At 37.1% G+C, this 112,445-nt stretch overlaps 7 protein-coding genes across 10 annotated transcripts; 4 read left to right on the forward strand and 3 right to left on the reverse strand.

Moving 5' to 3' along the window:
* Positions 1–16,725: 16,725 nt before the first annotated feature.
* On the reverse strand, positions 16,726–37,750 carry RB195_000249 (uncharacterized protein; the record flags this gene model as incomplete). The annotated part of the gene is made up of 18 exons (XM_064196486.1): positions 16,726–16,875; positions 17,583–17,747; positions 18,620–18,719; positions 20,195–20,368; positions 20,451–20,521; positions 21,171–21,260; positions 22,756–22,899; positions 22,977–23,032; positions 23,486–23,580; positions 24,085–24,207; positions 24,745–24,846; positions 27,745–27,899; positions 29,514–29,609; positions 29,686–29,786; positions 32,340–32,432; positions 32,504–32,674; positions 33,211–33,292; positions 37,652–37,750. The coding sequence occupies 18 exons, from the start codon at positions 37,748–37,750 to the stop codon at positions 16,726–16,728; spliced, it is 2,067 nt and encodes a 688-aa protein (XP_064052367.1).
* A 6,645-nt stretch (positions 37,751–44,395) lies between these two features.
* On the forward strand, positions 44,396–53,023 carry RB195_000250 (uncharacterized protein; the record flags this gene model as incomplete). Of its 2 annotated transcripts, XM_064196487.1 has the most annotated exons (18): positions 44,396–44,422; positions 45,289–45,376; positions 46,417–46,456; positions 46,594–46,692; positions 47,109–47,232; positions 48,181–48,300; positions 48,357–48,466; positions 48,975–49,080; positions 49,214–49,298; positions 49,371–49,429; positions 49,547–49,635; positions 49,688–49,745; positions 50,521–50,595; positions 50,892–50,992; positions 51,055–51,169; positions 52,326–52,366; positions 52,756–52,857; positions 52,945–53,023. In XM_064196487.1, 18 exons carry the CDS (start codon positions 44,396–44,398, stop codon positions 53,021–53,023), a joined length of 1,518 nt encoding a protein of 505 aa, XP_064052368.1. The 2 variants fall into 2 exon arrangements, with proteins under 2 accessions (XP_064052368.1, XP_064052369.1); XM_064196488.1 differs by lacking the exons at positions 44,396–44,422; positions 45,289–45,376 and having other exon boundaries at positions 46,446–46,456.
* A 240-nt stretch (positions 53,024–53,263) lies between these two features.
* On the reverse strand, positions 53,264–71,755 carry RB195_000251 (uncharacterized protein; the record flags this gene model as incomplete). Of its 2 annotated transcripts, XM_064196490.1 has the most annotated exons (32): positions 53,264–53,280; positions 54,170–54,316; positions 55,376–55,436; positions 55,560–55,675; positions 55,890–56,051; positions 56,420–56,624; positions 56,710–56,799; positions 56,895–57,017; positions 57,402–57,630; positions 57,696–57,889; positions 57,980–58,160; positions 59,303–59,399; positions 59,457–59,644; positions 60,075–60,437; positions 61,654–61,742; positions 62,117–62,228; positions 62,910–63,010; positions 63,103–63,464; positions 63,519–63,600; positions 64,226–64,336; positions 64,418–64,584; positions 64,642–64,809; positions 64,870–65,038; positions 65,108–65,179; positions 65,249–65,382; positions 65,461–65,538; positions 65,666–65,734; positions 68,502–68,622; positions 69,619–69,794; positions 69,883–69,991; positions 70,585–70,668; positions 71,681–71,755. In XM_064196490.1, the coding sequence occupies 32 exons, from the start codon at positions 71,753–71,755 to the stop codon at positions 53,264–53,266; spliced, it is 4,452 nt and encodes a 1,483-aa protein (XP_064052370.1). The 2 variants fall into 2 exon arrangements, with proteins under 2 accessions (XP_064052370.1, XP_064052371.1); XM_064196489.1 differs by lacking the exons at positions 53,264–53,280; positions 54,170–54,316 and having other exon boundaries at positions 55,242–55,436; positions 63,103–63,600.
* Positions 71,756–76,848: 5,093 nt separating this feature from the next.
* Positions 76,849–82,096, forward strand: RB195_000252 (uncharacterized protein; the record flags this gene model as incomplete). The annotated part of the gene is made up of 11 exons (XM_064196491.1): positions 76,849–76,872; positions 76,934–77,156; positions 77,250–77,344; positions 79,207–79,342; positions 79,413–79,545; positions 79,627–79,733; positions 79,819–79,920; positions 79,990–80,083; positions 81,771–81,904; positions 81,963–82,000; positions 82,091–82,096. The coding sequence occupies 11 exons, from the start codon at positions 76,849–76,851 to the stop codon at positions 82,094–82,096; spliced, it is 1,092 nt and encodes a 363-aa protein (XP_064052372.1).
* A 907-nt stretch (positions 82,097–83,003) lies between these two features.
* Positions 83,004–83,531, reverse strand: RB195_000253 (uncharacterized protein; the record flags this gene model as incomplete). The annotated part of the gene is made up of 2 exons (XM_064196492.1): positions 83,004–83,092; positions 83,387–83,531. The coding sequence occupies 2 exons, from the start codon at positions 83,529–83,531 to the stop codon at positions 83,004–83,006; spliced, it is 234 nt and encodes a 77-aa protein (XP_064052373.1).
* A 1,274-nt stretch (positions 83,532–84,805) lies between these two features.
* Positions 84,806–85,078, forward strand: RB195_000254 (uncharacterized protein; the record flags this gene model as incomplete). Its single annotated transcript, XM_064196493.1, has 1 exon — positions 84,806–85,078. One exon carries the CDS (start codon positions 84,806–84,808, stop codon positions 85,076–85,078), a length of 273 nt encoding a protein of 90 aa, XP_064052374.1.
* A 5,329-nt stretch (positions 85,079–90,407) lies between these two features.
* On the forward strand, positions 90,408–106,387 carry RB195_000255 (uncharacterized protein; the record flags this gene model as incomplete). Of its 2 annotated transcripts, none has more annotated exons than XM_064196495.1 (3): positions 90,408–90,421; positions 101,689–101,799; positions 106,306–106,387. In XM_064196495.1, the coding sequence occupies 3 exons, from the start codon at positions 90,408–90,410 to the stop codon at positions 106,385–106,387; spliced, it is 207 nt and encodes a 68-aa protein (XP_064052375.1). The 2 variants fall into 2 exon arrangements, with proteins under 2 accessions (XP_064052375.1, XP_064052376.1); XM_064196494.1 differs by lacking the exon at positions 90,408–90,421 and adding an exon at positions 94,924–95,054.
* Positions 106,388–112,445: the final 6,058 nt, after the last annotated feature.

Below are 112,445 nucleotides of genomic sequence, written 5' to 3' on the forward strand. Positions count from 1 at the left end.
CACAAGTTTAGCTTAAAAGCTGGATAAAAGGATAAAGGATAAAGTTTCCGGCGTTAATCAATCCGTTTGGGACCCGCGCCAGCACGTTCACTTCAATTCAAAATCGTTTGATGTTCACGAACGTGTAACTGGCCCCTACAATGACTTGTGGTGGCTGGCCGATGTGTACAGTCAGTGTTTTTATCGTCCCAGACAAGTCTGGAACCAATTTATCCACCCGGAAGGGATGAAAGGCTTGGTGAGCACTAGGGCGGATTCGAACCTCCGATCGAACGTGAAGAAAGCAGAACCTCTAACCGCTACACTACACCCGCTCCAAAAGCTGGATATAGTGGTAAAAAAATCTTCCTCGAGAGTTCAGTCAACAACGTCCGAATTCAAAGAAAAAAATGAAAAGTCTGAAGTAGTTCGCAATTAAAACGAGATATTAAAACGGAATAAAGTCTACGCAAATTATTCGTTAAATTTTAAACTGTAAATTGAGACTTGAAAAAAAAAGCACAGCTCTCCTCTTAGCATTGAAAATGACAACATCTCTCGAATGCTACGTGATTGTCGACTGAAGATCTCGTACGTTGCGGCTGTGAAGTGAGTAAGAAAAACTTTGGAAAATACTAAGCTACGAATATCATAGAGGAAATCGATTGCCTCAGTGAGTTTTGCAAAAGTGATTGGAGAGTCAGATGGTCGAAACTCTTCAAAAACTCTTTTTCTCCGTAACCTTCCGAGAGATGATACCTCACATGGAAGAAACAAACAAAAACAAACGAAATCACCACCAAAAGCAAAAAAAAATGTGGTGGGGATTACTGTAAATCCATCCATCAACTCTATATTGCCGTGTCCGTTTAGTCCGAAAACCAAAAGTTTCACGAGCAACCAGAACTTTTTTTCCAATTTGCTAGTTTTTCACAAAAGAAATCCGAGGGAAAAATTTTGAGGAAGGTCAAGTGACACTTTTGGGTTGAAGATTCTAGAAAAATAGAATTGCAAATCAATTTCAGCGATTGTCGCTGACTGCACAGCTGCCCTTCGTTGTATAAACGAACAGTGTGCGGATCCCGACTTCTGGCTGACCTTTCTAGCCGTCAACACTGAAATACCCTTTTGTTAAGGTACACTAATGAGGAAAGTATCTTTAACACCTGTCTTTCTGTCAATAAACACAATAGATCTGAAAATAATATATGTGAGGATACGCTTGGGTGGAAATGTGTTCATTAACTTTAGTTTTTTTTTTCTCAGCAGGCATAAATAATGTGAACGTTTTGAACTTTATTGAAAGTATTAAAGGCATCACCCCACGAATCTGAAGTGGTACGGATTTCAGGTGGAGTATTCTTATACGGAATCGTAGATTATGGAGAGATGGGTGATCCCGTCCATTTCTTCCTAATCGCCGTAAAAAACGGCCCGGCAGATACGGCTTCGAGCGTTCCAGCGCGCTACTTTCTACAACAAGTTCGACTGGAGCGCGCCAACCTTCTGCGGTTCCGCATCTTTCCGGCCGTTTTTTTTTACGGCAATTAGTAAGAAACGGACGGAATCACCCATCTCTCCGCAATCTACTATCCCGTATACGAATACTCCACCTGAAATCTGTATCACCTACAAAAAAAAATTATTTTTAACCTGTTCTGTATTTTACGCAATTCAACAAAAATACGATATACGCGGGTCCCTTGCTTGATGATTTTTTGGATTTTTGGAGGGCCGAATTGTTCAGCTTTATGGAACGAGAGTCTTAGGGCTGAATATTTCGCCTGTTTTTTTTTCGAATAATGGATTTTCATAAGCGCCATGCTTCACCGGCTAGGATTTGAATAGTTATTACAAGTATAGGCATAAATATATATAAATAACAAATATAATATAGTATAAAAATACAAATCTTGTATATAAAAATGAGCAAAAAGTCCATCAAACACACACAGAAGCATTGCTCCATAACCGAATAGTTTCCTCTCCATTCTTCTATCTTTTCGCTGTGTATGGTTCGGTGTCCGGACTTTTAAGGGATTTGAATTTTGCAGCTCCGTGATTTATTCAATAGTGTTCAATAGTGTTTGGTTATCCGTAGCTGTCTAGGCTCTGCGGCTGTAGGAACCTACGGCAGTTCCACAGAAAATCGAGGCGAATGGTCACCCGCCGTCGAGAGATCCTTGTTTTTTACTTCCTTACTAACGCCGAGGTTCGTTTTCACTTGCTAATGTATGAACAGCATAATAGATTCTTCTTGGAGGTGGATAAAAAGCGGATCGTATGCTCCAGAACTACAGTGTTCAAAAATCTACCTATCCAGGATGAAGTACAGTACAACAATGGAATGCACTCTTTTATTTGATGTGTATATAGCAAAAGGTAAGCAAACGGCAAGCCGTAATCAGCTGCGGCGAGGGATTGATGATCGCAGTGGGATGTTTTCAATTTCCTGAGCTCATATTGTAGCCCGAATGGCGCTACATAGCGCTAAAACGCCCGCCCAATATCAGAAAACAATGACAACGATAGGATCTTTTCAGCAATCTTCTATTTTTCTCTCCCTGGAAAAGAGCGGTTGTAGCACAGTCGAAGAAGTTAGATATGACGTTGAGTTGCACGCATGGTCGGTGTGTCGAGATTGCCCTAATCCCATCCGACCCTTTCGTCGTCCAAAATTTTATGAAGAAAAATCCGTTTTTGATTTTATAGTGACACCGCGGATTGCGAAGCTGAAGTCAAGCCTGCGACTTAGTCAATTTTCGTCAATTTTGGTTTGCGATATGGTGAAGATGCACTGTTCGAGGAATAGGTAGTCGTTGTGGGACTTCTGACTTCTGTGGTAAAGAATTCCCAAAGTCCTCTCTTCAAATCTGCACAATATCGTCTGATATGGTCGGTTCCGGATCCTGGTTCAGGTCAGGGATCAGGAATAAGCGAAGGCGTAACTAACCTGTACCACGACTTGCGGGGACTACCCAATGCGTCAACTCAGCGTTTTCATCCTCGCAGACAAGTCTGGTAGACAGTTATCGACCCCGGAGCGATGAAAATCTTGGTTGGCAGTAGGGCAAAGTCGTACCTCCGATCGATAAATGTTCCAGCCACAGCGGAACCGCTTACCGACTGCGCTACACCGCCCCTCACATTATCACTCTCACACCAATTTCAAAGGCCACTCCATTAACCTGTGAGTAACATAGAGCAGCCCAACTGGGAATAAACATTCATATGCTTATTCCCTTATATGCACATGTTTCGTGATCAAGACGTTCTACTAAGACGTACTACGTATTTTATCGGAACGTCTCTGCATCCCGAAGAGATTGCTATATGTTGTGCAACTTATCTTTCATCCTTTTTGGGGAATATCATCAACTAACAGTTGGAATACTGTTCCAGATTTCACAAATTATAGTGCTTTTAACTAGGTGAAAATTATGTCAAAATTTTAAGGATATTGTACACAGAGGGGGCAGGGGTAGTGAAGCGGTTAGAGGTTCTGCTTCCTGCACGATCGATCGGAGGTTCGAATCCGCGCTAGTGCTCACCAAGCCGTTCATCCCTCTGGGGTCGATAAATTGGTACCAGACTTGTCTGGGAGGATAGAAACACTGACTTGACACATCGGCTAGCCCTCGTAAGTAATTGTATGGACCATCTACACGTTCCCGTGAGCCTCAAACGATTCTGAAATGAAGTGAACGACTTAAAAACGGCTAGCCACCGCAAGTCATTGTATAGGCCAGTTACACGTTCGTGAACTTCAAACGAATCTGAATTGACGTGGATGCGGTGGCGCGGTTCCCAAACGAATTGATTCACGCCAGACACTCTATCCTAACTTTATCGTACACGGAGATCGATGGTTCCGTATTTAACAGAAAAAATGACTTTAGAAGTAACAGACTTTTTGAACACAGAGTCGAATGAGTCACTAGGGATGAAGCACACTATCAGATATATTCTAATTCCGCCCGTAGGAATTTCTAGCTGAGTTCACAACTAAAAAAAAAAGATGCAAAAGCGAGGCGCTGAAGTCATTCACATGAAACTCATGATGTTTTTTTCTGATAATTCTAGTTTGAGCCGAGAGAAAATGTCGTTCTAGGTGTTACGTTTCTAATCTACGGATGACAATACTAAAGGACGCATGGAATTAAGGATCTGAGACAACACGTAGTTACGTACGAAATCCTATCCTTTCATAGATAGTTACACGAGAACCGATAAAAACTACCAAGAAAAAGGGGAAAGAGCTGGTTGAGAAGTACTAGCGACGAGAACGGAATACGATTAACGGCTGATCGTTTGCTAAAAAAAATCTTTAAAAAACGCCAGAAAATTTTTCAAAAAAAAAAATCCAAAAATAAATACGCTCTAGTCCCGTATTCTACGAATAATGTGCGATCGTCAATAAATAAAAGATATCGAACAGCATGGAATCTGAGATGAGGACTTAATTTAGCCGATTTCAAGCAATCACTATGGATTTCATTGTTTTCCGGAGGTCCATTATGCGCCAATGAATACGGAGAAAAATCATCGTCTGCCGGCTACGTTTGAATAATACATTAAATCTGTGAGAAAGACCGTGAGAATGTTATAAAATTCTACGCCACCTTCAAGTTTTGATACGATGCGATAAATCCAGGGTGGTGCAGATAAAAGAATGGCCCCGGGGGGAAAAGATGGTGGTTGATGGAAAACCACCGAAACCCGTAGGAACGGTTAAAATGGGCATGGAACGAGGAAAAACAAAGTTTAAGAAAAGTTTAAGGTGGGTTGGTGGAACTTTTTCCCATTAAAATCCACGATAACATTGGATTTTTTGCTTTAGATTGAAAATGTAGGAAAGATGTGATTCTGGACAATTTACGATTATACTGAAGAAAAGAGTTCCAGGTAAAAATTAAACTTAAACACCACAGAGAAAAGGAGATAGTTCCCTCATCTCTGCTCATAGGACATGTTGAAAACGACCAGCATTCATCTCTTGGCACCTTTTGACCTCTGATCAACAAGTTGTGGAAGGCAGTTGAACTGCTGGAATGGCTGCAATCTCATCTCAGAAATATTCTGCTGCAGCTTTTGAATGGCTATGAGGGTTGCTGCGATACGCCTTAGCCCTAAGGGCCTTCCACACAAAAAAATAATCGCGCACTGACAGAGGTGTTAGTAGAGGTCAGTCTGATCAATATTTTGTGAACGTGATCCATGATTCGGCGGGATCTATGGGCAGTTGCCTGATCGTGATAGAAGTAATTGTAAGTCTATCTCTTTTCTCTTGAAAGATATCGCCCCACAAATCTGGTGTGGTACGGATTTCCGATGGAGTATTTGTATACGGGATCGTAGATCTTGAAGATAGGGCTACGGGCATTCCCGCGCACTATTTTCTACAACGAGTTCGATCGGAGCGCGCCAGCCTTGTGTACGCGTCGCATTTTCCGGACCGTTTTCTACGGCAATTAGGATTTCAGGATTTCGGCATTTCAGGTGGGTTATGCCTATAGGGGGTCTTAGATTGTGAGGAAGAGGGTGATTCTGTCCATTTCTTCCTAATCGCCGTAAAAAGTGATCCAGAAGATGCGCGTGCGCAAGGCTGGGGCGCTCCAATACAACTCTTGCTAAACAACAGCGCCCCGGAACGCTCGAAGCCGTATCTTCCGGGCAGTTTTTTTTTATGGCAATTAGGAAGAAATGGACGGAATCACCCACTTCCCCACAATCCACGACCCCGTATAGGCATAACCCACCTGAAACCCGTATCACCGAGATTCGTGGGGTGATACCTTTGGTGTAATTCCTTGTAACCTGGAACTCTTTTCCCGGACCACTTTTATTTGCGCATCCCTTTAGTTCACGGGATGAAATCGACTAGATAATTGGATTTCAAAGAATCTCTATGATTTTTTTATATGTTGACGAGAAAACTGTTTTCTCATGAGACCACACTAATGATCCTTTATAGAAGTACAGAAAAAGTTTAAAAATTGAAAACAAAAAACAAAATTTATGCCATTACGTGATTATATGATAAAAAAAGAACACTTTCTGATTGAATAGGAGCAAATTACAGAAGAGTATAGAAATTATGGGAGATAATTTCAAAGGACCACACGATCATCATCATGTATTATCATATTCATATCATATTATCAACGACGAAAGTCTTCCCTTCTGATTCTATCTGATGATGCCTGTGAGACCACCACCACCACCACCACCACTGACACAACTTTCTGCATCAGAAGATCCTCTATATCTTCCAGAGAAAAGCAATAATACCACCAAATTGTAAAAAAAATTAAAATGGTCTAAAGGTTATCACTGAAAGCTTCTATATTCTCGGAAATACTTTACAGAAACACAAAAAAAAATTAAGAAAAAAAAATAAAAAAATTAAATTTATTCCATTATGTCGTTACAATGAAAGAACTTCCATTAATTCTCAAACCTTTAAGAAACTAAAAATCTCGCAGTAATGGAAATTAACACGAAAAAAAAAAAATGTAAGAACATTTCCTCTTTTAAGTTCAGTGTAGTAATCAGTAAGGTAAAAAAAACTCCGGTATAAAAAATTTCCATGTTTTTGGGAATGAATCACGTATGAATACTAATAAAAGTGGAACTTTATGATTTTCCAGAAATGTACCGTGAATCTGACAACTATTTTGCGACGTCGATGACGTTCCAAATTTGAGGTGTCTGAGCGGAAAGAACTTTTCAAACGTTGTAATTACGCTTCGAAGAGAAGTTTGAAGGGAATTTCTATCGAATGGAAACGTTTTTTTTTTGAACGCTTTTTTTTCTAAGAAAAAAAAACTATTCTGAATTAAATTTATTAACTATTCCCTTCAAAAGTTATAAACAAAAAAAAAAGGTAGGGGAAAAAACCTGCCAGGCAAGGCAACGTAAAGGTCATTTAATAGGGCAGCAGGCACATACGGATTAGCTAATGAGCGTCCGCATGGGACCAACAAGTGCAACCAGGGGACCTAAAAGCTACAACTGACTGACTGACTGACTTGAATTGAGCACATCTCGCGGATGGTTAGACGTTAGTTCTTCTACAACCTTTACAATTCAGGTAACTTAGAATGATTGGATAAATCCTCAAATCTTGAAGAAAGCAAGAAAAAATCGCAGAAAGGATGAAAAAAAAACAAATCACAGCGTATCGTAACCAAATGTGTGATTTCCTTTTTTCTGGATGTAAAACGACGTAAAAATTTCGACGTACTCCACACAAATACCGCTAGCCGCTATGCAGCGTTGTGAAAATGAAAATTCACCAGCTAAAACCGAAGTGCATGCGGCAATTTTAAGGCCATTCGAGCCGCGTTTTAATAACATATTTGATGCGTTAATATTGTGTTGAAGAGTCGTTTTCTCGACGATATTGTCTGCTTCAATTCTCGTGTAAGGACACTGTACTTTATGGACAATGTATAGTCGTTCATATACGATTCGAACCAACGTTTCGCTTCCATGAATGGAATTTTACAGCTGAGCCATGAAGCCACTCTTAAAACATATCATGAATTTGATGCAGTGTGGAAACTTGATGGAAAACACAGAGTTCTAGGTGTAGATTACGAATATGACAGCGGCTGCGCTGATTCCCTCTTAATCGCCCTTAGACACGGCGTGGGAACGGGATTTGTTCCTACAAGATACGTTAGAACGCACCATATTTGAACACGCTCCTGTTCCCTTAGTAGTCTATTTATTAATTTTTCTTGAACAGGTTCCTAAGAAGAGCTCATCGATCTTTGGCCGTTTGCTGGTGGACGAGGCGCGTGGAAAAAGGTAGCCTGGCGTGTTCTAACGTACCTCGTAGCAAGAAATAGCCATTCCCACGCCGCTTTTTAGGACGATTGGGGGGAATTCAGCGTGCCCGCCCCCAAATTCGTATTCTACACCCCAAAGTCGTATGTTTCCCATAAGGTTTCCATACTAATTTCGTGAAACGTCGCCTTTAAGCTAAGCACTAAATAATTTATTTTCATAGACCGACTCTTAGCTTAATCATATGACTATCTCTATGCTGAGTTGCCCAACTGAGAAACAGAAACACAACGACTAGTACAGGTGTAATTTTCCCATGAAAAATTGTTCTTTTCACTGAAGAAGGCAAAACTCCTTTGGCATGGACTAACAAAAATTGGGAGAATTTTTAGAGAAGAAAAAAAGTAGAAAAAAAAAGAAAACAGAGCAGGTATGGAGGAGAGAAGCAATCTGTTCTCTTGGTTAGAGTAAACAGTTAGGGAGGTTGTTTTTAGTCGTCGACATGTCGTCGTCGAGTGAACATCGAGGTTTTGCGGGGGAGGTTTTTTTTTTCCAAAATCCCGAATCTGTAATTGCGAGATGCTCAGGCGGTTTTGCACGCGTTTCGGTTTAGATGCTAAAAAAAACCTCCCAGAGAAGAAAACAATTTTGTTGTGGGTTAAAAAAAAGTAAGGACAGCAGTATCCGCACTGAGGAAAAAAAACCATCCGAACGTGCTAAAAAAAATGAGAACATCCGAAAACGTCGCTGCAGGGGGGCAAACTTCAACTGAGAAGTTTCCAAAGCGTTCAGCACGGAATTATCCCTGAATTGCTCGGATTCAGGAAGGAACGAAAGGAACGAAAGGAACGGAGGGAACATGATGTGACCACGTGAAATTTTGGAGGAGATGTTCTTAGACCGAGAGTCTTTTTACGCGGAGTAGTTCTGCGGCCATTGCGCTCGCCTGATTCAAGTCCCTATGACTTTCCTCCGCGGAGACGTCTGAAGACCAAGGTTTTCAAATATCTTCTTCGGTCTTAGAACTAATTAAAGGAGTCCATTCAGAGAAGAAATTGTAAGAATTTCGTTCGACACGATGTGTATGAGAATGAATGAAAACATCTAGGAACGCCCTTAAATCTATATCAGCTGTCAAGGCCACAATTTGGACGATATAATTTTTAAAACTTGAAGGAAAAAATTCTAAAAAATCTATATCTTTTTATATCTATCCATCTTTTATATTTTTATATCTGTTTTTTATGCATATCTTTCATTCTTATTATATATAATATTGCCATATATATTTTATATATTATTTTGTTTCTTATTCTATTTTTTTAATTTTTTAATTTTTTTGTTATTTTTTCAATTTGTTCTTTTTTATCAAAATTATTTTATCTAAGTTCTATATCCACTTTTTTGTTATATATATTATTTTATTATATATATTATTTTTATTTTTTATATTTATTTTTACACATATATTATTTTATTATACATATTATGTTATTATATATATTAGACTGTTATATTATATCTTTTATACATTTAATTTTGGGAAACAAAAAGTTTTGGTGATATTTCTTACCATATTTTTTAATCCTAAACTCTGGCACCTTTGCATTTAGCCATGTAGTGAATAAATAAATAAATAAATAAATAAATAAATAAATAAATCCTACTTGAAATGTGGGAGTTTCTCTTTAGCACCCTGTAGAACAACACAAGGGTTTTCTAGTACGGTCCCTACGAGTTTTTTTTTCAGATTTTATTTTATATTTTATTCTCCTAACATTTCGGCTTCTAAAGTAATGGATTCTATCCGGAAAAAAACCTTGTAGGCACGTAAACAAGAAAGGTCCCATGTGAAAATTCTCGTATAGGGACACTATTAGGAAAAAAGAAAGGCAAAACTATGCCGAGGTTTCGCGAAACGAGAACATTTGATGTGCATGGAACGCAGAGATTGCATTGAACTCGAGTATAGGCGGGTGGTAACCTGATCGCAACCTAATTGTTGTCGCTCGTAGGTTCACCTCTCTTCCAATTAAGCAACAAGCAACGACTAACAACGGGATCATTCACCGCATCTTGTACTTTTTCTCACTAACTAACTACGAATACGAAACTACGAAACTAATAAACTACAAACTCTGCAATACCGGTCAAAAAGCGGATAATTTCATTGCAAATTCCTATCTACTGTGGTCCAAAAAAAACTCGCCTCTGAGGCACTTTGTACTTTGTATTTTGCTTGTAACTTGTACTTGAAAAAGAATTCTATTCATAAAATGTACATACATACATACGTAGATATTGTGTGTTCACAAAAAATTTTTGCGTTGTTTCTCTGAGAAGGACATTCCGCAAGAATATCCATAAGAAGTACAGGAGTGTAGCGACAAAAAAAATTTCACCACAAAGCCCGACTTCATTTAGCTACGTATCGTAAATAACTAAATTATGAAGTGTTCTAAAAGTACATGCCCATGGAAAGAAAATGAGCGAAGAAAAAAATGAAAAAGACATAGGAATACGGAGAGCATGGGTTAGTGAAAGGTTCTGTGGGAAACAAAAAATTAAAATTTTGTTCAATGAAATTTTTTTTGTTCCAGAAAATTTGAAATTTTTAAACAAGAAAATTGAAATTTTGTTTTTTATGGCTAGCATCGACTAACCCCAAACTCTGTTTAACTTGAAATTTCTTTCTTTAATTACCTGATGACCTAATTTTTTACTTATTAAATGAGACAGATAATTAGTTAGTTAGTTAACTAACCAAACAAATTCACATACCAATACCGATTTTTTTCATTTTTAAATGACTTTGGTGCTCATTTTGGCTGCTAATTATTCGATGGGAACGACCAGCAATGACGTTTTAAGTGAATTTCACTTAAAATATCCCTTAAAAAACTATTTATCCTATTTAAGGTATTGATTATTCTCCACCAAAACAATTATTTCGGATGCTTGGAATATAAAAATCAATATAGAGTTCAATTTCAGTTACTTTTCTATTACTTGTTGAATTTTATTTGTAATCAAGCATAAATACGAACTTAGCGTATTTTTTAAATAGTACTTCTAAGCTAAAATTTTAATTTTTCAATAAAAAAAGACAAAAAACCGCGTGATTCGTAACGAAGCCCATCCACATTCAAAGTATAAATCAAGGAGATTTTCCCCTTCTCCCAAGAAAAACGAAAACGTTCTTGAAAGCAATTAAAGTGTTTAACTTAAAGCTTTTTTCTTTAATTACCCTTGAATTACTTTTTTTGTTTATTAAATGAGACAGATAATTAGTTGGGGGAAATTGCAAGAAATCACTCGATTTCAGAAACATGTTTGAGAAACATTTCATGTCACGACATTCAAGAGAAAAAATAGAAATGAAATCTGAGAAATTCATTTTCAACGTGCGAAAATTCGGAAATCGACGAAGAACAACATTTCCAAAAAAAATGAATGAAAAATAAATGTAGGATGAATAAAATGTAAAAAAATCGAAGCAAAATCAAGACATTTTGAACTAAGCCTTTCTTTTTTAGATAATTTTTAAACTTCATGTCAATTTTTCCTAAAATTTATTTATTTATTTATTTATTTATTTATTTCCCTTAATAGCATTGTTTCCACACACATTCCTGTAAAAACTCTCAGTAGAGGAACACCACCTAATTGGGAAAAAAAGTCAGGAAATTGTGGATGATGTCCACACGTTCCCTATGTTTTCTAACAAAAATAAAACCAAAATATTATAAATAAATAAATAAACCGAAATAATAAGAAAAAATAAATAAATAAATAATGGAAACTAAAATAAAACCGAGGTAAGGAATCGTAGGCTGAGCGAGAGAGCATAGCTGCAATAGGGAGGAGCCGGACCCTACTCAGATGAAGAGGATCTGGTTCGTGAGGTGGAACTCGAGTGATGAGGACCCTTTTTTGAAAAAAGGAGAGGGTCCCTTCATCAACTGTTCAAAAATGAAGGTGGTTGGAGCACCGGCACCGTCTATCGCATTTATGCGAGAGAATACAAGTGATTGATTGAGAGAATGTTTTATTCTCATTGTTTTTATTTATTTTTGTTCGCGTTTTCTATTCTATTCTTTTCTTTTTTAAGATTTTGAGGTTTTCTTTTCCTTTTTTTAAATTTATTTTGGGCTTCAAAGTTGCTCCACGTAAACGATGAACGGTGATACAATCCAGCGATGCATTCCCGGATAAAGATGAGGATGCGAAATAAAAGATGATGAAAGAGGAAATGAAACAAATGGGAAAAAATAGAAAAATTGAATACAAACCGAGATGAAGTTGTGCGCATCCTCAATTTATATCATCATCAACCAATAACCTATAATATCATCAACCTTCGACTCACAACTAAAATATAATTTTGATCCAAAAAGCAGAAATTAGCAAAAATTAAATATTAGCATTGAAAAAAGCAAAGTCCAATCTTGTAGACAAAATCTTTTTCTTCCATAAAATTTTCCGCAAACGAGTAACCAAAATAAGCAACTGAGCCTTTAAAGATAAGATCTAAAAGATCTAAAAGCGTTTTTTTTACAAATAGTTTTCATGTTAATCTATTGATTTTGATCTACTGATCTGGAGATTAGCAAAAATTAAATTAAGATAAAGAACCAAAAACTGTTTCTTTTAGAGAAAGATATCCTCTCCCAAATAAAGTGTTAAATAAACTGCTTTTTTTTCAAAACTGTTCTGTTTCCAAATTGTTTTGTAGCCAAAGTGTTGTTTTTCTCTACGCGAGTTTAAATTTGAAAAAAAAAACTTCATAACTTTTGAGCCACTCTAATACTACTGATATTAGAAAAAGAAACGGAAAAATGAAAAAATGTTAGAAAAAAAAAATTTAAAAATGTACATGTTCTCCTATCGGCAACTTTCATAATAATTGAATAACATCATATAATGATTTAGAAATGTTCTGCTAGTAATTAATGGAATTTAAGGTTAATTAACGGACAGTGGATGCAATAGACACATAAATTAACTGTTCCAGTCTGGACAGCTAAAATTCCCCGAAGAAAAAAAAAAAAAAAAAAAAAAAAAGAAAAAACCGACATGGAAATCACACATACCTGATGGTTTAAAAAATAAAATAATTAAAGATAACAAAAAAAAGAAAAACGTATAAATATGTGTATGGAACTTATAAAGCGGATTGACCACTGCCAGACACTCTATTCACACATACGCTGATAGTATAAAAAATAATATAATTTAAAGATAACATAAAAAATAGAGAAACGTATAAATATATGTTTGGAACTTCATCAAACAGCTTATCCGCACGCAGACACACTTAAATGATTAAAAGTATAAAAATAATATTATATAAAATAAAAAAAAATGAAGAAATGTATAAATATTTGTTTGAAACTTCAAAAAGCAGCTTATCCGCACAAAGAAACAGTTAGATAATAAATAGTATAAAAATAACATAATAAAATGTAAAAAAAATAAAGAAATGTATAAACATATCTTTGAAACTTCATAAAACAGTTTATCAGCACGCAGACAAACTTAAATGATTAATATAAATATGATAATATATGATATAAAAATGATATAATAAAATATTAAAAATATAAATAAATAATATATGATTTAAAAATAATATAATAGGGTATTAAAAAATAAAGAAATGTGTAAGTATACGTTTGAAATTTCATAAAGCAGCTAATCCGCACACAGACACACTTAAATGATTGATAGAATAAAAATAATATAATATGAAATAGAAAAAAAATAAAGAAATGTATAAATATATGTTTGGAACTGCTTTATCAAGCAACTGATCTATGTATGGACGATGCTACGCTGACATCCTGTAAAATTCTTAACCCAGCAACTTCTCTAAGCATTAATTCACGCGCACATATGGAACTAAGAGTCGACACGTCAAATAATTACGCGAGACCAACAGGCGTCGATACGAAGAACGTGTGCCTTTGCCTATGGTGTAATTTAAATTAATATTTGAGTATTAAAAATTAATAATTAATATTTTAATATTCAAATATTGGTTAATGTTTCGTGAAATAAACGAACCAAAGCTTGGATAAGTAAGGATTTCTGCACTTGCGTGTGTTTAAGGTTTGTCTTTCCATTCCATTCCACTCCGCCTTTGAAAAGCGATCGTGCGCGGTAAAATCAAACGTATAGTCGGGGAAAACGTTGAAAAATAAAAACATGGATACAATTAGCAAATGTTTTCTGCACACACTTTAACGACAGGCCATGTATAGTCGGATCAAAACGACATTAAAGGCATAACCCCGCGAATCTGGCGTGGTATGGATTTACGACGGCCAAAGGCAGTCCGGGGGCGTAGATTGGAGATGGTAAAAAACAGAAACGGGTGGTATCTGGCTCATCTCTCCCTGCATCACTGTAAACAGACGATCTCGGAATGCGGTTCCTTACGACGTCCTCTATTGCTACGCCCCACTCTTGCGCCCCGCCCCCGCCTGCGATTCGTCGAAAATCCATTTGGACGCCCCGATAGGCAATTCATTTCATTCGACGAAACGTAGGAGGGGCCGAGGTGCGAGGGTGGCGCCTTGCAAATTAGCACGTCGTAAGGAACCATATTGCGAAGCCGTCTGTTTTTTTTAATGAAGGGAGAGATGAGCGAGATCCCACCCGCTTTTGCAATCTACGCCCCCGTATCGTTTTTGACCGCCGTAAATCCATACCACCTCAGATTCGTGGTGTGATGCCTTTAAGCATGGTGCAGTTGCGGCGTAAGCGGCCGCGCTCGAGGCAGCGCGGTACGCTCGATCCTAACCGCTATGCTCCACCGCACGGCTTCGAGCGCAGCCGCTTACGCTACTGCGCCGAGTTTCAGGTCCTTTTCACCTTACTGTGTGATTAACTAAGCGCAGTCCTTTCGATCGCTTGAAAACAAGTGCGTGGGCGTAACAGTAATAGGGGCTATGCACGAACGACTTTTACCTGAATCATAGAATTAGGCGAATATCTCTCATGTACATGCCTTCGATAGGCTCTCGTCTTAGACAAGAATGAAGAGTCGTTGATTTTTTTTTCCCGTTGAACTATACCGTAGATTACTGGGATCCGCGTTTGTTTTTTCCAGAAGGTGAGATGCTTTCAATGAAGAAAAAACAACAAAGAGACCTGAATACACGTACCTCCATTTTATCCCAAATAATTCAATAATTTATGAATTTTTAAAGAATAAAAATAAACTAATTTAAATTAAAAAAATTTCGAGACAAACACAAGCTCAACGGCACCACGGATGTCACTACTTATTTAAAAATTTCGAAAAGGAATCAATTCGGAGAGAGTACATTTTGAGGACGAAAACAACGAGGAACGCCACGGTTCCGTGTCCCTTACGCAAGAACTCCGTTTTTTGTTTCAGACTTGTGTAAAGGTTAATGAGTTTTATATGAGAATAAAGTCTCAGGTGTATCAATCCGCGTGGGATCCGCCAACGCGTTTCCCTGCACTTCATAATCGTTGAGATTTTATGAACGGTATTTTCACCTATAGAGTAACTTCCGAGAAGACTTAGCCGATGTATCAGGTCAATGTTTTTATCCTCTTAGATAAGTCTGGTACCATTATTGACCACGGAGGAATGAAAGACTAGGGGAGTCCTAAGGCGGTTTCGAACTATCGACCATCGACCGATCGTATAGTGATAGTCGGACCTCTTACCCACTGCGCTACTCCGAATGAGAAAATGCGTCTCCTTCAGTTCAATTCACGAATTCAGAGTTCACGAGCTCATGTCTGATTTATCCCAAAAATCATCCCAGACGAGTCTAAGAATCGATCTCTTACCAACTGCACTACCTTTTCCTCTTACATAATACAGAAACTGCAACAATAATTAAGGATAAAAGATAAAGTGTCTGGCGTCACTCGATCCGCTTAGGACCCACGCCACCACGTTCACTTCAATTCAGAATCGTTTGAGGTTCACGAACGTATAACTGGCCTATACAATGACTTGCAGGGGCTAGCCGATGTGTCAAGTCAGTGTTTTTATCCTCCCAGACAAGTCTGGTACCGATTTATCGACCCGGAGGGAAACGTTTGGTTGGCACTAGGATGGAATCGAGCCTCCGATCGATCATACAGGTAGTGGAACCTCTAACCGACTGCACTACACCCGGCCATGCAACGTTAACAATAACAATATAATAACTCGAAAAATACTCTGTGTAGAAAGTAGAAAAAACTATTTCTCAGTTTTTGTACCTCACTTCAGCATCAAAGAAGTCTACCAGTAACAAGTTTTGAAAGAGAAGAAAGATTTTATTTACAATCACAATGACGTTTTTGCCGCTCGCGAACAAAATGAATTGTTCTAGAATTCTTTGGGTGCTACTAAAAGTGAAGAAATGTAAATTTTGTAATCAATGCCGTAAAACGTTCTCAAACGAAAAAAAAGCTCATTGACATGAACTAGCTTCTATAAAATATAGAAGAATCATTGTCATAGCACCTAGAAGGCAAAGCACATATAATTTAATTAACAATAAGCACAGAATAAACAAAATTGGGCTTAGTTGATATCATAATAATAATTTTTCACTGAAAATATTCCTCAATGTACACATTGGATGTGCAGCCGCTTGGGATTTCGAACTTGGATACTTTTAGATTTCTAACTTATAGTCGGGTGAAAACGACATGAAGAACGCGGTGCGATCGCGTAGCGGCTCTGATCGACGTGGGACCATCGCAAAATGCAGCGGCGATGATTGGTGCAAGCAATGGTCCCACGTTGATTGACGTAACCGCCGCTACGCTCCACCGCAACGCAGCCACCTACGCAACCAAGCACCGCGCTTCCTGCTGGTTTGACCCGACTATACTTGTCTATAGACAGTATTCACAATTTATGCGTATTTTTTAATGTAAAGGACGTAAGAGAGACATTGACACCGACACTCGGTGTCATACATTGTGATTATCCGTCCATTGAAAGCTATTCCTTTTATTTTCTCGCATTCCTCCGGTACTTTGCCGTCTACCTCCTCTTCTGTACGGATCGTTTACTTGTAATGTTTCACTCGTCAATGATTGTCGAATATTGGTATTTGATCCCTAAAATAAAAAATTTACAAGCACTTCCTCTTTTCCTCTGGTTTTCCTTTTTTTTACTTTTTTTAAAGAGGTTTTTCCAGCAAAAATGTCTTTGATCCGAATCGTTAGCCATAGAAAAAAGTTCAGTTTTATTTTTTTGTAAGAACAGGAGAATCTGTTTTGCCCAGCTAGTCCTAAAATTACTGGAAATTTTAAAGAAAAATTAAAATATTAAACCAAAAACAAGTTGACTAGTAAATAAAAAATAATTATAAAAAAAGATGAAAACAACCAGATCTAAAATTGATGGGAATTCTAAAGAAAAACTAGAATATAAAACAAAAACAAATTAACCAATCAACAACGAATAAAAATAATGACATAAAAAATAATAAGAAGTATTAAAAAATATAAAATAATATGTGTACCAAACATAATATAAACAAAAACAAGTTAACTAATCAACAACTGATAGAAATAAAGATATTAAAAAATAATTTTAAAAAATATAAAAATAATAGAAAATAATATATATATAACAAATGCAATATTACATATAATATAATAATAACAAATAATAAATTAATGATAATAATATTAACAACATAATAAAATATTTTGTATAATATAATATATACAAAAAATATAAAAACACCAAAAATAAAATAAATAATAATAAAGAATTAATTCGCTTGATTTAAAAAAAACCGAATGAAAAAGAACCATACCGCATTGCTGGCGGTTGTAATTTCACGCATATAATCATCCTGAATATCATCTCCTGTCTCTTTTGACACCTCATCCCTGGTTGTATTCAATTCCTTCAGCTTTCTATTCAGAAGATCACTGAACAACGCGTACAAACTGTCCACATTTTCACCGGTTGAAAGAAACTAAAATAAATAGCTAATAATTCGTTAAAACAAATTAATTAATTAATTAAAATCAAGAACAAATTAATCCCTTAAAAAATTCATTAGTTAAACTAAGAGGAGAAAACAGTAGTGGGTAGATCAAAAAATTCAGGAATCGAATCTGTACCACGTGATCTTCAGAGCAAATGTTTGACGTGCACTTTTTGTTTTTGTTTTGTTTTGTTTTTCTTGTTTTTCTGTGTCTTTGCTGTTGTTTCGGGATTTTTTTCCACTTTTCAATTCTAGAAGTATAGAGTCAATTACGGTCGGTGGATCACCCAGCTCGGATTCCAGGATTGTTGTTCTTATGTTTACTTAAGCTCGCGTTTCGTCTACTGCGAAATGAGTTCACAGGACTCCTCTTCTTCCCATTTTAGGCCCCATAATAGGAACTTAGTTAATTGACTCTGTTCAGTGTTTTTCTGGGAAGATCCAGAAAGAAATCCTCGAAAATCTTGACCAGCTGAAGATTGAATGGAATTTTGCAAAAGTTATCTGTTATGGTTAATAAATCTCTGGAAGTTCATGTTATGTATGTCGGTAGTCCCGAATTTTATAAATCGGTTATTTAGAGTCACAATTTTTAATGAGTGATTTACGTTCAAACAATCATTGCTGTTTTTAACTGATTTTCTTGAGCTGTAGCCAAGATTGGTATTGATCTTCTTTATTAATTCTTAACTTAATTTAATTATTCTTTATTAATTATAGCTGTTCTTATGTTTACTTAATTCCCCAGGTTGTCCTTAGATTAGAACCAACAGCTTTTTTTCAACAATGAATATGGTGCTAATGATCCTACCCGACGTTTCGATTTCCAGAAATATAGCGATAACGGAAAAATCACTGACCTTTTCGAGTTGCTTCCCTTGAGGAGTGACGGTCATGTTGTTATCCTTTGGCAAATCCTTCTCGAATGCTTTATTGATGTATGTTCCGCGTAACTCTTGCCTTAAAGCAATGGATTAGCTCAAATTGAACGGCTAAGAATTATTCGTCCTTAAATTTACTGTTTGACATGACTTCTAAACACAAACTTCGTCGTTATTTTGTTTACAACCCAAGGACTATGTACTAAGATCAAGGATACAACCTTAGATACAAATTATAATCTGCAGGAAACTATTTGGGGGGGAAGCTAGAGATAGGTTGTAGATTGCGGGACCCGGGTTGGCCCCCTGATCTCTTCCTAATCGCAGTGAAAAATGGCGTGGAAACCGCTTTAATTCCTACGAGGCACGTTAGAACGGTCCTCTATGATTACATTCGGGTCTCCTCAAGAGCCTATTCATTGGTTTCAGTTGAGTAGGCTGATGAGGAAACTCCATTGATTTTTGACCGCTCGCACGTGGATGCGGCGCGTGCAAAGAGGTGCCGCGTTGCTGCCGAAGCCGTCGTAAAGAACAGCGTCTTTTACACTCGATTTTGTGACGATTATGGAAGCACGAGAAAGATAGGAAATAATTCACTGAACAAAGTTTCCCGACAAAAAGTTTTCATTTTATGCTGCGCAAATTCGACAAATTTTCTCTTAATTATTAATCATTTTTAATTGATTTTCTCGATTATTTGTAGACAAACTATAGTAGAAATTAGCTACTGTTCCATAGTATTAAAAATCATTATTTTCTCATAATCGATTATCCATTCTTGATCAAACTTGTCACAGATGGTGTTCACATTTCAAACGTAGCAATTCATGATTACGGACGCCTCAGAACTGATGTAAAATGGATGACGTGTCTAAGGATACGGTAAGAAAAAAATCAGACGACAGTTCACCAGACAATCGTTTTCAATGCAACGCTCATTGGAAACGTTTGAATCTGATATTTAATTCAAAAAAGAGCAAAAAATTTTTCGTCGCAAAAATTGGAAGAAACACATTTACAAAAAAAAAGAGTAAGAATTGATATTCGTTGAAGAAAACGTGAGATTGAAAATGCCTTTGGGATCTCGCAACGAAGAGATAGGAGTAGAGATGTGGACTACGATTAAAACTAATGGATAGGCTGCTGAAAGAACCGGCGCGTATGCAAAAGGCGACGTTATAAGATGCTTCGTAGGAAAAATCGTACAGTAAGCCATTTTTCCACGCCGTTATTTGGGATCATTGGGAGAAATTAAGCGCGGATACGATCATACTCGCAACCTCCTTCTTTAACTCTTCTATATTTTCGTGGAAAGATTCAACATCGTTAATTTCATGGTATGGTATCTTAAGGAGACCCAAACTTCCATTACCACTTTATAGCTAAAATTCCAGGGGTCACCAAATGTGTACATGAAATGTTTAGTGTGAGAGAAATAAAATGTTCAGTTTTTATCGAATTTTTTTTCTAATCCGTGGGGTTTAATGCTTATTACTGCTTACGTCATCTATTATTTCCGGTTTTTTTTTCTTGAGAAAAAAAAAAGAAACTCACTCTCGTAACGCGGATATCCTTTTATGTTCGGCTTTTTGAAGTTTAGTGAGATTCATAGCGTCCTCAAGCGTAATTTTCTGATAAGCACGAACAATTGTAGAGGCGTCGAAATTTTTCTTCTTCTCATTTCTCATTAGTATGGGTTGTAGAATTTTCGCGTTGAATCGCTCGAAACTGAAATCCACTGAATCCTTTGAAAATTTTATGAAAATTTCCCAAGTTTTCAAACTCAAAGCGGAAAATTGTTACAACTTACTTATCTATAAGGGAGTAATGACCCTGTTGACCCGCAATATCTTCTAGACCAGACATCATGTAGTCGAGATACTGAATTTTCGATAAGTAGCAAGCAGATAATAAATAGTAATAAGAAAGTAATGTGAGTAATAATAATAAAATAATAATATATAATAGTAATAGTTAAGTGATATGATCAATAGTAGTAAAATAATATGTAATAGCAGTAGTATGTGGTAAAATACGTGGTACGAGAAAAAGTAGTAAAATAGTAACATGTAACAGTAATAGTAAAATAATATGAGTAATAATTGTAAAATAATAAAATAAAATGGTAACAATATAACATGTAGTAGTATTAGTGAAGTAATATAAGAAATAATACTAAAATAATAATAATAATAGTAATAATAATATAGTAATAATAATATAGTAGTAATAATAGTAATAATAATAGTGAATTAACAGAGTATTAGTTGTAAAATAATAAAATGAATCAGTAATAGCAAAATAATACGAGTATCATTAAAAAATAGTCATAAAAAGTATAAAATATCAATAAAATAGTCATATGTATGTAATAGTTAATATTTGTGTATTAATAGTAAAATAATAATACGATAATGTGTTGTTTGTTGTTGTTTATTAGAACTTTCACAATAATAATATGTTAAAGTAATAAAAGTAGTATGAGAACTAAGATGAGTATGAGTAAAAATACAAAAATTTCTTTCCTTACCTTATTATATACACTTTCAGTCATTGTCACCGGTCGATCCTCCTTAGTTTCAATATTCAAATAATTTACAAGTGGACGAATGGTGATTCCCTAGAAAAAAAAACTTTGAAAGATTTGTAAAACGCCTTTTTTTGCGAACGAAATAAATTTATCAAACGATAGTGATTTTATGGTGATCAATGTTGTCCACATGATTGGCCTATTGACCAAATGAACTTTTACATTTCTACTGTACTTTGTGCCCTCAGGAAAATCCATCCTCAATGGAATATCGCGTCGTGAGACGTCCAGATCCTTGTAGAAATGGATTTTAAAAAGAAGAATTGGACTCGGTTCCTTCCAGGATTTATCACAAATACCGAAAACGATATGCCCTAAGAATTTCTTTTTGTTACATCGCTGGCTTGCAGACGAGTACATTTTGGCCAAATGTATGTCAATTAATTTTTCATTTTTCATCTCTTCCGTCCTACCACAACTTTCAGAGCTACACTGTACTGCTATGGAATAGAAGGAAAATTGGAAGGTCCGCTTTTATTTCTCAAAAGGGTGCATTTTCCGACATTCGTTATCCGAGAATGGTCATTCTGAGCTCTTTGATACCCCAATTACTTGCAAATCCTGGATTTCTCCGATTGATAAAACTTGATGGAAGTAATACGCTGGAAACTAGTAACAGGACGTATATTTGTATTGCTTTTTCCTTCATTTATTAGAATTTTCTGCTGTCATAAACTTTCCAATCCTATGACCTAACTATCCTTAACTGCTGAGAAGTCATCCTTCTTTGTAGAGTATGGAGCAGACTTTTAAATAGCTTGAAAATGAAGAGCTTGAAAAAACAGCAATTTGCAATTGGTCTGATTAGAGGAATTTTGGAATATTTTTTTTTTCAAAAAAAAAACTTTGAAAGATTTGCAAGGTATTCGGATTTATGACGCCTTGATACTTTATGAACTAAGTCTAAGCCTGGAATTCTAAAAAATAGTAGGGAAATCTTAAAATAATGTGCCAACGTCGACTTTTGGGATGGTTTGCAGTAGGTGGTGGATGAATCCTTTTGGTCAATATTTCGTAGGCAAAATTATAGTTATTATATTATATTTAATTATATATATATTATATATATTATTTATATTATTATTTAATTATATTAATTTTAATTATATTATATTTAATTATATTATATTATATTATTTATTTAATTATAATTATTATATAATTATAATTATATAATTATATAATTATATTATATTTAATTATAGGGGATGTAGTTCTGCTGCTCTACGATTGCAGAGGGCCACCGTTGCCGGCTGATTCAAGGATTTAGCATTTAAACATTCTCTAAAGTTGTCATATGTGTTATTTCCGCAAAGTGTGATTTTTCATTTCATTTAATTCTAATTTAATTTATTTTATTTTGTCATCTACGACATAAAGGTCATCTCATTGTCAGTTCTGTGTTTTCTTAAGGCTACGGTGTTTCTAAAGAGCGTACCCAGAAAAAAGGGTTTGATTGGGAGATTAGGATACTGTCCGTGTTTAATAGTGCACATAAAGACAATGGAATACTGTAGGAGGATACCTGAAGAAATACGGTGAAGAAAATCACAACGATTGTAGTTGTAACAAACATCTTCTTCGCCATAATCGTTTCCGGAATTGATATAGCTAAACCGAAAGCAATAGCTCCACGAAGACCACCATATGACAGAATTAGCTGATCAACCTGTAAATTTTTTATTGATTATAGATTAGTTCAAAGGTGATCAGCAGTCAGCATAAATTGTGGACATATAAACGTACTTTCGTGAATTTCTTGTGCCTGAACTTGTTCAAAAAGAAGCATTGCACCAGGACTCCTGCAAGTGCATAAATTTATTTTATATACATTTGTTGTGGTGTTTTTATTTATTTATTTATTATATTTGTATTATTTTCAATTAGCATGGCGCGTACATTTCTTTGAGGTCTTCATAATACATGGTGGTATGATATAATAGTATGATATAATCTTCATAATAATAATAATAATAATAATAATAATAATAATAATAATAATAATAATAATAATAATAATAATAATAATAATAATAATAATAATAATAATAATAATAATAATAATAATAATAATAATAATAATAATAATAATAAGCATCATTTAATGGAAAGGAGTGCTTAATGTTGAGAGGTTAGTTAATTAGTAATTAATTAATTAATTGTTAGTTAATTAACAGCAATTTTGATTCCTCATAAAACGTAAGAATTGTGGAAGGGAAAACTTGAAATTATGAAGAGGTTACTGCTGGACTCACCGATTGTCCTAAAAAGAAGACAAAAACCAACAGTGGCGACCACGAAAGCTGTGTCCCAATAGTGATTTGAGTACATCGTTGAAAGTCCCAAAAACCTTAAAGGTATAGATCGATTAAGTTCTTACTTATAATTTATCCATTGATTTTATTTATTCGCTCCTTTTTATTTTACTGAGGGCCCTGAGTGATGACGAGGAAAAAACGTCCTAAAAAGACTTTTTTCTATATTTTACTTAGGTGGTTTTTTTTGGTTTTTTTTTTTACTTTTTTAATTTTTTTAGCGTTTTTTACTTAACATAGTGCATATAAAATCCGGAAGGGTGAAAATGATAAACTCAAAATGATTGACAGTATTTGTTTTGAGGAGCGAGACAGTATTTATTATTTCTAGGATATTCTCGGGAAATCTTCTTCAACAACACAGATCCTGTTACCAAGTGAACTCTAGTTTTAAAGGTATTTGGTAGAGTAAAGTTCCAAAAAAGGTACTCATCCTAAGAAAACACCTCCTGTTTTTATTTCCAAGAATTTCTTTACTAATTATTTCTCTGACATGAAAGCTATAGCGGAAAATTCCTGGGAAAATATCGAAAACGTACATGAATATGACTGTTTCTGAGGATTGTGCAAGCATTTTGATGAAGTACTTCACAGAGTTCGCTGCCGCTGTGGTGATGTTCCCCTTCACGTACTGTTTCATCACCATTCCACAGACGGCAATTCTGAATAAGAAATTTTTAAAGGATTTATCAAAGGCAACGAAAATCATGAAAATTGCATAGCGATGCTGAAGGAGAATGTAGAGCTCGGGGTGTGTAGAGTATTTGGCGTGGCCCCACTCAATTTTCCTTAATCTCCCTGAAAAACGACGTGGGAACCAGCTCATTTCCCACGAGGTGCGCTAGAACGCTCCGCTACGTTTGTACACGCTCCGGTTCCCTCAATAGCCTTTTCATTAATTTCACATGAATAAGCTGCTAAGAAAACTTCATCGATTTTTGAACGCTCACTTCTGGTTACGGAGCGCGTCCAACCGCGACGCGTTTTCACGTTCCTCGTAGGAAAAAACGCGCTTTCCCACGCTGTTTTTCGGGACAATCCGGAGGATGATCGGGGCTACGCCAATATATGTAATCCACACCCTACCAAACCACATATTTTCCAGTAGGTTTTCGCAGCAATTAATGAATCCATTGAGGAAATCTCTGGAACGAAACCCATCGAATGAAACCCAAGGAAAACTCCTGAACGGAACTAACGCTATGATTGAAGATAATGAAGTGATTTCTGCCGTAAGATATGCCATATACGGTATCACGAATATAAAGACTGGCGCTAAAATTCGAACTTGATTTGTGTACCTGAAAAAAAAAAGCGTGAAGAAAAGGTGAAATGTAAGCATTGTACTTATAAATCGGGATTTTTTTTCATCCGGCTTTGTTGGCTCTGGGACGGTCTCGAACCAACCAACCTACTATCGATCGTGCAGCCACAGCGAAACCTTTTACCGACTGCTACTACATCTCTCTTTAGTAATAGTTGCTTTCTATGCTACTTACTTCCTCACACATTACACCGTACATATACCGTAAATACCGTACCATACCGTACCATACCGTACATATATGTACATACTTCTACATATTTGTTCATCATTCCACGCTATATCTTTTTTTACCTTTTTTTAAAGTTTTAAAGTTAAAATTTTAAAGAGTGTAATCGTCTTAATTGGAGTATTTATTTTTTTTTAGTATTCAACGAATTATAAAGTGTTCGATGCTTTTGTACTGAAGTGTAATGGGGTTTTAAATCTTTGAACCGGTCCACTTTTGTTAACGTCTTTAATAAACGTCACTAACATGTTCATGGCAAAGATGTTGCTGTCAGATACCTCCTGGGTACTCAAGTCAAAAAAAAAACTAAATTAAAAAATAATGATAATAAGTAATAAATAATAATAATATATATAAATATAAGTCCTTCGCGTATGAATCCGCTTGGGATGCGCCCCCACGTTCACTTCAATTTAGAATCGTTTGAGGTCTACGAACGTCTTTACGAACGTAAAAGAATTTCTGCTAAAATTTCCCAGAAAACTGAAAAAGGGGATTTCAAACTTCTATCGTTTGCCAAATTTTTGTAAGAAAAATTTTGGCAAACGATAGAAGGAGAGTCATAGAAATGCACATGGGAGGTCAAGGGTCTCTTGTTCATATCTCGGCTCATTAATATTTGTCTAATTATATATTTTCTCTCTAAGGAACGTGTAATTGGGCTATACAGTGACTTGCGGTGGCTAGCCGATGTGTCAAGTCAGTGTTTTAATCCTCTCAGACATGTCTGGTGCCAATTTATCATCCATTATCATCCATCCTTAAGAGATAAAAGGCTTAATGAGTCCATTTTTTCAATTTTATGAGGGAACGAGTGGTATGGATGTTCAATACTGAGTCTGGGCTTCTCCTCATATTCTCTGATTCTTGGATTTACAGGCGCTATTTCTTTTTCGTTCAGTGTGGTATTTAGAAATTAAGTGTCGATCTTTGCCCACTAAAGGGGCCGAGAACCTAAATTGCCCCAACCCCAGGAAAAGGTATCCCGTGTCATTTCTTTATGGACTCAAACTCCGATAAAAAAGTATTCATACGGTGGTTTTTTTTTCTAATTAACTTCCAGAGATTCGCAAATTTGTAATTCAGATAATTTAGTTCATCGAATACTTGTCCGTGAAACTTCTTGAAGGTGATTTCCAAAGAAGATGACAAAAATTGAGCTACTTTTATTCACAATCAGTCATTCCTATAACAAACTTTACCTAATAGTTGAAGAAACAGAGAATTAAAATTTTCTTAACGCACCCTTAAAAAAGCTGTCCCAAGCCATTCACGAATGAGTCCCAGACTCAAATTCTTTAAAAAAAAAGTTTTAACAGGATGGTGTTGCATGTCTAAAGTTGCCTGTCTCAAGTTGCAAAATTTCGCAAATTTGTAATTTAAGTAGTACAGTTCATCGAATATTTGTTCAGGGAACTTCTTTGAAAGTGATTCCCAAAGAAGATAACAAAAATTTAGTTATTTTTTATCGACATTTAGTAATTTCTACGAGAAACCGGTTCCGCTCTAAGATACCATTACATGTATTGGTTCTCAGGTATTCGTAAAAGCAGTTTTGTGGAAATTTCCCAGAAAACTCAAAGTAGATTTCAAAAAAAAAATTTTAGCAAACGATAGAAGGAGAATCGTAGAGATTCACATAGGAGGTCAAGGATCTCTTGATCTGTTCTCAATTCATTAATATTTGTCTAATAGTATATTTTCCCTCTAATGGCTGGTCTAGTAATATATTTATATTATATTTTATTGGAATATATTTATTAATCTCATTTTTTATTTATTTTATTTTAATTTTATTTAATTTTATTTTTTACTTTATTTTACACTGGCTACTTGCATTCGTTCACGACTGATCGCCAATTCGTGGATTTTTCTCGAAGTGGTGGAAATTTCTTACATGGTCCATTACAAACGGCAATTTCATAAAATTATCTAAAATCTTTCGGCGAAGATGTTTCTGATAAGATGCAAACACACGTTCGGATGAATTCACACACATTCTATCCAGAAAACAGAAGAAATGATTAATTATCAGGCGATTAATAGCGTCAGTTCTGCTGATGCTGTACTTATTTAAAAATTTATTAAGTATTTAATTATTATTCTCTATTGAAAATTTATTTATTTCCATTGACGACATCGCATTTTTGCATATTTGGCACCAATCCAATTTACGAGCTGTATTTGTACAAAGAAATAATAGTAAAAAAATAATAAACCTATCAAGTACAAAAACATACTAGTGATAATACTAATTAAATATTGATAATACTAATACTAATGATAATAATACTAATAATAATAAATAATACTAATAAATACTAATAATAAGTAATAATGAGCACAAGAAAACTTCCAGAAAAGTGAGGATGAAAACTACATATCCCTCTGAAAAGTGTTTAGCTCATAGGTGAGCCACATTGTAAAACTAATGAATACCACACCGTCAAGCGGTTAAGGTATTCACCAGTTTTATTCGAGGTGGTTAAGGTATTCATTAGTTTTTTTTATTAGTTTTCATTCATTTTTTTATTTTATTTACTGGTTATTTCTCTATTTATCAGATTGTCCGTTGTTTATTCTATTTATTATTTAAGTTCTATTAGTTTTGACTTTTTTCCGAGGTATGTAGTAAAATCCACTTACTTAGTGACTAAGCTGACAAGGAATGCAGCAATGATGCCGACGATTGCTCCACCGCAAGCGACCACGAAAAATGAAAGAACCCCGGCCGCATAGTCGACGGGCATCAGATGATCGGGTCCAATAAGAGTGAAACTCTTGAACATTTGATATAAAACCTAAATGATTTTCTTTAGTTGGAGAATGACATTATTATTTTTTATTTATTATTATGTCTATTTATATATTTATTACTATTTCATTATTTGATGTTATTTCCGCCACAAAAAAAGAATCCACCGGATTCCATTGACAATAAACTGAGTAACATTTTTTCCGAGATTTTTGCTTTTACTGTTTTTTTTTTTGTCCTGGCTCAGATAAACTATCTTTCTTCAACGACATGAACGACATTATTATTATTATTATTATTATTATTATTATTATTATTATTATTATTATTATTATTATTATTATTATTACTATTATTACTATTATTATTATTATTATTATTAAAGGACAAAGTCACTGACGAAGTCATCAATCTGCTTAGGATGCGCCAACGCGTTCAATTAAAAAACCTAACGAACCACAACGATTATTATTATTATTATTACTATTATTATTATTATTATTATTATTATTATTGTTATTATTATTATTATTATTGTTATTATTATTATTATTATTATTGCTATTATTATTATTATTACGTTATTCGACGTGATATTATTTGTCACTTAAACAAAGGACTGTGCCGGGTTCCACTGACACTAAATTGAGTGACAATTTTTTTTTTCTGGAAACTTCGCTGTTTTTATTTTTTTTTTGTCCTGGCTCAGAACTTTTGCTAATCAGGCTCAGTGCGTTTCTTTGATAGGAAAACGACATTATTATTATTATTATTATTATTATTATTATTATTATTATTATTATTATTATTATCATTACTATTATTGTAATTATAATTATTATTATTATTATTTGACGTTATATTCGTCACAAAAAAGAATCCGCCAGGTTTCCATTGGCAATAAATTGAGTAACGATTTTTTTTTCGGAATTTTTGCTTTTTTTTTGTTCTGGTTCAGAAAAAGTGTGTTTTGTTTATCTTTTCTTTTTTTCTCGTCTCGGTGCGGTGTATGTAAATAAATGAATAAAAACAAAATTTCTGAACTCTTTCCACTTCATCCAATTCAAGTTACAATTTTCTGATGTGTTGTTTCCAGCGGCTCGGAACCACTTATCTTCTTTTATTTATCTTTCTATTATTTATCTTCTCTTTTTCTCGGTGCACAATAAAAGTATGTAAATAAATGGATAAGTATGAATTTCTAAACTCTTTCTATTTCTTCTAATCCAAGTTATATTTTCCTGATATGTTTTCTGGAAGTCAAGAATTACCTTCAGACAAAACTTTTTTCCCACACGTTCGCCCTCGCAGGTCTACATGATGATCGTGAAAAAGTGATTATTCTCCCACGTCATAAACCGGTTTTAGCGTTTATATATGACCCAGGTCGATTGATTGATTGATTGCGAATTCCAATCATGATGATGATGATGATGACGATATCACGAGAATGACCGCAAAGGACAAAGCGTGAGAAGAGCGCTCAAGCGTTTTTGGTCCCATTTGTTGTACTGTAGTGTCCCATGTGGTCATTAACTCGCCTAACAAATGACGGAAAAGGGCACTTTTCACTTTTTCTGAACCAGATCGAATATGTAAAGGTCAAATCTCTTTCCTGGACTATCATTTCACCGCAAAACACCCTGTTTACTGTACTTACCACCGTAACACCATCGTTAAACAGTGCTTCACCGAATACGTTCACAAAAATAAATTCATTCACGTTGATCTCTTCGAAAACAGCAATAACAGCCACCTAAAATATGAATTTTAATTGTAGATGACAATAATAATTAATTAAAATCTTTTTTTACACAAAATTTCCAACGAACCGGATCAACAGCTGAAATAAGCGCTGAGAATACAAAGATTTCTGTGGTTGAAAATTCCATTGAGAAAATTCCGTAGCTGGAAAGGGCCAGCAATGAGCTTCCTGAAGGATAAACACAATACGTTACAGAATGATTTATACTCTTGTATTTATGATAGGATTTTGGTTTTGGTTCAGTTACGGTAAGTACTATAATCATTGATCCGTCATTGATTTCTCAAATGTTGATGTTTTAAAAATCAATTAAGTAAACATTGTAATCAATGACTTGTTAAATTTAATTAAATTAATTTTTTTTATTTTTTATTTTTTTTTTTTTTTTTTGAAATCCTAAATTTCCACTTTTTTTTTTTTCCTTTTATTAATTTGCGCAAAAAAAATTTGTTTTTTTTCTCTTTTTTTTTTTTTTAGCTTTATTTTATAGATCGTTGTCACAGATCAAGTCAAAAGAAAAGTGATTAAATGTCATTTTCTGTATTTTTTTCTTCCTTAAATTTTTATTTTTAGAATAAAAACTGGTTCAGCTAGAAATTGCAGGAAGATGGAGACATGTAGGAAAATCCTGCTAGCATTACGTAAAAGAAACTTTATGGAATCATTCGATCTCAAAAAAAAGAATCGATCGTAATGAATTTGATGATCATGCAAAATCTATTCTTTTAGGTTCCTCCTCGAGAAACAAACGAGAGCGACTAACGTGGTTTTTTTTTCTGAATTTTTCCATTTTTGTTCCAAAAAGCACTGAGAACATCATCAGTATTTTGAGAAATGAGCGATAATTGCTCTGAATTTGATCACACAAAAGTACTTCCTCAGGGTTCTTCCTGAATCATGGAAAATATATACAAAAAAAAGCAAAAAAGGCAACAAAAAAACAAAAACGAAAATAAGGGCTAGCATCTCAATATTCTTTCTTAATTATGAAAAGTATGTCATTAAAGCCAAAAATTAAAAACTTAAATTTAAAAAGGTGGATCATTTCCTCACTCCTTAGACGATTTTCATTTTCAGATCAGCCTCGCCTGAGGCCTAAAGTTGTTCCCTGTCCTCTGAACTAAAATAAACAAAAAATTCTGGTGCATCTCATCTGTTGATTGAAAAATTCCTCCATGAAATCATTAAGGAACACGTTTTTAACGCTATAGCCTGTTTAGTATCGACGAATAGTTCATTTCGCTTCAGCGATGTCCGTGACGATTTACCCTCGATGTCCGTCACATCAGTGAGTTGCGAAGAGGGCGAAATTAGCACTGAGCCCCTGATCCGTCATAGATTTTTCAAACATCGATATTTTATTAACAATTAAGCCAACAATTTAACCCTAGTGATTATCATTTGGTGAAATAAATTGAATTAGGCCAATGAGGTCCCAAAATTCTCGAGTTCAGGGCAGCAGTACACACTTTCATTCGATTATGCCTTCTGTTAGATTGATGGAAAAGAAATTCAGGGTTTTTTTGTTCTATTATTTTTAGCTTTATTTTATAGCGATAAAATAAGATTTTAATACGAACTATTATATATTGTTAGAAAATTCACTCCATGCACTTTCCTAATATATACATACATATAAAGTTTACTTGAATTGAATTTTTTTCTAAAATACCTCAGAAAGGCTGCGTCATTTGTTATTCGCTGAATTTCTTTTGACCCACTTCAGCATGTGCACATGTCTATGCTTTTTTGGTTTGGCCAAACATTGAAAGATTACCATCTCAAAAAGTTTTGAGCGTCAAACGACCTAATAGAGTCCAAAATAATAATTTTTTATAGAAATCAATATGTCCTACGAAAACAAATAAAAAAGTGCATCCGGCGACAATTTTCTCCAGCAAAACAATTTTGCGACGATTAGGTTTTCTAAGGTTTCAGCTTTTTTTTTGTTTTTCTCCACTTAATTGAAATTAAAAGTAATAGTTTTGCATCACAAAATTCTAAAAGTTCCAAAATAGAAATCCTGAAATTGTGAATTTTCTACAGTAATCCAGGTGATTCTACACTATCTGAATGATTTCAATAATTTCCGGAGCTACTAACAGATTTTTTTTAATTGCTCTAATTTTTCTTTCTAAATTTCAATCCATTCAATTCGCCAATTTTAATCAGTTATACGTAGCGTTTATCTATTTTAATTTTTTTCAATTTTAATTAATTCAATTCACCAATTTTAATCACTTTAAAGTAGTGTTTATCAATTTTATTTTTTTTCAATTTTAATTCATTCAATACGTCAATTTTAATCACTTCTACTGACAAAATGTTACTAGTTAAAAAAAAACGATTTTTTGCAATAATTTTCACTGTGGAAAGTCTCCAGCATTTCCCGATACATTAAACAGTATTTATGATTGAACATTGATTGATTAAACAACCCTGACAGCAGGAATCGGGTAAGCGTGCTGTTTACACGTTGATACGACGGTAGAACTGGTTTTCCTGTTAGAACTTATGTATTTTCCGTCTAAACTTCGGATCAATGCGTTTTTTCTTCGCATAGATCAATCGAATCGATTATTAGAATATTTCATTATTATATTTTGTTGCTGCTTCGTTATTTTTTATTTATTTATTATTTGTTATTAGGAATCGATAGAGAGGTAGATGTTATTAGAAATAACTAGTTATTATTAAAAATTCGTGGAAAATTCCCATTACCAATAGCTATACAGTTCCAAATCGTTCCCACAACAGCAAATAGGAGCACCGAATCGAAATTCTCAAATAGTGCACGATTTGGCATAAAATATCCTGGAAAAATATGGATACGGAACAAGGCCGCAACAACAGAAAAACCTGCTTACAGTACAGTAGTACAGTACCTGCATCGAAAATTATAGGTGGTAGAAGATAGAGAAAGAATACATGAGAATCCAAGGAGTAAGTGATATGTGCTCCTGATTCTTTGAGGATTAGACCGAGTAGTAGTCCTACAGCTATAAGCAGCGATGAATCCGGTAACACATTCGAAATTGGCTTGAATAAATGGAATACTGAAAGAAAACAATAGAAATAGAAATGGAAAAAGAAAAAAAAAGAAATAAAACAATAGAAAGTATCATCTCAGCGATGACCTTCTTTCACGTATAGGCAAGGCTGTGTTTTTTTTAATTGTTTTTTTGGCTGTGTTTTCTTAAATTTTCCAACAATACAGCTACTTTACGGAAATTAAAATAGAAAGAAAAAGAATTCCAGCAAATGAAAAATCGTTCTAGCGTAAATTTTTCCAATAGAATTTCCAGATAAATGGACATGAGGCATGGAATGAGCAAAGAGGAACCTCCTCAGGAACGAGACAGTAGCGACAGAGGATTATCATTGATCAACTTCAATTTTCTATCTTTCGTATCAACAACATTTAAGAATATTCAGGAAAAATAGAGACCTACCGTATCTCGTTTTTGTTTTTGTTCAATTTTCTATCCTCTATATCAAGAAGGAAAAAAGTAAGGGAAAAAGTAGAAAACTAATGTCTCCAACAAGAAAAGAAGAAAATTGAAATTTTTAATAAAATTCACGGATAACTTACAAATTTTAGCCAAAGCTGCAAGCAGTAGCCATGTGGCGATCATGTATGGTGTTTCGTTCGCTTCCCATCGAAATGTGACCACCTGTGAGGTAGGAACTCATCAGTTGAGGAAATTCAAGAATAGAGAGGATTCTGTTTGTAACGTTGACGAAATTCTAGTCAGCTCTACCGTTCCGTGTTTCTTTTTCCTGTTTTTTGTTTCATGGTACACCAATGGTGTTCTCAAATAAATAAATAAATAAATAAATGCATGATATTTTGAAAAAATATTGAACAACTGAGAATAAAGCTGTTTTTTTTTCATCAAATGCACATGTTTTCAAAAATAAAAACAATTCATATTTTATGTATTATCTGTATTTATCTATTTCCAGGGCGGGTGAAGCGGTTAGAGGTTCCGCTTCTTGCACAATCGATCGGAAGTTCGAATCCGTCCTAGTGCTCACCAAACCTTTCATCCTTCCGGGGTCGATAAATTGGTACCAGACTTGTTTGGGAGGATAAAAGCACTGACTTGACACATCGGCTAGCCACTGCAAGTCATTGTATAGGCCAGATACACGTTCGTAAACCTCAAACGATTCTGAATTGAAGGGAACGTGGGGGCGCATCCCAAGCGAATTGATTAACGCCAGAAACTTTAACTTTAACTTATCTATTTCCATTTTTCTAGAATACAGATGCGTAAAGTTACTGTATAAGGTTGGTTTGATATCGAGCCAGGGCTTATCTTTTTGGGAAATACAGGGAATCTCTTAATAGAACAAAATCAATCCGTTAGTTCTAACCAATTCGAATAGATGAATAGTGGAGCAGGGGAGAAAGAATAGCATTTGAATTGTTACAGGACATTGTAATTGTGCGTTGGCAACGTGTAATCCTGGATAAAAATGAATATGGATCATCCTTTAATAATAAGGTAATATTTTCAATCACATAAAGGACCCATACATTTCGTTAGCGGGGAGTGATTCACGAGATGGGACACTTAAAGTCTACTAAATGTAGATTTAAGTGGAAATAAAAAATAAGAGAATAAAAATAAATAAAGAATAAATAAAGAATAAAAAATAATAGAAATAAACTAGAAAAATATGTTTTGGATTGAAGAAATGGATTGGAAAAAAGTTTTTTTGATTGCTCTCCTTAATTTTGAAAATTTTATTGTTATTGCCGTTTTTTTTATTGCTATTAGTTTTTTAATATGGAAAAATTGAGAAACTATAGAATACCGAATATTTCTAAGATAACCTAGCAATTACAGCCCAAGGTCGGTGTCATATTTATGGTAAATTTATTTATCGAAGATCCAGATTACATTTTCGTGCAACAGCAAAACATTCAGCAAATGGGTGGAGTTTTTTTTGTGGTTGAAAAATGTAGCTCTAACTGTAAAAATATGAGGTGTAATGTAATGTTCCCCTTGGTTACCACGATGGGCATTTATTTCCTATAAATATTTTATTATTTTTATATTATATTTATTTATATTATTTATATTATTATTTATATTATTTATATTTATATTTTAATATTTTTTAAGCCACACATTTGTCAAAACTAAATTCAGGAAGAACATTTGAAATCAGCTGCTCATACGCTGTTGAATATATTTTTAAAGCACATTTTTGCCCACTTCCAATATCGGAGACGGATTTTGGAACGGAAGTTAGTAGCGGTGTTGTACTTACTGGTAGAAAAGTTCGTTTTGCGTACATGCGTACAGTCGTTAGCCAATTATCCTTGACTTGATAATAATTAGATCAAAATTCTTCCTTCACCTAACAATCAATCGGTTAAATTGACCTCAGTGTGTGACCAGGATGTGATGATAAGCATTTATCTTCTTGATATTTCCAGAACTCTTTCCCGATTGGTGATCAATCAATTTAATTGATTCCGCTCGCTGTGGAGATATCATCACAATGAATAATAACCATGAACTCGGCGGCTATGTAGCTCCTGGATCAGTTATCGGTGTTTCCTGTCGATATTCACTTATTTTTCAGGTTCTCCACATGTGATACGGTAATTTGGACCTTTGGACAGTTGTGTAATTAATAATAGTTGCGTCAGATCGTTGCTCAATGTCCAAAAAAACCTGATTTTTGATCTACGGATTGATCTGCGTCCTCTACGGGCTCTCCTCAAAACTAGTAGTTTAGAGGGAATACAGCAAAGAAGCCCCTAAAGTACTTTAAAGTGTTATTTAAAGAAAACGATCCCCATTTAAGGCGACGTCCGAGAACTCCAATCCTCAGATCCTTCTTAAGAATATATATTAAAAAGTAACTTTAGAATAGTTCCATTTTCCTTAAATTTCCTTAAATTTCCCTAAACAGAGTTCTATCAGTGAAAATGTGATGAAAACAACAATTTCTATGCCGCAAGCGATCAAGAAGAAAGCATCAATCGTTTTTTTTCTTCTTCTAAAGAAAAGAAAGACCAAATTTGTGAAGAAATCACGTTGATTCCCTTCTTGAATCGTTAAATTCAGCTGAAACGCCTGTTATTGCTTGCAGAGGGTCATTATTTCTAACGTTGCATCACATCGTGAATGAGTTGATGCGCACTGCATGCAAGTATAAACGTAAAAACAGTTGCTTAAATGAAGACAAAATTTTTAGTCACCTGAAAACTTTTAGGCCATTGAAATATGATAATATGAGCTTGGCCAAAACAAAAAAAAATTATTTTTCTCAAATAATAGTACCCTTGCTAATAAATAATAACACCCTTGCTTCTTTCCAAAATAAAAAAAACGTATTAGGTTGATACGTAAAGGATTTTAAATTTTAAAAAAACTGGCACATAAATAAACTTAACGTTATGTAGCCAGTTATTTGAGAATAAACTCTTATTTCCCTTATAAGATATTATCCTATTATATATATTTTCCTTATAAGATGCTGTTTTGGCGTTTTGTGAGGATTTAATTTCTGTTCCTTTTTGGATCGTTAGATCAACATCGACAGATTAACACAAAAACTACTTGTAACAAACGTTTTAACATGCTGGTAAGGTTTAATTACTAACCTTCGTTATTTGTTTACCGAAAATTATACTCCAGAAAATTTCCATCCTCCTCAAGCACATATCCAGACCTCTTCAACTAATCTCTCATCAAAATTTTGCATCACATTCCTAATCTTTTCCTGGGGCACGCTTCCAGGGTTTTTTTTCCTTGGAAGTAAGAACATCCAAATCATCAACGCTGTGCCGACTGTCAAATATAAAAAAATTCAATCGGATGTGACTCAAAAAAAAGCGCACGCAAGTAAATTTGCGGGCGTCATGGCCAAGCGACATCGCCGAAATAAATCGCATTTTCCAGATTTGAAAAAAAAACTACTCGATCAAAAAAAAAAGAAGAAAAAACGCGACTCTCAACGCTCCATTGTTGCATGGACATTCATGCAGGAGATATCACTCCCTTAATTCTAGAGTACTCTGGAGGAACTCTCCAGAAAATTTCAAGTTTTTTGATTAGTGAAATGATAAATAATTATAATAACTTAATTAATAAAAACTCAAAATTAAATTCAAGTTAATGAAACATTCATTAACTATAAATGTATATTAAATTAATAAAATAATTAGTTAATTGTAATAGAACTAATTTCGATTGATGTTGATGAATGATGAATGATTGAATGATTGTTTACTGTTATCTGCTCTAACATGACGGAAAAATATATAAATCAAAAATATATAGATCAAATATCGTACTGAACTGGTATTTTTAAGTTAATCAATTTTTGACAAAAAAAAACAACCATTGCAACTCCAACAATTTTCAATTTTCAACTTGCTTTTTTTATAGAAATCACTCTATCCTTTATATTTTTTAAAAGTTAGTTAAGTTTTTAGAGTTTTTAAAGTGCTTAAAGTTTTAAGATCTGCTAACTTATCTGCTACCTCCAAAAAAAAAAAGAAAAGTTAGGTTCAGTTCTATTTGTCGATTGTTCGAAGGTCGCGGCGAAGTGGGTTTTTTTCCGCAGCGGCAGCACATTTTTTCAATCCTCGACTTAGTCCTCGACTGAAAAGTTCTTGCATCCGAAACTTCTTGGATTTTTTTATGGATTACTATTTTTCTAGCGGTTTTTGTTATCTTAACTTAGTTCCAAGTGGGGAAAACAGGAAGAACACCCGTACTTCGAGTAATGCTTTAGAATGCTTTTGTGTCTATATTAGGAAATAGGAACCGGAATTTCTGAGAATTCCAGAAAATGTCGTTTCTTTAGGTATTGAATCGAGAAAAAAAAACTAAAATCTACTAAGTCTAAGTTAGAAGAATATAATTAATAATAAATATAATAGAATAGAAAAACTAATACAATAATAATTAGGGTATTTACTAGTAATAAACCAAAGTAAATTACTTAAATCATTTATTTAGTAGTAATAATTTCGTAAACAAGATGATTACGGTTGCACTTACCTGAAAACGAGTCTGCGTCTCGTTTCCTCCCTGCTCCTCATGTGCTAAAGAGTAACAGAATAGAATGAATAGGAGACAGGCAAATCTTTGCTGCCACATCTATAAATATTTCTATCTAGACTTGTGTATTTCATAAACAAACATAAATAACCGGTGGAAAAATAACTTAATAGTAAACAGGCGGTAAATAACCGAGAGAGATCGTTGTTCTTTTCCGGGAAATCCCGCCCGCAACTATCGGAGTTATTCAGAAAGAAAACAAAAGAAGAAAGAAAGAAAGAAGAAGAAGAAGAAGAAGAAAAGAAATCTTTCAGAAGAAAAGAAATCTTCGATTTATGAGGAAGAGTGACAAGGAAGAGTATGAAATAAAATATAAATATAATATGAAATATATAAATATAATAAGAGTTTTTTTTTAAATAATTGGAAACATTGCATGTACATTCTAAGCTAAAGAAAACGTCCATGGAAGAAAATTCCCACTAATAAGGAATGAAAAGAAATATGTAGATGCGATAAGAGTACCGTGTATGAATATGTGCACTCTTAGTGGAAGAATCCAGAAGTATTGCTTTTTTCTAAACAATTGTAACACTTATGTTTCTCTCTTTTCTGAAAAGAATGGAGAGAAACTTAAGTGTTCGGACAAAAGAGAGAGAGAGAGAGAGAAACTCGGACTTAAGTGTTATTCCAGAAGGACCAGCGTTACCTATTAGTCCACATTAGTGGAAGAAATCATCGCGATTTTCTTTCTTTTCGAATTTCGAGCTATAATGAGGTAATCTTCAGGGATAAAATTTTCGAAAAAAAAATCCATAAAATCTGAAAAAAAAATCATCTGAAAAAACAAGGATGACTGTTTTCAGTAATGTGGATTAGTAGGTGAAAAATCTATGAAATTTACGAAATCCAAGAGGAAAAAACCGTTGTCAGTCGAACAAACAGTCAGTCAAAAGAACAGTCGAATAGCCAACTGCCTTTGAAAATCAGTGAATGTCAGGAGGTAGACGGGAGGCAGACAGGAGTCGAACTCGATCCATGACGGGTATTATGCAAATATCGAGAAAAAAACACGCTGAAAAGTTCCGCACTTTTTTCTCTCTACGTGAGCACATCGAGAGGAAATAGGATAGGAGGTAAGAAAAAAATAGGAAAGGATGAAAACAGGAGTTTCCTGTACGAGCACAGTACATCAACATCATCAATTTCCAATAGCGGATAAAATCATTTTCAATCGACTTCACAATCGAATATGGAACGAATCGATCGATACTGATGGGAAAAGACTGACGAAAGCCCTATCATATAGAAAGTGATCAATGGATAAAGGATATTGATTCTCCCGAAGTGTGTTTTACGCTGGGATTTCATAGATTGATTCACAAATGATGAGGCGGAAGTGATTTTCAGCGATGTGAAGAGTGGATCATCAGGTTTGGAGCACAAAAGACAGAATCAATTAGCTTAGAAGAAATTTGCATACTGCTCCTACCGTAACTAAAACAGTAAAATAGTAAAGTTATTTGAGCTAAACGTCGTTAAAATCGAAATAATCCTAAGGGTCAGTCTACAGAGGATTCAATTTAAGGAATCTAGACGTTTCCTTTCTTAAAAATGAGAGAACGACCATACAAATGACGAACAGTAAAACACAGAAGCTATTGAAATTCGCATCGCACTTCCACTCAATGATTCTCCCAATACGCGTAGAAAACGCGAGAGAATTGGGTGAACGCGAACCGCCGGCACAGGAGGGAGGACCCCCCGTTATCTCTACCGGTATCTAACAAACATGACGTGAAAATCCAAAAATGTTCCCAAAAAGGTACAACCCGACCTTCCTATGAGTCGAACAAACAACAGTAACAAGTTCGTGAATTATGAGAGACAATGTCGTATGCTCGTCGTCGAGTGCTGTTGAATAATGAATTTTCATGAAGATTTCGGAATCAAAATGCAAATGTACTTAGATTTTTGGTGCAGGATTACATATATTTTTCACAGACAGACCGAGACAGAGAGATTAACGTTCTCGTCGAACCATCAGTCGAATATTTTTTCCTTCTAGCAGAATACTTGGAGAATTAGGTACACGAATAAACAATAAACACAACACAACATACAAATAACGAAAACATTGAAGATTGACCAGTTTTTCAAAGTCAAAATGAGCTGAAAAGATAGATTTCGTCATCCTGAGGCAATTTATTAATCATACGGAACAAAATGAATCAAGTTGCAGAGAAAAAAAGAAAAAAAAATCGTTGCCAATTGTTTCTTAGTGGCTGAAGAAGAGAAGATTTTGCATAAGTCGATAATTTTTTAATTTTTCTTTCGCGAGAATGGAGTAGATTTTTTCATTGAAAATGATAAAATATTGTAAAAAGGTATGACTCGATATGGTAGATTAAATAATTTCCATCATAATTAATTTTCAACAGTAATTTTCAACAAATTGCGATGAAAATTCGATTGAAGCGTTCATATCCATTTCAAGGTACTGTGCGAAAGAAATCGAATGATCCGGTGTCTTTAAAATCTGGAATACTCCCTAAAAATTTACATAACAATAAGTTCGGTATCGAAAGATGCATGGTCCTTTATAGTTAGATCAAACACTGCACTACATGCTATTGTATGTTAGATTAGACAGTGATTTACATATATTTTGTATTTTATTTATTTATTTTATTTTTAACATTTTCTTAGACTCTTTTGTGGCTGTAAAGTTTTAAAAAAATATTTTCGATGAACTTTCCATAAATGTTTCCGCAGTACACTTTTTTTATTGTGTACCAGGCAGACAACAAGAAAAAAACAACAATAAAGGTCGCCACAGTACTACCACTAACAACCGCACTAATCCTTGAAGGGAAATTTCCCGAGAATTTCTGATGTTGGATTCCCCTTTATTACTATTGGGCAGCAAAACACAAAATACTACAGGATTATAGAAAGGAGATGAACGAGGACCACCGATTTGGCCAAGCCTTTGTACCATTACGCAGAAAAAAATTGTGCTATTGTATTAACGACATAAAAATTAGAAAATAAGTGCTTTTGTAAAAAATTTCCGAAGCTTATCAGGAAATGGTAAGATCTACCTATTTTAATTCAATTGAGAATCGATTGATGAATGATACAGAAAGAAATTAATCAAGTTACAGAGGAAAAAACGTTTAAAAAAAACGCGGATCCGCTCCATTCTTGTTTTCTAGCAAAAATTACTTCTGTAAGTGTAATTTAATACTGTATCAGTTATTACTGTATTTGACGTGAGGCTGAATAAAGTGAATTTCACTACTTCTAGGATTTTATCGCGTAATTCCACCAATGAAACACTTTTTACCGTTTCACTTTGTGGATGTAAAGTAGAGCATCGTCAGGCGCATTGTTCAATCTGCTGCTCATAATCTGCGTCCTTTGGACTCGGAGTAAGGAAAGTAATTCGTGTTCTCTTTTGGACACATTGTCCGGAACCTCAGCTACTAGTTGAGAAATCCAACAACAAAAAACGATCCCTGAACGGAATGCCCTTAACCTCATTTGTAGATTCAGAGTTGAATCAATCGATGATGGGAAGTCGATGGTGGTTGCACTTGCGCTCCACGTACGCAAGCAATGGTCGGTCGGTACAGGTGACCTGTATGAAGCCGCTCCGTTAAAAGAATGGAGGATTAAAAGGACTTTACTATTTAGTATTATTATTATTATTATTGCTATTAATACTAATATTATTATTATTAAAGGACAAAGTCACTGACGAAGTCATCAATCTGCTTAGGATGCGCCAACGCGTTTTACTGCAATTAAAAAACCTAACGAACCTCAACGATTATTATTATTATTATTATTATTATTATTATTATTATTATTATTATTATTATTATTATTATTAATTATTTTTTTTTTTTTTTTTTTTTTTTTTTTTTTTTTTTTTTTTTTTATTTTTTACATTATTATTATTATTATTATTATTATTATTATTATTATTATTATTGTTATTATTACTATTACTGAAAAATATTTAGTTTAATTTAATTATTTATTAAAAAATAAAGGATAAAGTCACTGGCGTAACAATCCACTTGGGATCCGCCAACGCGTTTCACTGCAATTATTCAAATCTTAACGACTATTATTACTATTTATTATTATTATTATTATTATTGTTATTAAAAAATAAAGGATAAAGTCAATGGCGTATCGTATCGCGTCAATCCATTTTGGATGCACCAACGCGTTTCACTGCAATTATTAAAACCTTAACAACTATTATTATTTATTATTATTATTATTATTTCTGGTTAGTATTACTACAACTAACTACTGAACAGCTTATTACTACGAATACATGAATAAGAACGACCGGAAAGCTATCATAAATGTCTTTTGGTTTTGGTATCGTCCATTTATGTCAGCACTACGTATGTACGTTGTGATTAATTAGCGCTAATATCTAATACGACATCATTCGTAGCTGGTTCTGAAGTGTAGTTTGATCTTCTAACCTCATCCATATTTCCAGATTCCAGATTTTTGACCTTACATGGCGCATGGGAAGAAATGTTGTAAATTCTACGCCATCCGGAATCATCTGCGTCACGGATTCACGGTTCGGAAAAACACCGAACCGAACATCAACGAACCGTTCACTATTCAGAGCTGTATATACTTGTCGATGAATTTCTTATCTACACTTGCCAGTGGTTCTATGCCGGAATACTGACTGCATTCTTTCCACATTCCGACATGTTTCTTATATTGTTCGGCGTCAACAGATCACTTCAGATCTTTCAGCTGACGTTACAGATGCAGATAAAGATCAGGCAAAACGAATTCGCTGAACCTTAACCTTTTTTTGTTGTAATACACGTGGAAAACCTCCATTTCACTAAACATGTATCCTAAACTTTCACTTATTCACCGTTAAAAAATACCCCTTAGATCGGAAATGTTTTTCGACACGAAGATATAGGAAACTGATAAAAATGACGATTATAATGGTTAGAAAATTTCATTTTGACGTCGGATTGAAATATGAACTTAGGGAATTGTTTGAGTTAGGTCTATGTACGACATAACAGTTAAAAGGCGGCTTTAACCGCATTTCCTGCTGCAAAACGCAGTATGCAGATTCCAGGTGGTCCCAGACGGAAAGTAAAATTTATTTCAAGACAGAAATTGCAGGTTACGGTTACAATTACAAGTACAATTATTATTTTTATTACAGGCAACAATGAAAATGATATCCTCGTTTGCAACAAAATAACTAAATAATAAAATAAAATAATAAATAAAAATAAATAACTTTTAATTTTAACCCCTATCTTGTTCTTTTTTTTTTTTTTTTTTCAAATGATACACTACCATTTGGAAAATAAGACAAATACTTACAAGTTTAATACTAATAATTGGTAGAATAAATATCGAATAATTAAAATGAATTTAAAAAAGTACTAAATAGAACAGAAATATTAAATAAAATAATATTGAAATGTTGCAATCGTACTCGTATTTTATACCCCGGAAAAATAAAAGGAATTTAGTTGTAGTTGCATCTCATCACGATTGATTGGAATAAAGAGATGTGACGTCTTATCCACCTACAGAAAAATTTCCATTTTTTTATATTTCAAGGGCTAAAAATTACTGTAATTGCTAAGTGATGCTCCATCTCAGGCTGCAGAGAATTTTTTTATTGCGCATCATACGTTTGACATGGAGGAAAATTTGAGGAGAAGATGAAAATGAGCTCACTATTCTCGTTATTTGAAGTTTATCTATGCTCTATCGAGTCTTTCAGATCCGCACAAACTTCATTAACTCACTTTAATGAACTCAAGACTGTTATGTTATTGAAAAAAACAAAAAAAAATACTGACGCGGAAAAGATAACTATTAAAGTTGTCCGGGATAACTTGATAATCAGATATTAGGCGGAATGATTAGATAATTAAATTCGGAGGAGATTCGGAGGATCCTGTAAATCTACAACTTCTTCTTTGTCCAGATAGAGTGTTAGCTCCACTTCAAATTTCGTTTACAATAGTTGTTCGACAGTTTCCAAAATGTTTTCGAAAAACAAAATCCATGCAGTACTTCTGTGCTTTTCTTTTAGTTTCATTCCGGATAATGTTTACTAGAATCACTGGGAACAGTTAGTTACTTGTTCTTCTTCGTTGTTTCATCTCCTGTCTCAAAAAAAAAATCTGATTTATCACCACTCTTCCGAAAATAAAAATTAAGAAAGCAAGAGACCACGGGTACAACATTTTTGCTACCTAATGGAGATAACCTTAAAGGCAACGTGTCCTGAAATTGACGTAGTCTGAAAACCTGATGAAGAGCGTGGATTTGGAGGTGTAGATTACAAGTATAAGCGTAGCCCCACGCTCATTTCCTTAATTGTTCTGATGTAACACCTTGGGAAACGGCGTTCTTTCGTACGAGGTAAGCTGGGACGCGCCATCTTTGTGCACGCGCCGCGCCCACAAGCGAGCGGTAGCAGATCAATCAAGTCTCCTCAACAGCCTATTCGCGTTTGGTAAAACCAGTGAATGAGCTTGAGAGGATCGCAGCGCGTTCTAACGTATCTTGCAGGAAAGAAAATGTCATTTGGGAAATTTGGGATTTGGGAAAGTTGATCGCACCTACGCTGGTTTCCGTATTCTGCAATCCGAACTCTACGGGTTCCCCAAGGTTTCTGTGCTGCGTCAATTTTGTGATATGTTTCCTTTAAATATGAAGGTAGGATTTATAGGTGTCACCGTAAGTTCAAACACAGAATAGAGGAAAGAAAGTGGAAAAATAAATTGGTATTGAAGGGAACCCTGACCGGACAGAAATTGCTAAACCTATCCTGACGACGGATAAATGGAGAGATAAGCGCTGACGAAAAAAAAACAGTTTTGGATGGAAAAAACAAATGTAACAAACAGAACATATTTTGTATGGGAAAAAAACTAGAATTTTCGCTTTCTATACCTCGCCAAAAATCCCTTTCATAAGGTCCGGTCACAAGAATCAAGCAGTTCGATATATTTTAAAAAAATTATACGTATATATAAGATATATTAGAAACAAAAATTGAGCAAACTTAGGGCGTTATTCTACTTGAATACTTGTCAGGCGACATTATTGACTTCATATCTCGCCTCGTAACACCCTTTGTTGAGAAAGTGCTCGGGAAAAAAATTCCGCTGCATACAGAAACGATTACCTACTCCATTTAGGTGCTCGTGCAAAACGTGGAATCAAACGATGTGGAAGTTGCAAGACAAATACGGGAACACTGGATCGAATCTATTTATTTGAACACTCAGACATCCCGTTTTCATTGATCTCACGGAACCAAACATCCATTCGTTTCTCTCATTTGCATTAGTCATCCGAAATGTTCTTGAAGATACCGTATCACAAAATTGAAGTAGTGTGGAAACTTGGTGGAAGACATAGAGTTCAGGGTGTAGACATCTATGGTCGACGTCTTTTTCCATTTATCTGTTTGGCAAATCATTAGTGCCCTTTGCGTAGAATTCAGAAGGCTGTGATGCGAAAAATGTTCCCCGCTGTTTTGAGGTCGTCTTATTTGTTCTATTTCTTGTTTTTATTTGTATTATTTCACCCGTTTTTAGATTCAGCAGTTGGAACAGTGGTCTGAAGATGTACGCTTCGACGAATACGACGGTTGGGCGACCGGATGCAGGTCCGGAGCAACCGGAAGTCAGTCCGGTTACCCCTAAATGTCATGAAGCTATTCGCCCTTAACGTCATGGAAAAAACGACGTAGAATCTGCTTTAGTTCTAACGAAGTACGTTAGACGTCCGCCCTTAAGTCCCTTACGTTACACGTCCGTCACTACGGTACGTCATTCGGAAACTCCCAAAGAAACTGTGGAGTTCGTTTGGAGAGATTCGGTTTTCCAACCATCGTATTCGTCGAACCTTGCTTTCTCAGACTACCACTTGTTCCGACGACCATCGAAGCACCACGTGGACACCACGGAAGGAGGCTCCACAAATAAGACGACCTCAAAACAGCGGACGACAATTTTTCGGTGTCGTAGCATCCTGAATTCTAAGGCGCAGGGTATCAATGATTTCTCCAACAGATAGACGAAGGTTATAGATGTGCACGGTGAATTGAATCCTAAGTATTTTAAACAAAATTAATTTGAAAAAATTCGCACAAGAATCCCCGGGCTACCTAATAGTAACATCCTGAGGCTTGATTCGAAATTTTTTGATATAATTACCTCCAACTATAAAAGAGAGAACCGGAAATTCCCCAAGAGATGACTTTTCTGCAATCCGCGCTCGACACTTATGGACAGTTTTTGTGCTCCAGCAATAATATATTGGGATCTAAGTGGAGTTCGAGTGCAGTTCAAATGGAGCAGTGTTGAGTGCCTCTCCCCCGCAACTAGTAGCACCCAAAAATGAGCGCCAAGAATGACCCAATCGTCGGCATATTTGGCGTTTTATGTACAAAAAGTACTCCAGCCACCCATTTCAAGGAGCAAGTCAACCCAATCTCCCACCACTCTTCCAAATGATCATCCAGATGCTAATCACCTACGCAGGACAATTCCGTCGTGAGGCTAAACGCAAGCAGTGAAGTTACACGCCTCGCACCTTAATTACCGATGCTGACTTTGTAACGAATGAGAAATCTAAAATGTTGATTTCAGCTTAGTTTTGCTAATTGTATGCTTTGTTGTGGTAATAGGCTTTCGCTCAATTTCTTCAGTAAAGTTGTTTAGGTTGTACAGGAGGAACGATATCTCCGAAAATGAGCAGAAAGTGGGTCATATTTACTATTTTTTGATTATTCCCTTCTTTTAGTCGGATGCATCCCTGCTATTTTGATCGGTCTATTTTACAAGTATTTTTTTTCTCATCAAATAACGTAATGGAATCTATTTGTTCTGTTCTTGAAGACTGGGAACACTCGCTAGCTTGCGAAAGGATGATCACGACAGCGGCGAAGAGTCCGACGGTGGACAACAAAGTTTCTTCGTCGGTGGATCCGAACACAGGTATTTACTACGTTACCAGTACCGATTCATTACAATTATTCACTACAAGGTGCTATCGATTGGTTAGATTGGATGAGATGTCATATTTCTTCCAAGAAAAATAGCGTTCTCATCCGATGTCAGTGACGCCTCTACATGCACACAAACTAAGTCTTTTATGTCTTAAGAATAGATCTGAAGCCACAACGAGGAAGAATTGTCGCAAAAATAGTACAATATCAATAAAAACACTTTGGGTTTTGTAGCTGAGAAAAGGATAAAGGAAATATTTGCAAGAATACTGTCAATTTTATATGAATCATCCGATCCAGGCGTTCAACATCATCATTATTTTGAGTATAGTAAGGAGTCCATCTGAGATACTGGCACAGTTTCGAGCCCGAAGTATTTGTTCTATTAACGGTGCCATCATTTAGTGGCCAGCAAGTTTTGGGACCTGAGCGCCCTGATCGTGACAACACCGATATGGTTGAACGCGTGTTCGTCGCGGCAAGACAGCATGGGGCAGAAGCACTCACTGCCAGTGGTATATCATCACAGGTTTGTATTCCATCTTTCTTCTGATTTCGTTATTTCTCTTCTAAATCTATATGTTGCTTCTTCACTTTCTAAATTTTTTTAAAAATAATTTTAAAATTTAAGCTGTCAGGTTTTTTTTCAAATGCTTGAAAGCGATTTTCTAAATTGAAAAATGGAATTTGAAAGCTAGAGGATGAGAACAACTTGTTTCCTTATTTCGTTGCTTCCGGCTAAATCAGCAATGCTGGCAACAGTTACCTCCTTGGAATGTATTAAATATTCATTCTGTGTTGTCGTTGTTGTTGATATATTTCGGATGTAACTTCTCTCCTGGATGGGAGAGTGATTTTGAGTGAAGCCTAACAGAATGGATAGTTTATACATCTTATTTCCGGATGAGACGCGGGAGGGGACCGGCGCGTTTATAAAGATGACGTTTCAACGCGCCTCGTAAGGAAAAATAACCAGCAAAGCCGTTTCCTACTGCGCTTTGCAGAACGATTAGGGGGAAGCTTGGTAACGCTTTTATTCTCAATCTATACCCCCATCCACACTTTTCCTGACGAGATCCCAACATAATCAAGTGTTATGCTGCCTTTAAGCTTCATGGTTTCGTGATTCGTTCTAAACTGAAGGTTATTATTTGGGTTTTTTTTGTAAACAGCTCATTGCTGTCATAGCAATTATCTCCATTTCTCTAAACATAACAACATAAAAGCTGAGTACTTGAGGTCATTAAATGTATGACATCAACTGCAGGAGAAGAGAGAAAGCCGGTCGCTCGGATAGGTATTGACTAATATAATTTGAAAAATAGGTTCTTCGAACGGTGTAAAAGATTCGAAATAGGTCTTTTTTGAGGAAACTCTGATTTAGCATGAAAACGAATATGTGCGCCATTCAGGTTCTCTTATATGTGTTAGTGTGAGACTTTCTGAAGTTGCAGCTCGAATCGTAAAATGCTTTTAGCATCCACATGGTCATCGTTCGATGGGCGGTGGAGTTCGTCTAGGAGACACTTCTTCGACTCCTCAACTCCCTGTCAATGAATCGAGCAGTGGAGAAAGCGACACGAATGAATCGGATGAAGTCAACTGATTTACTACTATATAATGCTAGGGATATATTATAGCGTTGAATTCCAGGTCGTTGTAGAGCTTTTCATGTGGGAAAATGGCTTTTCAATTGACGATGGACCACTTCGCTCCTTCGAGGAACCAGAAAATCGCCAGTTTCTAGAAAGCATCATGCAAGGGTAGCTGTAATCAATTTCGTTATTTTGTAGACGTCTTTTATAATTTTTGAAACTACCACAAGCAAGAAATTTAAAAATCTAAATATTCACTTTTTGAATTAGTCGAAACACTTTTCCACTGATGTGAAACTGTAGTTTTTCCGCCTTAGCCTACTTCTGAAAAAAAAAATCTGATCAGAACAGAAGCAAAGTGCAGCCCTTTTCGTCCAAATTTGACACCTAAGCGGTCTCTTTCTACAAATGGAATTACTACACCAACGTCAGTAAGTAGTTATTCTGCAGGCAGTTAGTTCACGGAGGATGCATTATTTTGGGCCGAGTTTCCAATTAAAAATAAGGAAATTGTTGAACGAATTTATTTGGTTTCGTGTACATGGAAATGATTCTAATAAGTTTTGTCGGAAACACAGAAGTTCCAAATTCGTAGTTGTTTCCAAGATGTTTCTTTGAAACGCAAATGCAAATCCAAATGTTTCTTTGCACAGGTGTTATGTTTTGCGCTTTTCAGCCGTGTACCAGCTGAACTTCTAGCGGCACATCCTCGTCGTCGTATTGATCTGCGTATGCAAAGACGAAGTGGACCGTACGAACCACCAAAACTGAAGCCTTTCCAGGTTCTGTACTTCCTCTGCGGCTTCTACTTTTGCACTGCATTCATTCTGTTAACGTCGCCTTATCGTTTGTTAAATTAGAATTGGGGACTTTTGATTCGTTACTTGGCGTTCTACTGAACATTATTTTGTATAGGGGACCGGTGTACGTCTTGGAGCTGTTGTTCCACAGATCGTTTCCTCACCTGCAGCACCTTCGTCCTCGTCACCTACCGACCACGGTGAGTCAAGACCACTACTGTCTCAACAGCCATGATATACTAGACATTTCTACTCGTCTTTTAATCGTTTAGACAACGTGGCAAAGGCTCAGGATAGTGTGAATCTGGACGTCAATTCTCCAGTAACTCAGGTACCGTCGATTCCCCCTTAGAATGCATATTTCATGCAGATTTTTGGAAGCTATATTAGATGTGTTGTTTCACTTTGATTGCGCTCTTCGAACTGTTCAATACTTAATGATGTTTAGGTTCAAATTCGCTTGCCGGATGGTCAGCGCGTTAGTGGAAAGTTCAACCAATCTCACACTGTGTCCGCAATAAGGCATTTTCTTGTTACGTAAGTTATTTTTGTTCTTAGAATGTAGCAACAACAAAACTATTTATTTCAGGGCGTATCCAGATTTGGCAGCTACAGCTTTCCAGCTAATGACCACTTACCCTAATAAGGTATGTTTTGCTTTTTAAACGAAAAGTTTGTTCTCATTATTATTTCATAAGTTGTTTTCAAACTTGTCTTGAAGATAAAACAGTGACTTTATACCTCGTAAGTCATTGTGTAAACCACATCCGCATTCACAAAACCTCAAACGATTCTCAATTGAAGTCGACGTGTTGGCGCATTCGTATAGGAGATAACGTTAACATTTTACCCTTCGTACTACTTTTCTAGATTCACTATACTAACAAGAAAAAAAAGATGTGGAACGCTTTTGTGACGAATTCTATAACTCCGAGATAGTGCAGGCGGTTGTTTTTCGCAAACAGATGCAGCGTTACCCATGAATTTGTTCATGAATTACAAACAGAAAACAGTAACAGTACTTTTGCAAAGTGATCTACATGTTGACCCTCTCTTGCCAGTTACCTCTTGAGCAATTTGTCGTAGTTCTCCTTTTTTATTTGAAATAAAAACCTTTCCCAAGAGATTGTATCTTCCAAACCCTTTAGTGTAAATTCAGAAAGAGAGATTGTCTTGTTGGATGTTGATAATGTGCATAAACGCATGAGTTTTCAAACAGAAAAGTTCCCAGCTAGTCCAAAGTTTGAGTGCATAGTTTAATCTGTTTGAAAGAGGCGGCAGTTGTTAGGTTGTTGTCATCCAGTACAACTGAATGACACGATAGGTAATTTGCAACAGCTGAAAACTGACGAGTATGTGCTTTCTGCGACCAAATCACAAGTAAGAACTGCATCGCAGTACTGTTTCTATGTCTTTTTTCAGATAATCGATGATGAAACCGTAGCTTTAAAGGAGGCTGGTCTTCTAAATGCTGTTGTTGTTGTGAAACTCATACAGGTATAGTAAGATACGATGGATAAGGATGAGTGTTTGCTGACTGGGTTTTGTAAATCAGTTCTTTTTTTTTCATCGCATATATATTGTATTCTTAAGACTCTTGCTTGCTGATTTAATTATCGTTTATTGATGTCTTGGATACTGTAAATGATGCACGTGTGGAAATAATATCTTAGTTGAATACTGTTAGTTTTTGTAATCGGAGATGGACAGTGGATTCCATCCGTGTTTTTTTTTTTGTTGTTGTTGGTTTTGTTTCATTTCTAATGACGTTTAGTTTCATTTGTGATCTGTAGATGTCTTTAAAAGAATGGATGGGCATCGACAAAATGCAGAAATTTATGAGGATTATCAAACAAATGGGAGGTGTGCGAGTTGCGTTGAAGAAACGCTACCTGTGGGTTTCTGCACATCTGTGTGATGCGAGATTGATGTTGTGCGTATTTTCTTTTTTTTTAGTATGGATGTCACTCGTGTGGGAACTCTCGTTGGAACTGACAAGTTTGGCAATAGGTATTACGAAGACAATTCATACTTTATGCCTCGCAACAGATGGGTAGAGTATCCGGACAAGGTAGGGTGTTTTTTTTTTTCATACAATCCTTTGCAATTGTTAATCTATTTAATGATCCAATTGTTCTTACAAATAATATTCTCGGAATTCATATTTGGAAGTTTAAAAAAGCACTCTAAGCCTTTTAATCTCCTCTTAATACTTGAAGTTGTGTGGAATTCAAGAACTGTTGTATTCCTGCTTTATATTGTTAGCGTCTAGGACACACGCGCAAAATGCTGGTTGCATTTTTTTCGCGCCTAAATAGTTGAAGATAAAGAGAACATCAAACATGTGAAACTGATGTTTTTAGAATGAACAGCTGCCCCATTTAGGTCCGTACTCACGTCACGAATGAGTGTCATAGTTCATTTTAGAATAAAACTGTGTTTGAAATTTTTGTAGTGCTTCAAATAGTAATGTTAATGCTTCTTTTAGGGCTATTAGGGTAAACTACCCAAACCTGAACCTAAACCAAACCAAGAGATACCAAAACAAGATTGAGTAGAGTAGAGAAAGTCACTTGGGCACGCTACACTCCAAACCATGGGCGAGGCATGTCTTTGAATGCGCAGCACCGTTTCTGAGAGTAGAATCTGTCGCTTTCGACAGTCTCTGATGGTTGAGACCGAACACAACACTGTTGCTGTTCCATGGTCAGCTAACTCAACTGTTCCTGTATGCGAATTTTCATGCAGTCTTCCTAACTAAGTCAATTTCAACATAGACTGGTTACTTTCACTGAAATCTTTCCAGTAAAGAAATTTGTACATGCAAATCCTAGTCGCACTCAATACGATTATCATCGTATTCCAACAATAAGCAATGTCTTGCGAAGATAGGAGTTTAACAGCAAGGCAGTGCCCCAGTATTGGATAGAACACCTCGCATCGTAGCCGGCGATTCGATGCTGACACGGAACATTTTGCATGAAGCTATGAAATTTTTGTGGAAAATCCTAAAGTATAAAAAATCAACTGAAAGAAACAAAATTATTTTCGATATAGCCTAATATCATAGTTCATAATGCCACAGGTTAGCAGGTGTTGTTAATTATCTACCAAACGTTCCTCTCCTTCCTCTGCGCCTTCTGCGTAGATGTCACTGGTCTTAGTGGAGATCATGAATTCACTTTATACGCTGAACACCTCCTTCCAATTAATCCTGAACATTACAGGTATGGCTCGACTATGATCCGTCGCAGATCCCTCCGGAATGGTAAGACTTTTTTTGTTGGAGATTTGGTTTTTCATGTTAAAGCTAGAACCTGATACCGATTTCATACGGAAGTGTAAAACTGTAGGTGGGAAATTATAATTCCAAATCTTCTTTGCTCTTTGGTTGAACCTATATAGAACTACTTGATCAGAATCGTTAAAACCATTGTAAAATCGTACTTTTATCATTGCCGAAGTAGGAGTCGCCTAGTTAATTTGCCCCTGAATGATTCTATCATTTCCAGGTGAATCCTTAAGTGGTGAATGAGTTTTAAGGGTAAAATCGAAACAAAATTTGCGAAAGCGGCTTTATTGAGAAGAGAAAATTCTCAGTAAAAATGAAGGTTTGAAGAAATGATTTGCTTTGGATCAAATCTTGAAAATTTTTAGGCACCGTTGGCTTCATCACATAGGTGATGACACTCCCACTCAAAACCCACCAAAAAACGAAAAGTGGGTGCTGCAGCATGAAGAAAATCTAACCATTTTTGAGTAAGATTTTTTGGTTATTTCTCGTTGCAATAGGCTTTTTTTCTGTTAACGTCATTTCGTTATGTTCCTTATTTTCTTCATTCTTAGAGACAAGAAGTACATCCCTTATTCGACGACACGCACGAAGATACAAGGTTGGCAACCGGGACAGAAAAAACAGGAATGAGCAGAATTGATAGATGATTTACTTAGCTAGAACTAATGATTATCGAACTCTGAGAAATAAAGGACTTCTTAATCAAAAATGTTTCGAGTGGTGGTTAAATTGTTTATTATATAACAATTATATAATATTAATATAATTATAACAATTATAAAAACTAATTAGGAGTTGAGGTCAAGACCAAGTTGAGTGAAGTTTCGCTTCTCAGCTTTCTTTCGACGTCACAGTGACCTACCGAATCACCTACCTGGGCCGTGCTTCTGCAAAATTCTAATGAGGCAGTCCATTTGATATTTGTGTGCGCCGCATTTTATAGACCATTGGAACTACTTCTTGTTAATGCATATGTTGACCTCCAAACTACCTACAAACTCGCTAGGGGAAACATGGATTGCAGCTCTTCTCCGGGCGCTTATTTGGCCTGTAGTTAAGGCGTATGCAGAAAATATTTGCTAGTTGTATTCATATTTGTTTTTCTTCTTTGAGCTTAAAAAACCAAACTTAAGTCAAACATTGGAAGACAATTACACTGCGATAACTGTTCGTATATTAGTAACCGACATGAAGCATCAGTCGCCCACGTAAGCTAAGGAAGAAGTCGGATTCCAGCAAACTTTAGAAACTTCAAGAATAAAGCAAAGTTATATGTACATGATGATGACGTACGTTTGAATTTATCGCATGAGCGTTCTTCAAAGGCGGACATGTAATGTAAAACAAATTAACAGCAAGTTTGGATGTGGTTGTCAAATATTTTACAGAATGTAGGTTTTTCTGTGCTGATATTTTGCGAGTAAATCAGATAAGCGGAGAATTGAACTCTTACGAAATTTTTTGCCTTAAGCGAAGGATCTGAACTAATTGATCTCTTTCCTGTGTTGAGTAGCGGTCGGAATGAAGCATGCAAGTATCACAGGGAAGACACGAAGGACATCTAACAAAATGAGGAATCGAACGGATCACAAGGATTAGATCGATGACAACTCCACACACGTATTATTGATGATAGATCAGGATCAGTGCTGGGGTTGCTCGACAGATCAACCACTAACCTCGTAGAAACCTAACTAACACACTTTCTTTCCATTTTACTCATAAAGTGTAGAAGATCACTGGCTAAACTGATCAATATGGAAGCTTATCATTCACCTAGTTCCTGTATATGCAGTGGAAGTTCCTCGTTTTTACTTGACGGCGTGCCTTCAAGGTGGAAGTTGAAATCCTGCGCATCATTAAGACATTCTGACATCGCTCCACTTTCAGAGCGCAGCGCTCTTGAAACTGGGAATGTTCGTCCTTAAATGCTACATGTTCACTTTTACTGCTACAATGTTCTAAGGTTCTCTAGTTGAAAGTAGGAATGATTCTTAGTGCATATCATCTACTTCAGTAGTCTTATAATTCTCCCGTAACCATTTTTAGTGAGTATTTGAGTAGCACCGTCAACAAATCATGATGTCGCATTTCACATTTTTGAATAAACACTTTGTTTGGGTTCTAACACATATAAACAGAGGAATTTGGGCTTCATGAAAGAAAACAAAGTTAACTGCTACAATAACAGCTCTTCAAAGATTGTCTCACTACAAATGAATATAGGATCTCACAGATGTGTTCAGAAAAAGTACTAGAATCTTAGTAAAATATCGTACTTTTAGAGCAGTAACAGATCTTCCACAAGATTCGTCTTGGGGAGAGGTGGCTCTCGAATAGGAATGCTAGCATGCTGGCTACTAACTGAATTCATGATCATTGCATATAAAGTTCAGGGCGGAGATCAATTAGAAAAATTGGAGGGAACAGATACAAGTAACACTTTGAGCATAATCACATCAAAAATGATTATAGTCGTTAAATGAGACCAATAGTACCTAACACGACGATTACCTAATAAAATCAGTCAAACACATGTGACGTGCACTAAAAAAAACAGCAAACGATATCACCGATTGAACAGCTCATTTTAATTACAAAGAAAGTGAAGATGTAGGTGATCCCTGTGTGTCTTACAGACATAAATAGTACACATCAAATTAATGTGTCTTTGTTTACGAGAACTCTCATTCGTACCACCATAACTTTCCGAAAAAACTAAAAACTTTGCTCACTGGAAATGAGGCACAAGAAAAAAGGGAATTTACAATTTACCTGGATAGATTACACAAAGCAGCCCGGAATAAATCGAACAGAAAATAAAACAGAAAGTAAAGGACGGATTTTGCTATGAGGCGACGGGATCAGTAACAGAGCTCACTTCCACAGAGCTCGAAAACTCCTCTGTTGGAAAGATATTTCCATGGGGTAGAACTGCATCACAAGCGTTGGTAATAATGAAATTGCCCATCCAAGGTTCACCTTCGTTCACCGACTCATTTATGTCCTTTGTGTCAGTCCGTTCTTGTACTAAGGTCAGCGTCTGAGTTATACAACAAATTTAACCAACTCTACTTGGAACGAAAAGCATTCGTAGGAAAGAAAAATCATAGAAAATGTACAGTGGGAGAGAAAAATAGTTTGTGACAAATGTTGTGCGACTTACATTCTCATTGCACATATACAGAGTAACAGCCAAAGCATTCGCTATGTTCACGTATTTGCCGGAATTTCCCATTCGCCGCGGCAAACACTGCATCACGGATGAGAATGTGTGCAATCCTGCAAGAAAATCTCAATATTTACGGACTCTCAACATGCCGCAAAAGCATCTATTTGTTGCAGGATATTCATAAGACTTAAAGGACAAGAAAATGTACACAAGAAGCAATATAAAACAACTTAGAATGCTAACGTTAGAATACTGAGTTGACGCATTTTATAGGATCTCTTATTGCGTGCAACATTTCATTATATATTAACCAAAAACGCAAACCTTGGACTTTGAAATCCGACTGACGCACTTCAGCCGCGAACTGTCGCATGCTTTCTTCAACACCTGTGTTTGAAGTGCCACCACCATTGTTTGGCATGTCTTCAACATCAATCATGCCTTCCAAATTCCGGTATGTGACCGCCTCAAGTACATCGATAGGATCTAAAAGTGTTCTATTACACTAGATATAATGAAGTCAACGTATTACTGGAATTTTTCGTTACGTGGACTGATATCTAACAAAACTACACGAAAACACTTATTCCCTATGAAAAATCCAATATGCGAACTCAGCGCTGTAATGAAACAAAAGTAGTGAGTGCTTATTGCTCGAAAGATCTTTACTCCGGTAAACAATTCATATGTTAGCTTTTTTCAAATTCAATCAATTTAAGGAATGTGATTTTATGCTGAAAATACAATTTCCTGAAATGAAAACAATTTACTTTTAATGGCGGCAAGGCCAGAGTGTTTCCCAGAAACTATTCAGTGCAGAGAAGATTGAACGACACAAAAAGGAAAACCCTCACCTAAAGCAGTTATATCCATGGGGTTATGTTCTTCCAATATCTTCTCCGCGAGTGGTCCTAAGCTAGAATCAAGAGATCGATCCAATTTCTTGTAGTACAGTTCGCTCGGGTCAGTTAGGGAGTTTTCCTTGATTTTATTTCGTTCAACTGCTCTTCGTCGTGCCAACAGTGCACGTCGAGTGTACAGCACCTTATCATAAGCGAGCTAAAAGTCACATGATTAACTACGATGAAACTTTTCAGAGCGTAAACAAAGTTACGAAAACAGTCAAGTACTGAGCTAAACTAACCAATGGATTAGATAAGATAGACTTCATAACACGTTTCATTCTGGCGGTATTCAGGTGATAGGAACTCACACGGCAGGAAAAATCCATAATCTAAAGTATTAACTTCATGGAGTTAAAAGAGCATAATTTATAGTATCTAAAGAGATCGGTAATTGGATGAAGATTTCATAAATAAAAGGACGAACACTTATGACATATCCATCTTCTTTTTTGGGCCCCAATGCATCGATAGCCTCAAACTCGGCAGCAACGGCGGCGGCGCGCTCTTCCTTCGTCATTGCATAGAAGTCTTTATTTGGCACAATGTTCTAAACGAATAAGGAGGTGAAGAATATTAAGTTGTTGCTGTAAGACACGCTCTTTATCTTCTTGACACATAATCTATTCCCCCTTCTCTGACACTGTCGACGGCGCATTGCGGCCATAAGGTTCAAGGCATTCGGCGAATTTTGTATTTTATTTTCATTTTTGACTACAGTGAATATAGCAAAACAGTTTATATGTAATAGCAAGCAAAAAAAAACTGAATACAGCATACAAATCTGAAGATTTCACTTAGAAAACAACTGATTTATATCATATTTCTAACTGCAAAAAGCTGTCAGAGGGAACTAATAGAAATAACGTTTCATGTGGAACCGAGCAGTAAAGTAGAAGTAGCGGAAAATCCAAAAATACTTAAAACAGCAAACCTTCACATCAATCCCTATTGCTTTGTACTCATCAGGGCGGATATCATAGAAACGATCACGTTTCGTGATACTATCGTTTGAGAAGAAGGAAGTTGCAGATTCATTCATCGAACAGTGGTAGTTCTGATCGTCTCCTTTATTGATGTTTTCGTTGTCGGAAAGAACAGGATCTTGCAATGCTGTTTCCTCCAGTTGCCCTTCTCCAGATTCATCGATACCAAAGCCATCACTGAATATGAAATCTACTATTCAACATGATTTAACAAAAACTCCAATGAAAAGTCATATACTCACTTCTCGTATAAGAAACGGAATCCTCCGAAAGTGGCCAACCACTCATCGTAAACGTCTTTTTCAGCCCCATCAACATCCGCGTTATCAACACATTTCTCATCAGCAGCAAGAGATTTTCTAATGATGCCGTTGAAGATGTTGTCAAAATGATTGTCTTGATCGGTAAGATCCATATGCATTCGAGGATAGCGCCCCTGTTATGATTTCATGCAAATGGGAGATAAAAAGTACAGTTTTCAATAAAGTAAATTACGAAATTACACATGTGAGTTGCTTACACCCACCTTGTGGAGTAAACCTGGCTTGATGAAATCCTCAAACTTGTATGCCGTAATCAACCGACGGCCATGAAGTTTTCGTCGCATAAAAATAACCTCCTCGCTGCGAACTAAGGTTCGGGGATCTACAATCGTGAAACGCTCGCGAAGCGAAACAGCGGTGTGCGATGTTGACTTCGTGAAGTACCTGGAAAAGCAATGAGAATAAGTAGTAAATAGAGGTGAATAAAAGAATAATAAAAAATTAACAAGTTACCGTAGAGAGCATGACCACAATTAAAACTTTTACGTTACACAAAAGAAGCTTGATAACGAAATCAACACGATAACAGCCAAGTTTTCAATGTATGAGGCAGTCTATGTTGGCTGCAGTGTTAAAAGCAACTTTCGAAAGAATTTTCGTAGTTGGGATCTCTCCACCATGACGTATGAGCGTTACGCTATCACTGCCATGGTGTTAACGAATAAGTTTCCTTCTCCTCCTCAACTAATATAATCTGAGGCATCAGGAGCACTCAGAAACACCACTCTGCAAGCCGACCGATTCTACGAGGACAAAATGATTTGAAGACAGCGTTTGTGGAAAATTCTGCAAACATTGCTTTAAGGAAGTTACCAACAAGTTAAGAAAAGATCCTGCTGTTCTAGCCCGATAAATGCCCTGATTTTGTGAGGGCGCGCAAATCAAAACAAATCAAAACCTGTTTCCGCATACGGTTAGGCTTCTTCTAGAACGGATTTCAAGATTTTGCTAAGATTCTGGTTGCGGGAAGCGCGTCTAGCGCAGTTGGTAAGAAGTTTCACTGCGGCTGAGCGATCGGTCGATAGTTCAAAACCGCCCTTGTTGCAACCAAGCCTTTCATCTCTCTGTGGACGTTATGGTTGTACCACACTCGTCTAGGAGGATAAACACGTTGGTTTGATACCTCGGCTAGCTCCCGTAACTTATCATTGTGCACGCGAACAGAAGGACATCCCTTCATAAATCTCAAATGATTCTTAGTTGAAGTCGAACACATTGACGGATCGCATGCAAAAAATTGAGGCTAGGATCTTTATGTTTTATACACCCGAATATATACTCTCGTTGGGTCACGGACTTGGTGGAGAGGGCACTACTATTGCCTCTGCCGATAAATGAGACAATGATCGATAATGGAATGGACCCGCTTGGGAACTACGAAGTAATTCTGATCATGCACAATTACACACAAAAAAAAACGGAAAATATCTCCAGGAAGTTTATCGGCGCCGATGCGTTCGGCACGAGTATATATGTGAATTATTAGCCGTTCAGTAGGGCTATATCAATAACAACTTTAAGCTTACTCCAGCTCAGTTTCTTCAAGCTTTACATCCGGTTCTGATTTAATCCTTTTTTCTCGTTTCTTTGGAGGTTCCTCCATCTGTTCAGATGAGTTTTTATCTAGAAATAATAACGTTGAGATTCTTAAAAGTGTGTATCTAAAAATGCTTCACTGACTTTTACGACTTGTTATCGAAGATGATTCCTCTTCTTCGGGTGGATCGCCTGTGTCTTGCGCAGGTTCTTCAACAGTGTCTAGGGGTTCATCCACGTCTACCTCAGCTATGTCAGCAACGTCATCGCATGCATTATCCTCAGGAACTCCAGAATCACTACCATCATCGTCACAAAACGCTGTAGCTTCGCTTAAAAAGAGATCAAATTATACTGAATACAAGAATAGCGGGCAACAAACAACAGCTCCCAATTAGCTTCAATTGGGATTAGTACATAGTGTGGTACTGCTAAGTTAAGAAGGAGTTAAGAAAGTTGGTGTTATTTAAGAAAAACAAAACCACACCCATTTAGATTTTTTTCTAATATACATTCCTTCAGTCATATAACAAAAGCAACATAGTGCACGAGTACGATTAGCGCAATATGAAAGAGTAGATAGACTGCTTCTTCGCTAATTATAGTCCAAAAACATTACAGTTGTTTATAATTCCTGCATCCGGAGGAAATAATCTCACAATTTTCGTTTAGTTCGAAACATTTGGTCGGGAATTTCATTTTGGACAACGATTTTGGTCTTACACTAACAATGAACAAATAAAAACGGAAAACAACACGTACTCTGCATAATTTTCTTGTTCCTCTGCTTCTTCTGTGGCATCAGGTTCTGGCTGCTCATCCGCAGTAATAGGAGGTTCACATCCAGATGTTGAAGCAGAAAAAACTGTTTCAGAAGCGGAAGCTTTCTGCATTACAGCGCGTTGAACTATTTTAGGCAACTGTCGCTTTCCGCGTAGTTCTATATCCTCCGCTTTGTTCAACCGCATTGTGAATAAAGTAATTGCTTCGTTGAGCCGAGCTATCGTATCCTTCTGGTCGCAATCACTTTCGTGTTCGTCGATAGCGGTGTAGTACCAGGAATCGGAAGGTATCTTCCTCGCTGCTTCTTTAATATCCTCGTGAAGTTGTAAAAGCGCGCCTTCCCTGCAAAAAAGTAAGACATCGTTTCAAAGTTAAGCCTTACTTCCATACGTAGATGAAGATATTTCGCCAGCAAATTTATCAAAAATAAAGTTGACTATGACAGGTTATGCGGTGTTAAACGATGTTATTATGTCTAATATCAATAAAAATGTCAATATAACAATTATACTAATTTGCAGCGGCCTTTCCCTTTGCAAGCACACCGTTAGTTCTTTTTTTTTCCTTTTTTTACAACACATGCAACTAAAATCAATCCTAGAGGCGCCATAACTTCACGTGGGTGACGGCGAATGATATTTTTAATCAAACATTCACATTTCCACAAGTGCTCAAATTCCAACAACTTTAGTCATTATAATTCGTAAAAACAAATGTATAAAGGAAAAGAACATGCACTAATCTACTTACAAGACCTCAAATTGCTGAAAGACTGGAAATAAAGTCATAATAGCAAACTCATGAGAACTTCGCAGTAAAATCCTTTATATTCATGTTGTCAGAAACTAACTAAAATAAAGGGATCAAACTAACATTGCAGCGTGCAAATGTATGAAAATGAGTAGAGCAAAATGTAAATTTTTCCCTTTATTTTCAGCTATTATTAACACAGCCCGTACAGGTATTTTAGTACATCGAGATATTGAGCTTACAAAACTCGTAGTACCCAAATGTTCCCACCACAAGAAAGGGATGTATTTTCCAAAAGAACATAACTGCAATGTTATAAACTATTTAAACCTTGCTGCAAGAATAGGGGCTAAAGATGACCTCTGAGGGTGGAAGGGAAGTGAAGGTACATATATGTATACATACTCATACATTTATAGAAATATTTATATACAAGAGGTTTTACATGTAGTAGTAAAAACTGCAGTAAAAACTTTTTTTAATTCTCGCCTTGAACATTTTCGAGAACAAGAGTAAGAGATAACATTAGAAACTGGCAACTGCTTCAAACACGAATAAAAAGTCCCAAAGCACTCTTGGGTCTCTGAAGATGGCTATCTAGTCGAGGTGTTTGGAAACTACTAAACTACTACAGTTCTGAACTTTTTACACGAAGTGAAAGTAGTAAATCTAATTTGTACTCCGCGCCTGCATTAGTTCATCTACCTGTTTATGAAGTCTCACATTTCCATGACAATTTTTTAGATACATTTTCTGGAACGTTTTATTAATAACTACCTGGTTTATATAACACTTATATAACACTTACAATCGCGGATACTGACGACTGCGAAAGAACTGTGAAGAAAACTCCAATGTCGTCTCATTCACAGACCACGGATCCACTTGATAGGATTTCTTAAAATAAAATAGATAAAAAAGCACCCTGAATACTATATAAAATTCACATTATAAAAGTGGACGAGGGAACGACCGAAGAAAATTGGAAATCTTAGCAATATTTCTTAGTATTGTCCGTGCCTGCGTACATTGCACGCTCGATTTTAGAAAATGCAAAAATATACATATTATGTATGTAGAGCGTAGTAAAAAGCCAAAAATATCATAGGGCAAAATCTTATTATCTCGAAAAGAACAGTGACGTACACCAACTTTAGTCGTCCCCGAAAACCTAAGATTTCACCCTTTCCTTTCCAGAAGATTCCGATTTGAAAGCGTAAAATATGAAAGTTATTGGAAATGATTCCAACTTTTATGAAAATGGAATTTACCGGAATTTGCCCGCTGTCGCGAATTCCATGGTATCGTCCTGGGCGAAAACATTTTTGTTTCAATGCAGCCAATTCGGTAGGAGATTTTCCAATTCCAATACGTTCAGCACGTCTGAAGAAAATGAGGAAAATGTGGACACTGAAAGAATGCTTTAAAAAATACTAATTAAAAAGGGGTCAAAACGACATGAAGTACGCTGCAGTTGCGTAAGCATCTGCACTCCAAGCGACGCGATGGAGAAAGCGGTTGGAATCGAGGTGGAACTACGACGAACTGCACCGAAAAGTGGTGTCAGCAGGGGTCCTCTAGTCGATCCTAACCGCTACGCTCCTTCAAGCACAGATTCTTACGCAACAGCACCCTGTTTCATATCGTTTTGACCCTACTATAATCCCAACCAATAGGTATAATATTGGCCGAAAGTATTCAATTGGATGAGATACACTTTCTACGTGCGCTAGTCAGACGGAAACGAAAACGGCTAACGCTTCACTCCCACCAAGACTACAACATTTAGCAAATTCTTAATGCATGTTTTGGTAGATTAGAAAGAGTAGTTTAGTGTGGGTCTAAATTGTAAATCTGTCCAGTTCCTCATTTAATGTGATTCTACGACAGGAATTAGTGGATAACGTCGTTTCGTTTACAGTCCGGACTGCAAACCATCCCCTCCTCTCCGATCAGTTTTAAAGATACTATTTGCTGACTGATACTTGGCAACAACATAGTTCTAAGGATCACTAGTTAAAAAGAAAATAAAACAACGACAAACAAAAATAAAAAAACCGGTACCTCAAACTTTCGTGAGCTTGCTCCACCGTTACTCTGAACTTGAAAATTTTCATATGATACGTAGCATCTACATACTGTAAATCCTTGTGAATACCATGTTTCTAAATATTTGTAAACTATCAAAACAATGATATACAAAGTAATATCAAAGACAAAACTGGAAGAGGAAAAAAAAACTAGAAAACTGACTTACAATGAAATATAATGCTTCGTCGAATATCGTGCTCTCTGGAACACGTAACTCGATTGCATTATGTGAAGTACCCAATATGGATGCCATAATCTGAGTTCTTCGCTGGATTACGTTGGTTTCTTCGGATTCAGGTGGATCCAGAGGGTATTTCTCTTTCAGGGTTTCAAGGAAAGTTTTCTCCTTTAACGGACCCACTGTCTCTAGGAACTTCGACGTTTTCCAATCAACAAGTTCGTCTTCTTCAATCTGTTCAATATCAGCGGCTTTGTTAAGACAATCAGTCCACTCAAAACATTCTTTCACTGCCTTTCTTGAAAAAGATCGGGACTGCTGACGAAGTTCTTCGCGTAGTTGCTCAAGATCTTGAGAATGCTGCTGATGTCTTTCTATTAATCTCTTAAGAAGAGAAGTATCACCATTCTCATTCTCTTCATCAAGCCCCTGTTTTCGTGTAGGTGATGCGTACTCGGAATTCATCTGAGAAAGCTCATCTTGTTCCTGCAAATGATGAGTTGATGCAGTTAAGACACAATGATTTGTAAACAATGGAACAAATGCTGAATTAAAATTGATAACAGCAAGAACGTCTGAATGCAGTTATTCATATTTCCAAAATCTACCATCATACGCAAGCCGTGATATTATTTCGCTGGAATCTAGATAGTAAGCGGAAAACGTCGGTGAGGTAGAATCACGTCGAATGACTGCAAATTTGTCCAGTTCCTCATTCATTAAACGTGATTCTACAACAAGGATTAGTGGATAATGTCTTGTCGTTTGCAAACCATCCCCTCTTCTCCTATCAGTTTTGCAGTCCGGACGTGAATCAACGTTCATTTTCGTTTCTGTTCATAATGCATATTGATTAAGAAGAGATCAAACTCAGTACTTGAGGTGCTTGCCATGCCAAGAAAACTGCGCGAATGTGGTCATTTCACAAACATAGGTACTAACTACAACATGTGTGATGGATAACACTGCTCTGACAGATTTTATTTGTGACATACGACGCAAACCTTACTATTTACTATACTACGCTTGCATTAGCCACACTGGCCCTCTTGAAGAACCATAATTATTCCATCCAAAATTTCGAAAACCGAAATAAGAAAGTAGCACTTACAAAATCTTGATTTTCCAGCCGATTCCACACTTCTTCAATTAGCTTTTTGAGATCAGTTTCTTCTTTGTCAGACTCTGCAGAGCTCACCACGATGCTTTCTTTGAAGTGAAACTAAGAAGAAATAGTGAGAATAGGTAATGTCAGAACCTTGAGGTTATATTAAAAAGATATAGCTGTAGATATAGAACGAACATCTTCAATTTTCCTATTCCTTGGATTTGCATACTTGTTGACGGGTACGCGAATGAGCGGTGCCAATCTTGTAAGAGCAGTGCCTTTTGGTGGTTTTTTGAAGGTATACAAAGTTTTGTCTTCATTCTTTTCGACGCAAGAGTACAGCTCCTGTGGATCATCTGCACCTGAAAATACAAAAGAAAGTGCAAATCACTACAAAATCGTAAGCACATGTAACATACTTTCTTTATCAGGATCAAAGTGGTGGTAAAATGGTCTTTCTTGAAGAACATAGCCAGTCATGTCACCGGTCCTTAGATACTGTCCTGTTTTATACAACTGTGGATTATCTTCAAGTAAGTAGTGGTCCCATGCAGTTGGTTCTTCTCGTAAGCAGTTTGCTAGCATATCTGGAAAAGGACCAGTTTGGAAAATGACATAGATGAGGAGGAAGAAAAAATAAAAGCTACCTCTGCTTTGTATCACAACAGATAAATCTACATCATTATTATAGCTGCTTGAGGGCGCAGGTTCCCTGGTTGTGGCATCGTGGAGCATGATTAATTTTCCAGTGGAGCCTTTTCTTGCTTGAAACGCTGCCAAAGCGTCAACACGATCTGATTCGATTTTACCAGTGGCCTGAATAAGAAAGAAACTCTTATCTTCGCTGAAAAAAAGGAGCCGACCAAAAATTAAAAAATCACTAACTCGTTCAAAATCCGTATAAAAAGGACAGTATCGCAAGGGAATAATTTTCTTCCACGACATTAACTTCTTTCGCTGAAACGAAAAAGTGCGAGATTAGTGAGTTAAAAGAAAGGATGTAAAAGGATAGAAATTAAAACACACTCTTTTAGCTTTCCGAATTTCAACCCTTCTATTCTCGATCTGGTCGAGAAGATCTTGGGTGAAATCCCAATGTTGAAGGAAGGTGCCCTGTACTGGGAATTTCATCCCAAATGAGTAGTCAAAAGTATCGGGCTCTGAATAATTGCAAAAGAAAATATTTATGGTTAGAACAAAAACAGTCAAAAAATAAGGAGCATTTAAATATGTGATACCCAAAGGTTTCATCCATGCAGGTTGTTCAGTCGAATCTGGGTCACTAGCTTCCATCGTTTTCTTCCTTTCAGCGTCTCCTGGGAAAATTGAGGATGGTAAGAGTAAAATACCAGAATTCCTGATTATATACAAACAAAAATAAATAAAAACTAGCTAGTAGGCACATTCTGGAACAATAAACAACCATAATTAGCACAAACTCACTCTCCACCTTTCTTCGCTTCTTCTTCTCCTTAGGGTTTTCGAAAGTGCTGTCAGTGGCGAGCATCATTGCTAAAAACATAGAAACTTAGAGGTTTTGAAGAACCGCTCCGACTCCATGGTAAGGCATTCACAAGAGAAAATGAGCAGAAGAACAACTCTGGAAAAAGCTAGCAACACATGCAACGCTAACATAGAAACATGTTACAACTTTTTGGCTTTTGGTTCAACAAAATTGCAGTCTAAGAGTGAGAACTGGGAAGAGGACACTTTTTTTTTTTCCGGATTTACCTTTCACTGGTTGGACCTGTATTTCATATACAAACTCACGCCAAAACCTTAACAGGTGTTATATATTCATAGCAAGAAAAAGATCAAGTTCAGATCAGATCAAGAGCAAGAAAGATTAAGTTAATTAAAATCAATTAAATTCCATAAATTTAATTCAACTGTAATCATCGGAAGAATACGATATAATCCCAAAAGCTGTGACGGATTTGGCCCTAATCTATGAAATCATTACGCAGCTAAGAATGTTGTTTCAAGCGAAGGTGAGTGCTAGCAATATTTGCGGACTAAATAGCGCAAATCCCTACCCTATAAGCTGGAACTGAAAAGCTCTAATTCTAGCTATTTTTTTTTAGTTGGAAGTGAAAGTATTTTGCGGAGAATTTCGAAAGAAAAGAAAATAACATTTGTTTATGTTTTCGTGAAAATAACACGTAAACTAGTTTTCTTTGCTACATTCTAACAAGGAATTATGCCAGCTCAAAGAGGAGCGAAATGTCTGGGAAAGAGGAAATTTCAGCTGTTTCCTAGACATTTCGCTCCTCTCTGAGATCTAAGGCAAAGGATAGGAGTAGCCTCTCATCTATCATTCGTAAATAGGTCCATTTACTTCAGAAGTACATACGCAACAAATTTTTGAAAGTTGCTCCTAAACTTATGCAGGTGGGTATTTCAAATCTTCTCAACAGTCCTCAGATTTTTTCACTCCATTCAGTGAGCATCTAGCGGTAAGTACGTTAAATAAACTACAAAATTTCGGACAGTAATGTAATGTAAGTTCATTGTTTCGCAAATAATTGCATATATGACATTTCTATACACTTTCCGGTCATGCGCTCGATGGTTCTGTTCAACTACCTTACGGTTAAAAACAGCACATCTGCACTCAATAAATCAGAAAGCTAGAAAGCGCAGATTTAGGACCATACTGACACTTCTATGTTACAATCTTAATCATCTTATAAACTTCATCTCTCCTTTTTTTTGTTGCGCCGACACAGTGGATTAGGACTAGAACAAACTTAAAAAATACACTAGAAGACAAAAATAATGCTACAATTGTGGTGGTTCCAGCACGTACATAAATGTATCCTACGTGTTCTTATTCCCTTATACCCTCGTCTCATTGTGTGAGCTAAATGGTTCTCTTTTATGGGTGGATTGGAAATAATGTGCGTGGCCTCAGCTGAGCTAATGACAGCTATTTATCTGACCTTATGTAAAACTCTATCAGTATTGTATGTATGATATTAAAATCATTCTAAGTTAGCACGAGTTGGAAAATAGAGAAATTCCTCTTATACAGTCTGGTGAAGCCCAATATAACTGTATAGGCGGCTGCGCTTCACATAGTGCGGTGGAGCTAGCCACCGCCGGTCGAAGTGGGACCCAGTTAGCAGTCCGATCGCAACCACTAGCTTCACTGCGCCACATTGAGCTGTTGTACCCTGTTTCAAGTCGTTCTAACCGGATTATATTTTGAATAACGTATGTAAAAGTAAACTCGTTTGTTATGATACCAATATTTTACCAGGAAGATTTCAAAATCCTACATTAATTCGGAAGATAAAAGTTGTTTATAATTGTAGGTTTCGGTTTTGTTGAAGATATTAAAAAAGGTCCCAATGACATACTTATTCTTGGAAATAAAATAGAATGAACGTTAAAATATAAGTTACCCACGAGACTGTTAATTCCAACGCGAATGACGACAAGCAGTGTAAAAAAAACCAAAACTAGGATTAAAAACGACGCCTAATCTAATGATCTATTTGCTCAAACTCTGATCCAAATAGGCAAAACGCAAAGTGCTACTATGAAAGCGCATAGATATCGTACCGCTTCGATCATTTCACAATTATTTAAACTTTTTAGCAATCACAGGAAGAACTTAGCGTACAAACAGCTTCTCAAAGAAGGCGAACAACACGATCGGCAAAAATTAGAAGCCTTTAGAATAAAAGAATGGCGATTATAGTTATGTTTCTCGTTAGTGAAAGAACCAAGGGTAATAGAACAGTGAAATGCAAAAGCGGGTACTCTAATCTACCACAAGCACAACATAAAGCAACGTTGCAGTGGAACCACCACAGCCCGCTAATAGAAGCCTCCCCCAGATCACAGCACCATTCTTCATAACGTTGAATCCTGAGTGGCGTAAACATGCAATGCCACAAATGTTCGTGTTTTCTGTGAGACAAATCCGAGCGTATTGCAACAAACATCAAAAAAATAAAGTGATAAAACTAGTTAGAAAGGGGGAGGGTACAGCTAATCTACCATCCACCGTATCTGAAACATTTAGCCCTACACCTATAACTTCATAACCAAAAACCGTAATAACAGTGAAGAGCTTTAAAAACCACCAACAGAGTATTATGTAACTGCCTCCTTTCCGAAACGTCAGGCAAAGAATGTTATTTGAATTTAGCAATAAAAAGTGAGTTCCACACTGCACGCATTTTGAAAGGAAGAAGTTACAATAGAACGAATTAGGTGGTTAAATACGGCAGATGGTAGAGCTGAAATGCGTGTTGCGGTCGTCCACTACCTTTCTCAGCATCACTTTTACCACGGATGAAGGTGTAGCGAGTTTCCTGCGCATCGCTATGTGTTCGGTCCACACGAAGACTGTAAACAGCTGTTGCAATTGCCAGCGCCACAGCATCTTCCTTGAATATGAGGATGAATCGTCCTATAGTTTCTAATAATTAACACCAATAACTAATTATGTTTGCTTATTCATTCACTTGTAAACACCTAAAAAGGAACACAACATTGTGTCCTGGTAGAGAAGATTTCCCACACTTATCTATCAGCGATAAAAACCGATTCAGTGGCTAATTACATCCCACACTTCTTACCCTTCTTCTACAATCCTTACAAAAGATAAAATTGCACTCATGAGTCTCAGAACGTTACGCACGAATCAATTTGATTTCTATGAAAGATTGGGTTATCAAATGATCCCAAAATGGAACTACCTTGTTTGCGACCCTGGACGAAGAAGCCGATTAAGAGGTCCATTGTCTTTTCTAGATACTCAGGCGACTAATTATCATAACTTAGGCAGGAATGCGAGAAATGCTTCCCGCTAATAACTCAAATATCATTATGAGATTAAATCACTCCTTGCTCCCCATTTAGATAAAGTCGTCAGTCCCAACTAGCCATTTCTTCCTAGTTTGGGGCCAGGAAGTAGTGTTCAAAAATTTCGTGGAAATTTTCTCGCTGATTTAAGTCCGTATACAGGGTTAGCATTTCACATATACACATATATTGCAGTATATTTAAGTATTTCTACGCTTATACTGTATTATTGCGAGAGAAAAGCCTTATCTTCTCAAAGCTGAACAGAAGAAAACTTTGTTTTTTAAAAATAGTTTGGCACTTAAAAAAAATTCTAAAAACATTACACGCAAAATTAACCGCCGCTTATATTAGATCAATAACGACCAGACACCGTAAAGAACAAAAACTCTTCATGTCATCATAGCTCCAGTGTCATCGTAATTAAGCAACGCTAGAACTATCGAAAATCCATTAATTTTCCCTTTATCAAGGTTTACTCTTTCATCACAGATAGACTAACACATTGATTAATGAGCTAGTATATCTGTGCCAAAACAGTCAAATTTATTGTCATTCTATCAAGGAAATAAACGGACCTGCATGTTCTCCGACTCTCTCAAACAGATATCAATACAGTCAAGAGCGGTTCGATCTTCAAAGCAATTAGTTATTCCAACTTTCGTTCTTTTTCCATCATTTAATGCAGCAATCCTATCTACCATCCTCTCCGACATTTTTAGTTCTGGATCTTCAACTTCCTCTTCTTCATCGCCTGAAAACCAAGCAAAATATATTGTTACATTGGCACAAGAAATGCTATCAAACGGTTTGTAAATGAGAAAACAAAGATAGAAACCCACGATTCTTCCTTCCTTTCAGTGTTCTAGGCCTTCTTGCTGGCGTTTTTCGTTGCTTTTCCTTGTTTACTTCAAACTGTATGGAGTCGTAAGAATTAAAGACTCGAAGAGGCTAAAACAAATCAAGTTTCAGCGAGAGATACCTAACTAATACAAATAACTACATATTCTGAGAATTCATACAGTGTTGATTTCAAAAGTATTGTACACGGGAAGGGAAGCTCAACGATTTTCTTGCCACGCATTTCTTATCGCCACACACACTCAACTTAACCACTAACTTATCTTCATCAGAATATTTGCAAATCTCTGTTACTGGTTACGTTCATTGCTCAGAATTTTTGATACCAACACCAGTATAAATGCGTATTAAGAGGAAATTAAAGTCCTCAGCTGAGAGAGCTTCAAGCCTGAAGCGTTTTAACATCTCTTTATAAAATCAATTCCAAATTTCTACAACTGGTCAACAGCTCCTAATATGACAAAAGCAGCTCTTTCCTTCACACATACGCACTCTTCGACCCAACTGAAAGCTCGAAAGCTTATGGCGATCGCTCAGTCAAAAATTTCCGTGCCGATAGTAAATTGGCAGTTCGTCAAACAGCAAAAACCACTTTGTAAGAATTGAAAATGAAAAATACAAAAACATAACAAACTAAGAGTGATGAATTAAACCCGATATACAAAAATCAAGAGGGCGCTCACCTTCTTTTTCAGCTGTCGTCCGCGCTTTGATGGAATGAAGTCTCCAGAGGAGTCCGATTCAGAGCCATAGTCATTTAAAAAGCTCTTAAAAAAAACACGTAAAATGAAAAGGGTAAAATAGTTCGGTGATCTCACAAAGCTAGAAGCCGCTACAACATTAGCATTAGTGAAGTAGATGTACAGTAGTCTCAGCAGTTGTGTACGGAAAATTTAAGTGTACAATGCTTATTTAAGCATTATTTTAAAGCAGCTTATTATCATAATGCTTATTAACTATTAACTAACTTCGAGGGAAATTACTAATTTGTTTGTTTTTTTTTTACTCGGGAGATTTAGTTATACGGGTCCTGTTCTTTGAGTGAAAACTGTGCACCAACGCCAGGATCAATCAAACATGTTCATTCCTTCCTTCTCAAAAATGGTTCATCGCTACATTAGTTGAGTTTCGGTGCCAAATTTGTAACACCTGTAGAATTTGAGAAAATAAGACGCTCTATCGTTTATTCCTGAGTCTGCTACAGAGTAATTGTAGCAAAATGATGTGTTTTTCCTGTTCTCGACAAGTCTATTCATCATACAAGATTCACTTCGATACATAGATGGACCCACTATTTTTTTTACAATACTCTGGAATATAACATAAAACATTTTATCTATTTATCATTTATTTATTTATTCATATTTTATCATTTGTTTATTTTATCTATTTATTTACAATTTATCTATTTATTTTATTTTATTTATCAAGCGAGAATTCGTTGATGAAAGAGGCCTAGTACTTGAAGGCTACGTCACGAAGTAGTGAAGGCCCCACACCTTACTTGGGAGCCAAGTTGAATTTTTATGGATGTGCAATGGTCATCAAAAAAAGGCTCTAAAATACATACAAAATCAATAAACGCGAGCAAATCATGCAAAGGCTCCACGAATGTTTTAGTCTGAGTTTCAGGTATTTTATATAAGAAGTTGGAAGCTTACGTAAGAAACCGACTTATTCCAAAAGTTCCGCTCCAAAGAAAAAATTAAGCAGGAAAACACTCAATTCATGGAATTAAAACAAAGATAAATAATCAATCAACTGCTGAAATGTATGCACCTTACTGTCATTCACCGGACTCCTTCTTTTTCTTCGACTGACATTCACCCCAAGACCCACACCGTCTGACATCATGATAAGGCGACGAAACTGTAATAAACCGATCAAACCATACTTGAGGCACAGACAGACAGTGAAAAGAGAATGAACGAGAGAAAAAAGGAAAAAGAAGGAAGGAAGAAAGAAGAGAGAGAAAGAAAGCGTATGATGTGCATTTGTACGTGATCTATCGGCATACTGTAAATGTACATGCTCATATGTGTGTATATATAGGACACATATTTCCGAGTAGTATGTGTCGGAGCCACAGAACGCACAAAATAAAGCAGATCAACCTGGTCGTATCTAGATCTACTTAAGACTTGCAACAGGGCTCACAGCAGTGCGGCGAGAATCGTCGATGGCGCCGACGAGCGATGCCACCCGATAGATTGACGACGGAGCGCGCCGGTGAGCGGGTGCTCAGGAGAAAACCCAAGCAATTTTTTTCCTATTCAAAAATTACTCTAAACATGCTATATAGTTCGTCTCCTAAATCAACATGAAAATAACAACTTCGTGATATCATTAGTGCTTGAACATACAATATTTCGGTATATAATTGCAATTTTGGCTCTGTGTGTGTGAAAACAAATGATTTCGCAAGGAAAAGCCTAAACTTTGGCACCTAGAAAACTGAGTAGGTCTCTTTCACTTAACTGTTTACTGCAAAAAGTGTCATCATAATTGAAAATAGGTAAAGAAAGTAATATTCTTTGCTGCAAGCAAAAGTTTTTTTTTAATATAAAGTAAGTAGATCACTTTAAGTCATATCGCTTCTATCGTTCAGTTATCGTTTCTACAGTAGTATTGTGTAATTAATAAGTCATTCGTACATCTAAATGAGTAAAAAGTAATATCACGTCTACAAATTTTTGATGCATAAATGTAATCGGTTCAAAATGACAACAATCACGAGTGTAGTTGCGGTGCATTTGCGTACGCGCACGAAGCGGCGCGGTGGAGGCAGCGGTTGGAATCGAGGTGGGACCGTCGCAAACTGCAGCGATGAGTGGTGCCAGCAAGAGTTTCACCACGTTCCTGGCCGCTACGCTCCACCGAAGCGCCTCAAGAGAGGCCGCGTACGCAATTGCGTACGTGCTTCGAGTCGTTTTGACCCTACTATACCTTGTCGAGTCCTAATTACTCATTTGAATGATCTGTGGCCTACTTTGCAAAACTGTTGTTCAAAATATATTCTGAGATAGTAATGACCTCGTATATGTTACCGTTTCTGTAGGTAGGTTTCTAGTGGGGTCAAAACGACAAGAAACACGGTGGAGTCGTAAGCGGCACCGCTCGAAGTGACGCGGTGGAGGGAACGGTAGGAATCGAGGTAGGACCATAGCAGACTGCAGCAACGAACGGTGGTAGTAAAGGTCCTCACTCGATCCTAACCGCTACGCTTCACCGCGCCGCATCGAGTGCAGCCGCTTACGCAATTGTACCGTGGTTCATGTCTCCTTGACTCTACTATATGCATGTGTGAGAAGGATATCCTATCGTCGCATATCATAGTGAAAAATATACGAGCACACAGAATTCCATAATTTCTATGACGTTTTTCATAATAACATCACAATAACAATATAATAACACTAACACATAACATAACAACAAACAACATAATAGGTAACAATAATATTTTCGCTGGCCACAGGGACAGACAGAAATGCATAAACAAACATCCACACCTACATGTATACGTGTGCACACATATACACACACGTGCCCAGCCAGATACAAAATTGGTGTGCACACATTTATGTGCTGCGTCCGTTACTGTATTTATTCTGATGGTAACTGCTTCCTCGGCTTGTTTTCTTTGTTGGAATATCATCAAGACTGATGATCCTGGAGAAAAATGGTAATACTACCATAGCATAGCTTTAGAATTCTCATTGCGGTAGCAAGTGAACCACAACCTGCACTCGCTCCGTTTACTAGGATGGACTGCATTGAACCAGGACTTGTAATCTTTGAAAAATTCTGAATCTCGATATAAAATAAGTGACCTGTCTGGCGTTAATTAATCTGCTTGGGATGCGCCACCACGTTCACTTCAATTCAGAATCGTTTAAGGTTCACGAACGTGCAACTGGCCTATAGAATGACCTGTGGGAGCTAACCGATGTGTCAAGTCAGTGTTTTTATCCTCCCAAACAAGTCTGATACCAATTTATCGACTCCAGATAGACGAATGGCTTGGTTGACACCGAGGCGGTTTCGAACCATTGATCGATGCTGCCACAGCGGAATCTCTTGCCGACTGTGCTAATCCCGCTCTTTTAAGTCCCCAGATGCCCACTACAACTGAGTTGAAAGACTGTAAATAATTCCAATTAATTACAGGGACTGACACAATTTCACATGGGTGTAATTGTGTCATTCCCTATAATTAAGCTTGAAAACGAGGTAAACACTAAATCTCCAAGCAATTCGGATGAAGGAAATACTTGACAAGAAAGGCTGTGATAACTTCAGGAGCTAGAATTGGGACGATCCGGTGAACACTGACATTTACGGTCCGCAGGTAAGGATGACTAGCAACTTATCCAAAACCAATCACAAAAAATCCGGAACGGTTGGAGAGAAAAAGGTTTCCCTCGAGACCAAAACCTCGTACAATATGATATATGAAGGGCCCTTCACCAATCGCACTAAGAAGCTTCGAATTCCGTTCAGAACCTTAACACCGTCTCCTTCAGCACTTTATATATACATATTCACCATTTCGACATCACTCGACACTGAACGCTGACGCCGCGACGCTTCAGCTGTAGACGCTCGCCGCTCGCTCGCCCTACGTAGCAAAATCAATCGCTCGCTTCGCGTCGTGCGTGTGTGTGTTCATCTGCGGTATGGTTCTCGTTTCTTAACGCCCTCTTCGCTCATACGTTCTCTTCTCAGCGTTACGTCTGCGTTTCGTCGCTCATCGCACTGCTGCGGCGCGGGTCTTCCCGTCTTCTCTCGTGAATCAGGCGAGCAGCTCACATTGGGACGGGACGAGCGACGTGTTGCTTTTGTTGTTGTTGAAGGAATCATCGTCACCGTGTACTTTGTTATTTCATTGTTGCTTTATCAAATCTTTTCTGCTTTTTAATTGCAGTAATTGATTATTTGAAGATCTCTGGATGTTTACTAATAACCAACAGATACTCCTCTTCGGTGTGTATGTCAAGTGTTTCTTATTGATGGATAATTTCTTTGCCAATTATGTATTTCGATCTGTAGCTGAGCTCTTCCGCTTTGTTCTGCGTTATCTCTTGTTTCAGTATTACAAAATAATTTTTTTATCCTTTTCTTTCCTCTAACTACGTATTATCAGTGCTCGTAAAGAAGCTTCACTAATTTTAGTGTGTTGTAAATGAAGCTGTTTTATGAGTGGTGCAAATTATCGATTTTGAGGAAAATGTAGTTTGGGGCATAGATCATGGATCCTCTAAGACTGATGCTTAGGTGTTAGAGCCCCAATTGATTTAGCTATTTACTTCCAGAAATAAGGGCACCATTGGGTGTCCCTCCCCACATTTTCCTCTCCCGACATTTTACCCTCAATTTTTATATCTGTAGGTTCTTATTGTCCATCAGCTCGATAAATTGAGTATTTCTTGATTTTAGAGCTAAAATTTCCTTCACATACGCTTAACACACTATCGTAATATCCTTACCAATCAATTTTTCTTGGGGTTGCGGTGTTTTTGGTTGCCGTCAGTTCATAGTTTGGAAAACTGAACTATGAGAATTTAGTTCATTGGACGAATGGCATATCTACTGCACCGTTATTACTATTAGAATGAGATGTTGTTGTTCATCGTTTGTTTTCATTGAAGATTAAAGTTAACAAAACAACCTATTCAGTTCACATATCTCCAGTCTTCTCGAATTTCATACCTACTTCGCAAGATACTATTATGGTTACTCAATCTTCCTGTGGTAATAGTTAAACGTTGCTAAGGTGCGCCTCTCCCCTCCCGAAGCCTATTGTGCCTATTTTAGCATCACGCCAGTTTGAGCAGTGTGGTTTTCCTTTTTTAGGGCTATTCTGAATTAAGATATCGTCTATCCTTTTCGCTGAACTAATCACATTCAAAGTTCCGTAAGCTGCTCCATTTTGATTTTAAAAAGATTATGGGTAAAGTGTCGGGGGGAAGCACTCAGTGGCATCTTTAATTTCCGAAGCTCTATCTTACTTTTTTCTCTTTGTAACTTAAGTTTATATGTCATAGATCCTCTAAGACTAATGCTTAGGCCTTAGGACCGCGACTGATTTGACTATTTACTTCGAGAATTGAGGGCTCCACCGAGTGCCCCCCCCCCCCCCCCACCAGCGACACTTTACCTAAGATTATTCCTGTCCTGACTTTCCTGGAACTATGTGTTAGTTGAGTTATGTTTCTTTTTAATGTTGTTTTTCAATATTCCTTTTATTTAAAGCATTTGGCGCCTTTTTTTTGGACGCCGTGGTTTTTCTTTTTCCTTAGAGGGGAAAAGTGCTGCTCCTTAAAAACAACTAACAATGTATTCGTTGCTGATGGTTGATAGAAGGATCCATGTTATTCTCATTATTTGCTTAACTTATTGTCGACTATTTCTGAATACCAGTTTTAGTAATCATCTCGAATATCGATTTTCTCGACAAACAGGCAAACTTGCGTATCATTTAATGGTACGCAGTGTACTGTTTTAATGTGTAACTGCTGCCTCTGAGTTCTTTTTTCTTCGTCCTTTCCAGTGGTTTCATTCAGTGCGGATTCCGCTAATAGGAACTAAACGCTTAAAGATAGCACATAAAAAATATATCCGTTCGTGTTTTAGGGTTGCGCAGGTGGCGTTCTGCAGCTGTATGACCTTGTCAAAACGTCTTGAGGATCGTCTGCTGCATGACATCTTCAAAATACTGTGAGGTTCGTTTTCTTGTATAGCATACTTTGCCTTTGAGTAGGTAGCAGGTATTCTTGCCCATGATTTTCATAAAATAACACTGAGTTATACAGGGTACGCTTGTAAAACCGTAGAAAAGATAGAATTACTGTTTTGATCCGTGATAAATCCAAATGTTTTATGAATACGACCTGGTGTGATTCGCACGCTGGCTGATTCAAGAGTGTTTTATTCCTGTTTCACGGATGAGTAGCAATAACCACAGTCAGGTTCGTTACATTTTCCACTCACTGTTCTAAACTTTGCGGCTGTTATTTCGATGCTTTTTAGGTGCCATCGGTTGCCGTTTCTTCTTCGGGATCAGCGTCAGCTACAGCACTTTGTGGTCCGAATGGTTCTAACTCCAGTAACACTGCTGGCGAACGCAGCGACCGTAGCGGTAGCCGTTCCGGATCTCCACCATCTCAGTTCATGGGTCCCACAGCACCAAATCATGGCGTAGCTGCGCCGCATCAGAAGAATCTCGCAAGAGTTCAGGCAACTGCACCTCCTGGTAAATTGGATATATTCATTTTTGTCTTGGACTTTTTATTGCATCAGATATAGTGCAATTTCTTTATGGTTCGTATTTCCAACATTGTTCCAGTGGTAACGTGCTCTCCATCGTCATTGTCGACCCAGAGCGTTGCTCCTCAGATTGCCACAATCGGTGCAAGTGAACACACAGATAGTAGTGCAGAGGTGGGTTTATATATCGCGACAAAACTATTATTTCTTTTATGCCCCAAAGGAGTACGAGTTTGGCTGGGGTGAAGTATATCAACAGAAAAATTAATGAGCTTTCATGTCATTCTGTACTTAGACGACTTGGCAACACTAAAGATTAGTTGGAATAGCTTCTGGAACTTTCGCTCTTTCGAATTGGACTCATTTTCGCTTCATCGCAGGACAACAAGACCACCAGTGGGCTATCTCGAATATACGTTTGAGCTGGTCTAGACTTTTGATGTGCCCTATCTCAGTTATTCATGGGAAGTCCGAAAACTGAACTACCACCAGTGGAGATTACTAAACGAAAGACTAGTTTAAATATGTAAAAATTTTCTTCCGATAGAGTACTCCGAGTGAGATGATGATAGCTTAAACGTTAAAGGAGTAGGAACTTATAATGGGTTCTGGCTACTTTATTTTACCTTCTTTGATAAGTACGTCACCCTCTGAACTTTGTTGGGCAGAACTCCTAAGTTTTCATTTTCGCTTGCTTGAAATCATCAGTGTTTTTGAATAGAGTGGGCGCGTTTCGGTGGTTACCTTTTGTTAGTGAAGATTTTCGAAATCTATATGGAGGTGTAGCGAATACTCTTTCTTTTCTCTGCAGTTTCAGCATATACTGCTGCTTTTGTTTCTCAAGGAAAGGCAAAGCCTCCTATTGTCTTCTATTGATGTGCTCAATTTCATTATGCAACTCTCCACTGCGTGGCTCCTATTTACAACGTAAAAAGCAGCTGGTTCAGAATTGTGGATGTCGGAGTTTTCTATGTTTAGTCTTAATCTATAATTGGTCACCTTCGATTAATCATTGCAGTAAATTCAGAAAACCTTCCCTCCTGTTCGTTCCAGTGTCTCGAGTCTCGATGTGAAGCTGTTTAGACGTTCTTCTATTGAGACTAGCGTTTAATTAATCAGCAAGGCCTGTATGTAGCACTGATCCACTCTGCAGAACTTCACTAGTCCTTGAGAAAGGCATCGGCCTCTATTTTTCATAGATTCAATTGTTGACAGCCGGCTCTAGCTTCTCAGCTGTTCCAAGGATCTTTGTTCATTTGAATGCTCGTGCTGACACCGGCATGAACTTCTCTACCGTTGCATCTACTGAGGGACATTTCCCTCCTAGTGTGCGGCGGTCTCCAGAATCCGATGTCGTCGTACATGATCGTGTTGCATTATTAATTCTGATGCAAACGTGCAAAAGTACAGACAGTATATGCAGATTACCATCTATATTCCAACAGCTTCGACGAACCTGGAATCTGTCCCTCCTGACGCTACCGTATCTTATAAAAGTCAGGAGTAGCTTTCCTTCTTGTATTATCGTGTTGATCAGAGAAATTTAGAGTTAACTTTGTTATGCTCCAGCCATATAAGGAGGAAACGACTCCACGGCTCCTCCCGGAAACAGAATTGGACGTCACGTCACCTTTGTTAGTCCCCATCGAACAGCAGGGTGTAAGAAAAGACGTTTTTCACCCACACTCAAACTTGTTAGCCTAGCACTTCGTTACCATGAAAAGGAGAAGGAAAACTTTGTAACCACATAATGGTAGTCGTTAGTTTCCCTCGCGTATCCTTGTGCTCTGGTATTCCATATTTCTTATTGTGTGCTCCTCCTATTTGTTCCTCCTTTTTCCATTTCGGTCCATTCCCGGGGAAAATTTCGGGAAATCGAGAATCTTTAGTGCTTTTTTGAACATCAATACCATCTTTTCTAGTTTTAAGTTGATTGTAAAGTCGAAGTTGACTAGTCCTGTGATGGGCGGCATTACAAAGACGAGAACAACCATTTCCAGATTTACAATGTTCTTGAATTTCACCTAAGTTTTTAGGTTCTCTCGGTTTTTGAATGTCCCGTTTGTTTGGAATACATGCTACCACCATATCTACAGTGTCAAGCTGGTCACTTAGTTTGTGGCAACTGTCGCCCAAAATTACAATGTTGCCCGACTTGCAGAGGACCAACACGTTAGTTTTTTTCTTTTTTCAATTGCTATCGGTATTACACGATAAAATCCTAGTTTTTCTTTTCTTTCAGCTAGCGTACGCAATCTTGGCCTCGAAAAAATTGCTAATACTGTCCGTTTTCCGTGTAAATTCGCATCATCTGGCTGTCCTCTTTTCTTCTATCATTTCGATAAAGTTGAACATGAGGAAGCATGTGAATGTCGGTGGGTTCTTTCTCCTCCTTTCATTGATTTCACCATTTCCATGTGTCAGTATGCGTTTTCTTAATTTCCCATTTTCTTTAGTCCCTACAGTTGCCCTTGTCCTGGCGCTGCTTGTAAGTGGCAGGGAGCGTTGAACGATGTTATGGATCATCTCAAGAAAGTGCATAAAAGCATTACGACTCTGCAAGGTACAACTTTTTAGTTTTTCTCCCTTAACTTTTTCTTTTGTCTTCGTGGTAACTGCCCCTCCACGATCAAATCTGTTCTTTTTAGGTGAAGACATCGTATTTCTCGCAACAGATATAAATTTGCCTGGTGCTGTAGACTGGGTCATGATGCAAAGTTGTTTTGGTTACAACTTTATGCTTGTTCTAGGTAACTTATCCGTTTTGAGCATTCCAAGAGTCATTAAGGTAACCATTAGCAAATTCTTCCCATATTCAGAGAAACAAGAAAAATTCGATCATGGACAGCAGGTTTTCTACGCTGTTGTGCAACTTATCGGTGCGAAGAAAGAGGCCGACAATTTTATGTATCGGTGAGCGACTTTTTCGATACAAAATGTTTGTATTTCTCTATGATTCTTCGTATCTAATACGAAACCCAATTTCTTTCCTAGATTAGATTTCATCTTCTTTTTTTCTTCACAAACACTTAAGTAATATGATTCCCGGCAGTTATAAAGTGATTAAAGGTGATTGACTTCTTGTGTGAGCATTGTTGCTGTATATGTTTGTTTTTTTTCTTGGCGTCGAAGACATACCCGGATGTTCATCTGTCGTGTGCATTTGCGGTCCATTGAATTTGGGGTCAATAGGAGGAAATGTCAGCAAATGTTTGAATTTGAAGCCACTACTAAGGCATTTGAAGTGCAACTGCTATTCAGTGCTTGGGCAGACTATCCTCATGTTTCTCGCAAGCCTTTAAATCGTTTCCATCCGTTTAAACGGATGGAATTGAAAGACGGGAAATACAAGAGATTTCCCCCTTTTGCGGTGCTGCCAGAATTTCCTTCTACCTGTAGTTGGGAAGACCTTGCAAATGCATCAGTGCTGTAGAATGATGATATTACGGAGATGAAGTAGACAGCAGCTTTGTTTGCTGATTATATACTAGATTTCTGCATGAGTCATATTTCATGTTGTTTTGTTGTTGTTTTCTCCCACGTCCAACAATATTGATTTTTGTTTTTGGGAAGGGAGTTCCCGTGACGCATTTGCTTGCACGCGAGAGTGTGGCGCCTTCGTCATTCTGAGTTTTCCGATCATGTTTTCGTCATCTATGTCCTCCTTAAACATCAGTCCTCGGACAACAAACTTGTAAAAGAACTTCTTGCTGCGAATCAACTCCTGCAACTTTTCATAATATGCATTCACTTTGGTTTCATCAGCCGCTTAAGTTTGTAAGTGGTAGTTGTTGATGATGTTTGTTGACTGACACAAAAGGTGGAGATGAGGATGGCCAGACGACGTCATGTGAGTTAGCGGGAATCTACCCAGTTGAGCAACACATACACACAAAGAGCAAAGCCGTCACATTCCTACATTTTGTGACGGGACTTTTTTTTTTCGCAAACGACGACTACATGTACCATTATCAGTCATCGCATGTCAGTCCTTCTGCTTCTGGATTCCAGCGTTGCAGTAATGTGGAATTTTACTATCCGAGGCCAAATCTCCGGTTTCCGAAATAATCTGCGTGCTGGCTAGTTTTGAATGTGTCTCCCATGTGAATGGTTCAAAATCGAAGACATTATGTGCAACCGGATTTTTCACCAATCCGCACTGGAGAGGCAGTGTGGAATTTTTCTCGCAGTTATTCACTCTTACTAACCTTCCGATTTTGAATGAAATTGGAAAAGTCGAACTCCTTCTCCTTGGTAGACGATGAACCTCCCCTGTGCGTGGAACCTCCCATGGATTGCTTTGAATTCTAGTAAAACTATCTTGTTTTGTACTTTTACTAAAAGTTTTAAAGCTTACAGTGCATTTATAGATATTAAGAAATTCCTTCATATCTGTAAAACTGTTAGTTTTTCTGTATTTAAAGAAGAAGAGAAGAAAATAGAACCTCGTTAGGTGAAACTGAGAGGTTTGAGCTTAACCCAAGCTCTCGTGAATTATTTAACTTTTAGCTAAGTAGTTCTTAACTGATGGTGTCCTGCGGTTTACTATATCCCCGCATTTTCACAATCTTATAGATTTTCCATTTTTTTCTTATTGTAGTTTGGAGTTATCTACACATCGTCGTCGGCTGTGCTGGGAAGCAACTCCACGGTCAATCCACGAAGGTGTTGCACACGCGATTCAGTTGTCTGATTGTTTAGCGTTCGACACACCGACTGCTCAGCTGTTTGCAGGTACTTTTTTTTACGGTTGCTTAAAATTATGCTTAATCTAACCACCTTTCTCTTTCAGAGAATGGAAATCTTGGGATTAACGTTACCATTAGCATGGTTGGTCCTTTTAATTTTTCAATGTTCATAAATTTCTAGCAGATTTGGATCTCAGTTTGCTGTTTTTCTTGGTTTATACGCATATTTCAGGTTTAAAGATTTGAAGTAACGTATGGTAACTTCATGATCTGACAGTCTGGTACCGTATGTGCTGGGTTATCTTTTTCACACGCCAGAAATGGTTTTGTAAACTTTGTAAATTCAGACTTGTTTTTCCTTCTGCATACTCATTTCAAATATTACTATTTCTGTTTTAAGAGATACTATGCTGTTGTCTACATTGAGCATCCAGTTTAAATTATAGCGCTTTTTCTTGTCTGTTATATATGTGTAGATTACGTTGATGGTGAGGTTCTTTGTTCTACCCTGTGTTCAACTTTCATCATTTGGCGATGTACTGTACTACGGTTGGCTTCATGGCAGCGACAAGCACCTCTCGATTAGTGCCGATGTTTGCACTTTTGAAACTGAAATTCTTCTGTCGTTGCTTAGCTTGTTACATTATTGGGACAGTCGTACACTTTTGATGTGACTGAAGTAGCGTCATTTTTGCGGGTACTAGTAGAAAAGCAGTAGTTTTTTGCCGAGTCCAACCTCGCAAGGTAATTCAACATCACATTAAACAATTGCCTGAATCACAGTAACTTCTAACATCATTGTAGCTTCGGCAAATGCTTCGTTCTCACTGGATTTCACCGTTTATGACTTTTTTTTCTTTGTTTTGACTCCTGATTTTGATGATTTTAAGATCAAACCATTTGTGATAACTGATGTAGTAATGAGTCATTATATCTTCCAATAGAGCATTTTTATTTGAATAGAGTATTGTTACAGATTTGTAATCATTGTTGATAGAGAGTGTGTGTTTCCTTACTCTTATGGTCTGTGAACAATGTTATCGAAAAAAGCGATTGAGTTCCATTTTTATTATCCTGACTTGAGATACCCTGAAGAAATACTAACTTAAGAAATGCAACTATTCCCGCCCAGAAAACAATCGCGACTAATCATCTAAAGTGCAGGGAGTCCTCTCGAAGTATGCCTGATGTAATCTTCGTAATAGCCGCGAATAGGGAACCATAATGTGTCTCACTGAAAGACAATGGTTTAAGAGGGAGTGAGATTTTCATTGTTTTATATATGTATTAATTAGTACTGTGATTTGACGACTGAGTTCCTAACATTTTGAAGCTCTAAGGTGTACTACAGTTAGCGAGCCTTCCATTTATAGGAATACTCTAACGAAAGAGAACTGCGGAGTATGTATAATAGGGTCAAAAGGAAATGAAGCACGGTGCAGTTGCGCAAGAGGCTGCGCTAGTGCAGTCGAGCATAACCAAGGCGATGGAGCGTAACGGTTAGAATCGCGAATAGAATGTTACCCACCACCCATCGTTTCAATTCGGGATGGTCCCACCTCGATTTCAACCGCCATCTCCACCACGTCGCTTCGAGCGTAGCTACGTGCGCAACTGCACCGTGCCTCATGTCGTTTTGACTCGACTATACAGTTGTCGACGACCGAGCTCATGTGAGGTCCGCTGCAGATTGGTTCCACGGTAACCGACAGAAAAATAGCGTTGAGGCTAACATAAGACGGTTTTACTACGACTATGACTGAAGTAATAGTTCGTAATCACATGAAAAAAGAAAATAGTAGAAAAAAATAAAGGAGAAAGACCGGGAATAGCTTGGTGGATTGGCATCCAGCCTCCGTTACGAAACAAAGTACAACGAATCGTAAGCTTCTAACTACTTCAAACGTTTACAGGCATGAGAGGATTTACAGTAGATCATTGAGCAATACCTATTATAATGAGAACAAGTTATATTTGAATAATTACATGGAAGAAGCTTTCTATTTGGAAATCAGATGACTTAAACTTTCGACAAATAGAAAATCTACATTAAAGGCATCACTCCACGAATCTGAGGTGGTACGGATTTCAGGTGGAGTATTCTTATAAGGAATAGTAGATTATGGAGAGAAAAGTGATTCCGTCCATTTCTTCGTAATTGCCGCAAAAAACGGCCCCGAAGGGAGTTCGACTGGAGCTTTTTGCGGCGCCGCATCTTCTAGGCTGTTTTTTTACGGCAATTAGGAAGAAATGGACGTAATCACCCTCCTCTCCATAATCTAATATCCCTTATGAGGATACTCCATTTAAAATCTGCTCCACCTCAGATTCGTGGGGTGATGCCTTTAAGAGGTTCCAATTGAGGTGCAAAAAGTTAGGATGTTGTGAAGTTTTCGTCTTCCAAGCCGTCATAACTTGCCTTTAAAAATAGTTTTAGCGAGTTTTTTTTTGAGACGGTGGGTGTCCAAATGAGACCGACGAGGTGAACAAACCACGAAACTATCTGGCTAGAGGGATGTTAGCTGGTTAGTCATGAGGCTCCGGCCCCGAATGACGGTTAGGGGTTAGCCCGCTAACCGCCATCCGGGGACGCAGCGAAGTATGGGGTTTAAAAGTTATTGCACGACCCAATAAATGAAGAGTCTTCTGACTCCAGAGTTTGGTGCATTCTTCTCCACTGTCGCGTACAGGATCGCACTTCACCATTTCTCGGTAGAATTAATTCTGAACATCTGAAATACCCACCGTGTTCCCTTATAAAAGTCCTTATAAACAAATTAACGAGGTTTTTCATCGTTATCTGTCGGTATGCAAGGTCCCTGGGCAATGTGAGCGAAAATTTTCGAGCTGTTGCATAAGAACAGAGATCCACATGACAACTATCACCCAATTTGATTGTATGCTGTCTGTCATCTACAAGCTCTTCACAAGAGTAATTCTAAACAGGATGGAAAGAACAATAGATGAAGGAGAGCCATGCACGACTGACCACATACACAGTGTTTCAAAACTCATAGAAGCATCGCGAGAGTACAAGATGCTATGTCTCTCCTTTGTCGACTTAAAGGATGCGTTTGACTCAGTTGAAGCGAAAGCGGTCATGGAGGCTTCGGACAACCAGGGTGTCCCTACTCAGTGCATAAAGGTCTTTCGTGAGCTACATAGCAACTTGACGACCAAAATTTCGGACGTGATACGGTGGAAACAAGATCTTCTGTAGAGTCAATAACGACGTGCGCTTTTGGGCAGCTCTTCAGGAGAGAGAAAGTAGTAGGTGACAACCCTACTGCATAAATCACCACTTATTGTCCTATTAGCAGCTGTATCGGGTGTTGTGAAAGCCCGTACGATCTCAGAGGTGGACCCCATGGGACACAGGAGTGTATGTAGGAAGCAGCTTCAGAGTAGGGACGGCTGCTGCCGCCCCCGTGAAACCTCATAGGTGTGAAAAATCAATCAGAACGAGACCATTGAATTATAAAAATATGGGTTTCCGTTCCGACTGAAGCATCAATGGCTTTTAAACAGTCGGTTGAGAGATTCTTCTTCTGCAGGACGTCAAACCTAGCAGTGCTCCTCCTTGTAACGATATCATGGTCTTGTGAGGAGAGCTGCATATGGCAAATGCAAACTTCTGCTGAAATGAAGCTAGCGTTGACGTAACGCAAGTCCATATCGAAGAAATCAAGGGATATCATCTCATTCAGTAGTTTTAGCTCCAGGGATTTCATACATCCACTCCACGCACAGTCTCATTTTGCCTCTGTTGCTAAACACATGTGATCAAGACTGGGATTAGCAAGATGATCCTCATAAAACTAAAATTTCTAAATTTTTTTTTTAAGCAAGGGTTTTTTTTTTGCGTATGTCTTCTCGCAGCTCCCTAATTCCATGGTTTTCGAGTTCGTCGAGTCTTCTATTCGATTAACCTTTTTCATTTCTGCACTTTGTTATTCTCTTTATTTCCGTTTTTTTCCTTGTGCGTTTCTATTGTGATTTGTCCGGCTATGACAATATTTGCACGGCGTTGTTATTGTTATTCCTCAAAGAATTGTTGTTCCTACAACTAATATGACATTTAATTAATGTTCCATGGTACTTTTTTCGAAAAAGTACATTTTTTCGTGGATATATTTGCAAAGATTGCTTAGAATTTGTTGTTAACTGTTCACTGATGACATTTTCGAGTGTTTCTGAGGATGATATCGAATTAAACAATAAAATATCGATAGTTCTACGGATAGAACAGTTCTAGATAACTTTGCGATTGAATGATGGAACCGAAACGTTGAAGAAGCCCGTGATTTGGAAAGATACGGTGCTCTCAGGCAAATTCTTTCATGATAGAATGACTATTTCAGTAGCAGTAGCGTAATGAGCATAGAGAAGACCACACGTCGTCGCTACGGTAGCCGCTAACCCTTAAGTTTCGGCGCCGTCGTCAAGAGATCAAATTATTTCCTCAAAATTCTAAATTTATTATTAAATTATTGCTGCACTGTATATATGCGAATGTATTTATGAACAATGAAAATTTATTATCATTATAATATCTTTCAGTTTAAAGTAGTAAATTGACCGTAACCGCAAAACGTTGGTGATAGACGACTACACGAAGCAAAATTTGTTCTGATAGTGCTGTTGACAGTGATTTTCCCCCGTAAGCTGAGCTCTTTTTCTGGAAAATGTGCGACGACCAGAGATCATTTTGGACAATGATGGTCGTCATCGAAGTTTGTGCAGTATTATGGCAATTACTGCACAATTTTGATACTGCTATGCTCTTATTTTTGAAAACGATGAATTTTGCAATCCAGACTCCATCGATTATTTCTCTTAACATATGTATATCGCTTGACCAAAAGAGCACTTCTTCCAGTTACTGCATCAGGTCACTAATGGACATCTCCTACTGATAGCATCACTTTTAAAATATTTTTAATGTTTTATCTGAGCGAATATAAACACATCTCACGTTCCTGAATAAAGTAGGAAAATTTCTTTAGAGATTGACTCGTGGACAACCTTAGGTATGTGGTATGCTTCCTTGTGACACATACTTAAAGCTGACCTTGTTGTAAACATGGAGTGGTAAAGAATAGAAAAGATAAAGTGCCTGGAGTCGATCAATCCCTCTGCGATGTGCCAGTGTGTTCTACATCAATTCCGAATTATGAGTTATTTTCTGAATTATGGAAATTTTATGGACGCGTACGCAGCCCGTATAATGTCTGTAGAGCTTAACCGCTGTATAAATAGAACGCACTTGCCCAGCAACCCACGACAGGTCTGATATCACTCGGATAAAGTGGATAAAATGTCCGGCGCCAATCAATCCGCTTGGAATGCGCCACCACCTTCACTTCAATTCAGAGTTGTTTGAGGTTAACGAAAGTGTAACTGACCTATACAATGACTTGCAGGGTTAGCCAATGAGTTAAGTCAGTGTTTTTATCCTCCCAGATAAGTCTGGTACCAATTTATCGATCCCGGAGAGATGAAAGGCTTGGTGAGCGCTAGAGCGGATTCGAACCTCCGATTGATCGTGGAGTCGCATCTGAAGCCCTTACCGACTGCGCTACACCCGCCCTGCTTTAGATCTTTAGATATCCTTAATCGGGACAAAAAAACCGACTAGTCTTCCATAATGTCAAATCGCCGATAGCGCCTACGCACTTTGATTCCTGCGCTCCCTCACTCCAATGTATTGTTATTCACTACATATTCACTACATATATATTGTCACTATATATTTGGGTTTTCTAGACGGAACGCTCATCTCACATTTTCTGGATGAACAGGGTTTTCATTTTTTTTCATCATTTTCTGGATGAACAGATGAGAGAACGGATAGGGATTTTTCTTTTTTTTTTACATATTTCGGTAGATCTATTTCGGTAACCATCCTGGCGCTGGTGACAAGTGGGAATTCCTGAGAATTCTAGAGAGACCGGTGAGAATTTCTTTATCTAGCGAAAAGTGTGTCTGTCACTGTCAAACTTCCCCAAAATTCCTGCCTTCTTGTATTTTCCAGCACTCCTTGAAATGTTCAAGAGACAAAATTTGAACAACTCTTGAACTTGTTAACAAGATTTACCAGCGTAAGCTCATTGCCGGTGCATCGGCTTTCGTAGCTTTCAGAAGGATGATTGAATGAAGTGTACAGAAAGAGGTGGAGGCAGTTTTCTCATTCTGCATCTAATGAAACGCGTTATTTTTTGAGAGAATTAAAAGAAAAATAAAGATTCTTTTTTCAAGAATAAAAAAAAAGAACGCCAATAACTACGTACATCTTTAAAATTTACCGTAATTTCCCAAGATGACCATTTCGATAAAGAGTTGGAAATATACTGAAGTAGATAAGCTGCAACTGCAAAATTGAGGTCATATAAGGCGTGAAAATGGGATATCCGCTGAAGTAAGGACGATGCACTTGTGATTAACGTTAGGAAATTATTATGCACATAAATAATAGCTTCATGACCAAAAAATATATTGTTTGGCATTTTAATTAACTGATGCTGATGACTGCCGTAATTAAACAAGTGTTCATCATTTCATTTGAGTCAAAATTCTAACTACGCCGGCAGGGAAAACTTATGGATGAGTTGGGTAACGTAGCATAACGTACGTATTAACAATTCAGTGGAAATGAATGAAAGCCCTTAATTAAAATGGAGTATGCTGCCAGAAGTCCATCGGCCGTCCATAGAAAACTGGATGTCACATGATGCGGTGAGGTCAGCGTGACTATACCGCTACTATACAGTACGGCGCCGAACCACAAGAACTCCTTATTAACCTCGTGGGCATGGGACCACGTTCCAGTTTCATGTTTTGTTGTCCGTGGTGATCACAGACCTATTAAAAACCAAGTTCAGGTTTTGTAATGTCCAGGGGACCATCATGAATCGCGATGACTTCCGCGTAAATATTGTTTTTGAAAAAAAAATAAAATAATAAATAAAGTCCAGCGGGTGCACATTCTAGCAATTGGCGTTTGTTTTGCTACGTATCCATCTAATGTGTTTGCAACATTGGTTTCTGGAAGAGAAACCTTTGAATCATCTCTTGGTGTCTTCTTCATGATTGATAATCCCGGAAAAGACTTCAAAACAAAAACACCAAGGAAATAATAAACAAAAGATATTCAGTAGATAGAATTATCATTTTTGTTCGTCTCGTTGCGTACTTCGTTCAGTTACCTTCTGTACTATACTGTAGCAGTTCCATCTGTGTATGGTCCGAGTTTCATCGGGATATATTCCTTGGAAGTGACATATTATGCGAAAGTTACTTTCGTCCCTAAATGCAGCACACGACGAATCTGACGTGGTGAAGGAATCCACAGGAAAATCTGGAGTTCGGGTTGTAGACTGCAGGATCACAGGGTGGTTTCGCTCCACTCTCCCTAAATCCTAGATCTTCGTGAAAAAACGGTGTAGAAGACGAGGTTTCTTTTTTTAAAAGATGATTTCAGTTCCAGCGTACCACCCATGTGCACCGACGCATCCATGTGCGAGCGGTCGAAGATCATTAATGCATTCTCACCAGCCTTTTCAAGTGAAACCAATGAGGCAGCTAAGGGAACCGGGACGTGTGCATAGAGGGGCGTTCTAACGTACCTCGTAGGATAAAAAGCAGTTCCCATGCCATTTTTTACGGCGGTCGGGGAGAGATGAGCGGAACTACCGCGGATCTCGCAATCTACAACCCCTATCACTAGCTTTTCCCCCGAACTCCCTCACCACGTCAGATTCATGGTATGCCTTCTTCAATCAATTTCGATGCAATTTGTTAAGTTTTTTTTTTTAAAAAGATAACTCCAGTTCCAGCGTACCACCCATGTGCACCGACGTATGCATGTGCGAGCAGTCGAAGATCATTAATCCCTTTTCACCAGCTTCTTCCAATGAGGCCGCTAAGGGGACCGGAACGTGTGGATAGAGGGGCGTTCTAACGTACCTCGTGGGATAAAAAGCAGTTCCCACGCTTTTTTTTACGACGATCAGGAAGAGATGAGCGGAACCACCGCGGATCTCGCAATCTACAACCCTAACACCAGATTTTCCTGAGCATCCACAACGGTCCCGATTGATTCTGGAACATCAGCTCTAATCCAGGGTTGTTCTAAAGTAAGTGTTTCTAATTTCTTCGCACCTTTTCTAGTTCCACAAGCTCAACGAGCTTTTTCTTCACCACTTCCGATTCGTGATATGTTGTCTTTGAGTTTTGCACATCAGTGTCGGCTCATTTCCCGTCCAACTTATCAAGATGAGTGCCATTAAGCGCAACTTCAGCCGCCGCCGCCGCTCCGCCCATAGAAGAGTAGCAAATAATTGTATGTTCGGTGAAAAAGAGGCGTGTGTGTGGATGTGAACGAAGGAACGCATGGACGAGTAGTGGTGGGTGTGTGCTCAGAAGGGGGCGGGTACCTCGCGCCGCCTCTTTATAGCTGCGCCATTCTAGTAAGTTAGGACTTTTCCACGTGAACACCGCATCCGCATCCGCAACGGTCCCGATTGTTTCTGGAACACCAGCTCTAATCCATGGTTGTTCTAAAGTAAGTGTTTCTAATTTCCTCGTCTCTTCTAGTTTTAGAAGCTTAACTAGCGTTTTTTTCACGTAAGAAGATCGCTTGAACGCAAATTATGTAATATTTCCAGTGATTAGTCTTTTTTGTAGCTTTTTGAATGATGATTGCGGGAATTCCAGAGAGTATTTATGTAGTTTAATGAAATTTGGCGCGAATCCACGGTGTGATGAGTATAAATAAATAAATAAATAAAGTGGTAGAAATTAGAAGAACCTCGAGGGGAGCTTTACGAAGAAACGGGTACTAACTACAATTTCCTCTCGATAAACTTGAGTAGCTAAAAAAAAAGCTTAATAAAAAATGAAGAATTCTCGATGAAATAAAAGTGATTGATAAATGATCAAATAATCAAATGATTGATTAAAAATGCTGAAATAAAATAAGTGATTCAATAATAAATAAATAAATAAACAAATAAACAAATAAATAATAAGTTGCTATTCGTAGTTTTTATATATAAATTTTGTAATAATAACGGCATCAACGCAGACCCTCATCAATATCCTTCAGTTATACTTCGTTACTCGAACAAGCAGTTGAAATTAAGGTTTCCATGACGTCCACAAAACTGTCGTTCGTTCCTCAAAAATCGGACATTTTTTCCTGGCCATAAATCCGTTACGGATAATGAGAACGCTCAACGATGTCAGTACGTCAGTGCCCATCATTCAAATTTAAGATTAGACTAAAATAAAAAATAAACGGAAAAAAGGAAAGCAAGAATAAAACTATGTGACTTTGAGTCTTACTGGCTCTTCACTTTTTTCCAATGTTTAGCTGAAACAAGCGGCTGGATGTTTCAATTTCTCCTGTCAGGACAGATTCCTCAAAATTTGATGTCTTGGAGCGCTGAGCTTAGTGGAAGGGGGGCGGAGGGGACATGTGATCTTATGGATATGTCAAACTTTTCCGATTCTCTTTTTTTCTACATATGTGCAAATATGCTTTAGCTCTCTATCTATGGGACCCTACTTTTTATAGGAGGGAATCCTCCACCTCGTTTTCATGGGTCCTCTCCGCGTTATATCGTTTGAGTATACCCAGCATGAAGTTTAAGTGACAACGTTCTTCATTAAAATTTTCCGAGGGTTTCCCGAGATCTCTAGAACTTTCTGAAGATTCTCCACTCTATCTCCAGATAAAAAAAAATACTTTGCACTCGAGTTACACTTTCCTCTTTCTACAATTATTATTTCCTCCACAAATCTAACAGGAGAATTTTTTCTATATTTTTGCTATTTTTGGTATTAAGGGTTATATCTCAACCTTTTAAAAGTTATATGTGAGAAAGCTGTATACATTACTTTTCTATTCATAATGATTTCCACTATATGTAATAAAGAAGAGATCCACAATAAATTGAAATATTATTTGAACATTCGAAATATCAATTTTTAAAAATTCAGACAAACTTTTTATATCACTTTATGTGCAATAATAGAGTCTAATAATATAACACTTTACAATATATATTGCAATAATATAATGATATAATTTATACAAAACAAAGCAGCTTATGGGTTTCTTTGCAACTCTGTTGTTCTACTCATTTTGAACAAATTTTTCTTGTGGTTACCTCGTTCTGCTCTCAGCCAGCAGTTTTTTTCTGTTCTTGTTCTGTTTTTTGCAATTTCACGCACGTTTTTCACGGTTCATTTAATTTTTTCTTCTGTTAGTATCAGGTATTTCTGGTAAAAATCTTGGCATTCTAAAACCTTTGGGCAATGGATCAGAAATTAACGTTGAAGTACATATTGTTGCGTGTTGCACCTGATTCTGGTCTGCCAGTGATAACCTAAGGATCAGTGGATCCTGGTCTTGAAATTCACAACACTATAACATTCCTTCCTTTAAGATCAGGATAACATTTTTAAAGTCATCAAAAATCAAAAAGAGTCACGTTATTGATAGATATTATCGTCCTAAGTTCCACACACAGCGAAAATCTTAGTTAGCGATTTATATTCATTCGTGAATAACTTATCAAAATATTTGCAAGTAAATATTAAATAAGGAGTTTTTTTGCACGATGTGATTGAGTTCGGCTGCAATTCTTCATTCGGAAATTCGGATACGATAAGTTTTCCAGAAATTCCCCGGAAATTCCCAGAATTCTTCGGGATAATTTTGTGCTCTCGTGTGTTTTCTCGGAATCCGTTCGGTTTTTTTTTGCGCCCGAGACTAGGGGAAACGACCGCTATTAAGGACGGTGTTTAGGTCGATGTCTGTCTCCTGACTGCTCTTTAATGGGGCACTCAAGAATTGGCTGCCGCTGCTGATGGCGCTGTTGGCGAGGTTCAGCGACGTTAGTAGTAGGCATGCGGCATGCTTTCCTGTTTTAATGTGCTGTGCTGCTGCTCCAGTGCTTGGATACGGGGGCGCCGTTTCAGAGCCGATTTGTTAAAGGGATCACTCCACGAATCTGAGGTGGTACGGATTTCAGGTGGAGTATTCGTATACAGGATGGGAGACTATGGAGAGAGAGGTGATTCCGTCCATTTCTTCCTAATTGCCGTAAAAAACGGCCCGGAAGATACGGCTTCAGGCGTTTTGGCGCACTATTTCCTACAAGGAGTTCGACTGGAGCGCGTCAGCCTTGTGCGGCGCCGCATCTTCCAGGCCGTTTTTTTACGGCAATTAGGAAGGAATGGACGGAATCACCCCTCTCCATAGTCTCCCATCCCGTATACGAATACTCCACCTGAAATCTGCACCACCTCAGATTCGTGGGGTGATGCCTTTAATGTGCTGTGCTGCTGCTCCACTGCTTGGATACGGGAGCGCCGTTTCAGAGCCGATTTGTTAAGGGAGCGGTGAGGAGGGGGGAGGGGAAATTCTTTAGTCTCAATTTGATGAATGATGTCGAATTACACACATCGACATACACTACATATGAAAGACCACGACGGCACACACAATTACGCTTTCAACGTATCAGATTACTGTACATGGTCACGCAACAAGCATTACCTCATGTCATGTTGAAAATCTTCACAAAAAATTTATTTTATGGAATGTGGATTTCAATACATGCCTATAGGGGGTAGCAAAAGATCACTCAACCACAATTTCTATAGCTCTGGGCTCAGAATTTGAGACTTTACTGGTTAATCAACGTGCTAAGGATACCTTAAATCTAGTTAGATTTGTAAATCTATTTAAATTTTGAAGTTAAATATCACTGCAATTACGGTAAAAGTGCCCCATTTGAGGGAAAAAAAGAAAAGAAAAAAATCAGGACTTTAGCAAGAGAGCCACTTTTTTGAAGTTCTCATTTGATCTTTTATATAGTTTTCGGCTAAAGTAGATAGAAACCTTTGAGAAAAAAATTAATAGAAAAATTGCCGAAATTACTGAAATTACTCTACTAGAACCTCCTTCTTAATATCCATCTCGATCTTTAGTGAAGAAATTCCAACAAAGTGTAAGGTCAGAAATATGTGATTTTTTTTTCAAATTTTTAATATTTTGTATTAGTGGTTAAATAACGTTGAAAAGTTGAAATAATTTGGTCAGTACGGATTCATCGAATGGACTGTAAATGTTCGTATCAACAGCCTCAGGCTCTGTATTCACTTTAGCACTCAATTTTTTTTAAGAAATGGTCTATGTACGTAAAGAAAGCGTCTGGAAAAATTGGCAAATTATAAGACATCGTTTAGAAAATTTTCTTTCATTAGATCATCAATATAATTTTGGAATTGTCGATAAAACATGGGGATTTTCCCAAAAAATTAACAAGATCTTCGTACTTGGATGAACCCACATATTCAATGTAGCAGAATTCGCGGACTCATCGGCATTGTTGTTGTGTTTTCGCGAATCTTCCAACACATTCGGGGCGAATTCATATTTTGTCGTTGTTGTTCGTTGAATTCAAAACCACACGTGTTGTTCTCTTCAATCGAACTCTACATCCTCTGAGGAAGTTCCTATGAGAGTCCCTACGTGAGGAACGATGACCTACTACATTTTGACGCGAAACGATAAATAAAAGGGATAAACAAATTTAAAAAAAGTAAGAATAAAAAAATATAAAAACGGAAAAAATCAGCGACAGAGCAAAAAAAAAACTGAATATTATTCTGAAAGGTATATGAAATGCAATTTTTTTTGGTTCAAAAATTATTGTGATCATACTTTTTCTATACTATACTTTTTCTGAGAAAGATGGTGTAACTACGGGCACTGCTACTCTAGCTGTGACTGGTGACCGGTACGCTGAAATGTTCCAGATCTTTCTTGGAACTAAACTAGCTTGGATTCTGTGGATTCTAAGCACATGCGCTTTTCGCAAAACGTTGCCACAGCTCAAAAAGGACGACATTTGCCATAGAGAAATTAGCAGAAATGTTTCCCGGGGGTTTAATTTTTCCCCCGGGCTCTAATTTCTCTAAGGGGAGACATGTAAATGTAGTCAGCAGATTTAGGCCTATATGGCTTTCCCTTTAAAGGATACCTGAAGGAAAATGTTCTCAACAAATGTCCTCGAGGCTTTGGAGATTTTCGAGAAGGACAGGGACCGACCGGAAATCGACGCCATTCTGCTTGAGCTAACCCGAAAAAATGATGGAGAATTTCCGGGAATGTGCTCAGCAATGTATGGACAATAAAGGTCGCCAACTGTCGAACATTCCCATTAAAATTCAATAAGTAAAATATCATTTCATGTACTTCCATGGGTATACTCGGCTTTTTTCTTTTTTGACCCTTAAATCCCACCTCCAAAACCATCCGGATGGACTACCAGCTACCTTAAGCTTATTTTGCCTTAGCCGGGCCCCCATCTCTACAAATTTTTCATTTTTTTCATTTTTTTCATAGCGCTTTAAAATAAGGAGGATCGTTATGCACTCTTCTTTCCACTCCTGGGGAATGAGCTGTCCCGGATGGGAAGGTTCACTCCTCGAGCTAATCGTTGCTCTGCCGACTTCCACTGTTCGTTGCCCCACCATTCCGGAAGCGTAACGGCCGCAGAGTGCTCTGCGGGTGGTTCAACGGCTCTCCATTGTTCACGTCAAATTCAATAGACGAGAGTAAAATTAACACGCGCGGAAGCTTTCCTTCCTTCCACATACATACATACACAAGACAGCTGCTGTTTTCTGGCGAAAAGAGCCGTGGATGCTCGGATCAACCGAGCACAGCAAGTGTTTGTTTTTTCTCGTCACTTGGACCAACGCCACCGCCACCAACGCCACCACCGGCACCGCCAGCGCCATCGCCACGAACACAACACTATTTTCGTCGTCGTAAATGAAGGAAGGAGGGATGGTTGTGTACGTGTGTGCCTGTGTGTGTGTGTGTGCCTGTGTGTGTGTGTGTGTGTGTGTGTGTGTGTGTGTGTGTGTGTGTGTGTGTGTGTGTGTGTGTGTGTGTGTGTGTGTGTGTGTGTGTGTGTGTGTGTGTGTGTGTGTGTGTGTGTGTGTGTGTGTGTGTGTGTGTGTGTGTGTGTGTGTGTGTGTGTGTGTGTGTGTGTGTGTGTGTGTGTGTGTGTGTGTGTGTGTGTGTGTGTGTGTGTGTGTGTGTGTGTGTGTGTGTGTGTGTGTGTGTGTGTGTGTGTGTGTGTGTGTGTGTGTGTGTGTGTGTGTGTGTGTGTGTGTGTGTGTGTGTGTGTGTGTGTGTGTGTGTGTGTGTGTGTGTGTGTGTGTGTGTGTGTGTGTGTGTGTGTGTGTGTGTGTGTGTGTGTGTGTGTGTGTGTGTGTGTGTGTGTGTGTGTGTGTGTGTGTGTGTGTGTGTGTGTGTGTGTGTGTGTGTGTGTGTGTGTGTGTGTGTGTGTGTGTGTGTGTGTGTGTGTGTGTGTGTGTGTGTGTGTGTGTGTGTGTGTGTGTGTGTGTGTGTGTGTGTGTGTGTGTGTGTGTGTGTGTGTGTGTGTGTGTGTGTGTGTGTGTGTGTGTGTGTGTGTGTGTGTGTGTGTGTGTGTGTGTGTGTGTGTGTGTGTGTGTGTGTGTGTGTGTGTGTGTGTGTGTGTGTGTGTGTGTGTGTGTGTGTGTGTGTGTGTGTGTGTGTGTGTGTGTGTGTGTGTGTGTGTGTGTATTTGGCCAGGAGAGTCCGGTGATTATGCTAATTGTGCCCGTAGAGCAGTCAACGGCGGTATATGGCGACAATAATTTATTATGTATCAGCAGCTCACCATATTGAAGGTCGGTCACCGTGAATGAAAAATGCAAAGCAGTGCAGTGCAGTATCGAAACGTTTCTAGAACTACACATACATATAGGACGATGTTGTTCGCAGCGGAGAAATGAATGGGACAGCGTCCCATAACTTCGCGAACAGATTAGTCTACGCTACTAGACATCTACTTTTACTAGACATCAACAAACTCCCCAGTTTAGTCATCTACGATTCTTTCTAAATTTTTTCTCTTTTTTTCCCTTTCTTTAAATTTCTCTAAATTCTCTGAAATTTATAGCGGAAGAAAATTGCACTATTTATTCATTCTAGTGATTTTCAAATAAAAAAAATAAAATGAAATAAATCGTTCTTTTTTTGATTCATTGATAGTTCAAACGTCCTAAAATACTATAATTAAATAAAAAATAAAAATAAAAATAATAAAAATAAAAATAATAAAATATTGTTGCTAGATATACGTTTTGAATTTTTCAGCAATTTTTATCTTTTTAGTATTGATGTTTTTATATATGTATTCAATTTCTATTCGCGTAAATTAACATATTATTTTTTATTTGTGTTTTATTTTTTGTTTTTACGTACTGATATTTTTTTAGAATATGGTGGATTTGTGCTTCCACTGTAAAAAAAATAGATGTCATTCATTTCTCAATTGCCCGAATTCCTGCTTACATCGCTAGGAGACGTATTCCAATTATCCAGCATTCATCCAATAGTATTTATCCACAAAAAACTATGCAATGGGTGAATTGCTGACCTGAAGCTGGGCAAATGTGGTTATTGTCCTTCATGGAGGCTTGGAGTTTTTCCTGAAAATAATGGAGCAACACGAACTGTTGTATAGTTCATTCTGTACTGTTTTAGTTGCAGAACGAATGCACGTCTCGTACTTTCCATCACGTGAATGTTTTCATGGCAAATAACTCATTTGCCTTGTGCACTGAGTCTCCTGGATACTAACGCTAATATCGATCCTCTAATTAGCGATGCTAATTCGGTGACGTTTATTAGTGCAGCGTTAATTGGTGGGCAGACAAGCAAATGTCTTTTGCTGAGTAGGGAGGAAAAAAACTCAAAAAAAAACCCTGAGACCTTCAGTGATATCCACGGGTTCACGTGAACAAATCCACACTGAGAATTGTAGCAGAACCAACTCGCAGCCTTCAAGGCATCACCCCACCAATCTGAGGTGGAATCGGATTTCAGGTGGAGTGTTCGTATACGAGATCGTAGATTATGGAGAGAGGGGTGATTCCGTCTATTTCTTTCTAATTGGTTCGAGCGTTCCGGCGCGCTACCTTGTACAACGAGTTCGATCGGAGCGCGCCAGCCTTCAAAATAAAGAAAACTAGGTCTACCACTTATACCATCGACCACACTGAGATTGCTTCTAGGAATCTTTCATGATAGCCTCAATCCTCCAGCAATTGACTTTGAGGAAATCACAAACTTTAAAGGAATTCTTTAAACCTTAAATTTAAGTTTAAAAAAAGTAAAAAATGGTGTAATTAGTAATCCGTAGACGTTTTTGCACAACGAATGACGGAAATGCAAAAAAGAAAGGATCACTGTTCATCCAGGTGAAAGTAACATCATCACTCTATGGATAACTTTGCCTCTGTCGACTTAAAGATATAACAAGGTATAGGAAAACAAACGATTACTGTTCTCCATTCTTAGGATCTTCTTTTTTCGTTTTCTTCTTCTAATTAAATTGTTAGGAATTTCTTCTAAAATTCCCAGCGAACATCATGCTGTGTGAGCTGTGGTATTTTCTTCTCCCTTTATCCTTTCTTTTTTCTCTTCTCATCTATTCCTAGGATCGTATGTATGGGGCAGAGGCGAACTAACCTAAAATCCCATGGATAACTCCGCCTAAAGATGAATAATCCTAGATAGAGAGCCCATAGATGGTTCCGAAATTGTTAAACTTAGTTGTTTTTATTGTAATTTTTTGTTGATTAAAATTTCAAAAGCAAAAACTCGTCAGAAACTCATTTTTAAGCAAAAAAGGCGGAGGTAACGAAAAAAAGCATTCGTCTTTTCGCAAAAATGTCAGGGCGGGCCTATCATCGATGGGATTTTGGGATAATACACGAAAATCTTCCAGTCTCATGGTTATTTCCCATCATATTTGGTTCATTTTGAAGTCGAAGCACGGGTCACGTGAAACATTGAAAGTCTTAAGGGAAAATGGGAAACGGTTGGGAATGGATTAGATCTTTCCCTACATCCGGCAATGCCCGGACAAGTGGATGTGGCTGATGCTTGACGCGAAAGACATTTTCCGGGCGCGGCGGCCGCCACCGCCACCACTCGCTCGCGAGCTATTCGAGTGGTTTCTGAATGAGTTGTGTGTCTAATGCTCCGCTAGCTGTTCAGTCACCATTTCCTTGATTACTTTGTGCTTACAACACGATCAAACAACATCCACATATGAGGTGAATGTCTTTCATTTTCCTATAAAAAATATTTTAAAAAAATGTAAAAATGGAAAGGAAATATAAAAAATGAGTTGATTAAATTGAAATAAAACAAAAGGATCATCCTAAAATCCTGTAGATAAGTCCGTTTTCAGTTTTGCGGAAAAATGCATGTTTTTCCTAGTTCCCCCGGCTATTTTTTTGCTTGACAATGGTTCTCAAAGGAATTTTTTTCGAAATTTTAAACAACAAACATTATAACAAAAATAACTTTCCGTACTTTTTTTCTTGACAATGATTTTCTAACACTTTTTTAGAATTTTAAACAACAAAAAAATCACATAAATAAGTTAAAAAATTTCCTGATACCTCTCACCCATTCTCAGCTGAGTTATCAATGGGATTGTATGGTGAATTAGAATTAAAATATCTATATAAAATAAATTATATAGTAGCTAGAATTAAAATAAACTTGAAACATTGTTAAATGAGCTCTTAAATGTTTTTTCAAATTTTTTAAAACAATATACTTTTATTTTTCTATTTGTTTTGCACTCAAAAAAACATGCAGTGAACATCTTTTGCTTCCCTGAAATTATATAAATGGAATAAATAAGTTAGAATAAAATAAAAGAGTTGGATTAGATTTAAAATATATAGGATAAAATATAAAAAAAAGATAATTAATTAGATTTAAAATTAGGTTAGAATAAGTAAAATAAATAATAAAAATGTGTGGTTAAAAGAATACTTCGAATAATCCACAACTCATTTTGTCCCGCATTCAAAAATGTCTTTTTAGGTCTATTTCATTCTTTTTGAAGATTTGTTTATATTATTTTTTATTTGATTTGAACGGATGATGCGTTGCTGGACCATTATAACGAAGGTACAAACGAAGCAGTAATCAATGGAAAGAATAATTTCCCTAAAAAAAAACCAATTTGCAAAGCATTTGCTTTTCGCGCCTCGAAAAATCTGTCGTTTTCAGCAGTTTGCGTGTACATATGTGTGACTGCTGTTCCGGAAATTATTCGAAAGAATCCGCTATTTCATTGCGGATGTTAGTGACAGCGAGGCTATTTCTAGATGTTTAACGGATAGGAAACTATTTTATGCGACTTTTATTCTTTTTTTTTTCTCCTAGCTGAGAATGATTGCCGACGCGGAGCTGTGGAGCGGAAATGTTCGGCTCTTATTGCTCTTATTACATATTCAGCATAGCTCATTAGCGTTTGATGCATCAAATCACATTCATCCTCTTGGAGGACGTCAACTCATTCTCAAACCACGACTAATTAGCTGGATCTTATCTCTGGATGATACCGATTTATGATTGAAATCGTATATTGAGCCGGTGATCTAAGAGAATCACGTTTATGATCCACTAAAATTGCCTAAAACAAGTTAATCTCATTAGTAATATAAATAATTCAAAAATTATGGGAATAATTCGGGGGTTAGTCCCCATGTTCAATTGTCCTCGAATCTTAGCATGATTTGTTATGTAGTTTTGATTTATCTGGTTGAGATAGTAAATAATTTAATTAATTAACTCGTGGATTTTCTGGAAAATCTTCATTTAGGAGGGTAAGACAATAAATCTAATTATAATAAGTACCTCTGGAATATATATTCATCTGAAAAATACTGGAAATGATACTATTATGTATTTATTATTATTATTATTTATTATGTATTTATTATTTATAATGTAGTTTTGATTTATTTGGTTGAGATAGTAATTAATTTAATTAATTAACTCGTGGGTTTTCTGGAAAATCTTCATTTAGGAGAGTAAGACAATAAATCTAATTATAATAAGTACCTCTGGAATATATATTCATCTGAAAAATACTGGAAATGATACTATTATGTATTTATTATTATTTATTATGTATTTATTATTTGTTATGTAGTTTTGATTTATCTGGTTGAGATAGTAATTAATTTAATTAACTCGTGGGTTTTCTGGAAAATCTTCATTTAGGAGAGTAAGACAATAAATCTAATTATAATAAGTCCCTTCGGAATATATATTCATCTGAAAAATCCTAGAAATGGTCAGATTAAGCGTATCCAGAGTTTCTTGTCCCAACCATTGCTGATCATCGATCTCTCCTCAGTAACCGCTTATGCATCGGCGGCAAGTTTCCGACGCATTGCTAAGCTTTCACGAGGTTTCGGATTGTGTGGGAGTTTTTCACGCTCCGATGACGACTACATCCAGGGACCAACGGGTGGGGGGGGGGACTTTTCTTCTCCAGTTACTCATTTGTGAGAATCAGATGAGAACGGAAATCCAGATACAGTCAACCGTCACCGTCCTGAACCACTTAAGGCAGCCAATAACATTTGGAGTCGTATTAAGTCGGATTACTCCTGGAAAAAAAGAGAGTAACACGATAATCCCATAAAATTAAGTGTTATGAGGCTGTTACAATGCGGTTTGTACGCAGAAGTGCACGTGCACTAACGTTACGCCTTATTCTTAAGGTGTAACTAGATCGTACCGTAGAAAAAAAGAGAAATTGCACAGTTCTGGAAGAAGGGAAAGTCAGAAAACATTAAAAAAAAAGAGAGAAACTGCACAGTTTTTGAAGAAAGGAAAGTCAGGAAATAACTGTCTATTTATTTTTATATTTATGTATTCATAATTTTCTTTTTTTCCAGAAATTTTCGCATTCAAATAGCTGATTCGGTCCGGAGACTATTTCGTTCTCCTCGACACTCATCCACTAAACTATTCTTCCGGAAAAAGAATGGTTATGGGTCCGAGTTGAGGTATGTGATAATTTCCAGTCTTTTTTTTTCTTCCTTGAGGAATCCACGAAGGCGAAACGCTCATACATTCGCGAGCCAATTAAAATGTTTCTTCCAAGCCCAATTAATCCCTGCCTATGTTTACATTTTGCTTTGCTTGGCCGGCACGCTGCGCCATGTCACGGAAGCAATGATTCCATTGAATTATGATGGTTCTGGATGAATATATATGTTGTTCGCATGTGCAGCTACGGAGGAGAATTTCTCCTGGATGTTGATTTGTTAGTAGTGTGGTGGTGGTGTGGTGGTGGTGGCTCCAAATTTGGTGGCGGTGTAATTTTCTTGAATGGAAGCGAACGACGTTGGCTGAGACAAAGGAGCTTCCTCATTCCCAGCTTGCTGTAGACGTCAACATCCACGTCGAAAGCAAAATATCTTCATTGACGAAAGCCAGAACTATCTGGGATTTTGTTTCTGTACCTGCCTGCCAGAAAATACTTCGGAACACTTCAAAAAGTTAAATTTTTCTCAATCCTGAAAGAAAAATAAGGAATAATATTAAATAACGTTACCTTTTAGTTAATAAAGAAGATCGATGCCAATCTTAGCTGCAGCTCAAGGAAATCGATCGAAACTACATATAAAGGGATTCATTTAATTAATCCCAAATCTTTAGCGTACATATCTGTTACGAAAGCAAAGCTTGGTGACAACCACGTTGGAAAGTGATGATAAAACAAAAAAAAAAAAAAAAAAGGAACGATAGGTAATCCGAAAATAATTATATCCAGTTTGAAGGTGCCATTACTCCATAAATGGCTTAGTTAAGTAGATTGGGAGAGATAGACGCGTACGAAATGAAATTCAGAATCGTTGCACATGGGAACAAGAGGGCTAAATACAATCGCACATTTTAGTAAACGTTCTAGATATCTACGAGTTATATAAATTGCACAATGTGTCGACAGAAATTACACAGATATTAGAAAAATCCAGCTGTTGTCCAGCTCAACGCCAAAAATCAACCCGAATAGGTCGAACACCTACAAGGAGAGCGCGGAGTGGTTGGGAACAACTCACCGTTTCGTTATGCTGAACTGTCGGACACCTGAGGAACGCCCGGATCACTCGTTGTCGATAGGCGATTTGAAGCGAGTTGAAAAGTTTCGCCGGAGCATATGAAAGAATAAGGAATAGATGGATTTTCCACGAGTTCTTGTAGTGGATCGAAAGGATCCGAGCAGACTTAAGTTCAAGGATGACAGGTCTCGGTCGAAAGATGCTGGTAACCGAAATTGACACTACCAGCCCATTGATTAGGTCAAGGAACCAGCAGATCACGTAAAATGTCAATACTTCAAAAATCCCGTGAATACTGTATAATAATTCAGGAAGAAGGATTTAAGGAAATTTCCAATACGGGCATCAATTTCCTCGAAAGTGATGACTTCCTCAATATTTTTTCATATTTTATTGATGATTAATATTGGCCGATGTTGGGAATCGGTAAACGTTTCGAAGCTGATTCTAAATAAATTCTAGATTTATATCTAAAATTTAAAATTCAAATTTAAATCTAAATTAAATCTATTCTAAATTTCTAAATAGACTGGAAACTTAGTACATCAACCTTAAGTCAACAAATAATCTATTTTAAAAGGTAATCCACAGGAATTTTCACTATTTGTCAGGATCCCAGCTCAGATTATAGTAACTCTACTACATAAGTTACAAGTACATAGTACAAGAGTTACAGTTACTTTCTTACTTACTTTAGTTAGTTACTTAGATACAATATGTATATGACATATGTATATTTAGTTGGTATCCCGATAAGGTTTTAGTTTTTAGTATGTTATTGTAACTCCTAACAATCCGTAAACTGTATAGCGTTGTACTTGAAAGCGTCCGGAATGTTGGCGCCCGTACCTTCGCCGCTTTCATCGGTTTAAAATAGGATTGTGATCGTGTGTATTGTTATGAGTGCAGCGTCAGAGTACAGTGCACCTCTCATTCAAATCGAATCCATAATTTATGACGGTGGAATAGCGGGGAAAAGGGAGTCTGGTACACTAGTATGTAGTAATCAACCAGTTATTATTACTAGATACTTATTAATATTTTTTTTTACTTGACCCGGACGCGAAGTTGTTCGAATCCTTTACAGTTGACTAAAGTTTCGACGAGTTCACCTCTCTCAGAGCCTGAAAAGGTAAAGTCCTCGGGAATAATTTTTCCGATCTCAACCTCTTACCGATCCAACAGAAAAAAAAAATCCCTAAGCTTATTATTTTTTGGTCTCGTAGCAGAGGTAAAAGCGTAAATTTCATCTCAGGATCGGAAGATTCCTTGCCTGAATCAGTTATCAATCGCTCGAGAAATAGGGCTTTCCTATGATTCCTGCCAGGGTTCAGCAAGTGAGCAAAGTTTTTGATTTTCAAAGGATTTTCCAGTTTCCCTCACAAGTCCTAGATGTAAATAAATGAAACTACTCCAGAAAGTCTTGTTGTGTAAAATTCAGACGAAATACTAGTGAGCTCTGCTTCATCTTGTTTTTTTTTTGTTTTATGGCACACCTGCAGATGTTTTCAATAAATAAATAAATAAATAAATTGTTAGATTTTCCCTTTTGTGCTAGGAATGATGGCGATTTCTTGGAATGTTCTCATCGGGAACTACTCGAATTTGGGAGGGAACATCTTCGAGACTTCGGGAGCAGCAATAGGGGTTACGATCTTCTCATCAGTAAAACAACAGGCCCAAATAAATGAAAGAAGAGAGACGATTATGGAAAAAAAAGAAATAAAACAACGGAATAAAAAGAAAAAGACTGAATACATATACTACTTCACAAAATCCCTTTATGTGAAACACTATGCATTTTGCGTAGGAAAAAATCGTTTATCTTGCGTCTCTGCCATTTTCTGATATTTTGAAAATTTTAGAATTTTTTCCCAGAAAATTAATGGTTTAATATTTCCATTATCGTCAATTCTCACTAAGCAAAACCTCTTATTTGCTTTCCGAAGATTGTACTAAGGAGTAACCTTAGTGGTTTTTTGAGTATTTTTTTGCCAAATATTTCTCTCTTTATTTATTTATTTCCGAGTGTTTTTTTTTTGTTCAAGATTTTTTCACAGTTTTTCTTTTCGATTTACGTGAGAGTGAAAAGTCTATAAAAAGGCGTCGCGAACTTTGCACTACTAGTGCTATCATTACTGAGTTTAAGTGTAAATCATCCCTCGTTCTTAAATGACTCTACTGGGAAAATTTTTCGGTGCTTTTGTTTATCATGTTGAGAAGCCCATTAGGAAAGTTCTAGCAATTCTGAAGAAGATCGACATCGTTTACTATAATCATCTTCTCTAATCCATACTTTTTACACATTATTTTGAGGTCAACTTCAATAGTTTTTCACCGTGAAGGTGACTTGCGACCACAGAACATCCGTCGCATCGCGAGAACTAGGACTAATTCTTTTGAAGTAAATCCTGGAGAATACTCAAAACAAGTGACGGTACCTCATTCTTCTAAGCGAAATTAAGAAAGCAAACATTAATAGCAACCGCTCTAATGATGTGCCTTAGTTCCTTATATGTGATTACATTTTATTTTATCGTATGCAACCATGGTACTCGTGTGAGCGGTGATTTTCCGGAAGAAAAGAGGAAAAGAAGAAGAAAAGAAAAGATAATGATAAGTATTACCATAACAATTGTTCCATGACCGATATTACATCAAGTGTTCACACCTATCTTATCGGGATTTGTGGAGTATTGAAGGCGAATATGAATGAATATCAGAGTATTATCTGAAATGTAGGCCTTGTGAGCATTTTCACATATTATGTATAAAATAAAAAAAGGCTGGTGTAGCACAGTCGGTAAGTGGATTCACTGTGACGGGACGATCGATAGTTGTTGGTTCAAGGCCAGCCTAGTGCCAACCAAGCCGTTCATCCTTTTGGGATCGATAAATAATTTCGGGATTGGTACCAGACTTGTCTGGGAGGATAAAAACCAGTGACTTGACACATCGACTGACCATCGGAGGTCATTTTATGGGCTAGACACGGGTTCGTAAACCCCGTAAACGATTCCGAATTGAAGTGAACGTGGTGGCGCTGGTCCCAAGCGGATTGATTAATACCAGTCCTTTACGTCCTTTACGCTTTATGTATAAAATGGCGGTTACAGTTAGCAGAGTAAGACAGAGCTTAGAAAAAGGAGTATAAATTATCATATTATTCATAATTACTGTACTCCTCATGATTTGAAAGGCCATGGCTTTGAAGGTCTGCTTGTAGTGTAAAATTCAGGCGAAATTCTAGTGAGCTCTGTTCCATTTTGTTTTTTTTTTGTTTTATGGCACTCCTGCAGGCGTTTTCAATAAATAAATTAATAAACAAATAAATAAATAATAATTACCATAATTTGCAAATGTAACGGGTGTTTTATCGTTTTTTTTCTTCACTTTTTTTCATTTTTTTTCTCATTTTTTTCATTCTATATCTCACACTATTTCCAGCACTCCCAATTCAACTCGAAGCGTTTCATTCACGGAAGCTCTATCGTGGCCGTTCATCGACGACGATATTCCGGAAGAATGAGCGGGCTGGCCAATGGCTCCTGTTCAACACTATCTTCACCAACATCTTCTTCTTCTTCTTCTTCTTCTTGTAACCCTATGGGTACTTCTCTCACATCTAAGTCCCTCGTCACAATGATCTCGAGGAAATTCCTTTCTTTTTTCTTGTTTTACTTGTACATACATTTTTTCCTGGGGATTTTTTTCTGGGGCATTTTTGTGACCATCCTGTAGTCCGGTGGATGTACTCCTTTTCTTTTACTTACTATACTTTATGCTTCGCTTATCGCACTGTACGTACGTAGTTCTCCAATGGTTCCTCTGAAAACGTGTGTATGTGTGGCGAAAATAAATTGTGCAAAAGAATTTTCTCTTGTTGGAATATTGTTTTTTCTAATAGTTACGCTGTTTTACCAACAAATACACTTGTATTATTTATGGTTAGAACGTCAACATGTAAACATCCACAGTTGCATCCATACGAGTTTCTTATTGATCTGATCCCACAATAAGAACGTTCAGTTTCGTAGTAAACGACTGTGAGAATTTCTGGAATTCTTTTTTTTTGCTTTTTTTTTACGCGGAAAATGAAAATTACTCCATCTGTCTTGTGATGAAGCTGTATTTGTAATGAAATTGAATTAATAATAATTAATTAGTAATTTTTTCACTTTTTTGTACTTAATTTGCAAAACCTGACATATGTGCCTTAAGTTGAATGCTTTCCTTGAAACTCCTTCAAGGAATTCAAAAGTTCACGTGTCCGGGAAGTTCAGGATTCTTTTGGCTATGCTTTTTTATTACGACTATTTTAATTTTTTTTAAAATTTTTGTTGCTATTATTTTATTATTATTATTATTTATTTATTTTGAATGCGTACGTTATCGTTACGTTACGTTCTGCTTTTTTACATTGAAACGTAAAAAAACGTAAACGTGAAACATAACATTGAGCTAGGGTAGTGTGACAGTCGTCGGAATAAACCTGGGATTTTTCCAATCAACCTCTATTTGGGACCCTTAAGACGGTGAAAAAACCCAAAAATAAGGCTAACAAAGGTTTGTTCTTTAAAAAAAACCACTTCAAATAATATTTTACTCTGGTTTGTTTCGAAAACTGTGGGAGAGAAACGGTGAAGAACCGTGCTGTGATTCTATTTTTAATAATTTAACCCCCCCCCCTCGATCCGTGCGCAATTGAACAGTAGTAGTATAGTAGGCGTCAGGATCGAGAAGGGACCCTTGCTACTAGCACTATTCGTCGCTGCAGTTCGCGACGGTCCTACCACGATCCTAATCGCAAACTTCCACGATGATTGGTGATACGAGGTTTACCACCCGTAATCCTTACCGCTACGATCCTCGCACCACTTCGAGAGTGATTCGAGCAGTTCGCGATTAGGAGAGAGAGAGAGTGGGACCGAACTGCAGCGGCGAATCGAAGCGAAGTGCTAGCAAAGGTCTCACCTTGTCGCCAACCGCTACGCTCCACCGCGTTGCTTGGAGCGCAGCGCAACTTACGCAACGGAGCACCGAGTTTCGTATAATTTTCATCAGACCATAGCTGCCTACTGCTTCAATAATAGTGCAATCCATAAACGGTTGCCCTCGCGATGGATCTCACTCATTAGTTCCAATCCGGCCACAGAGCTACATAACTAACTCCAGATGAGCGCACACGCCGTGGACATTGAACGGAGCTGGAAGATCAAATGATTTTTAAACTATTGTGCTTCTGCCATCTGACACACACACGCACACACACACACAAAATTGAGTTTTCCGCTTTTGCAGAACTTTGGTGCATCCGGAAAAACACTTTCCACGAATTAGTCCGAATGAAATTGCTTTCTAGCGAATTGGTCATCTTCCTGGAGAGATAAAAACCTTTTAAACAGGAAAAGACGAAAAAGGAAAGTTTTAAATTTTAGTTTCTTTTTCCAATTTTATTATGATCTCTGAAGATGGTCAATAGCAGTTCAAGAGCACTCATTCCGGCATATATTATCTGAAAAATGGGAGAATAATGATTCCATTTTCAGCAGTCTAATTATTTAAGTCCATTTTCCAGTTACTCTCTGAAAATTTCCCAGATTTTACTGTAACTCTCACAACTTTAATGGCTCACACGAACTGTATTTTTGTAAAATTGCATCTCAACTAAAAATATATCAAAAAAACGAAACAAAAAAGGTAGCTGATGCTATGCATCGGTGAGCACAATGAGTTCCATGAGTTCTTATTGTGATCGCTACATCCAAGTAGAATGGATTGTTGTGGTTGTCATGCTGCATTGAACCTTTATTGTCCCTAAAGATGAGGTTTACTCAAGCGTTTACTAGTACGTTAGCGTTTACTAATAGCAAGGATGAAGTGGTGGCGTCGATCAATTACCCTGTGATACGCCCACCCCTTCGTTATTTCTAAATCTAAATTATTCATTATTATTGAATTATTAATTATTATTTCTAAATTATTTTTTAAAGTCTAAGTTGTTAAGGTTTATGAACTTTGCCAAAAGTTGATTCATCTCAACAACATTATCTGCTAAGGGAAGTGAATACCTCTTGTATACCTCGCAAGTAAACGCCTGATAAACTTTCCAGAAAGTTCTTGGAAACATTTGATTCCATTCCGTCCCATTAAAAATAATATAAATCTTCTAAAACTGCTTGAAAGGTCTTTTTTGAACAATTCATGCTTGAAGAGTGAGTGGGTGTAGCTCAGTTGGTAAGAGGTTCGGCTGCGATTTCATGGTTGATTGTTTGAAACCACTCCGGGCCAACCAATCGTTTCATCCTTATAGCGTCAATAAATTGGCACCAGTCTTGTCTACGAGGATAAAAACACAGAATTGATATATCGACAGCCCCCGCGTAGGTCATTGACTTCCATACTTCTACGGTTCGTGAATCCCAAACGATCCTGAATCGAATCGAATGAATGAATCGAAGTGACCCAGATGCTTTATCATTGACCCTACTTTAATGGGTTATGGTTATCTAAGTGGTTAGTGGTCTAGTTCCATTTTTGTTTATTGATCACTAAAATTTTTTGCACTATTCCATGAATATTCCATTTGTTATGTGTAACGGATGTTATGACCGCATTATTCCACCTCAAAGCATCCGCTAGTGTTTTTGAGTTCCACCTAAAATATATTTCAGAAATATTTACTCAGGAAAAAATACAAAAATATAATGTAATACACATTTTGTAACGGCGGTAGTCTTATTCCTTTTTTTAAAAAAAAACAGATTTAATCACTTTAAAGTCGTCGATTCGATAAATTCTATCTAAAAAAAAAACAGGGTAAGCTCTCGTCCTTCAGCGATGAAACGAACCATAATGGAATTATTCCTGAAAAAAATTTCTTCATCACAAAAAAAAAAATTGGTCCCGGAACAAATTAGCGTTAATAATATGATGTTCGCTGTTCTAACCTTCGTCAAACATAAGAAACTCCTTCGACAACGTGGAAAAGAGTTAGGCACTGTTACCGTATCTCGATCAAATAGTCAGAGTTACCGTAGCTCGATCAAATAGTAAAACATCTTATTGGTTACGATATGAGCAAAATGTTATAGTCGGGTCAATACGACATGAAACCCGGAGCAGTTCCGTAAGCGACTCCGCGCAGCTCGAAGTGGTGCGGTGGAGCGTTGCGGTTAGGATTGCGGAGGGGACCCTCTCTAGCACCACTCATCGCTTCAATTCGCTGTGGTCCCACCCCGATACCGCAACCGCTAGCTTCACCGTGACGTTTCGTGCGCAGCCGCTTACGTAACTTCAGCAAGCTCCACGTCGTTCTCATCCAGTTATACGTGCAGGCACCGTATTCTACAGTTTTTCTAAAGTTTGTCTTTTAGAGTACAGTACCCCAAATTGCTCTTTGCAGTTCTGGAGCAGTAGTAATGTTCCGTTTTTGTTAATCTACGAAATATATAGAAGCAAGCCAGAGTTGGACAAGCTTAGTAAGAAAAAACCGAACACAAAGAAGCTAAAAGGACACTACTGGATGTGATGGACACAAGAGATCTAATCCCCTGAGGCAGTGCATTAACGGACTAATGTGTTTGAAGCTGAATGCTCGATGGGCTGTATAAAACTGAAGGCTAAAACAAACTGAATCCTGGCAGCGCCATCAAGTGGGAAATTTAGTGAGGAATTGAATTGGATGGAAGGAAATAAATTGATAGAAATAATGTTAAATCCCTTTTAAAGGCATCACTCCACGAATCTGAGATGGTACGGATTTCAGGTGGAATATTCGTATACCGGATCGTAGATTAAGGAGAGGGGGTGATTCCGTCCATTTCTTTCTAATTGCCGTAAAAAACGGGCCGGAAGATACGGCTTCGAGCGTTCCGGCGCCCTACTTTCTACACCGAGTTCGATTGGAGCGCGCCATCCTTGTGCAGCGCCGAATCTTCCGGGCCGTTTTTTACGGCAATTAGGAAGAAATGGACGGAATCATCTCCCTCTCCTTAATCTACGATCCCGTATACGAATACCCCACCTGTACTCCACCATCAATTAAGATATTAATACTCCAGAGATTCCGGAGATGGTATATAACTGCTGATAGAGACGCTTCCGATGTAGTCATCGGTTTTCATGAAAACGATAATTTTTTTTGTTGTCTAATAATGGTTATGATGAAATAGGTAGACGTTTCGTAGGCAACTCAGCGGTAAACACAGCTGAAAAACTTAGTAAATCTGCATCTGGTAATAACAGCAAGTATCAGGAAAAAAGCTCTATTTATCATTTTATATCTGTGAGCAGCAATAAAATTTGCTGCTATAAAATTTCAAAAAATTTTCCTTGAAGACGACGTATTGATACAGCGGATAAATACGAAAGGAAATGGACTCGCAAAGTGAGTGCATAGCTTCCGTTCAGAACGAGCGGAATCTCGGTAACCGGATAAGCTTACGCAGAGATATCAGAAGGCGGGTGTAGTCTGGCAGTTTGTAAGAGGTCCCACTGTGGCTGCGCGATCGATCGGGGGTTCGAATTCGCCCTAGTACTCACCACGCCTTTCACCCCTCCGGGGTCGATAAATTGGTGCCAGACTTGCCTGGGAGGATAAAAACTAACACTGACTTAACACATCGACTAGCCACCACAAGTCATTATGTAGGCCAGTTAGCCCTTCGTGAACCTCAAACGATCCTGAATTTAAGTGAACGTGGGGGTCGCATCTCAAGGAGATTAATTAACCTTTCCTTCCTTTCCTTTATCCCTCATCTTACACCTGTAGAACTATTTTAGTTCGATTATTTTGTCCTTTTACGCGCTTCTAAAGGTTTAGTACTTTAAAAACTTATGAAAGTTTAAGGATTGGCGATATCCTAGCTGAACAGAATCAGGATATTCGAAATTCCTAAGTCTTCGGTCGAAATTTCTATGCCTTCGAATGATTTGAATGTTCGGATATTTCGAAAGTGACAAGAGTTCTCAGGTGCACTTATCTCCTTTCAGGGTTAGGACTAATCGTTAGAATCAACTCCAAATCAACTACAAATTTTCAAAATCCTGCAAAACTATTTTTCTTGATTTTCAAAACTTTTTTGTGCATTTATTTTACTTACTGTTCATTAAATTATTTAATCTTTATTTTATTTTATTTATCAATTCTATGATTTATTTTTTAAAAGGATTTATTTATTATATTTAATTTTTATTTGCTACGTGAGCGAGACCATATTAGTGACAATGAAAGAGAAGAAGTCAGGATGAGTCTGAGTTTTGGGAGGATTTTTTCCCAATACCACAGTTGACCCTAGTTCTAGTTCATATTCCCTCATAGGCCTTCATAATCTCATTTTTAATTTAATAGCTTTTTTTTTTGTTTTTTTTTTTCGGAGCAGCTGTCTTTCTCAGTAGTTGATCTTTTTCGTGCTTTCTCATCAATCCACACGAATAACACTTAGGATCCCTATTCCATAGCAGGAATGAGGAGTTCGCTGAACCCCCAGCACAATGGAAAACATGCAGATTAATATGTAAACTCTAAAAAAAAATATTTTGGTTATTTTATTTTTACATTTTATTTTTATGATTTTTTATTTTTC

Source organism: Necator americanus, chromosome IV (assembly GCF_031761385.1).
Source record: "Necator americanus strain Aroian chromosome IV, whole genome shotgun sequence".
NCBI lineage: Eukaryota > Metazoa > Nematoda > Chromadorea > Rhabditida > Ancylostomatidae > Necator > Necator americanus.